This window comes from Apteryx mantelli, chromosome 2, assembly GCF_036417845.1.
Source record: "Apteryx mantelli isolate bAptMan1 chromosome 2, bAptMan1.hap1, whole genome shotgun sequence".
NCBI classification, from domain to species: Eukaryota; Metazoa; Chordata; class Aves; order Apterygiformes; family Apterygidae; genus Apteryx; species Apteryx mantelli.
In genome coordinates, this window is record NC_089979.1 from 155,705,299 (window position 1) to 155,849,477 (window position 144,179).

The window sequence follows — 144,179 nt, forward strand, 5'->3', positions numbered from 1 at the left end:
AGTTAGCACTTTGCTAGTATGGTGGGATTGTTGTTAAACCATGTGTAGTCACTTAGTGGAAAGAATATTTCCTTATGAGAATTAATATTCTCTTCACCATATCCTGACAGTTGTTAAAGGCTTTAATTGTAGCAGTTCAAACAACAGTACCAGCACTGCCTGATCATCTGCCTCCTCCCTATGTGAAATGTTGATATGTCATTACTTTTCGTTTATGGATTTTCCAGGCTGTATAGTCACTTATCAATGAGATGATATTAATTTTTCAATTATAATTTTGTGCAGTCATTTTATTAACTCATGTTACAGCTGGAACTCTCGGCAATAAGTCAGATGGTGTGACTTGGAACTCCTGATAATAAGGAAGATACCTGGTGATTATTTGGTCTACCACAGCAGAAATAATGAAGAGCATCAGTTACATAGCACTTTTTAGATATTAGCTATATAATAACAGGACTCCTTCCTTTCCGTGTTTAGATTGCAATTTTAACTTTGGGGAAGTGGCGGGGTGAGGGGAAGATGAAGAGACTGCAATATTTTCAGAAGTGACTACTTATACAATCAGGACAAATGCAGTTAAAGGATTCTTTGGAAAGAAGTTATTCTATTAATGGTAAAATAGTCAACTTTCTCTATTTCTGATCTTCAAAATAAAATGTGGCTTGATGTAATCTAAATGGGTGTCAAGCAATGACAAGTCTTGGGGTCATTCAAGAAAGAATTCACACAATGAAAGATAGTTCCAGATATTTTGTGGAGTGGATTCATTTGTTAGCAGTACTAATTTGAATATCTTGCCAATCAGACCAGATTTTTGCATCTTATATCTTGCTAGAACTTAATTCAAGAATAATAATTATAGAGTTCTCTACCAGTTTGATGAGGAGAGAATTGATTCTTACTGTTAAAATTTCTGCAAAACTAGCTCAAAACCTTGGCTTCTTTCAATTTTGAGCTTCAGTTTTATCATCTGTATATTACCATGTATTGCACTGCATAAGAGAAGTGGTGTGAGATATAGTTAATGTTGGTAAGCAATGTTGTGATCCTTATATAACGACAGAAGTAATCATTATTATATGTAATAGCAGTCTAGAATGATTGATGATTTTACCAACTCTCCAGCCAGTTTTACTTCCAGTGTTCGGTGTTTCTAAATTAGAAAGTAAGAGAAAAACCTAATCTTCCTGCTGCTTTAGAAAGAATTTTAAATGTGGAAATAAATGTTCTCATAGTGAAATGCTACCTGAGTGACAGTTTGTTTTTTTCCTTCCAAAACTAAGTGAAAGGCACGGTCTGTTGCCTAACATCAGGTTACAAAATGTGTATTAACACCTATCTACATGCAAATCATATTATCTTTAACCTAGTTTTCTCACTGGGACAAGGACAAATTATATAAAGTATATCATTGTGTAACAAATACATTATGTTCTCTAAAAGCTGCCAGTATCCAATACAGGCTTTACAGCTATGAAGAAATATAATGCAATACTTTCTCTGGAAGTATAATAGTTAGTACTGAGCATCCTTGAACTTTCTGTTTTTCAAATATGTATGGCAAATAAAAACACTGGCATAAAATAGCTATTCCATCATAATAGAGGTGTGCAGATGCACTCTCAAATTATAAATAAATAAATAAATAAATAAATAAATCTGGTTTTATCAGGAGATTTATGTGTTTGGCCAAAAAAGGTTTTCCTTACATCTCTTGTTAAGGAAAATATCTCTTCCCCTATTAAAAAAAAAAAAAAAGGAAAAAAAGAGTGAGGGGGAGGGGGGGAGAGAGAGAGAGAGAGAGAGAGAGAGAGAAATGTCTAGCCTTCCAGCAGAGAGAAAAGTTTGCAAGCATGAAATTCTGAGCCTTGAAAACTCTCGTAACGTATGTAATTTGAAAACATATGAAAATAAAAAGAACTTGAAGTCTACTAGTTTTATAAAATGTCATTATTTAAATCACACTTTAGGAACACATCCTTACATGAAGTGAGATTTAGGAGTCTGACTCATGGCATGGGATTTATATGCTGATGATAAGGCTTTGTAGATAGAACAAAATAAAAGCTCTTGACCTTTTCTAGCTGGATAAAAAAGAACAAACATTAAGTAATATGTGTAGAAAAGGGCACAGGTGTTTGAAAGCTGGAACATCAGTCTACAACTGTTTGAGTATGGACTGTTATCAAGACTTTCTGCTAGTTCCTGAAAATGCCTCTCTGTGCAGTGAATGGGGAGAATTAGGCAGGTTAGAATCCCAGAACAATCAAGGACCTGAGCAAGCTGCTCCCTGGATGCAGGCAACAGAAATGCTGAAAAGAGGTCCTATGGCCTCTAGGGAGCTTAAGTAATTTATTCAAGGGTGCAAAAAAGTGCTGCCATTGGAAGCCTGTTTTAGGGGGTCACAATCTTTCTTTCAAGGAAATTAGCAGCACTTTTACTCTTTAGTTTTGAAAAATATCACCAGAATTTAATTATTTGAAAATCTTTTACATCAAAATCCCTTTGGGTTCCTCTAACAATGCAAAGCATGAAGAAAGATTCACAGATGATGAAATGCACATGCAGCCATAATTCAGAATTATTTTTGTTGCATAAAACAGTTTAGAGAGGTGCTAATATAACTATTTATTGACAATTTGGTGAAATATTAAGAAACGTGGCAGATGTCCTGCAGAAAAGAAGCATCTTAATTCCAAGACAAACTGCAGAATATAAATGAGGTGCAACGGAGGCATGAATTTACTTCTTGTTCTGACTTATTTCTTTTTTTATGTCTCTACCATTCTTCTAAGCCACATTATTTTCCTCAGACCTTATAATGCTTTTAATCATATATGTTGGAGTATGTGTATGTTCTTTCCTAAAGCAGTGTTCACATAACATTGAGTATGAGAATGTTCCCAATAATTTCCAAGAGCACAGGGATCAGCAGCAGAGAAAAAACAGTGACTTCTCCTTTATTAATACATCTTTGTTTTTCCTCTGCTGTTGATCCCTGTGCTCTTGGAAATTACTGAATGCTTTGTGCCACATTTCTTCCACATGAGCTCTTTCAACATTGAGCATGAGAAAATTCCCTGTACCTCTACTATACCTTTCCTATGAATTTCTTCATTTGGAAGGTAGCTTTTCTGAAAGAACTGGCAACATTTTACTTCTGCACTGATGGAGGCTTTTCTGTGCTGCACAGTCCTCCCCCAGGACCTCCCTCACTGAACATGGGGTGCCTGAAGAGGCAGATCTAAAAGTTCTGAAATGAAAAGTTAATAAGAAATTTAGTCAGATTTTCTCTGACCACAGAAATCTTGTGCAGCCCATGGGAGATAAAGCTCTGTCTTAACTCAAATAGGTAGGAATGGAGAGTGTTTCCTGTGAAAGTACCAGATAGTAATGGGATAGTAACTATGTCCAGAACACCCTCACGCACTCCCCATCTACTGCCAAGCGTCAGCCCTGGGCTCCTGGGCTTCTGGTCCCTTCTTTCCTTTGTGTCTACATTAAACAGGTTTCTTGTCCATGTTTTCATAATGAATTAAATTAATTTTTTTTTCCTGTCTGTCATCCACTTACTGGTATTCTTCCATTCATCTTGGGACAAGTGAGCCATAAACTCCCATCTCATTAACAATAAACCTAATAATTAGTTAATACAGAACACTGACAGGCATCATTACACAACAAATGAGTTCATATTTTAATCCAGTAGCACGTCATTTATCTCAGTCATTTACAAATCCACATTGCACAACTCAACTTACACATTCTTTTTTCAGTGGATTGTTTCTTTCAGCATCAACTTTTTGGTTATTTCACATAAAAAAGGTACCTGGTCCTATATATCCTTATTGTAAGCCTTACATAGCCTTATCAACATCCATAACGGGACTGAGGATATAGCCTTTCCCTAGGATAAAGGTCTCCATTCTTGCCAAGCTACCTTTGGGCTGAGAAATTTAGTCTTTTGTTCAAACATCTGTAATAGCAGCACCGACAGTACTAGGGCAGACTGAGGATAAACATCCTATTGACTCTGAATTACTTGTGAACGGGAATAGGTCAACATGATGAGGCTTCTGAAATTATTTTTTTCTTTTTGTTGTATAGCTCCCATTTTTCACCATCTTGGAATAGTTGTCCCAAATGTGTTTCTGTCCCAAATAATGCACAAAAAGCTGTTCCAGATCTCTTATTGAAATAAATGAGACAAGTAGGAACTCAAGGAATTCAGGGTCAAGCCCAAGGCAAAGATTAAAGTAGAAGCTTTGTTTTTCATTTACATTTTAGCTCCACCTTAACTGAATAGGATGGAGCAACCAAAGCAACCAGCTACTTTACAGAATTAATAGTCAGAAAGAATCTGGCTCACTCTTTGCTGTGAGGGCGAATTTTTCCACACTAGATTCAGCAGAGAGTTTATTTGTGGATAGCAGCCAAGCCAAAGCTTACTTTTAAAGACCGAAGGAAAAAAAAAAATCTCCTTTTAAAGTGGGGCATTAACCCTTTAGCTTTATCTTATGAGAACTGAAACATGTAATGAAGCATATATTGCAGGGTACTGGGGTTTGTAGGTAGATTCTGAAATTTATTGGTCTGCACTAGCAGGGACTGACACCATGCACCACTGCATAAAAATGCAAAGACTTGAGAGCTTTGGGTGAAATTCTTGCTTCATGCTCCCACTGAGAGCTAAAGATTTCAGCCTGTGCTGTAAAAGTCTGGAGCTCAACAGAACAAAGTAATTGATTCTTTCCCTACACACGTCCTACACACTCACCTTCTGTACATACTGGCTTCAAGCACTCTTTCCTAATGTTCATTTAATAATATTCTCTTGTAAAGACACACACACTCACATGCCTGCACACTGCAACTGGGGAAAGAGTGTGATACCGCAATCTTCTTCAGCTATGTGCTTTGCCCTCCTTACTGTTCTACCAAAGTTGCCAGCCCCACCAAAGCCAAGGTCAGACCTGCTCTTAGTTTAGGTTAGATTATCAGGGCTGCCTGGGACCTATCCTTGCAGTCAGGAGTAACTGGAGTAAGGCAGTGCTATAGCTACTTTACCATCACCCAGACATTGTGTCTGGGCTTAAGTCAGGCCACAAGAAAAGAAACCAGTAGGCCTGTGGTTCTTGTTTCTGAGCAGATTTGAGATATTGAAAGATTGGGTATATTTCTGCAAAGGCATCTTGGTTTGGAGAAATTTCCAGTAATTCCCATTAACAAAGAGCGCTCCAAGAAAAAACAGGCCAGTAAAACCCAGGGTATTTGAAATGAAATTGACTGTGACCAGCCATATGATTTACACTATTAACTGCCTCTTCCATCGTTCCAAGAACATGCAATCTAAATTTGTCAGCACTGGGCAAAAATAGTGCATAGCTACAGCCAAGTCATTGGTCACAGAAATACTGGCAAAGTTAGAATAGCACATCTTATTCTAGGATCTCGAGTCGTGTAAATATATCTGTGGGTAACAAAGTATATCATTTTAGCTGAGGATTCTATACATTTTGTAGAGATAGACTTTAACTAAGTTCTGTGTAACCCAGTTCTTCTTTCCTATTGTGTAGGATGCCAGAAACATCTTGTTAATTCCAGAGAGGGGATCCAAGATTGCTCAGTGTTTGTTCCTAATATTGGTGGACCCAGGGATGCTAAAAGCAAGGTAGTAGTGAGAAAAGCTGTCTTAAAGCTTGTACTCACAAGGCCACCATCAGCACTTGCTGAGCACTAATACAGTCCATGGATGAAAACCTCTTTAATCTTACAGTTCTAATGAGAAACAGTATGAAAGGATAAATCATACAGGAGATATTCAGATAGGGTCAAATCTTCAGTTCCAGCAAAGACTCAGAATATCCCCACATGGCCTTAGACATAACAAATCCACATAGTGCAAAGTGATTTAGTTAGGTTCTTTTATGACCCTCCAAAATTGGTAAGATAATATCTGAGCTAAACCCAGTAGTATAGGTATGAATAATTCATCATTTCACAGCATAGAGCATCCTTTATTCTTTCTTTTTGTCATCAGTAGCAGGCACTGCTGCATTCACTTGTTCTTTTCTTTGATTTGCCAATTAGGCACTGAATAGCCATATGCATTCATATTCCTGGGGTACTGTTTGTACTGTGGTAGCAATTGCACTTATGTTGTGATGGAAGTTTTGGACAGGTATAAGATTTCACTTCCTGGGCAATCTTCATGTATACATTGAATTGATAAGAAAGTTAATAGTCTATATAAACTTAATATTTTCTCTCTCACAATATCCTTTACGTATAGGTTTGAGGATACATTTAGCTTAATTCAAGAATAGACCGCCTATTCTCACACACTGCATGACTTTAAATTCCCTCTACACCTCTGCTGAGACTAATAGGATGTGTTTGACTAAAATGTGTATTCTTGAAAGGAATCCAACCAAAGTTCAAGATCTCACAGCTTCCCCAAATAGGTTGTTTCATTAATTAAGCAATCTGTCTGTTGGAAAGATGTGCTTCATTTCCACTTTTCAGGTTTCTCATCTTCTCACTTTGCTAAGCATGATGGTAGAAAGGTAAAAAGAGAAGTAATGACTCTTAAAGACATCATGGACATTACCAGACAGGGTACAAAAGGGAATTGTTTCTGGAGAAAAATTTGAGAGGAATAGTGACTAAGAGTCAGACCATAAAATTAAGGGTACTTTCTGTCTCTTATCCACCAGATTGTCATGGAGCCTTGAGAATACCTTTTAATCATTTTTTCATTTGCTTTTCACATTTGAAGATAACGACATCCTTATAAAATGATAGGAAGTGCTTAGGAGGTCTTCATAGAAATGATGCAACAAAGGCTAGCACATATTTCCATATCTCGGACTGTAAGCATAATGGAAGATTATTGCGCCTGTCTTTTTCTCTGGGTATGGGGGATTTTTTAATGTGGCCTTTCCCAAGGTAGTAAATAGCTCTTTAATATAATGATTTTTTCCCCCACAAAGAAGTTATAACGTGATCAGTTTGCCATCTGATTTCACTTTGATAAGCTAAACAACTTTGTTAAACTAGCCTAGGTAGGGAATTGAGATGGAAGTGAGAAAAGTGATCAAGTCATGCAAAATAGCTTTGACACAGCTGGAAAACTTCTAAAATCCCTGGCCAAGGCTTTAGTATATTCTTGCCTTTCATACAGAGATTAATGCACAGTTCTGGCTTAAATGGGATCAGATTTGCACAATTGTCCAGGTTATCAATATGATTACTCTTTAGTGTAATATTTTCTTGATCTAATATCATTTGATTGAACTGTGAACTGAGACCTTCTTTGTCTAACAAAGCAAGGTCCTGGAAGTGGTGATGAAGCATGTGGTTGTGCCTGCAAAAACCTGAATCATACAGCAAATGAATGTATTTATCACTGAAAGTAATGATTGGTTGCCTTTTGTAGGGAATATTTGACTGCTGCCTTCTTTGGTTTTTACTTTGCAAAGACATGAAGAATGTGCCCTAAAGATCTAAGCAGGAGTTAAATTAATAATATTTTTAAATGGGCTCTGATTTTTATTGCTTAAACAAAAAAACCAAGTTGCTTGTTCTTTGAACTTCCATCAATTGTCAGTGTTTTACTAAGAGTTTTCCAGGACAGTCAAAAAGGAAACTTGACCAGAACAATGGGTAGCGTAAGCATTTATCTCCACTACCGTGCATACTGATAAGGAAAAGCCAAGTAACTGTTCTCTCTCATCTTTTTAATTTTCTGTTTATTACCTCCTCAAGTAATTTGCTCCATTTAACACAGAAAATTAGATATTTTGATCTGTAAATTTCCCCTTGTTCTCATCTTATTATCCCATCTGCTTATTCTTTGTCCTGTACATAAGAAGTAAATGCAGTTTTAATTGGTAAGAATTTTCTTTTAGATTTTTTTTCCTTATGTCCAAATTTTTTCCAACCCAGCTGGCAATAGAAATTTTCTTACACAGAAGGTAGTACAGTTGCTTCCGACAGACAGCACTTCTTAAATTCAGAAGATCTTTCATGAGTGAACAGAAACAGTATTTGGACACTTGCTTATCTTAACTGAACCAGAATACAGTTGTCTTCATTTTTAATGAGTTTTGACATTTAGTAATAGCCCTAGGTGCCTTAAATTTTAGATTCACAATATCAGATATCGTTAATGGACTTGACCTTCAGAAGTGGATATGCAGCACAGTCGGAAAGGCAGACCTCTTTAATGCCACCCAAGCACTGGTTGTGCTGAAATTCCACTGCAAAAGCGTGGGGAAACTTCTCTGCAAGCCCTGGGGGGCCTTGGCCTCTCAGGCATGCTCAGACCATGCTTAACTTGCTTGGACAGCCTCAACATTTAGAGTGCACCTGGGTGCCCACTGTTTTTTGCATATAATAGCCAAGGGGAAATCTAATATGCCCATCTTCAGAGTATATCTGCCTAAAGCATGTAGACTGTGATGGGAAAGACAAATTTCAGTCCTCTTGAAATAGACTAAGTTCATCACTTCAACACTGGGAAATTCAAAGTGTCAGCCCATTTTTTGGAAATCTGTGTCTAAGAAACCAAACATGCAGCTCTATCTCCACATCTTCCTTTCCACGGAGTGTGTTGCTGCTGCCAGTTTTGACACTAGGATATTATTGTTGCTATATAAACTATTACTAAAAGCAGATAGTTTCATAGGACTCTTGTGTCTGAGACCATACACCACCGAAGCAGATGTGGTGCAGCAAAGAACTTCTCTTTCCTCTTGACTGCTCCTTTTTCACTTGCTCTAATACATTGTAAGCAAGTCCAGTGCATAGAAGATATGAGAGATGATGTCTGGACATGCTACGTTCATATTAACAACCTCTTCAATCCATCTATGGTATTTACATGCATATTGCATTTCATGGCCTCAGTAAAGATTTTTGAGTGTCAATTGTTTTCAAAAAGGAATGAGGATTGCCTAAATGAACCTGTAATTACTGCCTAGGAGATTAGGACCTAAATCAGAATCACTCTGAAAATATAAAACTACACAACACGGTAGCATCAGATTGTTATTTTTCACACAAAGAATTGGAACCAAGTTATTTACAATGCCTCATAATTTGTTTGTTGTGTATATCTGAAATAATTATGATTATGTAAAACCTGAGTGGAGCTGAGAATCTTTTTATGTACACATTGGAGACATTTTATGCTTTCAGCACTAAAATTATTAGAGGCACTTTAAATGGTGTCTTTTCATGCTTTATGGCTATTGTCTACAGCAAAAGGGGATATGTAAGCACCAAAGGCAGAAACCTCTTGTCATTCAAAATGGTTTGGAATGAGCAGACACCCTCAAACTAGAGGCTGTCTTTCTCCTTTGCATGCTTACTAAAAAAGGTTCAATAGTGATTCATTAAGATTATGAAGGAATGCCATCATTACTGCAGACTAAGCGTTTGTAGTAAGGTCACCTGAGAGACATGTTTTAAAACAACATTGGCTGCACTAGAAAGGACACTTCTACACAGAAAAGAAACCCAAATAAGGCTTTGATTAGAAAGCTATAAGCTTCTCACAGGCAAATCCAACTAACTTGATGAAAACTGTGTGCCATTTAAAACTAATTTATATTTATAAGGTCCTTGAGGGGATACATATTTGGTATACAGCAAATTTTTGACACTATCCAAATATGTGGGGAGCCCTTTCTGATTTTGAGAGCCACCTTAAAACACCCAAATGGTGTTTTAGGAATGCATATTCACTTCATGTGTGAAAATAAAGAATGAAGGACCTGAGGATACGCATGCAAAAATGGTGATGCCCCAAGTCCGCCTCTGCTTTTGAAAATGTTTGTATAAATGATTGTTAAATTTGCTTGGGGCCCTAGTCTTGCTCACGTTGACTAGCATTTCACTCCATGGTAAAATTTTCTTTTGCCAGTGGCATATCTACAATAATAAACTATGGGGTCAGAGTACAGTTTCAAGCCTTTGTTAGTCTCCTCTCTCAAACAAGGTTTGTGCTAACACCTTCCCATACATATTTGAGTGTGGTTCGGGGGCAGTACAGATGAAAGTGCCCTCTCAGAGAGCAGACAGTTTGGCTGTACAGATGTGAGCCATGCCATCTTGAACTCTGAGTGAGGAAATGGCCCTTCACCTGTTTTACTTAAGTGCACACTCAAGCACTGAGGGTAGCTCTACATGGTCTTTGCATGAAGACCTGAGCTTGCAGTGCCCAGACCGCAAACTGAGCGGCCACAGGTCCCCTGGACGTTAGATATCTTCTGTTAGTGTGGTGTCCTGTTGAGAGGCTATAAAGTGACAATGACAATCCTCTAAGTGTTTACCTTAGGCTTTTAAAATACAGTTTTCTGTTTCCATACCTCAAATGAGTGATGTAGCAATGGTGCAAAAAACAAGCTAAGCAAAGAGAACCAGAAGGAACCAGCCCCACCTTATTCTTTGGCTGAAGAATGGGCAGCAGTTGAACCAAAGTAAGCAGATTTTGCTTGTTCCATCTTGCTGTAATACAGATCGTACCATGCAAATTATCTTCAAGCCCACACACAGATACACTAGTAAGAATATGGGAATTATCATCTAGGACAAGCTAATCCACAGTTATTGGATTAGCTTAAAGCTTTCACAACTTTTAAAGAGTTTCTCAGCCATGAAGTGACACTGGAGTATAAACTGATATCACATGATCTACGCTGCAGTGTCTGTGCAGAACGTCAGGCAAGCCCAGAATGCTTATAGCCTTGTATTTCATATATATTTAGTCAATTCCTGATACAGTAACCTTGTTACTTTTAGTCAGTTTTACTATTCTGCTTCCAAATTTGCTTTTGAAAAGCTTTGCATTTTAAAGGATATATATGTATGAAAAAGGTAGAAAGTTAGGTTTTTATTAGCTGTTTGAATATTTTATCTTATTAGTTAACACTGTAGTCTTTACATTCTATATAACTTCATAATTTAAAAACATTGTTATTCTTGGCAGCTTTACTACTTCCTTGTAGGCTCACTGTAACATTTTTAGCTTCCACTGTAGATTCACTCCCACTCAGACAATTCTCTGTGGACTTGTTGGGGCATACTTGGCTATCATTAACTCTTACTGTGAATTTTACACCATTTTATCCCCCATCATCCATACATTCCAGCTTAGGGCACCCAGAACATGGATTTGGGTGCACAGAGGGAGGCAGGTGCAGCTAGGCAGGGAGTGGTAAGGTGGATGGTAAGTGGGTGGAAGGTCTTGCCCCATCATTCCCTGCATCGTACAAAGCCTACATGGCATGTAGGAAATTATGTGATTGTGGGTGTGTGTAATTTTCTACAGGTTTATGCCAACACTAAACTAGTACTTAGGTGCCCAAAGTGCAGTTTCGGTGGAATTTAGGTGCCTAGATTTAGGAGACTGATCCAGAAAACCCCACCTAACTGTTTAGGTGCCTGAGATGCCAGAGGTGCTATTTTGGATCTCACCCTAAATTACTACCTTCCAGAATGAAGCGAAGGCATGGAGGAAGTGTGCCTCAACATGTCTGCTATGCAGCACCTCTGAGGGATACCTTGCAGATAGTGCCTCATACCCAAGTCACAAACTAGGACAGAGAAATTAGAAATGGATGAATTGTCTTTCTCTTTAACTATTGTGGCATTCTTCACTGGTATCCATTTTCCAGTGGGAGGTTTGAGGGACATTTTTCTCTTGTATTTGGCTCTTCTAAATTCCATTCCAATGGACCTTGTTTTACCACAGGCACAAACATAAAGCGTTCTTCTCCATCCTTGGATTTTATACCCTTCACATAACCAGAAGTGATTATTATATCCTCCCTCTCTTTTGTGATTACTTAGCTAGACTATCTATGCTTAACTTTTAATCTTCTCTCATAAGTCAGCCCCTTCAGGGCTTGAATCCTTTTTTGTCTTTTCTATAGATTTGCTCTAATTTCCACAGATCTTTCCATAGCTGGGGCATGAGGAGCTAAACGACTTCTTTGTGGTGTTGGCTTAGCAGGAACATTTTACAAATCATTTATATGATGATATATATGATGATCATAGTAAAATAAATACACTTTTGTGAGGGAAAAAAGTACCCATAGCTATATGCAGAAATCAAAATACACAGAGTCTGAATGAAACATAGCTCAGGACCCACTATGCATTTAAAAGGGACCTTGGAAAGATAATGGTGTAGGAGAGGAAGGTTTCTCTGTGGCAGTGGAAACTTAAAATTAGATGGCTTCAGTTGGAGCAGAAAGTAGAAGAAAATGATATTAAAGATAAAATTGGAGGGGGGAGGAGGAGGACACCATAAAGGGCACTGAGTGTTTGCAGGAAGTTTGTTCTGTCATAGCACAAGAAAGAAAAATAGTGAATGGGTCTGAAATGAGAATAGAGAACTGGAAAAGGAAAACATCACCAGCAAGAGATTATGGGTACACTACAGAGCAGCATGACTGGAAGGAAAAAGATTAATAGGAAACAGTGGTTAGCAGTGCTGAAGCAGCTGTTCACTGCTGTCTGCTGCAATAATAAGGAGTAACTAGCAGGTTAATCCTGGATCTCATGATGAATAAGGAGGGAGAAGTGCTCAAACTTTATAAGTAGGAAACCATAGCAACTTGGGTTGAGTTGTTTTGAGGAACAGTGAGATTACAGGGCAAATTCAGAGGGAATGAAGAAGAGAGATGATCTATCTAGTGCAGTAGACATCGCATTCAAGTCTGGAGAGTATATGTGAAAAGTGGTAAGAATTCAGGGACAAGTACCTCTTTATGTGTTAAACTGAGGTGATCTTTCTGCTATTATTTCACACTGCAAGCTAATATATCTATATCTATACCTATATCTATACATCTCACATATATATCCTCATACACACATTCAGACCATACATATATGTGTGTGCATATATATATATGTATGCTATACACATGCACACACATATGTGTTTATATACATATTTAAATATTATACATATAAGCATAATGTTCTTAGGAACTATGTTACCTAGGAGAATTTTTTAGAATTCGGAAGCATTTCTATATATGTTCTACCTCCCAAATATGTATCCTCATTTCTGATTTTTTAAATCCAATTACCATTTTCTGTGGCGTGCCCACAGCTATTTAATCACCCCACCTCTATCCCCCCTGGGAGCAAAGTTTGGTCTGCCCCTTCACTCTTCACATTCGCATTTCTCCAGCTCCATGCTGACGCCCATCCTCAGCTGAGGTGATGATGAGGCTGAAGACTGCTGTTTAGAAAGGGTACCGATAGGACAGATTTTAGCAGATCAGGAATGCTGTGTAAACCTCCCTGCTGATATGATATGATCTGGCAGCTAACCAGAGAGCTCCTCCCACTTTGATATATTGCTGTTTGTCATTCCTTTTGTGTCTGTTAGGCAATTTTTATTTCTGTGGAAGTTAATATTGAATCACTATGAATTTTAATTATCCGCAATGGATTACTATTAAAAAGGTATCATGAACTCAACTGAAACATTTCATAAGTTTCCAAATTGTTTCAAAGATTCTGTTACATTCTAATATATTTTAAGAGAAATGCTTTTACTTTTCATTTCAAAATGTCATGTTGTATAGAAAGTTATCTATAATTGTGGAAAAAAGTAAAACTAAAAAGAAAATTTAGTGAAATACTTTGTTTTAGCTTAATAAAACATTTTTAATTCCAAAATTTTCTTTTCTTTTAGAAGAAATGACTGTTATTTTTATTAAACTTTTTTCTCTTTTCTCTATGCTTTTTTGTACTTTTTCTTTTTTCTTTGTTCTTTCTTTAAAAGAAAAGTTTGAACAGTTAGCTGAAAAAGCAGTTATTCACACAGCTTTAATAATTACAGGTAGAGGATGAATTTTCTTCTGCTATTACTAATACTTACAGGGGAAGAAAAAGTTGAAGTTATGGTTCTGAGGCCCAACTGTCTCTCCAGTGACTGCTGTACTTCAGCAGTAGCAATAGCGCTCTTAGCATTCCTGCAAGCCTTTTAGATACGATTTCTTTTCTCAAAGCAGTGGCATCTTCACTTTCAAAATCCCCCCCCCCCCAAATGTGGTATGGCACACTATGTCTTTGAACAGAGAAATTCTGTTGAATTCTCAAATGCATATTACTCTTTGACATGTCTGTTTGTGAACAGATTTTCTGATATGCTGGCAGCATTTACAATGAACTGTTCAGGCTTGTCAATCTAAGTGCATGTAGCTTAACTGTGGTGACTATAATGGAGCTTGATGTGTAGCCAGGCCAGTTATTCACACTATCGAGTCACTTAGGACAAGGTTTATCTTACCTAAATTTGGTCTTCTGAGAACTAAGGCTCTCATCTAAACTAGTTGTCTAAATCCCTTTTATAATCAGTAAAAAGGGATATGCATGTTGAGAGGTACTCATTCCACCTGCCATGGAGATGTCAGGAGGGCCTGAAACAGCTACTACAGGTGCACACCAAGATCTATGCAAGATCCCAGCACAGAGTGATTCACTCTGTATATCTAAGATGTTAAAGATATTAAAGATATGAGGGGTGATGCACACTCTGAAGGTACCACTTTCTCTCTACAATGAGAAGACTAGGAATTTGGAAGCTTGGCTTATATAGCTATGGTTTGGATGACTAAAAATAGTCAAGATAAAGACCATTCTTAGCCTGGCTCATTAAATAACACAGAAGCATCTTATTTCATAATATTTATAGAGTGAGAATATAATTTGATAGAAAGCAGTCCTGGTCATTTTCATGTCTTTTTTAAAATTTGTTCTCCTCATAAGGGCTAACATGTAAAATAAAATCATGCTGGAAGTCACTTTCTCTGGGCTGCAGCATACATTTTCCTTGCTGCTGCAATATTACTGAAAAGATCATGGGGATGTGTACCTCAAATATTTCAGGCTAGCAAGCCAACAAGTTTCTTTGATAGTGTCATTGTTTTCATTACAATCCCTTTTCCATTTTCCAGGGATGTCTAACTAAGCTACAGAAATAAACTCTTGGTGAAAGCACACAGAAATATTCTAAGGAATTATTTCATTTTTTATTGCTTTTTGAAATGGTTTGTTTCTATTTAGGCTAGAAGGTTTTTTTTTCTGTAGAATGTAGCTGTTGAGTAATAGCAATTAAAAAAAAATCAACAGTTTCAATTAATATAAATAGAGACAAGGTTCTCAAGAGTGCCAGGGTCTAAACCAACTACTCTCAATCCAGTCTATGACCTGTATCATAAGCAAGCATATTTAGGCCAACAAAAAGGGCTTTTGACAAAAGTACCCATGATTATTACTTTGTAGGGGATGAAAATCATCACACTGACATGAAGCCAGATTTGGGAACTCTACAACGGTGACAGGTGAGCATAGGCAGAGCAGTGGGTGAATCAAATTCTGGACTTGGTGTAACACGGTGGCACCGTGTTTCTTCATATTTGTCGCGGTCCGCGGGAGTGACGGGAAAGAATCATACGCATTCACAGAATGCAGATTCAATTCCAACTTTATTCGGCAATTTGCCCATCTTATATATGTTTGTGCAGTCGTACACTTTGCTAGGCCAATCACCATGCAGATTATGTCACAGGTAGCCAATCATGGCACCGATCACGCACGCAGCGATCATGCCTTGTACCTTGCTACTTATTTAGCAAAGCTATCTTACCCTTAACCTCGGTTCCCACTGGCTTCTGCTAGTTTATCTGTGCTTTCTCAGGATGTATCATTTCCAGCTGCACCAGTGTCCTTGGTGGACTACTTCAAAGCACGTAGCAGTGGCTATAGCCTGAGGCCTAAGGCTTCAGCAAATTTAGCTACTAATGCTAAGCAAGTTGTGCTAAGCAATTAATCCTAAACAGTGTTAGTTCCACGCTCTATATCTCATATAGATTATTGTTCTGAAGCACCGCAAGGGCCCCAACACATATTTGTATAAGTTTCCCTGTGGTGTTGCGTGGGGTCACGTTGTCACTAGATACAGAAGAATTTGTTCTGAGGCCATGGTTCCAGGGTGGACTTCTGTGCAGACCACACACAGATGGCACAGATTGTCTTTCTGCAACATGCAGCATGAGACTTCCAGGCAATTCTTTCACATATATGCTACGAGTGACACAAACTGCCTTATGGATACTCATTATCATGGATAATGTTGCATAGTGGTATCAGTGACATGGGAAATTTTTTTCCCAGGTACTGTTCCCTGTTTATGAATAAAATGGAATTACCCACAGTTTGAATGAATGAGGAATTCACACCATGGCCTTAAATTGGACATAACCAAATTTCTACTAAACAGATATTTTTGTCAACATGTTAAGATAAAAAAAATGCAAAAGCTGTAAAAAACCATGCCACTTCATCTGAGATGGAGATTCACTTTGGGGGGAATGAAAAGCATATTTGCGTCTGGTAGTGAAAATTAAACCTTAAACTAGTTTAGCTGATGAATAGTTTTCCACAATAAGATCTGTTTTCCAAAAGTAAAGTACCTTCCACACTGTACTGTTTAATATCTAGTGGAATGCTCACATTTTTTCTATTCTTACACTTTATTATTAGTAGAAACCATGTTTGTATTTTCACTGCAGCAACTGGAATGTCTTGTTCTTCAGTAAGAACTCCTTAGAACTGTTTGCTTGGCAACCTCTTGGGCTTTTTAGCTAATGCACTAGTAAGATAAGAATAATCAACTTAAATATTTACATTGGACATTTCCAGTGGTGAGTTCCAATTTACGATGTTCCAAGGGGCTGGAAAAGACACTACACCATGTACTGAAGTGCGTAACTTGAAAGCCTTTTAGCTGTTAACGTGCCCATTCCCAGTGTGATACTGAAAACCCTTAAGACCTTAATGACATACCCCCTAAAGGCAGGCAGTCTTGTTCTCTCTAGGTGCTGCTAATACAATACCATGGTGAGAACAGTAAACTGCTGGCAGCTCAGCTACTCTGTACAGCACAGCCCTCTCTCTTATTACCTTCCTTTCCTCCTGTGAAAGCTACTGCACATGTATACTAGATCTTCCCTACAAGCAATTTAAATGAGTTCAGCAGCAACAGACATTACATCAAGCACTTCCAGAATTTTAAACCGTTTAGACCTAGGATAAAGACACCAAATGTGACTTGTTTGTAGGAGTTCCTTATTAAAGTACAGCTCACATAATAGAGACTTTATGGCAGTTCTCAAATACACCCTGTGTGAAGAAATCAGCTTGTACAGAAACACAAAGAGAGCAAATACTGAACAACAGTGAGTGTTCAGCACTCAGGACCCTTTGTAAGATAAGAACAGCATTTTCAGAACACTATATAAGGTTTGTAACGTTCAGGTTTTCCAACATTTATGCTGCTGCATACAGGACATTTTCTCAAGGTGAAAACTTTCAAAAATTGAATACTCAGATAAATAGTAACTGGACATACACTGGTGCATTAACTCCTGTTTGCTGTTAAATTTCTTTGAACAGGTTTACCTGGGCATTACCTACTCTCCATGCATTACAAACATGCACTCTACCATACGTTACCTACTCTCATTCAGAAGGCGTTTGTACACAACACCACATGCAATGATTTGGGATCTTTTCTGAGGGTGCTGCTTCAAAGTAGCCTGGTTCATCCTGGCTGCGAGAGGGGGCTGAGAATGCTCAGCCAGTCTTGGGTCCTTTCGCTGCTTTTTCTTGTTGTTAGTATAGCATAATTTGGCTCAGAATAAAGTGAATGTGGAGTGGTAATTCAGCAGGAATAGGTATCTCATTAATTATCCCAGAAGTGGTGTTTTCTTCCATTAAAGTCACACCCTCCTGGGCTATCACAAGTTTGTTGATGCATTGAAACGGGCAATTGAAAAGTTACTGTCTGACAGCCAAATGTTTTCTTTTATTATTTTTTGACCCTCTGTCAAATTAAATTTTTGCTCCCAATCAGTATCATTGCTTTCATTGCCCTCCAACATGCAATATCCGGCCCCATTAATCGAGTCAATTTGCCTGGATTCCTTTGAAAGCTGTTTGATGTCAACCATTCCTCCCAAATTCCAACAAACAATACAAGATGACAACCCCAAGTAAAAATTTTTGCTTTTACTTCAGTACAAGTTTCTTCCCAGGACTCATTCAGAGGAACATCTATTGTCCTAGCTGTTTCTCTCTGCTCCCATAAAAATGATTCCTAAAGCTGCTTCATTTTACTAGTTTACTTTCTTGTCCTCCTCAGATGAAGAAAAGTTCAGTAAAGGTAATGAAATCTCCCAAATATCACCATTTCCACATAAGATCTTTTGAGTTAACATATTGGCTAGTTGGATTGTACAATTTCTAGCAATCAGGTGCTCAAATCTGATAATGCTGAGGGCCACAAAAGAAGCCAGAAAGAGTGACTCTATCTAAGCAACAATAATAAATAACAATAATAAATATTTATTTAAATAAGTCATTTGGTCAGTGGTACAAGCTGGGAGACTCTTGCTATAAAGTGACTGAGAAACTCAAAACTGGATGTGATGTGATTATTTTTGTTTAAAAGAGAAGCAAAAATGTCATGAAAAGTAATGACCAAAGCTTATTTTTAGTGGCACCTCTCCATAAGGCTTCAGAAGAAAATCCTTGGGTCTGAAATAGCTTCCATCTGCTGGACATCATACATTCCTGGCCCTCTAACCATAAAGAAAGACTGTTTACTAGGCTTCTGACAAATAAGGTCAAACTTGGGCAGAGATGAGGAGAAAATTACATTTTACTTTCCTTTTATCATTTGAAATGCAAATTTATTGTGTTTGTTGCAGAACGTGTACAGATGATAATGAGATCAAGAAGTGACCCAAAGTGGCTATTAATATCTAATACTTATGTAGAAATACAATGCATGAAAACTGACTACTTTCAGAAAATCCAACCAACCAATGGAAAAAAAATATTGTTTTCAGGGCCAAAATTTAATCTGCAATACTATCTATGAATGCAGTGTTGTTTTTGCGCTGTGGGAGATTCCTTCTCCATATCAGAAGCTGTGATGGAGAACAGATGCTGAGACATGATATAGCCATCCCTAAATCCTTAAACTAAGATCTGTGACCAGCTATACTCTCTCTATGCAGGAGGCTCAGTATGTGCTCATATATAGTTTCCTTACTCACATGCCAAGTGTTTGTCCCTTTTGTATCCCCTTGTGACTGAGTGGTGGAACGGAAACTTCAGCTACTCAATTGCATACAGTACCCCCAAAAAACTTTCTTCATAGCTCATTCCTTTCCCTAAATAGTGAAATCATGATAATTCAGCTACTTTCTGGAGCCATGGACAGTTAGTTACACAAGAAATATAGTTGCGTAAAGTTTGTTCCTGTTAGAACCAACAAAATCTACAAACTAGGTCTATTCCCAAAGCTCAAATTCCAGTATTAAAATAAGTGAGTTGGAACAGGATCCAGTATATTAATATTAACGTCAGAACGCCAAGCATTCTATGTTGTATCCATATTCCCAGAGGTGCAATCTGTACTCTCAGCATAACCAGTAACTTAATATTAAGTAAGTCCCTCCATCCCATTTGTTTTAACTAGCATGAAAAGGGGGAAAATGGTTGATGTATTTACGCATGAAGTTGTTCTTCATAAGACACACCTGGTTAACTTTGACACTGCTGTCTCGGATAGTGATCTAAATGTGAAGGACTATAATATAACAGGGGATCCCGGCCCAAACACAATTAGCTGTACACCTCATGACATACTTGCTTGCCCCGGACTGGCACTGGTATTTTCACATATGAGTGAGTCTCTGAAAGCCAAATTTTGTGGCTGTTTTGCAAACAAATATTGTTTTTAATATGAAGCTATGATCAAAGTCACTAGCAGGATATGGTTTCTGCTACAAGCCTAAGTGAAAATAGATTTTTTTTTTCAGGAAAAAGCTAATGCTGCTGAATTAATGCTGATGTGTTAATGTTGATAAGTTACTCCTGATGAATTAAAGCATTAATCCATTGTGAGAAAATGAGAAAGTAAATAGGAAACTCTTAAAACTCACTGAAACTCCATCTGAGAAAGCTATGAAAATCAGTTTAAGCACATTTCCATTCAAAACAAAGGCAAATGTGAGGGTTTTTTTCAGGAATCCAGCACTCTTGGGCAACTGGGGATAGGTACAGTTTCAGAAGATGGGAGAGATACAGCTTAGGTGGGAGAGGTGGGGTAAATAAGGCAATAAACAAGACAGTATTGAACTCTCTCACTGATCTCAAATTTTTTCTAGTTGCTTGTATCAAAAATTTCCAGGTACTAAGTTGCTCAAAGTGATAGTAGCCATATTAATTATATCAAGAGGATAAAGGGGATGTTTGATTGTATAAGAAATGTGTGCAAGTAAAGGATTCTTGGGTTGCACAGATGAATTTAAAGTGGTAGTGGTAGTTCCTTGCCTTTTCCTGCCAGATTATTCCCTTCTAGGCCACCTATATGTTCTACTCCCGTATCCACCTCTTGAGATAGACCTCTGTGGGATCTCTGAATTCATCCCAATAGCAACTTATTTTAGTCCTTTTCAGGTTAGTCTTTTGAGAGCAAATAATAGGTATCTAATAAGTATCCACCAAGTATAGAGGCTCACCCCTTGAACACTGCCACAGAAGTCATTTGACTTGATTATCTAGCTTTGTTCAGAGAAACAAATTCAGAGGATAAAAAGCTGTTCTTCAGATCATCTAAACAACAATTTCAACTCCCTCAATCTTCAGCATGGCCTCATTTTACCCTAACTGATTTCTAACAAAGACTGCATTCAAATTGTCTTGAAATATCCATGACAGTAGTTTTGAAATGCTAAAAGCAGTCAGTGCTAATATCAGCATTACATCCTGAGCTTGTATCTATCATCTGCTCACTTACCAACTGGTAACATGGCACTTTTGAAAGGAAAATGACTGCATTTAAACACATCTCTTTAAAATAAGAAAACTATGACATAAATATGTTTGAGGAGATTTTTGTCAACTAGCTGAGTTTTATGTGCATCCAGAATCATTCTTGTGTAGGAAAATTAGAAGGAAAAGAAAGAAAAAAAAACACATGCAGAGAAGGAAGGATGCATAGAATGAAATGAAATATATGTAGTTGGCCTAAATGACCAGCATGGGAAAGACATAGTAACTATCTACAAAATCTTTCATAAACATTCAAAATGGAGAGGAAATATTTAACATAGTAACAGAGATTGTAACAAGGATGAATAGGATAAAATTAAGAAAAGGACATGGTGGGCAAAATACCAATAGGAACTTCCTGCCCATCAGATCTGTGTAAGTGCTTGATTTTGCTGTTTTTAAAATGAATAACACATTCAGGTCAGGAGAGTACAACATATTTAATCTTAGCTGCTACATTTACTGTCTAGTATGTTGTGGCAATTCCGAAATAAAGGTACAGAAGAGAGAAAGCAAAAAACCCATAACTGTGCACATGTGAAATTTTAAGTCAAATATGAGAGTACACATTAGATATACCAGGAGGCTTAATCTCTATAGTTTAATTTGCCTCTGGATCACTAATGTCTTGCAAAGATTGTCGTGTTTGCAGGCAGCCCAATTTGGCATACTACTCAGATATGCATTTTCAGTCTTTTCTTACATAGGTGGCAGAAACTTTACACAGGATTTAGGGTACACACTTGTATGAAAGCAGTTTAAAGATTAAGGCTGTACATTAATATAATAATAACCAGAAATATAATAAAACAAGGCTCAGACATTGACTCCTGGCCTCTACGATGGAGTAAGTGTAATCAAGAAGCATTCTTCAAACATCAGTAAATACAAACATAAGTATGACATGAAAAGCTGCTACTGTGTGTGAAGGCATATATTGCATGCAATTTTACTGGCTTGCAAACCTATACCTCGCTTGTGAGGAGCCCTCAAGATGGAGCAAAGCCTAAGCAGCTTTGGTTGTTTTAAAAATCAACAGGTGGGGATAAGTTTGGAGATAGTTAAAATGGGAATTAGAGTTTTACCTTTGCAAAGAAGCTAATTTGGATGTTGATATTAGTTTCTTTGCCACCATCCATGACAAGTTCCAAGTTAGCTCCTTTGCATAGCTAAAATCCAGTTTCTGTCTTAAGCATTCCTAAAGTGTTCCTACCTTCTGTGTTTAAGTGTTTCTGATTATTTTAGTCTGATACTTTGTGAAGAAGCACACAATATGAAAAATTATGTTTAAAATACAAATGTAAGATATGTATTTGGCTGCACATGGTAGTATATACAACACAGAGGAAAGTACTCCTCATATATTGGAAGAATAAATTAAATAATGACTCTCTAATGCAGCTAGGCACATAACAACTGGATTTGCTTTTAGATTACTCTGAAAGCTATAAATTATATTTCTAATGTAGGAAGGTTTCTGTTTATCACTTTTACTTAGCATCTTATTTAATGTTTAATCATTTTTTTCATTTCTTACTTTTTTGTTCGTTATATGTGGCATTTCACAAACACACAGCATGACAAGTTCTCTTCTTGGAAGATTTTGCAATAAAAATCAAACCCTTCTTATGAAAAGGAGTCTTATCATAAAAGAAAGGAGAAAACACAATTAGAGTTAGATCAGCTTTAGAGAAAGGGACAAAACAGGCTGAGATATTCTGGGGTAAAAGCACTGAAGAGCCATCAGGAAAGAATCTGGGACCTCATATAAAAAGAATGTGGCTCAGTGTCTCAATGACAGAAAACCTTTTAGGGAAAAAAAGTCATGCAAGAGATAGATTCTTATATCTCATATGCAGTAACCTTGGAAAAGGGAGTTTGGAAGACTGGCTGATAGAAACAGATCACTTAGTGCAAATAATAAATTCAGTTGAGGAGAAACACTGATTGTTAGAATATGATTGACATTGGCTCTGGAGACAGATGTCCTCCTGCCCTCCCAGCTGGAGAGGCCAGCTGGGTGGAGCTCCTTTAGAAAACTAGCTGCTGGCATTGTACGGCTAAAAGAAGAGTGGACATGCAGAGGTAAATTTTCAAAGCAGTGTGTTTATTAACTACCCATTGACAAATACAGGCAATTGTTTGTGCACCTCCTGCACATCCCTTTGAAAATCTACCCAGTTTGTCTGAGATTATATCTCACCATTTATGCCAGAAAAGGTGGCTTCCAAGATAGAGGTGGGCCTTTCTTGACAATGGATAAAATGGGTGATCTCAGGAACCCTTCGCCTTTTTAAAAAGCCGTGTGAGGTCTCCCATAATACAATTCACATTCAGTTTAGTTTTTTTTTTTTCACTTAGCAAGATCAAAGAATTTTTTCTTATGTCATCACACATGATGTGTAATGAAAGCTTTGAGAAGCTAGAAGTGACAGTTTCCAGCATAGCCTCTACCTAATTCTGTAGCTTTTCAGTATTCTCATTTATATGGGGGTGAAACAGGGGGAATGATTAAGAATACTTCACCTGGCAATCCTTGAACACTCACTATTGTGACATGAGAACAAGCATATCCTCATTATTATTATGCTTTACTCGTATACTTGTAATGAACAGATCAGCACTCCAAGTGTTTCTCCATTATATTCACGTCTGCTTTACAAAGTGCTTGAGCAAGTATGAGCTGGTTATAAATCAAGTAAGTGAGAAGTATTTTGGATCCCATGCAAAAATCTCTGTGAAATAAAAGTCATACAATAAAACAGGGTCAACTCCGATTTTCAGATCATTCCATGAGTATGTGTTTGGACACTTGCTGTCTGAAACTAAGTCTTGGCTGTCTGGATGGAACTTTGTGACATCAGATCATGGTTAAATCTCATGTGAAACATCACACTTTCTTTATTTAAGGGGTTGATATTATTTAATGTGTTTTTCTTTGTGTTTCTTTTTTGTTTTTGTTTTTGTTTTTGTTCCTGGCAGTGTCTCTATGGTGTAGAACGTATTATACATATGTAGCAGAACAACAAGCATCAAGGAATGAAGGTGGTCACCATTTAAAATTGTGTACTACTTTCATTTTGAGTGGAAGCAAGTCTTTCGCCTCTGTATATGCTCTTTTTAGTCTCAGTATCACAGGAAGAAAAATAATGAGGCATAGATTTTCACAGCACTCATTGGCATAAATGTGATTGAATCAGTTATAGATTTTCTCTTTGGTTTTAATTTTATGGATGAAGTTGGTAGTGGCACAAATAAATTCTCATGTATGCAAAATTAAATTGTTCTGGGTAGTTCTTGGAATGAAATGGTCTTTGCATTTGTATTACATGGAATAGAACCAATATGAGGAAATGTGTAAGTAAGTGAGATGTAACTAACAAAAAAACCTGCACATATTGTGTAAATAAAGTAATGCAAACTCCAACTTGGATGGAGACTGTCTGAGATCAATATTATGCTGTATGTCAAGTAGGCATTTATAGTTCTATTAAAAATGCATACATATAAGGCAAAAATTAGTTTTCTTTGAAAAATCAGAATTTCTATCCTGTGGCAAATTGTAAGGTTCAAAAATCTCATCTTGTCTCATACCGAGATGAAGAATCAAGTATCAGAACTTTTGACTGAAAAAAAGTAATGATTTGGGAATGTCCAGACACTCAGCTTTGATTTTTTAATAAAATTCAAATATCTTGATTTTCTGCAGTCAAAAGCCTTTGTTTTGCCTTAATTTGATATTAATCTCTGTCTTTCTCAGCTGTTGTAGTATTACAAAAATACAGTTTAATTTCTGCATGGCTCTATTTTTTCAGAGTCAAGTTTTCACAATAGATAAGTTTGTTGAAATTCTGTAAGTCCAACAGATGGGAAATTTGAGAACATTATGGGATAACAAGAGGAATCAGGAAACTTATACAAAAGAGATAGTGGCATACCTGAGTTACAGCTATTAGGAAAGCTAGGGTTGCTTAACTTCCCTTACTTTTAGAACACCTCAGGAAAACAAAGAGGGGAAAAATCCTAAATTTTTATATTGAAAAGTTCAGTCTGGAAGAAACAATGATTTTGGTGAAAAACATTTGGAAAGGGAATCCTCCTCCTCTGGTTCAAAAGTTTAGGTTGCTTGCAGTAATATGTTGGTGTTCAGAGAATGCCAGTTACACCTTCATAGCAAACCAGATCACAACCTGCATTTTACAAAAGATACATGTCATGGATTTTCTGGTTCTAGGTTTTAAAAACATAGCATAGGAATCATAAAAGTCACAAGAAAAAATTGTCTTTTCAAGCGAAGTTCTCATTTCAAGTCTTTCAATGCCACAAGATATTAGATTGGACATAGTTAGCAATATGAAAGCTGGTTTTGAGGTAGATTGAATTCTGCTCAGTCAGGGTTCTTAGAGAAAAATCCCATAGTTATAGTGAAGGAAGGAAGAGATTGTTTTCTTGCAGGTTCATATGTGAAACGACACAAGCTTTTTGATGCTCAAGGACTTGGAATCCTAGACGATGCTCATGGGAGCGTGGTCACAGAGCTGCTAAAGGAGGTTGGACGTACATGATAATTTGTTTACTATATACTGTTGCCTTCTTCTGTGACGTGAATACAAGAAAGAGGAAGAAAGAACACTTGGTTTCTAATGTTATAGCATTTAAAACTGATGTGATTAGTCTAGGGAATGAACATAACCAGAGCCTCTTAATTATCTCTTTTGTACCTCTCATCCCATAAAGCTGCTTCCAAAAACCTTTCTTTGCAAGTTTAAGTTTCTTTTACAGAAGTTAAATTGAGAATCACTGGACAGCTCCCAAGTCCCCCTTTTTTTTTCAGTTCCTCTGTAAAAACAGGCTAGCTGCATAATTTGACATAGTCTGAATGTCAGTGCAAACACCCCACAAATACTGTGTGACTGTTTAAGCTAAGAAACATAGAGTGTACTTTGAAAACTTTATTAGTGATCTTTCACTCTCAAGTATTTTTATAAACTGTTTCCCAGTGAAAATGAGATAGTCCCTTAAATTGAAAAATGATTAATTACACAAACTATGTGACAGAAATGTTTATCTTTATAAAAGAAAAACATTTACAGAGTGATTTCAGTAGTTTATAGCAGGGAAAGATAATTAATAGTTTGTTGCTATTCTGCGATTTTTCAGTGAGATAATCCATAGCTGGTGGCATGGGGAATAGCTTCTATTTCTCAGTTCACAAAACACAAGAAACCTCCACTGAGTGGTTTATCTTAATAGCAGGCATCTGTCTGTTTCTCATTATTCACATGGTAAAGAGGAAAGATCTTTGTGCTGCTTGGGATAGTCTCAGTGTGGTAGCATATAGTCTTAAAGTAACAGCAGATACAGAAGGGAGCTGTAACTCCATATGTATCTGCAGTTAATGCACACAGAGTTAGTGGAAAATCCTCCAGAATCATGCATAATGTTGTTGTAAAGAAGCTCTTGGTAGAAAACAGCACTGTGCTCCAAAAGCCTCCAAGAGCTGGACTGTCCTGGGAGGGAATGGGCTCCCAGCAAGTGGTGTGTCCTAATACCTGCACTGACATAGTATCCCCTGTGCATCTGTGGGTGAAAAGCTGGACCTCCACATCCCTGTGAAAAAGAGCAAATGCCTGGGCATAGTGCTGGTCCAATAATAGTAAAATTCAAATTGCTAGTCTTGCAATCCATGACAGCCTCCAGTTTGAATGCCTTAACTGAAGGGGACTCCATGAGTATTCTTCCTCACCAAAGCAGGCAGGAAAAAAAAATCTTTTATTGAAAAATAACAATGATTTTGTCAATATGTGTTTCAGCACTTACCTTTGCTAGCCACTAGAAGCAGGGCAGTATATACAGGTTGCCTCCCTCCAGTTGCCATTGTCCAGTGTGACGTGTCTCCTGATCTCCTGATGGGAGAGGAGCCTTATTGCTACCTCACCTACTGCATTCACCCTCACAGTATCTCTTGTCCTGACTGGCTGCATCTAGCCTCGCTGTGACCTTAGGTTAGACAAATGGAATTGGCTGAGACCCCTTTGAAAAATGTCTTACAAATTCCAGGGGGGAAACACAATGAAAGCATACAGGGCTAAGCGCATTACAAAACTGCAAGGGTATGTCTGGTAGTTTAAAGTAATGAACAAAAATGCTTGGATGTTAAAGAGAGAGAGAACAGAACAATACTCAAAGTATTAGTGGTCTGCTCTCAACCAGATGACTGTGTGCAGTGCTGGTAACATCTTTCATACAGAAATGGATAGCAAAATAGAGTTCAGAAATGAACATCAAAAATAATGAGAGGTTCAAAAGCTTTCTGTATGAGGAACTATTGAAAATATTGGAACTTATGAGAAAGGTGAGAAATCAAAGGAGACCAGATAAAGATGACTAACATAATGAACGATACTGAGAAAATAAACCATGAGCTCTCATTTAGTCTTATACAATAAAAGAACAAGGGGCATTCAGTGAAAGATATCAGATTTAACACCTATTAAAGAAAATACCTTTTTATTATTACCTTGTGAAAATCACTGCAACAAAATGTTACTGAGGCCAAGGGCTTAGCAGGATTCCAAAACGAGTCAGCCGTCATACAGAACATCTGCACTAATGTTAGCTAGCAAGGCTCATTTTAGAGGGAAGATAAGGCTTCTGTGTTTTATGGCTTAAAAAAAGCCACGGGAAGAAACTTTTCACTTTTGCAACGGCAATTACTTAATTCAAAGATCTCCTATGAGTTCTCCCCAGGGACTCAGTGTTGCTCATTAAGGTCTGACATGGGGTGGTTTTATCACATTTCTATGGAACAATTTTGACGTGGAGTTAGCTGTTCACTGAATGATCAGACCAGTGGGTCTTAAGAAGTTATCACCTCTCAGATGGAAGTTACTGACCTTCAGGTCACATTCAGTAACCGAACTTTGTGTGCTCCTAGTCTGGCACAAAACAGACGTAAAGAGAACCTATTTTCACATTACATTTTGGCAAACCTAGGAACATAGCTAGTGTTCCTTGCAAGTTACTTCACTCAGATGGTTGGGACTTTCCCACCCTGATGGCAGAAGTACAAAACTGTTTGCCTCTTCATTTCTCTCCTCCAAACCCATCTTTTTTTCTTTCTCCAGTGGTTTATCTCTGTCTAGCTCAGTTTAAAAATACTGAATTCTAACTCTGAGTAATTCTGAGTTAAAAGATCAAGTATTGACTTGTTCACAGATATAGCTATGCATATATGTGTGTGTGCATGCATGTATGAGTGTATATACATAATCATGCACACAGAAGAGGATATATCTTCAGAAGTTTGCCTTCCCTCTAGTTTCATGTGGATCATTAACACCAGGAATTTATACTGTATTTCAATATCATCAATATGAAAAGCCATCTTACGGTCCATCTGACTTTATTAAGAAATTCTTCAGAACACAGAGCTGCAGCTGTCAAGTGTGGTTTTATACAGTTAGGGTGTGCAACCTGACTTCAGTAACTTTTTTAAAAAGGAGACTGTCTCAGAGGAAACAACACTTTCTCTTGCAGAATCAGCAGTATCAAGAAACAGGTGTTGTCATACAACAATTGTGTAGCCTGCTTGTTTGTGGTTTATTTTGAATGCCTCTCGTTTACTTTTTTATTTCTCTAAGGCAAGTTACTACATGCTGGCTGAGAGGGGAAAAAATGTGCTTTTGTGGAACAATAATATAATAATAAATTCCCTTAAATTTTTTTTTTTAACTTACAAATAATTACCTATAGAGTTTGTGCAACCAATAATATTCAGAAAAAAATGCCACACTTCCGGTCATAAATACATGGAAGGGGACTCTTAGTTTTCAGTTCATTTTGGGTTCAAGCCCTTATTTCCTAGGTGGATGAAATTCAAGGAGACCTTTTTAAAAAAGGTTGCTATTGAAACAGACCAATAAGCACCAAGAAACAAAACAGTTTAACATTTAATATTTCTTACCATAGCAAAAACACATGCCCAGAGCCTCTGTGTCTCCTTTCTGACAATGCAAGCAGGACTTCAAGGATGCTTAACATCCCCGGGAATATACAGCGAGAAAAAATGTCCTCTTTTCTCTCTGCTCTGAGAAACTATAACCTGAGCCTGAGACGATGCAGGTCTGGTAAACTGGGGAGCAAAACGTGAGCCAACAGGGCAGCCTGCAGATTTAGGCAAATATGATCTCAGACTTTCTGGAGGACCCAGGAGAGGTGATGGGAGAAGACAAGTCGATCACGGAGGAGGGTCACTATGGGGTGCGCCGTGGCAGAAGGCGCCTTTCCCCGCAGATGGGGCCAGGATAATTCAGGAGGGAAGACGTGAGCGCAGGTATGACCCCCAGCCTTCTCCCCCCACGCGGACGAGCAGCCCGCGGCCAAAGCAGCGGCCGCCGGCGGGGAGCAGCCGGGCAGCAGGGAGCCGCAGGAGCGCGGTACCCCCGCCTCCTCCCGCCGGCAAACACCTCCCCTGCCCCGCGTTTCGCCCCGCTGCTGCTGCGGCAGCTTGAGAGCTGCTGGGCAGGGAGCCAGGGGCCGCCCCGGGCCGGCTCCCCCGCCAGACCTCCCCCGCCGCCGCTGCCTATCGGCCCGCGCCGCGCAACGCAACGCGCCGCCGCTCGCTGCCGCCTCCGCGCCCCGCGCTCGCGCCCCGCCTTCCCTGCCCGCGGGGCTTGCTGCATCGGCTACGCTCATGCTTGGTGCTTCCCGGAGTTTTCTGTTTCCTGACCTAAAAAAAAATAAATAAATAAATAAATAAATAAAAATAAATTGCTAATGGGCATGCACTTTTTCCCCTCCAAATCATGGTTTTCTATTTTCTCTGCACACACATTCCTCCCAAAGTGAAAAAAAAAATAGGCCAAGGTCTACCTCACCTCTCACTTGTATTTCATAAATTTCAAGTGTGCAGTATAAAGAATAACTGAATGTCCGTGTAGCTTCCTAACTTGAATTTACACATGTAGAGGCAGGTATGCTATATCAGATATCTGACAAACAGCAGAGTAGAGTGTTTTACTCACTTTCTGCACAAGCACCCTAAAGACTAAACTTTAATGACCAGAAGCTACTTCAAAAGCTTTCCAAAAGCCAAATGCCTCTCTGAGCATGACATTGCAGCTAAAAGGATGCATTTTCATAAGACTCTGAACATCACCTCACTATTAAATTTGTTTTAGTAATTTGTACACATAGATGACTGTTCTTGGGATGTCCATAGACAGAAACCAAAGACAACTGTAATTACTGTGTCACCCCTAGGAGAACAGAGTACATTGTAAAGTCATGCTGGATACTTCAGAAACAAAACAAAAGGTAAACCACGCAATATATTGGAATTAATGAAGTTCCTGATCTTTCTTCCCCTGAAATTCATGAGATAATAGCTAGAAAATACAGTATAAAGAAGATTAGAGCCTAGGAAAAGGAAAGAAAAAGAAAGAAAAAGTAGCTATCGGCACAATCCTGAGTGCTTTCTCAGGACATGGGTCAACAAGAACAAAGGACATCCTCAGGAAATGTATGTGTACCTGGGTTCAGGATTTCTCAGGTGTAGGAATATGGAGACTACCCTCTCAGAGTGGAGTTTGGACTCTTCTAGTGGCCAGTACAGTGGTGATGAAAGAAGATGATCACAAATCTACAAGTGTTCTGGCTCTTTCACACGCAGGAAAATATTTTTTCTCCCTTTTTTTTAACTACAAGTACCAGTATTTTTTACTGGTTTGTGACCCAGAACACAAAGGTTTACAGCCTTTTCCCTCTGCTCACTTCTTTTAATAATTCTGCATATTTCTCAGACAAAGGCCATGTCACTGGAATGCATGACAACACACTGCGAGCTAAGTTTATCATGACAGAAGATGCATCAGTTTGAAATATTAACCCAACACTGCCTTGGAGGCAGTGAATAATTAGTTTAACCTGGCAATGAACAATATAAACTTAACCACAGAGATGGTTAGTGTTATCATCTTATGTTTTTATAATGCAGTAAGGACACCAGGTTATCATGATTATAGCAGCAGGAGAGTTTGTAGAATGAGCTCATGTATAAATAGTTGTTCCAAAAACACTGTGAACATTTATGAGGCTCATTATTTATCATTAATAATTTAACTGCAGGTCCCCATGTGGACAGTGAAATCCTGCTGATTTACTACTTATCAGGAATAAATTACCATTTACAACTTGGGGTTTTCATGATTTCCCTTTTGTTATAATAAATAAACCTAACTAATAAGACTGTTTCCTTCTCCCTATTTAACTGACTGCTGGCAAGTGACCTAATATGAGACAAAATATAGGATAAGTGAAAAGCTGTGTATTTTTATGAAGTCTCAGATTGTTTGCACTAGATCTGAGAACTCAGCAAGAGATCAGTATTTGCTTACATTTACAGGGTATTTGTACAAGGCCAGATTTTTGAAACTGCTCAGCAGCCACAATTGGAACCAGATTTTTTTTGGGGGGGAGCAGTTTCAAATTTGCCAACTAATTGAAGTTATTTTGGTGTCTAAATGAGGCCCAATAGCTAAATCCCCATTTCGGCACCACTCTGATCCTCAAAATCCCAGCTCAGCTGCAGTCTAACCCTTTAGGTGCCTCAGTTCTGCCAGCAAAGTCCCTAATGACGCCTGTATTTCCACTAGGGAGTGCTTACGAAAGTAAATCCTAATGTCCTGAGACAGCTTTCAGCCCTTCCACGTGCTTCAGCCTTAGCAGGATTGGAAAATCAGGTATTCCTCAGCACATCCTTTGTCTGGTTTTCTGACAAAGCATAACCCGATGAGTATTTTCAGACTCCCTCTACAGTACTATGCCTCAGCCACCTGGCACCTAGAAATAAGCAGACGATCTGCACATTTGCACATGTGTGCATGCATATGTGTGCATATAAATTCTGTTTAGCCCAAAGCCCAGAGGCTGGTGTCTTCTGCAGACCAAGCACACAGGTCTGCTTTGCCAAATTTGGGCAAGACGCTTCAGTACTCAGCTCAGGGCCGAACCCAGCCAAGATGTGAATGGTGGGGCCACCCTGCCCTGTAAGCACACCTGTGTAGCAGTAAAATGCTGCTATGGCTGTTAACGTATCTATACACCTGGCTGCAAACCTCTGCTAACCCAAGAGGGTGTCTGAACAACCAAAGACCACCTGAATCACAACACCTCTACGCTTCAGACAGGCTCCTCTAATGTGACTGCAATCACTGGTCATGGTATCTTCAGTTTATGAAGTGGGCACATTTTCTATATAAGGCTCAATTTTGCTTCTATGGAACACAAGGGTATGTTTTATCTGACCCAAACATTGTGTTTAAAATTGTGCTTTCTTCTACAGTTATTTCATTTATATAAATATATATAAAATAAAAATGTACATTCATAACATATACCTAGGGTCGGACCCTGTTATGGAGGCCGGCAAGCCTGATTTTCCGTAACATACACATTATATATTAGTATGTATTTATACCCCCCCCCATATATATTTAGTGATGATTGAAATGAGATGGTATATGATTCAATGCCATTCTGATCTCTCAGGTATTTATATTGGGGTTTTTTGGTGCATGGGCAGTTTGTATTCCAAATTTTCAAGCAGAACTTCACAATTCCTGCGTCAAATACTTACTATCCTGATGTAAAGCTCAAAAAAATCAGGTCATGTACTAATCTCAGGTAATCTCTTGTATCTAGAAATTTAGAAGTTGAGGAGTTAAATTGGTGTTGCGTTTTGATGTAGTTATTCAGATATATTTTAAAAAGGTGCTTTTTTAGCTTAATAGATGTTGTTACTATTAAATCAAATAGTCTTCTTCAGCTGACTCAGTGGCATATTACAACACTAACGAATCAGATAACAACACTGCAAAAATAAGTGTCTACTTGTTTAGGATATTTAGTACTTGTAAAATATGTTGCTCAGAACAAATTTTTTCCATTCATGGATGGTGTTTTTAAATCTAATTTAATTATATACCTACAGGAGGAAGTGGCAGGATTTAGGTAATTGCACCCAAAATATCATGCTTAGGACTAATTATATGTATAAAATTGGATGCTGGTTTGGGTCTTCACCAAAAATGTGCCCATGATGTGTTATTAGGTTCATCTCTAAAAATATAGTAAACATTGGCAGTACTAGTTTAAAGAGAAAATGAGTAGGCACACTGTACTGGAAGATAAGTTTTTTACAAGGAGCCTTTAATATAATAAACATTTCTGATAATTATGCTGTTGCATTGAATCTATTTTCCTGCTGTTGATAGGAAAGTTTTGGGACCCCCTTTCTTCTGCTAAATTCAAAATGCAGACACAGCTTAGGGTAAGCATAACTTGTAATATATGGGATTTTAGCCACTTGTAAATGCAGTTTTTTTAGCCCTTTTCTTACTCACTTGCATGCTGATGTGGGTACCTCTTTCTTATTACCTGTGAAGACACACACACAGGCCATCCCTATAGAGTTCCTCCTCCCACCACAGTCAAACTGATGTGAAAGGTCTTGCAAGTGGGTTATATAAATCTTGATATTCCATTCTTGCTTTTCAGGAATGCTGGGTATAAATCTCTTGGCACTTATCTTTCTATAGTGCCCACTAACATTTTCTACTACTTCTGTCTGTCCTTTGACATTTCTTGGAGAGCTTAAACTGAAAGTGCTAATTATTAATTAGGGCTAGATTCTGGCTTCTACAGCCAGAGGCATGCTGGAGGGAATGCAAAGGGACTCAGATTTGTCATATACTTGTCCCTTGTCACAGAGATCCATGCACATCCAGTCCTTGGCTTATATTAGGAAACACTCATGGTTCTCTTTAATCAGACCTGTTCATGTCACTTATGAGTTCAGATTACAAAAAAACCCAAACAAACAGGCTGTTAAAGTTTGAAATGATTATTTTCAAACAGATAAGTACATTTGCTCAGCTTGGACAATGGATTGCATTCATCACTGGCTTTTCTCCCATCACAGAGGGGATTTATCTCTAGGAAACAAATGTTTCCTCATCTTGAAGCCCAGTAAGGCTCAGTGTTGTCACGTCGGTATAATAGACAGGTTAACTGAGGCATAACGGTGAAGTGACTTGCCTAAGGTCATGCAATAGATCAGTAGCAGAGCTATGAATCAAACACAAGGTGATTTAGATCCCTGCAAAATGCCTTGCTCCATAAGATTTTCTTTCTCCCTCTTGTCAAGTATAAATAGTTTAGGCTTTCTGTGGCAGGCGGAAAGTTCTCAACTTTTTTTTTTTTTAATATATTCCCTAGATAAAGCATATTCACTGACCTGACTCAGACATGAAAACTTTCATGCCAAACAGAGATTGTTTTGTCCTTATTCAAAGCACTCCGTGAATTTCCTGCAACTTCACCATGGATTCACTTACACATTTTCCCAAACCTTCTTATTTGTTAGGCAGCCAGTTCTGCTCATTTCCCTTGTCTTCAAGTCTCTTTCTCCAGCTGCATCCTTTCCTACTGCTCTGCTATATCAATTACTCCTTCCAGTTGGCAACTTTTCCTATAAATGTCTCTTATCTTCTTTTCCAGCCACACCCTTCATGCATGTTATGGAAGATCAGAGATTCTGGTTATGCACAGCTAATGAATTGTGAGAAAATGGTACAAAAAACTATATAAGCCTTCTGGATTTTTCCATCTCCCTCTTTTTATTTTTCTCAAGATCCACCTCTAAAGTGATGTCTGCCCAAGAGTTGGTCGAGACAATGAAGACGAGAGGCTGAATGGTGTATTTTTTGGTAATAGCTCAAATGGCAAATGTTTATACAGTTGTTTATATTTGACCATATTCTCTTTTCTCCCTGACTTATGAACAAGCTGGGGACCTGGTGTCTGCATAGCACCTACTGAGAATTTTACTTAAGATAAATATGAAAAAATAATTGATATAATTTAGTGACATATGAGGGGAAAGTGGTTTTATTCAAAAGCTGATGCCATCAAGAGGAACAATATGTGAATATTTCATCTTCTTTCTTCTAGTAGAAAATGGACCCTCAGGTGGTACAGGGAAGAAACACCCAGAAGTCTAATCTAAAACCTAGTCATTACTAGGAGCTAATGGTATCATGATGGTATCCATTTTTTCACTAATAAAGAAAGGTATATAAACAAAGACTCAAAGAAGTCAAAAAAATGTAAAGTGGGTACCAGAGATGCCCATTCTTCATTCAGCCCCTCGTCCCTGGGTGAGGCCAGGCTGACGGGCTGGGGCATCAGAGATCGCCAGACGCCACCACAGCATTTTGACAAAGACCTCCGGGTTACCTGAATGGCAAACATGTGTCTGGGCTGGAGGGATCGGTAGATAGAGGGCAGGAGCTAGAAGAATTGTTCAGTTACATTGATCTTCTGTTTGAGGAAGCACAGCCAAATTTCAAATTTGATTTGGAATCTGGTGATCATTTTGTTTGTTATGCAGTTTCTGACTGCCTAAGCTTCTGCCTAGTGAAAAACTTTGGTTTTGTTTTATTTTTTGTCAGCACAAACTAACATTGTATTTTGATCCCTGTTGTATTATTAGGCATGTATTTATCACTTCAGAACTAATCTATTGTAATGGATAAATCTTAGAGGACTTGGAAAATTAAAGCACTGTAGAATTTTGCTACCTGGAAACTCAGGCTGATAGGAAGAAAACAAACTGTTTGCATATTTAGTAGCATTGACTTGAAGCTATAAAGCCCTTAGTATTTTGAACCCTACTTCAGAGACTACATCTTTCCTACTGTGCTAAATTCACAGTTATGGACAGCAGAACTCCTTCAACTATCATTCCTTGGTTTTAATATAACAGGATAATTTCATAGACATTTTTTTGGACATCACTGACTGTAGAAATTTGTCAAAACAGGTGAATCACAGAATGTATTTCCTCATACACTGGTGAAAAAAGGACATCTATGTAAAACAGCTGATTATTTTGTTTCTCTATGTGCAATTTGTGTATATTTGCAGAGAAGGCTGGCAAAGAACAGGAAGTATTTTTTCAGGTACTCAGTATATCACACAAATAACAAATTGAGCAAATTATTCACATGGGTAAGATTTTGTACGCTTGGTACATGCTCAACAATGTTTAAAGTTTTGTATTCCCAAGCATCCAAAGAATGAAGTGTCTATTGCTCCTCTTGGTGAAGTTTGCCTTCATTCTTTCTTACAGCCTGAGCCCTACACAATTATTGACAATTAAGCACTAATGAAACCATAATCTTTTATTCTGTGTATTTGGTTTGTACTCAAAAGCTGCTAAGGATGGAAGGTGTATAGACATATCTATGCCTGCTGAATAGAGTTCCCCAAAAATGCCCCATCCAGCAGACAAAGGGAACAAATTGCACCACTCTACAGATGCTCCAAGAGCCTCAGTTAAAACACACATTAGATGCCATCACTGGGAATGTACTCTAAGTATGGGTGCAGCCACCAGCAAACTGTACAAGCCCCACATAAAATACTCTGTGCTGTGCAAAATGGGCCCCATTATTTGGCATCTGAAAGAAGTTTTATTGTCTCCAAGGTGTACCAAAAGAGCCAATGATTCAGAGCTCAACTAATCCTTATTCTAATGTTGATGGGGGTTCCAGGTGCCATTGTTTCTGAGCTCTTATTTTTAATACTTATTCACATTGCTTAATCATTGAATAAATCCCTTTTGGGAGAAGGGAGGTGAAAAATTTGTTAAATCATTTTTGCTGTACTTCATCTGTCTCAGAATCACTGCTAAAACTTGTAATCTATGGAGAGGGGTTCTCTGATCTGATATGCTCAATTCCACCTGCATTTGAAGAAATATTAATTAATTGCCTAGATTATCATTAACTCCTGTATAGGGTGTACAAGGTACATGTCGGTTGTTTTGAGGGGCTATATTGAGTCAAAAATATATTTTGGGAAGACTAGTTCTTTGAAAATTAAGGCTGAATTAGAAAAAGAATCTACTCAAAACTATGAAAAAAGGCCAGAACATCAAATTCTTCATAATCTCTCACCAGATCACTAAACATTTTAAGCTGGTTAGATCCCCCAAATGAAGGAAAATATCTTTTTTGTTAAGAAAACATATTAAATTAAAATTTGACTTAAACTGAGAATAAGTATTCTGTTTTGATATTGCAGTTTAACCACCAAAAGGAAAATAATCATTTATTCTTGTGGCTTTAAGACCTCTTATTTTTGCAGACTGCTCTCTGGTGTTCTGTTTCTGTAGAATAGCCCTTTGCCTAATGTGGGATATCTTGCAGAATAATAAACAAATAAAAAATTAATGCTCAGAATTCATGCTTTAGTTCCATTCCTAACTATAAGGTTCTCCAGATGTGAAATGTAGACAAGCCACTATTTGTACCAGAACTTCAATTTCTCATGCAGAGGGACTGACAAGTCTCTATGCCTGAAATCCCAGATGGTTTCTCTGGAGCTATGACTTGCACTAAGCTTAAACAAGAGGAAAGCAGAAAAAGTTTAAATTGCAGGGAGTTTTTTATTCCCTATGGAATAACAGTAATAGAAGTAGCAACAATGATAAATTAGATTCTCCTAGTGCCATGTTGGGCATTGACTGAGCATCCTCTAGAGATGCCAGTTACAGTATGGTATTTATGTCATGTTACAGTGCAGAAAGAAGTTGATACATTTTCTTTAGAATAAAAGAGGTTGTTTTCAACACACCTATATATGCAATTGATACCTCTTGCTCAGACAGCTTCCCAGATTTGCCTGCTGTGGGGCTTACCTGGCAGACTTGCTTGCTATTGCCTATGCCTGGAACCCTCTTCCTGATCTCTTCTTACTGTGCCTCTCTTCCTTGACATCTCCATTCACTACTTTTATATTCAAGCTCACTTCCAAGCTAGAGCTCATTCGCCTAGGTCCATATGTGGGTAGACCTCAACTCTCTATCCATCTTCCCTACTCAGTTCCAGCTTTGTTTTTTCTTCATTCTTGATACAACATTTATTCATGAGTTTGGTTGTAACTAGCTCTTGTAAAAGGTATAAAAGGTAAATTGAGAAATATCCACAATTATACTGCTCTAAAAAAAGGTAGCTGATGTTGCTGCAGCCCTGGTGATTTAGTAGGTTTGCTTTCTGTATTAGCTTAGGATCTCTGTACTTTGCCAGGAGTGAGACAGTGAGAAGAATTGTGTCCTTCATATGTCTGTGAGCTGGGTGAAAGCTGCTCCTTACAGCTCCCCATTTTCTTTGGCTGCCATTTTAGAAATTTCACCTTTTGGTTTCTATCTTGGTTAACTAAGGGAGGAAAACTGTTGCAGAGGGATTAGTGAAGAATTTGTGTGTGATAGGAAGAGGAGGACAAAAAATGGGTTTCCTTATCTTACAAAGAGGAGGTCAGATGTAGTGAAGGAATAAGCCGCAACTTCCAAGAGGAAGGTGGAGAAGGGTGTAGTCCTTTTCTATGCCTTGAAGCTCCAGAGCAGTTTTATCTTGCCAAAGCATGGTACTCTGAGTTGTGCCTACACAGCATGACCGAGCCCTGACATTCAAAGTTGCTCTAAGCAGGGAATCTGTCCTTCTTTGATTTGTTAAATGTTATGCCCTCTATATTCTCCTATAAATAATTGACCAAGTTTTAAAAGGGAAATAATTTTTGAACCAGGGAAAAAAAAAAGAAATAAAACTACTGGCAAGAAACAAGGAGGAGATTAGACTAGAAGTCTGCACAGCTAGGATTTATGAAATGCAGTTAATAATACTGCATCTTGTACGAACATGTTGTTGACTGACTGGCCTCCCTGGGTCTGAGTAATATTCTGTTTATATCAGACACTACTGTTCTTGGGGGACTGGGGGAGTGCCTTTCTGCAGTCACTGTGAAAAGTAAAGCATGCCAGATAATTACAGTAACGATGGAAAGAGCTGGGGATGCAATGTAAAATTTCATATTAAATCAGAGTCAAAGTGCCTCTTGGCCTGGCCCGCTAATGCTTTCTGCAACCGTAAAATTTGGCTGCAACAGTGCAATACAATACTGGTGAGAAAACGTGAAGATTATTACCATGCTTCCTTAAAAGACAAATTCTAAAGCTGGACAACCAATGTATATAAAGCAATGGCAATTTATTTCCCTAACCAGCAGAGAAACACAGAAATATACCAAAAAACTAAAACCCCTATGATTATGAAAAGGAGAGAGTCTTGTTTATATAAATGGTGGAGAAAACCTAAAATGTTTCACCTGGCAAATCTCCCTAAAGGGGAGGGCCCAGAGACCATTTTTCCTTGTCTGTCTCTTGGCAGGAGGTTTGCTGGCTCTCATTTTGCACCAAGGAGATTATCCTTCTTCATTTTAGTGGAGGCCACAAGGCAGCCCTGCCGATAAAAATGATGCCAACCTCATCTTCTTGATGTACCCCACAAGGTGCACAGAAATTAGTAATCAGAGTAATGAGTTCAAGGTCCCCAGGGTCCTTCTAACCTTTGTAATCCCCATTCCCTGGCCTCTCCTATGGCTCAGACAGCCAGGGCCTGTTTCCTCCCCTCCCTCATCCACTCTCCTTGTAACACAAAAAAATTGCTTGGAAAAGTGCTGTTATGTTTTCTCCTGAAGCCAATGACCTTACAAAATGGACTTCAGGAGGAAAAAAAAAAAAAAAAAAAAAAAAAAAGGCTTGTCTACTGCTCATCTTATTTACCTTTTTTTAAGCCTATGCATGTGCACATACAGGCATACATAATTCTGATCCAGTATCATACACTGTTTCTGGATGGCAGAATGATCCTGAATGACACACAGGTTTTCAGGAGGAGCTCAGTAGTTTTGAGCAGAAGCAATCTACAGCTGTACTTCCTCCATCACTTCTTTTCTTCTTTGCCTTCAATGACTCTGCTACTGTCTCAGTAGTTGATGTAAGTAATCAAAATAAAGTTTTTTTTTTTTTCTGATAAGCAAAGTCAAGGAAATCAAAGTTTGTGCTTTATTGAACCACTTAAAGCTGCAGAAGTCTCAGAGATCTTGTTGCTAGTGTGATTGTTGCTTAGACTGTCCCTCTTAGTATATATTTTGCCTGAAGCAAACCTGCTAACACTTTGAAGGAAAACATTTGCCTATTATTTTAAAGATACAGCCTCTTTGAGTCCAGGAGTGCTTGTCAACCTCCCAGTAGCACACTATGACATACCTCTTTATCTAGTGGCTATTAATACAGAAACCTCTCTAGCTTCAACAGTAAATGTGTTTGCACTGCATATTTTTGAAATATATGGAGATGATATTTGCTACTGGTTGTGGAAGGTCATGTGAACCCAGTATGAAATACTGCATCAGTTAAATACACTGTGCCAAAAATAATGTAGCTTTGTACAGCTCGGTATTCTCAGTATAATATATACTGAAAGGTGCAACTGCTACAACTCCTCTCTGTTTTACTCTGCGACTCTCATTTGCATAAGTAATATCTGCTGATGTGAACAGTCTTTCCAGAGACATCAGGAATTTGACCTAAAAGTTTCTGTAATGAGTTGATAATGACAGGCTTAGCAGAATATCATAAACGCAAATAATTGTATCATCAGCATTTTGTGTTTATATTTCTTGGTTATTGATAAAGACCGATAAACAAAGAAATATGCTTTGAGTTACTCACATACACTATATGCAGAGACCAATATTTAGTCCTTTTTATGTATTTACTGTGTTCCTTAGTTGCCTACAGACACACAACAGGCACATTGTAAATTTTCTCATATTACTCAAAAGGTACTTTGAGGAAAGACATATAAGGGGCCCAAGATGATGTTATAGTTCAAGGAGGTTTTTCTGGCTGAGTCAGTGGCCATGTCTATTCTACTCTGTTATGTTGTCCAATGAGAACAGTCTGTAAATTGGCATGGATGATGCAAAGAATCTATGTCCACACCAAGTGTGTTTCAAGGGATTTTATTTCAAGCTAATTTTAGTCTGAGCTGGTGGACTGTATGCCCTTTAGTGGTTATGTGGGCTTCTGGGGTGCACCTTCACATTTAGTTTAATCCCCAAAGAATCCAGATTGTTCGCTGGAATCCCATTTACAAGATTGCTCACTGATATGAACCAAAGCATTAGAAATGTGGATGGTTGGGAGATTTGCTTTAAAAATACACCACTCATCTGAACTAAAATAGTAATTAGACACACCAGCTGAGAGGTGTGCTGGAGGGCAATGACGACTGTCTTCACACTACACATTTATCCTGTGCCTGACCATACTGTGTTCAGATTAGGACACAGGTAGGGCTTTGGTGGATGTGGTGGGCACTAGAAGGCACTGCTTTTATTTGCTGTCTTTCTACTGAGACCAGTAGCTAATGAGTGGAGGAACTGCACAATTATTGTTCCAATACAGAAGGATGAAATCTAACAGACTGGCTTCAACCACAGGTTGAAAGAGAACTTACCCAAGCGAGTGGAGACCCATTTCGCCTGACAGGCAGAATTAGCAGAATAGCCTCTTAACGGTGAGCTGGTTGCAATTTCTGTGTGGTTCACTGTCATGCTACATGTGGGAGGGAGCTCAGACTCCCTGGGGGAACAGGCTGCCTTCTGACGTCCTACTCCCAGAGTTTCCAAGTGTGGTCAGAAAGAGTCAGAGCAGGCACTAGACCAAGAGCAAAGAGATTTGGTCAATCACCCATAAGCAGAGACTTACACATACAACTAACTTACAGAACAAATGGGCCTGAATGAGAAGGTTTCCTTGAGCCTTCTCTCCCCCTTAGGAACCTTTGTCAGCATCTGTAGGGGAGAAGAAACTGGTCAAAACTGGTAAGGCTTCAGTATTCAATGGATAAAACATTCAAAATGTAGGACCTATTTCCACCCATGACCTTCTTTTTGACCTTCAGCAAATAATTTCCATTGACTTCTGCCATTTTATTTATTACATTTATTAAAAATTATAATATCACCAAGCTTTGCTACTCCCAAGCAGGGAACTTTTATAACATACACCATAAGATGAAAGATGTCAGATCTTTCTGATCAGAAATGCCTCCTGCAGAATGTCCCTCTACAGCCGATAAATACTACCCAAATAATAATACTGTAATGGACACAAACAATTATAACTCCAGAACTGGTAAATAATTCAACATGATATTAAGCATCTGAAGATATGTCTTATCAAAAACTTCCTGCATACTGTCATTATGGACATTTTTAATGTAGCAGATGTGGTTAATTGTTACAGGAAGCTGCAGAATTTTGTATGAAGTTTTTGCAGCTTGCTAAATGAAATTAATGTTTTTCTGATTAACTGGTTGCAGTTCATCAGTTGGATAAAACTTCAGGCACTGTGAAAGAAATCTGAATTTGAGAGGATTTGTGATGGGAGGCCTACAGCTGCTACTCATTTCTCTGATAATGGAAAATCAGCAATTTAGGAATAACCTAGGTGCTGAAACAGAAGAGAGAAAAAATGAACATACACATATTTTTACCTACACTTTCCTATTATATTAAAGCTTTGTAATTCTTGTAAAAAATACCATTAATTGTAATAAAAAAATCTGGGGATAATAGAAATGCTTAAGAACTGGCTATAAGTGAGATGTCAGCCTAAGTCCATGATATCGTGTAGCTATTCAAATTATAGATGACCTGGAACCTCTTAAAATAAAACTGTAATATTTAAACTTCCTCCAAAACTGCCTATTGAAAACCAAACTGGTAGAAAGGTTACATTTATTTTTGATTCCAATTTTTTCATGAGTCTAGGCATGCTATTTTCAAAAGCATTGCAGAAAATTTTACAAAAGTTTGATCTTATGCCTAAACATTAAAGCTGTTTGATATACGGATTTTTTTTTTCTGTTTTGTATTCAGGTTTGAGACTGTATTTTGAGTATTACTTTCAAGTCTGTTTTAAAAGTTACATTTAAAAGTGTTCCTATAGAACTACATGTAGCAGAACACTGTTGCTTTCACAGAGCATTGTGCTGCAATACCTCAACACATGTAGAATGAAGTGCACCCTTCCCATCATAAATCTTGGTTATCAGAACTTTTTATTTTGACATCTCCCTAAAAGACTGAAGCAATAGGATCTATTTCCTTATTTAGGCAGTGAGCTGTGTTGTGTAGAGACTACTCCTTCGTGCGTGTTTGTACAAGGCCTCAGCTTGTGGCACAACATAAGGCTGCCCTCTAGATGTCTTTCCACTGCCTCTGTCGCGGTTTATGTGGAGGCTTTGCTTCTCTGTTGGGAAAAAGATATTAAATGCTGTAGAAAAGTCAAAAACTTGCAAATCAATGGTTAACTTTTAAATCAATCCAAACCCAGACAGGAAGCCAATGGACAGATCAGAAAATGAGGCTGCTGTGCTGTGATCATGAAGAAGGGATGAGTCACCTGGCCTTCCCAGGTTTATTGAGTCTAGTATATAAGACATATAATTAAACCAGCAAAGAACAAGCAGGGTGAACTGGCCTTTTTGCAATGCAAGTAGAACTTCAGTCCTTATCCGGTTGATTGTTATAATGGAGGACAGCATATTTCTCCAAGTCCATATGCAAAATGTAACAATTTGACATAATAGATCAACACAGAAAAATAACATTCACTTTTTAACTTCACAAGGAAAACAGATGGAACCTGTTGTGAGCCAGGAAAAGTTCCAGTACAATCAAGGACACCGCACCAGCACAACGCTGATGTAAGAGTTCAGTTACTTAAATTGCAGTGAAAAAGACAATTGTCTTTAGCACAGGCATGGCCCAAACTATCTAGATAATGCTTTGTTGGCATCCTCAATTAACTGTATTTTGTGTTGTTGCCTTTTCATTTTGGTTTTCAGCCTGTTTAGTGTGATCTGAATCGCTGACAAACATTGGGAAGAGCTCAAGAGGACACAAAAAGTGTTGGATGGCTATTCTAGAACAAAGTCATATATGATCCGAACCAAGTCATATATGATCTAAACCAGGGACCAGTTTTATCTCTTCTGTTGACTTTTTTCAGAACAAGCAAAAAAAATCACCTTGATTCCTTGTGCCTCAGGTTCCCATCTCTGTCACCTGCACTGGAGGTCCTATCGTCTGTCTGCCTCACAAGGCCATTGAAAGCATTAAACACAGTAAGGACTGTGAGTTGCTGAATGTATAGCAAAGAGTCTCAAGATATAGACTGTATATCATCTCAGCAAGGTAGCTTGTGCTATAATGAAGTGAATGTGAAACCAGATTCATAGCTGCAGCAAGTGAACATACCTCCCCTGACTGCAAAAGACGTATATCTATTTTCATCCTTGGAGGATGTGATTGGAGCTATTTTTGTTTTCAAGGGTTTATGTGGAACCACTATAACAGGAAGGGAGCCCACAACAATGAATATCGCATGCAAAGTAATTAGGTTCTAGAGAAAGTTTGAGAGCATCCCATCACCATAAACAGTGTTGCCTCATGGTTTGAGTTTCCACCCCTTGGCCAGCAATGAGTGTTTTACTCATGTCCCCATCTCCTGAGTGAGTACCCTAATTACTGAGCGACTGGGTGGGGCATCTAGGGAGGAGGGCACCATTTTTTATGTGACTGATTGGGAAAATGCACTTGAGAACACGTCCCCAGTCAGCCCTGTGGGTACTGGTGTGTGGGCTGACAAGATCTGGCAGGACTCAGTATTCAGCAGCATTAGATTTAGCAGTGGGCATGCTCAGAAATAGACTTTTAGGCAAAAAGAAAAGTGATGGTAATATGGGAGCCTCTGGATCTCAGCCCAAATATTAAACAGTTAAGTCTGATAGTGGGAGTTTTGATAAACTACTTTTGATAAAGTTTGTAAATTTAATCTTAGGTCAACCAATAGTCAGTGCTGGATATTCACTAATGTAATATAATATGAAAATATTATAGTTAAAGGTATATATAAAACATATACAATATCAATAATAAATATTATCCATAATATTATATATAAGGATGTAGGTATATATACACATGTATAGATATAGGCTATATGAACGACTATTTCTATTTAGAAGCCAAAAAAGGCAGACATCCAAAGGTGGTAGCTGAGCACATCTGCTCAAATAGTTTGACAAATTTAGATAAGTATGATGAAAACAATTTATGAATGCATCAGCTCATGGCTGCACTTTAAACAGCTAATGCATGGGGCAATTAAACTCTAACATAATCTTTTCTTTCTACAAAGTAATCTTTTTTTTTTCAAATTGATCGTATTTAGCCACTGAAGAGGCATTAGTATGAACAGATGGAAAGGTTGGATTAGCAGACTACCAAAAATATCTGAAAATGAGAACTAATTTATCTCCAAGTGAGGAAATAAGGCTTAATAATGGTCAAGCTAGTTTTATAGTCAGACACATTGGATTATATAACAAAGAAATGAGAAAAGGACAGATTTCAGCAAGATTCCTGTAACACAACTGGTTTTAATTAACTGATGGATAACTTCGAAGTGACCAATTTAGCCAGTTTTTTAGAATTTCATTACCAACAGAAAGGCTATCATGTCAAACTTTCTATGGGCAGTTTGGGTGAAATTTTTTACGACTGTGCAAGCATGCACAAATCATTATCCTTGCAAAGAACCAGACTAGGACTAACTGTAGCCCAGCCATTAAAGGGAGTAGTATGCCAGCACAAGGTCTCTGGGTGAGTGGGGAAAGTCTTCTGAAGCCGCAGTAGATTACTTTCCCTCTGGAGCAAAGAAGGAAAAGCAGAGCTGTTACTGCTTATGCCTCCTGATCAGGATGCACCGTGGTGGCTATACATTATCCCAGATGCTACAGGGAGCTTAAAAGTTCATTCCACATGGATATTTTCTTTTTCTTGGAATGTCCAAACTAACTAATGTTTTCAAAAATCCTCTTTCAGTTTTTAAATCCTTTTACCTTTAATTTAAGCTATATCAGGAAAGGAAGATAATTATGATAGAGAATTTTCTATTCTGTAGTGTTTTTCATGGAAGGAATATGTTTTTATAACAATGCTCTTTGACACAACACTCTTCCAAAGTGTGTGTAAAAAGAGGAAAAAAAAAGGGCTTAGTCTTGTGAACCGTTGAATAATCTTTCCTCTATGAAATAAATGAAGCTATCCATTTGAATAAGGACTACTTCTAGTGTCTACTCTTGCATATGTATATTCTATATCTTCTGTTCACAGTCAGATTGCAGAGTAATGGCTACTTCTAGAATAGAAGGCTTTTTAGGACTGAAATTTATCTCAGCAAACAAAAGATTGGTTAGGACCCCTGAGTTTTCCAAACAAAGAGATCATTTCGCTTGCATCCATTTTCCAGCTTCAAGTATGTATTTTTTTCTTAATGTTAACGGATTCTAGGAATCCATGTTTCTTGCCTGAAAGCAAGTCTTTGCTCTGTTTCTAGGGTTACTAGAGGAATATTAAAAAAAAAAAAAAAAAAAACAGCAGACGAGACTCAAAAAGTTTCCAGGTCTGTTTTGCAATACAGAACCCAAGGGTTTTTGAAAGGGTCTAAATTTGGCAAAATTAGCTTTCCCATCCCTCCCTAACTTTATTTTTCTGTCCCCTAACTATTTTTACTTCAAGTTTCCTTCTGTCTCTGTGGATATAGAGTAAAGATCTGTGGATAGGAGTCTGGGAATACGATAAGAAAGTAAAACTTCCCGTAAAAATGCAGTGTTATTGTACTGAAAGAAAGACCAGGGATATAATGCTAGAAATGGATATATATCAGCATACATATATGGGGAGTATGTGCTCCATATTTTTTTGTGGATTTTACAAGGCAATGCAGCTTCTTAAAGTACTGTTGCGTTCAAGCTAGTATGTAGTAATTGTTGTTTTCTTTAAAAAGGTTTTATTTGTAGAGAACATCATTATTGTCACTGGCATTTAAAAAATTCACCAAGTCTCATGAGATGATAAAAAAATCCCAGTGGATGGCCACTTGTATAATATTTTTTTGTCCAGCAGCACTATACTTTGACCTGAATATAAAATTCACAGAAATATCTGCAAGGCCTTAGGTTCTTTCACGTAGTTCCAAATTCAAATTAAGATGAAGATCATCTTTGCATCCTACCTTTTTATTTTATTGAAAGGATACATTCCGCATTCGTAATGAAATAAATGGTTTTCAGAATAAAGTTGAAAAGGCATTTTGTCTCATCCTAGCAGTTTGTTGACATTTTGTTTTCCATATTACTTCTATCAAAGTTTGGAAACATTAATTGGTAGAAATACATGTATTTGTTGTGTGAATTTGATTTACTGCCTGAAAAGTGTTTAGACTTCATAAGAAATCTTACTAGCAACTTTTAGCATCATACAAAATTTATAAGTAGTTTCAATAGATGATATAGATTTATCTAAAAAATTCTGCTGACATTTTAACTGCTTTAAAAATCTCAGTTTTTTTCATTGAAAGTTATGCAGGAAATCCATCTCTACTAGATATCTCCATAGGACCCTTGCTTGACTGGAGTCAAGTCTCCAGCTGCTGTGAGATTTAATAACGCCCTGGTTATGATATCATCAAATAGCAAAACCTTCTGGACAGCTGGAACAATTTTTACACTAATGCTGTAATTAGATACATAGAATTGTCTTAGTACAGAAAGTTACTTGAGGCTCAGACAAAATACAACATACCATTTACTAGCCAAAGGTCAAGGAACTTGCTTCCAAATCTTCCAGTCTGATCTTTAGAAGAGCTGTCTGGGAACGCTGGGTCCTGGATGGTTTGACTTAAGAGCTCATGTGAAATGACAAAACTATATTTTTGGACTGAAATTATTTTTCTTATCATGCCACCATGTATATATTATGGTCCAGTGGTTCAATATTTTTCTCCTAGATGGAAACCATTACCTTAGTTTTGGCACATTTCACTACAGAGCCGTTAAGATACTGTTTTCTTCTTCTGAAAACAAATATCAATATTTCAGATGTAAATGCATGCAGAAACATCAGCTTGTGGCCAGAATGATTAAAAGCACATCTCTGTGGCTGGAATGGATGTACCCATTTGATCTCCAAACTCTCTGATGATGTGCTTGCTCCACAACCTCCATATCCAGCGAGCACAAGATAAGGCCCTGGCTAATATGTCATGCTTCTGAAAGGCTGCCATTTGGGCAATTTGGCTCATTAGTTATTGAATTATTAATGGTTCTTCATATACCTTTGATAAAAGTGTATTGATTAAAGGCACCATTTGAAATGTGAATTCTTTCAAAGCCAAAATGTTGTAACATAGCACTGTTATTGACAAAATTGAATTTGGCAGGTAGATAAAAGCTGGAATCAGATATCCCTGAATGTTTTGAAAAACAATAGCTGAAAAACTTGGCAAAACTGTACATTTTTTAGGAATGTGTTTTTTAAAACAGTAGTATCTAAATCTATTCTTCTAAATTAAGAAGAACAGGTCTGCCCATGATGCCTGAGTTTTTAACTACTACACTAATCAGAAAGGAAGCTATTCAAGCTCTTTATGCACTGCAGTATTATTTTTACTTTGTAAATAGCTACTTGAATGAATTTGAAATTAGTTAAAGTGATTTGGCTAGAATTCAGTAATGCATGGGAAATACTTAAGATACAGTCAAGAAAGCTGCAATCAAAATTAATTCAAGTAAAACAAATATCCATCCCCCCAAGTGACAGAAAATATAGTAGAATAGTGAAGAAAAATATGAGTGCAAAAGATCAACAGGAGGCCCTTGAACAAGATAGCTAATTTCTTTGTACAATGGGCTGTACTCATACTATAGAATAAGGACTAAATCTTTTGTTTCTCTTTGTATAGAGAAAAAACAACCCTCCAGAATTAAGAATCAATTTTCTGGAGAATAGAGAACAGGGACATGGAAGTGAAAGTGGCAGAGTTTGTGGAAGACGGATAAAGAAACAGCACCAAGAGTGCTGATTAATTAAGAGTTTAGAAGGCATGTAGCTGTGTTTCTGAAGAAGAACAGCACTGAGGAACAAAGTGCAGTGACCATATTCAGTATACAAAGCACAGAAGACTTTTGACAGGTAGATATCCTTTCCTGTACATTGCACATATAACCCAGCAAATTTGCAACATTATTCCTAGTACAATGTGCAACATTTGGGCATTGAGGTGGTTCATCAATTCTTCATCAGTTCTTCATCAGCCTCCTAAATCCACTCTATCTCCCTCATTGTATGACAGACTCCTAAGCAAGCCATGCCTTATACACGTGCCTCTCAAGGCTGGAGAACATGCTTCTGAGAGACTGTGACCGGGAAGAGATGGTGCCCCCAGACATTAAAGGGAGAGTTTGTATACAGATCCAAAGCTAGACATCCTTGGTGGAAACTCAGTGCCATAAAACCTGGGAATCATGGTTTGATCTGACAGCTGCAAAATATCCCGGTGGCTTTTTCCCCTCCCAAACTACCAGCTGTCCAACTAAAAATGGAAGTGATTTATGTTCCCCAAATACTAACTGATTGACAGACAATGCGGAAAGGAGTTGTAGGGCCCCACTGTGACTATGGAGTCTCTAAAGCGATGAGAAAGTGGTGGAGATCACAGGGATGCTCACTAGACTATCTGTGCTGGGGCCAGGGAGATTTCTTTCACCCAAAGAGGTAAAGCTAGATTTCTAGCTGCTTGTGCTGCCCATGAATGGAAGAGAATGGGACTGTGATTTTTATTGAAATTAAGGAAGAAATTCACTATCCCAAAGGGTGTATATTTTGCTGATATGTAACCCAGAGATACATGGTATAGTAGATTATATATGTTCACCATATAGCAAACAATCAGATAGCTGTGTCTAATACAGTATCCGTATATAGTTTCAAGAGTGTAAAAATATAAACTTGCTAGAGTCTCTGATTTCCCTAGGTAATAAAGTTATTCAGAGAATATTGGTTGACAGCTACACCCACTTGCAGTCATCAATTCTGTAAGGGCTGGTACAGAAGTTTAAAATGCCAGTATTCATCTCTTTCTCTCCCCTAAGTCTTCATTATAATGTATCTCACTATTTTTTAGTAACTTTCAGTCTACTTTTTGGCAGATGTGACAGGCAGCTGTAATATTGATACCATCAGTACTGTTCATCCTATTTTTTCTCACAATGATTCTTAGCACATATTAATTAACAGAAATAGGAAAGGTGCAATCACTTTATTTAATGTAGTTGATTAAAAAGAACTTGCAAGCTACTATCAGATAAAATTTGGCTTGTACAATTGCAGTTCTTAGAATTTTAATGAAAATCTCTTCTTTTTTAACATAAGTGTGCTTCTCAAAGTTTTCTTTCATTAAGCAAAATATTTTAGGGCAAATAGTAGGCAAGCATGTACAAATCATACAGCTTAGCAAAATACAAAGACACCTTGTAAGTGTAGGGCTTATGCTTTTCAACACTCAGTGTTAAGAAGGGGGAGGAGCAAGGATGGGGGAGAGGCTTGAGTGCTTATAAGAACTTTGTCACCTTTTTCTTACATTTGCTTACCTATTAGTAATCATTAGTAAAACATTTAAATGTGATATATAAGATATTCTTATGAAAAATTACTAAACATATGTACAAATATACCACGTTAATTAAATCACAAGCATCACTGTAATAATTGAGCTAAATACAGCTGGAGAATTCAGTAGGTACCTAAGATTGAAATTCTTAGCATAGTATTTAATTACTTCCTTGTGCCATCCAGCAGGAAAAAAAAAAAGAAAAAAAAAGGCCTTACCAAGTGATCTAAAAGTCAGGAGATTCAGCTTGCATCAGATCAGAGACAGTAGTACGTAGGTCAGGAAAAACAGTTGAAATGTAGAGATAGCTTATTAAAATAAATGTTTCAGCTAATCTTAGATGGTAGGTCTAGAAATGACAGACAAATTTCCAAAGGAGGTCAGAGACCATTGGAGGGCTTTGCAGTTTACCTGCAAACAAACTGAAGTTAAGGAAGGCTACATTTCTGACATATCCACTGAGAAAGAAAAGCATCTTGAACTCTATGCCTATCACAAGAGCTGCTTGAGATTTCCACTCATTTCTCTGTTGGGAAAAATATTTTGAAAAAATTCTAGCTCCTATTAAAAAGGACTACTGTTTTGAAATGTAAGCTATTTTTTATCATTAAGAATGGCTGGAATTATAATGACACATTTCAAGATTAGCAAAAATATCTTCATTTATTAAGATAGAGGAGAAGACATGAACAGCAACAAATATTTCTTTAAATTTTGACTTATGATCCCAATTCAGAATGGCAAATATCTCAAATTTAAGAATTTTTTTTGAATTGTTAGATTCTGCATGGCCAACATCTTCCAAGATTCCCACTCATTTATACTGCAATGTAGTAATTGTGGATCATAAGCTGTTATTTTCCCAGTTTTGGACACTTTCCAATTCTATGAGAGTTAGTCCATAAATTTCTCATTGTCAATGAGAAGCATTGAGGAGCAATGAGACGCAATGAGGAGCAATGACTTGACTTAAGACTTGATCTCATGAATTACTTAGGTATCTAACTGTGATTCTACATAATATTATGAACTGGAGAAAAATCTCTTCTTAATCAAGGAAACATGCTCTGTAGGATGGTCTATATTCTGCTCGTTACCTCCATTCTACTATGACTTCTGCTCTTATGCCAAGCTTCAGTCCACTAGTGTTCAGTCAAACACTAGTGACAGTGGGAATAGCTCATAGATCTGAAAGATGAACCTCATAGAACAGCCATGAATTTTTGCATGTCACTGTCATAAGCAAGTAAAACCAATGAAAATCAATTTATCAATTTCTAGCTCTCTCTTATGTAATTCTCTGCAGATACCTGTGAGCTAAAAATTCCATGATATAAATTGTACTTTTGTCTTCTGGAGGAGAAAAGGACAGAGACAATTATGCATAATTTTGTCTTTGCTAGTGTATCAAACAATCAATAGCTCAATAGTTTCAAAACATGCAGCCGATCTGAAACCATCATTAAGGATATATGTGTAGTACTTTATTATAATACATTTTTCATATTAAAACACAAGGGAAAACCAACATCTGCTTTCTGGCATAACACAAATGTTCAGTTCATGCCAATGTCTTGTAACCAGCCTGTAATGAGTGTCAGAATAGTGGTTCAGGAATGATTTCAGAAACAACTAATAGAAGGCAGAAAATGGATTTGAGTTCCTATTAAAATGTATTCTGTCAAAAACAAAATCATAAGAGCAACTAGGAAAGAAATTTGTATAGTTTGTATAGTAGAAGTAGAAATGAATCAATCATCTGAATTCTTTTCTCATGCTTAGCCCAAAACTAATCTCTTCTTTTGAACTTCAGACGAAGACCTACACCAGAGATCTAAGAAGTGAGAAAACAATATTTTTTGGTGGGAGAATTCTGAAAAGTGAAAGGCAAACTAAAGGAAAATGGAGCTGGTGAAGTGGAAATTATAAATTCACAAGTGGGAGGAGAGGGAAATAAGATTACATGACAGCAGCTTTATTTCTTTCTCTAGATTTCCAGATCTGAAATTACTGCTGAAATAGATCATTAACATATACCAAAATTTATTCTGTGTGCTTAGTACTACTTAAATAAAATGGAAGTATTCAAAATTACCAGTATTACCACTTTTTTTTGGAACTGTTCGGTGTAACTACATGTGTGGGAATGGAGGTAAATGGGATGAACAAGCTTATATGCATATAGATGGACTTAGTATATTGCCACATTGTGTGCATCAGTTTAACTGTACTGAATTTAACAGAGCTGAGCTGATTTATGACAGCTGAGAACATGGTCCATATATACATTATACAATTATGATGTCTGTAATAACATACTGTAGTTTGCTTTGGGCATATTTTCACTTAATAAACAAAGCTATGAAAGTAAATACAAAAGTGCATCACCATTGCAGGCTTGGAACTACTGAAGGACTGTTTTATTCCTTGCATCATAAATATCTCCTATATACTAAGCTAATCCCTTTGGACTGATGCAGTATGGAGAAATAAAAGGACCTTTTTGCATTTAGTCTAAAAAACCTTAAATGCCATGAAGAAATACAGCATTAATGTTGAATTTTCTGTTTTCAGAGTCAACAACTGAATTCTATAATTTAAGTCATACATTTGTTTCTTAGTATTTATCCTGCAACTTTATTGCCTTTGGAAGTAATTTGGAAGTGTTTGGTGCATAATAGTCAATAAATCATATAAGGAAAGAAGAAAAGCATCTTTGTTCTTTAATGAACATGGTGGAGGCTGTTAAATGATGGCATTTTTTAAAGCAAACAAAAACCCCCCAGAAAAATAATTATGGTTTCAGGATCTGATAGTGTCAAACTATAATGAAGTTAAAGAAGGGAAAAATTATCCAAATGTAACTGCTATAAACGTTGTTGATTTCAGAAACAGACCAGAGCCATATTCACAACAGACTTCTTTCCATCTAACTCTTATCTGTATGTTATATTATGTCACTGATGAAATACAGCAGCCCATGCAACAGTCATCAGGAAAGCAACATTTTAATTGCAAGTAAATGCAAGTATTTTAAATCTAATCTCAAAAGAGCAAATATTTACCAAGAGTTTATGATCACAGATAGACTAGTAGAATAAACAAAGTGTACAGTATCTGCTTGTCTCCATATGTATTTGACTTTTTTATTTGAAAAGAATTAGACTACTGAACACAAGCACAGCACTGGCTCAATGCAAACCTTCATTGCTCTCCAATTGAGCAACGTTGAGGACCACACACAAAAAATGTATCCTCGTAAGAGAGAAACATTTGTGAAGGAGCTTTCAGGATTTGAAAACCTTATGGTCTTTGTTACATTTTAGCAAACCACATACATATTTTGAACTTTATTTCATTGTATGTGATCTGTGGTTTGTTGTGTCTATATAGATGGTTATATGAATTTCATACTACTAAAAGAATTATATGGTTCTTTTGGTCATTCAAATCAGAAACAAAAATCACATGAAAATTATCTGCTTTTCCAGCTTGTAGAAAATGATATGACAAAATGACTAGTATTTACAAGATTCATTTCATTACTGACTATCATGTGTCATACCCCAGATGTTATACAGTACCTAAATTCATGAAAGATGGACTATAAAAACAAGCACAGAGAAGATTAAGTTGTATATTTTTAAAAAAGCTCAGATTAACTATCTTTAACAATTATAAAAGTAACACAAATTAGAATGACAGGAATTTGTCTTCCTGCATTTAAAATATTTGGAATAGAAGAAGCTCTTGAAACAACTGAAACTACATTTAGTCCTAATAATTATCAAATAGGATAATCAAAAACTTTGGAAAAGAAAACTAGCTTTACAGACCCTATAGATTTACAGGGTATTATTGACAATTTGCTATTAGGGAAATCAGTCTGAGAATTTAAAGATGCAATGGTAACTGCTCTGATGTAGTTCGATGCTTTATATACATACTATAGATGAATTCATATCCAAGGACAGAAAATGACAATCAAAAACTTAGTTATCCCTTTGGAAAACAGACTAAGTCGCTCCAAGCTGCTAGAATTTAGGTTGTAACTGCACTGAAATCTTTCTAATCCAAGAGACAGGTGAAGGACAGATGATCCAGGTTCCTATTATTGTGTTGTTAGGGAAATAGCCTAACATGCTAAATTAAGTGAAAAACAGAATCTGTTTGCCATTTGGTATCAGCAAAATACTCTGTGCTAAGGCTTGGAAAAATGAATGTGCATAGCCTCATTGACTGCAGCAAGATACTCAGAATAACATTATTTATATGTATTTTTTCTTTGATCCTTGTACATAAAGGCCAATCCCTAGGAGGGAGTGAGTTTGAGAATGAAAATGGTATAATTTACATTTTCTTTGCTCCATCAGCATGTGTATCATTACTAACTTTGTTTCTCATTGGACTGAGATTTTGCTTAATGGTAAGAAAGGTAAAATTCAAGCACAGTGAGTAAAGAACAACAATTTTGACACCTTTAAACGTTCAGTCACTCTAAATGCAAAAGAGCTGGATGCTAACTTTTATGATGAGAGAGCAGTAGTTTTAAACAAAACCAGCATCCCAGGGTGACTTTCCCTCTCTTTTGGATAGATTTGCACTATTCTGCACTACGTAGAATTCTGCTCCTCTTGCTCAAAAAAACAAACAAAAAAACCATAACAAAAAATCTTTTAACTCCAACCTTTACTGGCAATGCTACATCCAGTTCTTGAAACAGAGAGGTAAGACAGAGCAGTGGACCAAACTACTTGTTTCTCATAATAATGGCAGTGATTCCTCTGGTGTGATATAGCTCTAGAAACTTTCAAATATAGGCTAAGCAGAGACTGCACAATTAAACTCTTAATCATTTCGTGGTCCAGCGAATGGTGGCATGCAGAGACCTTATTAGAATATATGGTATATGTTTCTGTGGTATAAATGTATACCACAGAAACAATACCAAATGTCCAATCTGCAAGGCCATTTCCATCTCTAAAATGAATTATCTTTGAGATCAATGACTTTCAAGTGTGGGCAGTCATACTTCACAGGCCTAACTGTATCTCTCACATTATCTCCAATATCTGACATGTCTTTCTAAAACAGCCAAAAAGATAAGCCAATTTCTTCAAATGCTGGCTCACCAGTTTACCTTGGCAACATCCAGGGGGAAAAAAAAAACTGATGAAAAAGGAGGTAATAACCAGACTAAGTTTGTGGAGGAACAGAAAGAGGAAAGACAAGTATCCTACTGGTAATTCTGCTGCTGTGGATGACCTGTCTTCTTGGTACCATTGTGCAAGGCTCCAGCTTGTGCTCTTATCCCAGCAAGTGGTTTAGGATGAAAAAGTCAAAAATGAGCATGCCAAGATCTCAGGAGCTATGCTTTTGTTGTGGGACAATATTTTCATGCTGACGTTCTCACAGGCAGTCAACAAATTGTCTTATTACACAATACGTAGTTATCACAATGAATAAGATTTGTTTTGTTACACAATAAGGTGACTATCCTGACTCAATGCCCCTGAGAGAGAAAGATAATTTTTCATGTTGGCTCCTTCCACAATGAATAAGTGAGCAGTGAGGTGAGGGACACTGAGATTTGTCCCTCTACCTGAATTACTGCAAGCTACAAATATAACCTGAAAGTCCTATCTGTTCCTCATTTACCTATTCCCAGGTAAGATTTCTGGTGAGGGACCTCTGTTTCTAATTGCTGCTGCCTCCAGGAACGTGCTGTGAGTTGTCTGAGCAACCAGCCTGGCCTGTTGGTCAGCTGGCAAGAACAAACAAATGCTAACTACATGTTGGTAAGCTCGAGAGTTTTCAGCACGCTTCATTACTGCTACGTCTTATTTCTTTCTTCTGTGTGGTTAGTCATTTCAGACACTTCAGGTCAAGGCAGTGAATCAGAGTAGCTGGCTCCGAGCAGGAGTGTCCTGCAGACCAGCTGCTGCTGGGTGATTAACCAAAGGGACTGCCAGGATGGAGGCACCAGCCAGTCTACTGGTTTTGCAGACTAAGGGTGGCAGTGGTTGTAGCACTGAATCAGTCATCCTTCTCTGTCAAGTGGTGTCACTTAAACCACACAAACTCCCAGATGATGAAAACCAGACTGCAGTATTGGAAGGCACACTGCATTTGTTACTACTCTTTATCTCCACCTGCTGGAGTTTATTCCAAGCATTTGCTACTCCAACCCCTTATTCAAAGGGTTGAAGTACAAAAGTTATAGAAAGCTTTCTGTAGTACAAAGAATACTGATGGTGGTTGTAACAATACTATAACTCGATGTGGATAGAAATTTGTAGATATGTGCAAAAATAATTTCAAAATGCTAATGTGTTGCAGTTAAACTTTTTCTGAATCAATACGTCAGCTTTCCCTTTGGAAGGAGTTTAATTTCTCTGTTTATTCTTTTATGTTACAAAGTAACAGAAAAGTATTAAAGATTGTAAGATGAAAAATATAATTCAAAACAGAACATATCAATCCACTCGAAAAACAGAATTCTTTTGGAATGCCAGCTTGAGAAGGATCCCAGGTTTTCTTGGCTTTCTTCCATTCTAGAACAGATTATGACTGAAAACCTAATTTATCCCATGATAATGCTGATTTCTGAATATTTACAATACATAAAAAATCAGTACACATAATTAAGAATTCTTTTCACCTGGATATGTTAATAAGCACTGAGGTTTCCATTTGTTTGTATTCAAATAGATCCTAGAACCTGCGTAACTGGACAGCTAAAAGTACAGGAGTATCAGTAACATCATTTATTCTTCTTCTCCTCCAAAATATAGGCGAAAGAGTTGAGTTCATTAATGGGGTTTCTTACATTTTTGTATAGAACTTTGTGTGAAGAAAAAGTAAACTGAAAGAATAAATTTTTCACATATCCTGACAGAGAGATACCTGTGGTTTATTTATCTCTTGTAGAAGTGAGTTCCATTGCACAGGCTCAGTGCTTTTGAATTTTCCATCTCCTCATCTGCTCATACATTTTTTAGGACACAGTTTTATTATTACAGTAGAAGGTAGCTGTTATGAGACATCATGGTCATAAAAGGAGAAGTGATTTATTTTTGACAGATGGGATGAAGAACAGCCCCTAATCTAAGATTCATGATTAGTTCACTGATGTGGGATTAATAGGAATAGGTTCAACCCTGCCTGCTGGCATAAGTTTCCCACTTCATGGACCAATGCACTAAGCACTAGGCTGTTACGCAGAGTAATTTGGGCAGTATCATGTTATCCCTGTATTGGGTTTTGAGCTGAACTTGATGCTAATGGTTAACATGAGAAGTACTCTGACTACACGTAGAAGGGCTCTCATGATTTACATGCTTCCTTGTCCATTCTGCCATCAGGTAGAGTATTTAAGGCAGATTGAATGACAGTTAGGGACCTGGATATCTTCAGAGTCCAAAATGTGATGTCTGATCAAACACATGGAAACACTGCAAAGCAGTAGACTGAATTATCTCTTTTGCTCATGTAAATACTATGGGGCCATAGGTTCTATAGGGAGTGACATGAATGTGATTCCAGAGTCTTGCAGAGCAATTTCAACATTCATGTTGAAGTAAAAGAGGTCTGCCTCGGATCAATACTTATTTATGTCTGTATCTTTCCTAAGGACCTGCAGAAAGCGTAGAGTATGGAATTTGATTAAGAGATCAGGAGTAACAGAGACCTCATGAATATAGATGTTTAAGCAGGAGAGAAGGCAAATTTTGTGAACTTCATCATCTTGTCAGACAACAAGAAAAAACTTTCATAGTTGGAGAGACTAGAGATTAACAGGAAGTGGAAGATACTCTTTTCTGCAGAGTCACAATACGGATTCACCCAGAGACAAAGGTTCAGGAGAACTTATCAGAATTTATTTTCTCTGGATCTGAATCTATGGTGAATTAAACTCTTTGGAGAACATGTTCAACTAACACAGAATAAGTGATATAAATCAATCAAATTTCTGTGATCAGGAAATGCATTATACTGTGGCATTCATATATGAGTTATGTATTTTTCATAGCACATCATTCATACACTAAAGAACTTTTCATTTTGTTATGATGAATCATTTAAAAAGGAGAATCTGGAATGTGTTCCTACAGAAATTGTATTAGCTGAAATGTATTCACATCTGTACAATGACTTGGGATCTTCAGATAGAAATGTTTAAACAAGTGCAACATTTTTCATTGAAACCGCTTCAACCTAGATAAAATGCAGTACCAATTATAGAAAAGAAAACACAGATGAAGAGAATAATTTTAATCTATGAGTATTTATAATTTTAATAAACCATGCAGCTATATGCTTCTTATTGCGTTACAGTTGTAACTGCTTTAGGAGTTCTAAGAATATTATTAGTATAAACACACAGCCTCTGTAGTTTAGACTTACCTTTGTGGCAAAGTGATTCTGCAAAGCAAGACCTTCTCTGTGTTAATTTTGTCAATAACAAGATGAGATTAATCAAACCTAGTATTAGCCAATTAAAAACTAGGGGATGGGTTCAGGTTCCTAAACTTAGGCCTCTACGATTATCTAAGTCCTTCAGTGTTTCATGCCCGGCCTCCATCTGAGACTCTAGATGCGTGAGAGTGTCCCTGAGGCCCTGTGTCATGCCCATAAGCTCCGTGCAGGACTTTCAGATGACATAGAGAGTCTCAGAGGGCATTAGGTGCTCATGTCAGACAGCTGAATCCTGTGCTAGGTGTATTGTTGGCTGTCAACTAAGGAAGCATTCAGTTTAAGACAGCTACATTTAGGTGATTACTTGTAATCTAAGCTCCTGATACAGACAACAGAAGCTATTCATTAAGTTCAGTTGCCTAAAAATAGTCACCTAGTGTCAGTTTGTAATGCCTTAGAGTATCTTACCTGACTTTCACATTCTACTCTAGAACAGCATGAGTCTTCTGTGAGTCCTAACTATCAGCCCTACATAGATATCTCGGATATTCCAGGGCGTCTCAAATTGCACTAGATATCTGTGTACCAGCAACCAGACCAAGCCCTTAGTCAATTCAGATGTCGGAGTCTAGAGAACTATCCAGCTGATCAGATGTTGGTTCCCACTTTAGGTACTGAATAGCTCTCTAGGCTCCTCTCTGTTGACACATTCATCTGTCTTCAGCTGTGAGCTGAGTCTCACCTGAAATTTCTTTTAGAGGTAAGGGGAGATGAGAGTTGATACACATGGCAGTTATCTGGAGGAAACTTAGATGCCTTAATTACAGATCTCTAAAATTAGTTGAGACACCCACCCTAAAGAATTACACTTGGGTTAAAATACCCAAAATGTTGTATTCTTTTTGTATTCTTTTTGTTATTTTCTTTTTGTCAAGAAAGCAAGTATGCAAAAAAGAGGAAGGAAGCAAGCAAGGAAGGAAGGAAAAAAAACAAAAAGAAAGAAAAAGAATGAAAATGAAAGAAAGGAAGAGAGAGAGAAAGGATGGAAGGAAATAAAAAGAGAGAAAAAGAGAAGTGTTTGAAGTCATCATAAATACAGGGAAGCATCTAGTGTTTAGCAACAGAAATAAATATTATCAGATCACTCAGTGTGTGTGAAAGCATTGACCCTGTGTTAGTGTCCTGGAGCTATTTACTTACTCTGTCTCTACACTAAGCTCTTTGCTGAACAAATGTCTCCTACTTCCACAAGTGACTAAAGACCACTGAACTAGTTGATATCTACCGCATTTATGTATTTATCTATAATATGCCTATCAGAAGCATTTCAGTGGCAGGAGTAGGTTTGCACTTGTTAGGCATACTGTAGTGCAGTGCTCATGAACGTTTAGAGTCTGTTAGTATTTTTGTATTTCATTATAACTGATATGTGTTGGTATTGAGAAGAAAAGCACATTTGATTATGCAATTGTGTAGATCTACAACTAATAAGAACATCTGGGGTGTCTTGAACATGGTAGATAGTGACTAGAACTAAAGAAGATTGCAATATCAGGGTGGAAATAAGAGCAACTTGGCTGAAAAGTAATCCAGATAGATAGGACAGATGCAGTAACAACTGGTAAAAGAGAAATCTCTAGAAGGAAAGATATGGTGGTGCATCCTGCCTGTAGCAGGGGGAGGATGGAATCACTGCTGTTTGTAAGTTCAAAAGCTGAGATGTGATCAAATGTCTTCTTGGTGTTATCAGCACAGGTAGAACTGCACATCCATATTATGTGGACAAAACCACAGCTTCCCACTGTGAAATCACGTACCATGGGAGGTGATTGTATGTAGGAAGTGATGAGAAATCCTGTCCAGAAAGCTTAATGGCAGAGAGAAGGGCTAAGAGTGTGTGCGTGTGGTTGTTTTTTGTTGTTGGTGTTCTTTTTTATATATATATTGGATCATTTTACAAACACAGGAAAGAGCCCTGCTGTACAATCAGTTTCAGCACCACAGCTCAGGGAGGGGGAACTGCAGCACATTATCAGCTTGAGTCAGGGAAAGGTAGGAACTTTTGTTGATGGAGAAGTGACACATCATGTTAAAAGATATTTCAAACAGCTCCCCTGACTACTCTGTCTTTCAGAGAAGTGTGGAAAACACAGACTGTGAAAGATTATTTTGGGGTTTATGGGCTAGTTCTCCTCCCTTCAAACAACAGAAGAGATCTTTAAAGGAACTGTCATCAATATTTGATTTTGTATTTTGCACTGGATACACGAACACAGATTACACTCATTTGATATTACGACAACCTACTGCAAGAATATTAATATTGCTTTTTACTAGGCACCGAGGCTTTATACTTGGCTGTGTAAAACGTATAAGAAACATATCTTCTATTTCTATACCAAGAGTTTAAAACTGGAAAGCAAGGAAAAGACCTGATCATTAACTTATATTTATGAAAGCTAAGAATACAGTAATACAGAATATTTTACAATTGTATTCTCATAACAGGAGGGTCAGAAATCAAGTTATAAGCAGTAACTTTACATTTGGAATTAGAGATATATCATTGCTCTGCAAATAATCAGAAAGGCTTTGCTATCTCTTATTCTTCCTTTTCGTCTGCTCAGACAGTGCACAAGATGTTCCCACTGCACATCCAGCAAAATGATTTTGTCATGGAAATAACTATTAGTGAGATCAATACAGAATCTTGTCATCAAAAACTAACATATCTAAATAAACCACATACATTTCATATGACATGAAAAATTATTGGATAGCGACATGAAATTCTTCACTTCAGTAGCAAGAGGAAGACTAGGGAAAATGTGGGCCCTTTGCTGAATGGGGTGGGTGCCCTGGTGACAAAGGATGCAGAGAAGGCAGAGTTACTGAATGCCTTCTTTGCTTCAGTCTTTACTGCTCAGGCCAGCCCTCAGGAACCCCAGATCCTGGAGGCAAGAGAGAAAGTCTGGAGAGAGGAAGACTTTCCCTTGGTGGAGGAGGAGTGGGTTAGAGATCATTTAAGCAGACTTGACACCCACAAATCCATGGGCCCCGATGGGATGCACCCACGAGTGCTGAGGGAGCTGGCGGATGTCATTGCTAAGCCACTCTCCATCATCTTTGAAAGGTCATGGAGGACAGGAGAGGTGCCTGAAGACTGGAAGAAAGCCAGTGTCACCCCAGTCTTCAAAAAGGGCAAGAAGGAGGACCCAGGGAACTACAGGCCAGTCAGCCTCACCTCCATCCCTGGAAAGGTGATGGAGCAGCTCATCCTGGAGGCCATCTCCAAGCATGTGGAGGAAAAGAAGGTGATCAGGAGTAGTCAGCATGGCTTCACCAAGGGGAAATCATGCCTAACCAGTCTGATAGCCTTCTATGATGGAAAGACTGGCTGGGTAGATGAGGGGAGAGCAGTGGATGTTGTCTACCTAGACTTCAGCAAGGCTTTCGACACTGTCTCCCATAATATCCTCATAGACAAGCTCAGGAAGTGTGGGTTAGATGAGTGGACAGTGAGGTGGATTGAGAACTGGCTGAATGGCAGAGCTCAGAGGGTTGTGATCAGTGGCACAGAGTCTAGTTGGAGGCCTGTAGCTAGCGGTGTCCCCCAGGGGTCAGTCCTGGGTCCAGTCTTGTTCAACTTCTTCATCAATGACCTGGATGAAGGCACAGAGTGCACCCTCAGCAAGTTTGCTGACGATACAAAACTGGGAGGAGTGGCCGATACGCCAGAGGGCTGTGCTGCCATTCAGAGAGACCTGGACAGGCTGGAGAGGTGGGCGGAGAGGAACCTCATGAAATTCAACAAAGGGAAGTGCAGGGTCCTGCACCTGGGGAGGAATAACGCCAGTCACCAGTACAGGTTGGGGGTTGACCTGCTGGAAAGCAGCTCTGCCGAGAAGGACCTGGGAGTGCTGGTGGACACCAAGTTAAGCATGAGGCAGCAATGTGCCCTTGTGGCCAAGAAGGCCAATGGGATCCTGGGGTGCATCAGGAAGAGTGTTGCCAGCAGGTCGAGGGAGGTGATTCTCCCCCTCTACTCAGCCCTGGTGAGGCCACATCTGGAGTACTGCGTCCAGTTCTGGGCTCCCCAGTACAAGAGGGATGTGGCACTACTGGAGCAAGTCCAGCGAAGGGCTACAAAGATGATTAGGGGACTGGAGCATCTCTCTTATGAGGAAAGGCTGAGAGAGCTGGGCCTGTTTAGCCTGGAGAAGAGAAGGCTGAGAGGAGATCTTATCAACGTGTACAAGTATCTGCAGGGAGGGTGTCGAGAGGATGGGACCAGACTCTTTTCAGTGGTGCCGAGCGACAGGACGCGAGGCAACGGGCACAAACTGAAACACAGACGCTTCCATCTGAACATGAGGAAAAACTTTTTCACTGTGAGGGTGACAGAGCACTGGAACAGGTTGCCCACAGAGGTTGTGGAGTCTCCTTCTCTGGAGATATTCAAAATGCGCCTGGATGCAATCCTGTGCAATGTGCTCTAGGTGACGCTGCTTGAGAAGGGGGGTTGGACTAGACGATCTCCAGAGGTCCCTTCCAACCTCAGCGATTCTGTGATTCTGTGATTCTGTGACTATTTCAGTGGGTCAAAAATTTTATATGCCACAAAACAGCAGATATGAAAACTACAACTAATCACCACCTATGAAGAGAAATTCAGGGCTTTGAAAGAATATAAACCAGTCATGCCACTGAAACTAGTACTTTGGTAGGCTACTCCAGAAGCACACAACAATTTACCAGCTGAAAGGTCACCCAAAATGCAAGAGATGCACGTGACAGGCTTTTCAACAGTCAAACAGGTGTAATCACTAATAATTCTAGCTTTGAACCATAATGCTCAGTGACAAATCTAGATAGAGACCAACAATGGTATGATGAGACTGCTCAAAACAAAGCAGACTGAAAAGAGGAGAAAGAAAATCATCAGCTACAAGTGACAGCTAAGTGAACCTTTCTCTAGAACAAAACTACTATCAACCTCTCTCTGGCAGGATATAGACACATATTGCTTTATAGAAAACTTGAAGAGGAAAGTAGTGTCTTACTCTCACTCCCTTTTAATGAACTCACTTCTTGTTGCTTTTATTTCCCTGTTAATTCTGAAGAACAAGATTACCCATTTATTCCAGGACCAGATAGAGACTCAGATAGTCTCCATCTGTTTTTTTCAGATACATAGTTTGGGGATAGATGTAATTTGGGTCAGCCTGTATCTTGAATTATTTTATAGATTACCAGGCTAATTACAATGTGATGGTGATGGAGAGAAAGACATACAGACCTAACCTATTCTTCAACCATGTCTACACACAGATTTAAGAGAGGAGGGCTCTGATGTCCACCATGTGTACAGGGAGTATTGGCACTTTCTATTCTTCTGTTATTCAGACCATGTAACCTTACAAAGAAATAGAACTGAATTATGGCATCTGCTGCCTTCCAGGAGGCTGCCCAAACCATCAAGCAGAGGTTTGGGAGGAAAGACATTTTGAATGTTCTTTGCTGTTGAATCCATACTTTTTAGTAGTTAAGAGCAGGAATTCAAGGGTCTGTAGGAGAGCAGGCAAAAGGATGACTCTTGCCATCTGGCTAGGGAAAGTCAAAGTGTGCTCTTGGCATTATTTCAGACGATGGTGTTTTTTTTTTTTTTTTTTTTTTCCTATAATAACTCTCTAATGGAAAATGAATATATAAATAGCCGAGGGACTGAGATTTAGAAGACTATAGCTCTCCACTCTGAGCTAGTTCCTGCTAGACTTTCTGCTTGGTTCTTGCCCCATTATTCTTGAACTTCAGGTTGTCTCCTTTTAACTTCTCCTTGACACTTCCTTATAGCCTCGAAGTGAAGTCTGAAAAGGGCTGTTTAGTACAGAATGCAAAATAAAAAATGCAATATATGAAAATTTATGCAGTTTTATTTTGCTCCAAAAACATATGGTTAACTATTAGAATTTCTGCTAAGTTCGTGTCTGGTTTATTTACTCTACATGTGGTGCCATCTTCCTTTCTAGATACCTTATGTGCTACCTTAAGCTAGCTTGCAATGCTGTCTCTCCATAGCACAGGTTACTTTTGTCATGAACAAATGAGATGAAAAATGGATAAAAATAATATTGTATTGAAAGTGTGCTGAAGATCTGCATCGTGAGAGCTCCTAGGAGGATACGGAAAAAAATCTACACACTTTCGTAGTCTTGTGTAATGAAGTCTGCAGCTTTTGGCTCAGGTTTTATTTTTCAAACAAGTATGCAATAGTAATTTCCGTTCTGAATGCTCTCCCAAAGTACTGTAATTATTGGCAGCATTTCAGTATGCATTGAAAACTGAAGTTGAATTAATATTTCATTATTTTTTTTTGATATTTAAAACCAGAACCTGGAAGAATATTTGATTGTGGTAGCTGTAGAAAATATTACACGTGTCTGAGTTTTTGGGGTCATATGATACATACTCAGACAACATAGTGACCTGTAGTTTTGGAATGTAGAAATGGACTGTGTAATTATTTTACAAGTGGTAAATGGTGGGAAAGTATACTAAAATGGTCCAAAAAAAGATAATCAACCATACAGACAGACAGATAGGGGAGGACAGTTATTCACTCAGATCTGATTCCTGCATTTAACTGTTCTGTATTTAAAAGAATTCAGACTATATTATTTCAACCAAGCCACTGTGTAAATGAATTGCTGTACCATGCCATAACCTGCTTTGAGTGAGTTTAACTTCTAACTATGAAATGGAGAGCATTCTTTTTTCAGGTTCTATTTCATTTCTGATTTTTATGTGTGTCCACTTGTACACTGAATAAAAATACTTCACAATTTATTATATCTTGTTACTAATAGTTAATATTTCCCTATTTTGTTAGCTCAGAATTTTGATACTGATCAAACCAAGACATTTTGCGCAAACTGGAAATATATTTACTAATTTAAATTAAGGCAAATAATGAAGAAGAGTAAGAGAACTTGATGAGATTGAAGAAGTTAACCAAAGTTAAGAAAAAGAAGTTAACAAAAAGATTTGTATAATTGTATTGCTGTACTACACTGATGTTAATGTACACACTGCTAAATTTTAATCCAGCAACAATTTCTCATTTAGGTGCACAGACTAAGCTGATTTTCACATTTTAACTGAGTATTTAAGCTGCAGCCTTCTCACATTGTGATATGTAATGGATATGATGTTGTGAAGAAAAGACAAAAGAAATGTTGTAGTGTGACTCTGGAAACCAGACAAATGGCTATCTAATCACTGAAACTTCTTTATAAATTAGGAATGAAGTATTAAATTAATAAAATAAAAATGTAACTAATGTGTTTCTTCAGTATGGAAAGTTTTTATTTCAAGGTTTTCAGCAAATTGCTTAGCCTTTCCTCCATGCTCCCTCCTCCTAGTAAATCCACACTTTTTAGTTGCCACCTGATGTAGTTACCAAACTACTTTTGTGCTCACATGCAACCCCCCACACACACTTAAGTTAGCTTTTGACTTGTTCCTTCTGTGTGCAGCTACCATACTGTAAATGCTATAATGCGTTTAAAATACTTATGTTACTCTTGTATAGGCACTCTCTAGATCTTTTTATCCATATGCATTGGGTGCAGGGAAGTACTTTTCAGTTTTCTTTCCTGCCATTGACAAGGGAAGAGAATAATGTTGTGAAATACTACACGTTATGTGGTGTGGCTTATTCTAGTCCACAAAGACAATAGAAGAATGACCTGTGTGTATAGGGCACCAGCATAGAAGTGTTTCTCCTTACTCCTGTTGTCTTTCTGCTGAGTTCCAGTTTTGGATTTCTGCATTTCATTTTGCTTTTGATGTAAGCAAATTCATACAGTTGCACTTGATTTTTAATATTCTCTCCTCCCCCCAGTTTGAATTCTAAATATTTGTATATCATTATACAAATGTGTCAAATGTCAGGCAAACTGGCATTGTATTACACATTGGGCTATGTTCCATATATATACACCTTTCACTATATAAATTAATTTCTCCTCTTCTATGTAGAAAACTATGATAATTCTCTCTTCTATGAATGAAATCTGAATTTTGCAATGAAAAATCAAAAACTAGGCAGTATTTCACAAACTTATTTGTTCAGGAGGTTTTTTAAGCCACTGCAATAAAAGGAACATGTTCAGACATTTTTATGAATCTGAGGGATTCTTTGATAAACAACATTTCATGCACTGAGCTTATTAGTAATGATGATAACTATATTTTGTCTGCCCACCAAATTGAACAGAAAGTTTTGCAGTGTTTATCTGCAGTAAATGCTGTGTCCAGGCTGCACAAGTTGCTGAGTGATTCTCTGAAGTGATAATAGTGAATTCTAACACTTCACAGAGTTATTTTGCTTTTTTCTCCCTCTTCCCTGGTGTAATATATTAAACTTTGTCCAGCATACTTCAGACACTAGGTTATGTAGATTGGGATCCTTAAATGCTTTCACAGGGCTAGAGGGAGACAGAAAAGTCAGTTTTGCTGATAAGAAACCACGCTTAAGATGCCAGAGAAGATTAGAAAGTGATGAAGGATGCTGGAATGGAAAATTAATTTAGTGGCATTATGGTAGTTTTGAAGAAAGGGCTAGGGGGAAGGCACATTAATTTTGAAAATGAAGCTTTCTTTTCATGAGTTGCATAAGTTTATGTGGAGTTTTATGCCTACTCCCACTTTTGGCTTAATATATAAAATACACAGAAGGAATCAGAGTAAATTTATACTTTCTAGGGTCAGAAGAACTTTCTTCTGCTGCCATTCTTCATTAACTTCTAATAAAATATTAATATTATTAGATGCATCACTACTGCCAGTTTGACAATTTTACCAGGAAAGAAATTTTGTTTGTTTGCTGTAATTACAGCCAGATTGCATTTATAAATTTGTTTTTCTGACATCTATAGCATCTCTTTGTGGTAGCTTACTTTGCCTGTCCTTAAAAATCACCCTTAAAACTTGCAAATGGGAATGAAGTGCCAAAAATACTTTTCTTGCTTTAAATGCTATGATTTGGATCCATGGCCCTCTTTGCAGGGTTGTTGTTGAAGTGGTCACCACAATACTTTTAGTTGTAGAGGGCTTTTGCTGTTTTTTTGGGAAGTGTTTTACAAAATACAAATTTGATGAAGTTTTTGCAGAAAATGAAAAATGTTAATTGCCTTGCAAAAGAATATTTGTTGCTATGCATTTGTCTGTTCAGAAAAAAATAGTTATGCTCTCTTTGAAAAACACATTACTGTGCTTATATTTGTTCGTTTTGTATGCATGGCCAGAACATCTGCACGTGAAGGTCTGGAAGCCACCTATGTGTTTTACATAAAGCACAGATACAGTCCCAGGCTCCGGGCTCATAAGTTTCCTGATAATGGATTCATAGAGGAGTACTAAAGGCCCTGTTATGTGCTCTGACTCTGGGTCCTAGTGATACAATCAGCAAATGTGAAGAAAAAATCAAACCCAGTTGTTATTACTACCTATTGATACCATTTGCTAATAGTAAATCAGCTATCACCACTGCTATTTAATCTAATAAATGTAGCTACCTGGAGCTAAACCAAGGGTCCTGTAAGATCTGTACTTGTATGTCACTTTGCTCCTTTGAAAGAGAATGCAGTAAAACTTTTTTTTATATTAACCAGCTCTTCCTGCTATTGAAATACAGCACTTCCCAGCACAAGTAACTTACTATTGTCATCTGCCAGAAAACAAAACAAAACAAAACAAAATAACAATAACAGCAATTGGAAAGGTATCTAAAAATATACATTTATCAGTGCATATATAATCAGCCTGCACAGAAAGACAGTAGTGATGGTGCTGGCAAATCTCTGCCCCAGATACTTAATGGGCTGAGATGCATTGTCTTGCATGTCTGAAGTTTTGGAGGCTGAGAATCATTATGGAAGTGTCAAAGTCTGTCGGTAGAGATAATGCACAATGCTCTAAACTGATTTTGACCATTCAGTTTTATTGTAATGCAAATAGTAAGTTATCATGTATTTATTAACTCAAATTGATCAGTTGATTATAAGAATACATGAACATAAGAAACCAGATTGTGTTTCAGGTAAAAGCTCTGTCTAACTCTGTGTCTTGGATACTGATTGCCTTGACAAAAAAGTAAGGACAAAATAGGCATATATAATGTCATTCTCCAACTATTTTCAGGTCAAATAATTTCCTGACTCTGAATTAGTTTGTCTACTTATAAACCCCAAGGAATTTCTCTTCTAGTCCAGTCTCTCTTTAAATACACACAAACTTTCTGCATCCTCAATGTCCTTCAATAAGGAGTTACGAAAGTGTACCGTGTGAGAAGAATGACTCCCTTTCATTTGGGTAGAATATGGGTCCTATTGGGTTCATCTGATGGCCTGCAGCTCTTCTGCTGGAAGAGAAAGAGATTATCTATCTGAGCCTAGACCCCTCAGTGCTGTTCATGATTTTGTAAACCTCCATCATATGACCCTTTTTCTACACCTATATAATCACTCCTTTTACAGAAGCTGCCTCGTACCTTTGATCATCCTTATTGTCCTTCTCTGAACCTTTTCTAGTTCTAAAAAACTATTTTTAAGAAACATAGTGTTCAAGATGTGGGCAAGTGCATGATGTTTTGTTTTGTTTTCTATTTCTTTTCTAATAATTAATAATATTTAATTTGCTTTGAAGAGCACTGCATTAATATTTTTATGGGATGATGTATCATAAAGCCAAGGTTTCACTCCTAAATGGTAATGATCTGCTTAGAACCAACAATTCTATGTGTGCAGCTGCAATTGTTTTTCTTCATGTGCAACACTTCGTGTTTATTGGCATTGAATTCCATCTGTCACTTTAGTGCCCAGTCACTGAGTATTGATCTGCAATCGTTCACAGTGTGCCCTCATCCTTACTACCCTGAATAACCTTTTATCATCAGCAAATTTTATCATTTTACTACTCACCTCCTTTTCCCAATCTTTTATAAATATGGTTAATAGCATAGGATCCAGCACAGATGTCTGTGGGACTCCATTGTGAGAATAGACCATTTATTTCCAACCATAGTTTCATACCTTTTAACAAGTCCATTGAGGTGGGATTTTCTCATCGCTGTCCTGTTATATTTTCATTATTATCCATCATTTTATGAAAGTGTGCCTACAATGTAGATTGTGGTACATTGAAGAGATATCTGACTAGTTGTAGTTTCTTTCATGAGGAATATTAGTTCACACTGAGTTTAGGCTCAACAATAGTAAAGATAGACCTATTCTTTATTAAGATTTTTATCTTATCACATGGACCAATAACTCTTCAGACCTGAAACATTTTTCTTTGAATCTGGCTTGTGTCTGGGAATCTTAGGCATAACCACAATGAAAGTAATAATAAATCCTGATACTGATCTTTGCTTTCCCCTAATACTAAGTTGTATCTAATTTAGGATTCTTTAATTTCTGTTTCAGCTCCCTGTTGTCCATTCCTACCGCTTTCCATTCTCTCAACAGCCCAGAATTTTCATGTAGATCTGTCAGAACAAAATCAACTCCCACCTGTGTATTCCCCCTCAGCTGACAAATGAGGCTAAATTTGCTTAGCTGGAGCGGTAACAGCAAGGCAAAGACATCTCTTTTTACAACCACTTGACCTTACTTGCATGCAGTTGCAAAACTAGAAGAATACAGAAAGCCCAGATACTTCTTGATAGGCTGTTCATAGTTTCTGTACCATAACGTACTAGGGAAATTAGCCATTTGCTCTGCATAATTAATATACTGGATGGAAATTTCCAGATTATTCTTTGTTCCACACTTTAATTATATACTTCCTTGCTGCGAGTCTCACTTCCCCTGCCATGCTGGTTCTTTCCACCCCTCCTTCTTAGCCTGGTCTTTCATTTACACAAAATCTTTGCCCTATTTCCTTTCCCTTTGGCATTTCTGTCATTTGTAACTCTTTAACCTTTGCTGTTTTAAGCTAAGAAACCACACACTCAGCTTCACTTTGCTCCCTTCACTTCTATTCTATCACCTTTATTCTGTTTGTGCTTATAGATGCCAACCCCTTTGCAGCACACGCTGTGCTTTTGCACTTTTGTACAGGTTCTTCATGTTAAGGAACAGAGGTGCTGAAGGACTCTCTCACTACCAATACTGCCATATAAAAGGTTATTATGTATGACTAAGTTGGCTGTCACACTGGTTGTCTGGGGAGTTAGAAAGGGAGAAAGCCAATTTAAAGTTTTATTAATGAGAAAAATAATTTTAAGATTCCAGAATGGATTAAAAGTAAAGACTGGAAAATTAATTTACTTGGATTAGAGGTAGTTGCTGGAAAAACGAGATATTTCTGGGAGGAAACCTTTGCCTACTTTGACTAATGAGGTTTGAACTTCATTAAAACTTCATTACAGTTAGTTTTTAAGCAGTGATTAGAAATTCCTGGCTAAAGAAAAACATGCAAGGCCAGAAAATATCAAGCAATATTTGAAAAGGTGCTAAGTTTCTCTCATGTCCACTGAAATCAGAGGGAGCTGGCTAGGGTGCAAAACAAGAAAGAACTGACAACTGGATTCTGCTCAAATAGGAGCTATTTGAAATTAGTGACGGTGTAGAGATGTTGCCCTCTGGCAGCACTCCTTTCGCAAATAAAGATGGTGTATTTGGTCCATTTATAAATAAGTCCTATGAATATATACCATGTTGTGCTCTCTCTCCAAAATATGTGGTTTAAGGGGTCCTTATACCTTCTTGCAGCCTTGTGATGACCAGAAGAAATTCTACTACAGACCTCTGAAATGGACCACTGAATTTTGTGAGATCAGGCACTCTATACTTTTTTTATGAGGCCACTCTGTAGTTGTCACAGGACACTTTACTCATAACTTCATAGTGTGCAGAATCAGACAAATGTGAAAGTACTTATAATTAGTGGTCCATGTGGAAAAGAAAAAGTTTGTTCCCATCAATGAGCAATGATCAGACAAAGTGAACTGGATCTCTCACAGGGAAGATATATACAGAAAAAGTCTCTAAGGAATAATTTTGGTAAGTTTCAGACAATTTATAAGATTGAATAGCAGGGTTTTGTTAAAAAAAAATCATGTCAGAAGATTTCTTTTGGATTAAATCATTTAATATTTAGGATTTCACATGTGTATATATATATACATGTTTATATTGATATCTTTTGTCTACCCTTGTATATCTGGAGTAGGCCCAGCAAGGAAGAGGAGTTTTCTTCTCACTTCCCTACTCAACTTCCCTACTCAATTTATTTATCCAACATATTTTTCTTTTTTTTTTTTTTTCCTATACCATATTTGCTTCTGTGGAGACATTCTCCCTTGAAAGAGCAATGCATACAACATGCTGAGTTTCCTCAGTCCATTCCCATTTTTTTCCCCTCAACATGTCAGTGGTCATAGTGACACTTAGCAACATACACAAGTCCTTTTATTAATTTTCCAGGATTAGTTTACCCTAAAAATAGAAGTTTGTCCAAACTGAACACTGAATCCTACTCACTAACAATTTTGACTTTGCCAAAAATTGTCATGAGGAGATGTTGAAGATACTCTAGATTCAACATATAACATAAAACCTATACTTTGCCAAAAGTCATTTTAAAAATAATACACTATGTACCCTAATGTGTGTCATGCTTTGCTGCTGCAGATCCCTAGCAAAATGAGATAGACAGCACAAAACAATTTCCAGAAACAGGCTGACATCTTGATAATGGTGTGTAAGGGTCCGGCGGGGGCGACGCCTGGACTCCCGGCAGGAACAGATACACAAACACAAGGCACACTAAGGTCAATGCTGAGCGTTTATTACCTCTGCGTCTGAGCGGGGGTTCCCCAGCGATTTCCCGATCGAGGCAATAAAGGAGCGGGAGAGTCCCTGGCACCGCTGAGCGTCGGTCCATGGCGAGGAACACCGGGGGGGCACTATACGTGGGTTTTGTGTACTACACACATGCGCAGTGGGCACATTGAGCTCATCCCTAATCTCGAGTCAAAGCCCAGGTGCACACCACACTGGCATAGGCCCAGCTACATGGCTATGGGTCAACATGTCCTGTTGATGCTCCTTTTCCCACGGAATGGTCTGGCTAGCTTCCATCGCCTATCTCCTCGACATTCTTCCGCACTTTCCCATACATGGTGGTATCCAAAGGGGAAAGTGAATACCAATGCTATTGCTCATTTCAAATTCCTGAAGGGGAAAAGAAAAAAGCAGCAAAAAGAGACTAAGGAGTGGTGACTACTAGAAGAAAGCCACATTGTGATGAAGCATCTAAAAGACTGTCACAAACAATGGAATTTTAAAAAAGTTAATTCAAAGAGGTACTTGACAAATTTTTCTTTGAAAATGAAAGACTGTTAATGGAAGTAGGATTTAAAGCATACCTCTGCTCACATATATAGTCTTTTTTTGGGCATCTGTTAACAATAAAATGTTGCAATTACAACTACTCCCATTATTAGAACAGAGATTTGTACTAACTGTTTTTCAGTTAGAACAAGAATTTCTCAGTGACAAAAGAAACAACTGAATGAAACCTTTAATGGGACAGTGTTTCCTTTCAGAACACCATGGGATATAAAGTCTCCCTTTGTAGCTTTCAATTAATTGCACATAAAAGACTGCAGGAGATGGTATTTGTTTAAAATTGTTGTTGGCACTGCAATAAGTGATGCCACTCCTAGTTAAATTGGAACATGTTGTAACTCTGCACGGGATAGTAATGATGCCAGGAACAGGTCCTGAATCATTCTGGGGTGAGAAATGCCAGAAATAAGAAGTCAAACATGAACAGCAAATACATGAAAGAAATCTAATTCACATCAAATAGAGCTCCAAGAATACATTTTTGAAATATCTTCAATTTTAGTTATCTTTAATCAAAAAGTCTATTTGTTTGACCTTAAGTTTAAGCAAATCTGAATTCTCTGGGCTATATTCAACTTTGGTGAAATCTCCTAGATTTCATGAGAAATCAAGATACAGACTGATTTGTCTCCTTTAGCCATCTGTGAATAAATGCTCAAAATTATTGTCTAAATCTACATCTGTACAACCAAAACTGCAACATTGTTATTTCAAAGAAAAATTATACATTCTTCAGCCTCCAATGTAAGTTCAGAACGTTCTTCAATATCTAGCATTAAACCATAGGGCAAAATTGAGAAATGATGTAGCTAATTACAGTTGAATCTTATCCCATAATTAGAGCACATAATTTACTTTCAAACCTGAATGTTTTCTTCCAGAAATAAGGGAATAAAAACAGGAAAGTACATAAAATTTCCTCTTCAATCAAGGCCATAATGTTGTATCTCTTTTCCACAAAATGTGTTCTTTCACTCAATTAATCCAAAATACGTTCTCCTAAAAACTTTAACAGGACAGAAGATGCCCTCGTAGACAAGTAGATGACTTAAGCATAGTACAGAGAAAATATAAATACAGATTTTTTTTCATTAAATTTCTTGAACATATCGGTGAAATATTCTTTTTCACACAGGAGCTCAGAAACCAGCCTCCAAATTTTTGTTTCCTGAGGTCCTTCTCAAATTTAGAACAGCATTTCTCTGTCATCAAAAACTTTCATGATTTCCTAAAACCTAGAGGAGTGTTGATTGACATTAATACAGAAGGATACAAATAAAAAGTTGAATAAGAAAAGATATGTAGATGTAAGAAAAATAATTTCCCATTCTGCTATAGATGGAGAATGGGTAGGACATATCGTATGCAAGTATCTCCTATTCTTGGGGCTCATTTAGTTGGTAACCTGAGTAACACGATAAACTTCAATCCTTTGCACCTCCAGCTCGGGTCTCTCCTTTGCAGTCTCTGCCTTCCAAGACCTTATTTCCCTCTGCCTCTGGGGGAGGCTTCGTTCCTCATCTCCCGTGTGAATCTGATTCCACACGCTAGTAATGACTCCCGATCTACATGCTGGATATTATCAAGTGACTGCTATAACACAGTAAAAAGCATGAGTGCTGACAATCTAAGAACTCTCTTCTTGCTAATTGCAGCAGGGAAAACTCATCCTTGCTCTGCGGCGGTACTGCACCTGTTACACTAACATAAATGAGATGCAGTAAGAAGGCTAATATTAAACACAGATTCACCTCTGTCCCCCACCCTTCAAAATCACCATGGCACCATCTTAACTAGAGAGGCTGCATCTTCCTGCAAATTTGCTATTTGTGTAATAAGAAAAACTAGATTCCCAGTTTGAAGTTTTACAGCACTTCTGAGATCATGTAAAAAAAAAAAAAAACCTACAGAAGAAAGATATAAAGTCAGGTGCAAGGAAATTTTAACCATTTAGCAAATAAGCTTGCAAACTAAACTCTTGCAAACTAAGCTTGCAAACTAAGCTCTTCAGAAATTTAGTTCTCCTGGGCTCAAATCTATTTGATTTCTTCAAAGTGATATTTTCAATAAACTCAAAAATTTCAATTAACATAATCCAAGGTGCCATTCCATAGTATATTTTGATAATCCACTTCAAGGATTAGGGGGAAAAAAAAGAAAAAGAACTGCTGAACTCAGATCAGCCTTAAAAAAAGAATAAAAGAAAAAAAACCCAAATCACTATCTTCTCTGCAGTTTATAGACAATTTATTTCACTCTACAGCTGTGTCATAATAACACCACCTTAATAAAAAATAATAAAAAAATGCTCCCTTAACCATTATGACAACTGCTTGCACATTCTTACTTATGATGTATGCTACTCTTGAAAATGTTAATCCTGAAGGTTAATAATTAAGGCTGAACTTTTTGGCTATGTGTACATTGAAGCGATTTTAAAATCTTTTCGGGAACCCCCTCTACCACCAGTGACCAATACTGTGTACTGTGGCAGCATAAAGTAAGGGCACAACCTACCTCATTAACTATTGCACTTTAATAAATAACACATACTTTTCAATAATACTCCATTTAGAATCATGGATTTTCTACCTCCTGACTTTTCCACTCCCATTACATGACAGTGACCTGAGTTCAGGCCCATGGGTACTTGTCTATTCCTTTATGCAGCTGCCATCACTCCCAATTGCAGTAATTGGGTGCTGCAAGCCTTATGCGCTCATCTTTTTAGCTGCACTCATCAGTGTATGGAGAATATGGCCTTCTGGGCTGAGATGGATCCCATACCCTCATATAAGGTTTATTTGTTCTTTCTCCACAATTTGCTTCCATTATTGATCATTAAACTTCTAAAATAAAGTCATGATACTATTTCTAAAGACGCTTTATGGAATATGATTGTCCATTCCTTAAAACTGATAAGAATTTGGAAACCTAATCCTACAGGCAGCTTTGAAATTTTCAGGCTGAACTGACAAATAATCTTAAAATTCCACCAGTCCCTTCCATGGGAAGAACTGATATTGCTCCATTCTGCAGGTCAGTATTTTACCTCCATCCTTCTCATAAAAGTCTGCAAAAACAGATGCGTCAGAAAGTACGTTTTAAATCTGTGCTCTCTGGCCTCTGGCAAGCTGTGCTGGGAAGGGAATTCTACAGCCATTCAACTCTGAGCTAAGAATGTCTCGCCACAGACCTGCTCCCATTTCTAGCCAGACCTGGGCAGAGTGAAAAAACACCAACTTTGTAAGTTAAAGAAAAAGAAAAACTCCACTGTGGTGACACGCTCTACGAACTCAGGGGCATCCTTACTGTCCCACGAAGGCTGCAAGAAGTGCCTTTGCCTCCCTCAGTTCTCATCAGAAAGTCAGTGATATCTAAATGAATTCACTCAGTTTTGTGATTTTAATATGTGGAAATACACAGTGTATATTTTTCCAAGCATTTAGTATGGAAAAATGTTTTGCCAAATGATTCTGGATTTTGACAAAAATTTTCATTGATTTAAAAAACAAAACAAACCTTTTTGTTATGAGTAAGATTATGAGTAAGCACAAAATTTCCATATGTACAAAGACATATTTACTCACAGTCTAACAGTTTGTAATATAAAGGCTGATAAATGATTCTCCCCTAGAGGAAAAGCTGCTATGGAAACTCAAACCCCATCTGTCTCTTTTGAAAATACAATGTCCGTGGTATAGTTTCTGTGGCAAAATGCAGTTACTATTTAATTTATCCTAATTTGAGAGTTCTCTTGAAACAGTTTCTGTGTCCCTCATGAGCTCATGTACATTTCCTTAATAAATAAATATATGTCATCAGGAAACAACTTTTATCCTGAGACAAAACATCATGTTTTTAGGAGTGCTTAGAGACAGAGAAACAAAAGGACAGAGTTGAATCATCACACATTAACAGCAGACACCAAAAAATTAGTGCAAACACAAGGTTGGTTAAAATGCAGTCTTTGGAGGCTTGCAGAATATATTATGGTCTGCAGCATAATGGCTTCTGTTTTTGGAATTTCACAGTTCAGCACAATACATTTCAGTGAGGCAGGAAAATGCTAGTAATGGATATATATATACTGAATTAATTTCTCAAGGGACAAGTCTGTTCAGCCTGGACTACTCAGGCATCATTCCTTCTAGACTTTGGCTAATTAATGTACAGTAATTAAAAAAAAAAAAAAAAGTGGAATGGATCATATAAGTGTCAATAGTGTACATTAAAAGCATCTATTATTTCTCTTTTGTGTCCTTGATGTCCTAAAAAAACCATCCAGCAACCACTTATACTTAATTGCTAAGCAGAAGACAATTAAAAAGGGGAGGTGGGGAGCATCTTCTCCTTTGTTGGCATTTTATCTGTATGTCATTCCCCCATGCTCACTCTATCAGAAGCATATACAGAACCAGGAAATACTCTTCTTAATCTATTAATTGCAACATTGTTTCTTCAGGAGTTGGATCATCATCTAATCCATTTGGGTTTTAGAAGAATTGTTATTTTTAAGTAGTACCCTTTATGTCTGATTATAGGAAGCTGTTCAAAGCATGGCTTGCACTGAACATCCTTATTCCCATTGAGCATCCTATTTCTCACTGGAAAACACATTACAAAGATAAGACATCTAGGAACATTAAAATTCATGGGGGCTCTAAATCCTTCTATAAACTCAGATCCCAAGGAAAAAACAAAGCAACAACAACAAAACTTTGCTTGAGATCTAAAATCTGGAGTTGTTTTTTCCAAGGTTAAAGAGTCTCCTTTTGTCCTTTATTCTTACTGTGGAGACCTGTAATGTTTTTTGTTTAATTAAGTGACAGAATAAATTGACCAAGGCTATCAGGAAGTGTTTTGATCCAGATTATTGGAATGGAAACTATACTCAGCTTTCCCAGTAACTTAGAAGCCAGCATCTTTCTCCATTAGATCTGACAACCACAATTTGCTCTGGACCTCTTGATGCAGCTTGTCACTACCAACAGGCCAGTATGTACATGGCCAGGGGTTACAGCATACTGATTCATTAGGCTACAACCATGAATCTGCCACTTCAGAGAAAAGGCCCATCCATCTCCCTACATTTAGCTGTCATTCCTACCATGAATGTAATGCTATTACTGAGACAACCAAGTCCATTGCTCGTGCCAGATGTTGTTAGGAATTCAATCCATCCTATCTGTGAACACTAGTCCCTTCAAACAACAAGATGTTGAGTGAATTACATATTGAGTGGTGAGGTTTTTTGGCATTTAATTATCCAGCTGAAAGGAACATGCTTAATTGTTACTGCAGTTACTGGTTAGCGACTAAACAGAAGAATTTTATGAAGCGACGGTAGAACATTGACAGCTGAATAAACATTTCACAGCACTGTAATGGCGAAGACAAAAAATCTTTATGTCTTTACTGAGCATAAATGCCTCTCTTGTTGGGTAAAATGAACAGGTTTTATTTTTGTTTTTAAGTAAGAAAACACGTCATTATTTCAATAAGGCAAATTCATACTGCTCACCCTCTTACTAACCAGTTTGGGCCCTTCAAGCAGGAATGCTGCCAGGGTGTGCGAGGGTAGCAGCATAGTGCCAGTTATTCATGCATTCTCAGATATTCATGACAAGGTAGCCAGGGAAACAACCATTGGGACTGCTGCTTTCAGAAAGGGGTACGTAAGCCGCTTGAAGACAGGCTGGTTCTACATAAGTTCAGAGACACAGGACAGTAGGACATCACATCTCCTTACGTCTGCAGGGCAACAGTAGCCAGGCCCATCTCTCTGCGTACTGAAACAAAGCAGGACTGGATCTACTCTGAAACTGAAATGGAGTTAAATTCCAGCCTTTCACAAGACTGATTAAAACTGTTCACATTACAGAAATAGCCTTGTGCTCCTGTACTCAGCTGAAGCCAAAGAAAGAAATATTATCAATATATATGGTATTTTCAGGTTAGCTATGTATTCTCCATGAATGTGTTATAATACACCCAGCTACATTTCAGTAATAAAGTCTTGAGGAAATTGATTCAGTCCTTGGAAATTCATTAATTTATCTATGTGACATTTCATTCTTTTTTAAACACAAACAAATAAAATAATCAGCTGAAAAGGCAACAGTTTATTCCTCTAGATTTTAACTGGAAAGTAAGGCATGTGGAGTAAAATATAAACAAAATAAAGTCATTTTTTTTCTGAGAGTAAACACGGACATTGCCTTTAGTGTTTGGATCTGGCTCACTGATATAGCCTGGAATCTAGGAACTAACCATGTCATTCATTCACTAACAAGTAAACTATGTTTGGTCCATTTACCAACCTAACTTTGTTTCTGGCTAGAACAAAATTCTTTGTTATCTTTACATATCTTTGTTGAGGCCAGTTTGTCTAAAATTGTTGAACTGACCACATTTAAAGGAGAAAAACAAGTACTTGGGCTGACTATTATTGGAGTTTTTTTCTGAAAGTATTTGAATTAAGATTATTAGCTAGTGATAATTTAGCATAGTTTATCAGAGCTGAGGTTGAAGAGAGCTGAGCAGTTTGTGCAAGAATTTTCTCTGTTATATACATAACTCTTTACTAGGACAATGTCTGATAACTTCATCTAGTATGGGAGAATGTTTTTTCTGCCCCTGCTCTTATTTGGTGAGACTAACGGCCTTCAGCGCTTCAGGATCCCAATTAGCAGCAATATGTGTCTCCACTAGATTGGCAGTCTTGCACATTAGGACCTAGACTTAAATCATTTCACAGATTCCAATGGATGTCACTCACAGCAGTGCAGGGAATGCTACTCTTTCTTCTATATTAACCCTTTTAAAATCTTTAAATAAACAAGAGCAATGTAGTCAACTGCATCTGGCAATCTTCTCCTAGTTTCTTCCATCTTAAAGACACTGCAATGGTTGCATGAGGTTGGCCATATTTAGGGACACTGGTTGCTAGAGATCAGTTTCCTGTAGCTTTGTAAATACGGAAACACTTGACAACTGCCACACAGTCCCCTGCTAAGTATGAAGAGCTAATCTGTTGACAGCCTGATACCTGATAAAAGAGTGGGAACAGGTATTAATATAGTTAACTATTTAGGGTTAATAATCCATTTATACAGTGCCTTCCATAAGACCTGATCCTGAAAGCTGTAAAGCCGTCTTAACCTTCCTTTGCTTTGATGGACTTTAGATCCATCAGATGCTAAGTATAGGACAACACACTGTGTACTCTACACAATAGAGTCGGCAGTGGTAATCCATATTTATTTCATTTTAAAAACCCATAACAAGCACTATAATACTTTAGAAAAAATTATATACCTTATATAACAACAGCAACTTAATTGAAGCTACCCTGCACTGAAATTTTCGGACTGAAAGAATTATCGGGTCGGTCTGCATGATCTAAATGCAGTTCTTTTCCTAAGAAAAAGGCACTACAATGCAAAGTAACCCCCTCACAGAACTCTATTCTGTTTATATTCTGTTCAGTTTATATATTTTGAGGTCTTAATTATGGAGTAGGTATTGTATATTTAAGAATCACTAAAGAATAAGTGATTTCTAGTTATGAAAGGTATTGCTGAAGAACTAGCAATTAGCAAGCTGAAGAAAATTAGCTATTAGAATTAGTTTTTGGAATACCAGAGTCATCTCACAGTTTTCATTAAATATAGAATATACCACTTTCTCCTCTGCTCTTATTAGGCAGGGTGGATATTACAGACAAAGTATATTATTGAGCATTTCTTCACTTCTATGTTTTTAGTAACTTTATTTCAAGCATTTAACTTTTGGCTAGGTTCTATTTTCTATCTTGTTCTACACCACACATACTGTTAGCAATGCACAAATAATTAGAAATAAATAATTCTCCCAATAAACAGAAATCTAGTCCAACCATTTTAATTTCATATAGAAAAAACTGGTAAAAATGTCCCACAGACAAGCAAATGCAAATTCCTAAGCAAACTGAATAGAAAGTTATTTATGAAAATCAGGTAATAAGCCATAGATAGAATCAATGCATTAGACAATAAATTAAGATTTATGAAAATGATATCACAGAAGGGAGAAGGGGTGTCTTGAAGGTGTAAATAGATTTAGGAGTGCATGTCTTACTGTTTTTCATAGGGATTTGTGGTTCTAAATTTTCTGTGTAGTTTAGTTATTCTCCTGTCCAATAAAGTAGTTTCAAATTATTCGCTCCATTCCAATTAAATGCATGTACTAAACAATAATGTAAATTAACTAATGCTAGTGTCATTTTTAACTGGTCTGAAATTGAGATTTAAATTTAAAAATAAGATAACTAATGAGTCTTATCAGTGACACAATCAGTTTTTTCTTATTGAGGGATTTTCTATCAACTTTGCAAAAAATGTCAGATGAATCTCATAAACATTGGATGGTACTGGGAGTAAATACCAAAGGAAGTTTTTCTTTTTTTTTTTTTTAATACAACTACATGCATTTACTCACTCAGTGTGACCTTAATTCCTAATTTTATTTGTTGTAAGACTAGCCCTCTGTGATTTTCAGTGGCCTGTGATTGTTTTGCAAGTTTGGCTACCTTTCTCCTTTCAAAGGGCTGAATCGCCACTAGGATGCTCACCATGCTTAACATGTTGGTTTAGGATGTAGCTTTACAGAAACTGTAGCAGAAGCAACATTTTTGCTACTCATCCAACTTATTGACCTTGTCAGCTCTCCAATAATTATAATAGGACTCCAGACTGCTAACTCAAATGTAGATATCTACAACGCAGACTCTGCATTAGGTCAGTGGAATTTCATCCTTTTCATCCAGCCTTTGATGCTTTGGCTGCACAGATGTGGAAGCAATTTGTAGGGTGTTTCCCTGCTTCATTTTCTGGCTACCAAGAAAAACCATTTGACCTGCAACAGTTCTTGAAGATGAGGCTCTTGAGAAATTTATCCTATCATATGTCCTGTTCAGTTGATACAAATGAGTGATTTCTAAAAGGAATGTGAACTGCTTTGGCCTGCTTGTTAAAACCAATATTCATATGAATATGAAATATTCATATTAATTCATTATGTCTGAAAAGTAACCAGAAACTTTAGCCATGGTGGCATATATCAATTAACATTATCCCTGTAGAAATACATGATGTCCTCATCTAGCAAAATTCCAAGTCATAGCTTTAGCTTTGATCATTCAACAGGTTTAGTGAAGTAATTGAAGGTAAAAGTGTGCTTACATTTTTGCAGAATCAAGTCCATGCTCTGATACAAAGCTCTCTGAGGTCAATAGGTGAATTTAAATTGCCTTTGAAGGGGTATCATTGTGTTTTAAGCATAGGTAACATTGATATTATGTGTGTTGAATAGTTTATCTATTCTTCTCCACATATTTGTGACTGATACTTAGAATGTAGTTTGCCAAAAGAATCTGTCCCTGCTGACAGCTACTGGGGTAAATAGGAGAAGGAAGACAATTTCTATGAAAGACACATCTATCATAAATCATTTCCCCTGGCCATCTATCAAGTCTTTATTCAACTAATAGAACATGTATATTTAATCAAGCATTTAAATTGGGACCTCAAATCACATCATGAGTATCTGTTCAGTTAATCTGTTTTAGCTGTTTAATTTGTGAATATTGGATTTATTTTGTTTTCATTATAAAGTGCAGAGACTAAGGTTCTGGCTGTTACTTATAAATAGGTCAGTGAATGAAGACATAAATAAGAAAAATGGGTGATTAACCTCAGACAGATAGTTACGAGTTAAGGTGGGAAAACTGGATTTGTATAGTCCATTAATAACACCATGTGGTGTTAACCATGATGTCAGTTTTATATTAAGCCACTTGTCACTTCATTAAGGCTGCAGTGAGAATCTAGCTATGGTTTTCCATAGCTTGACAGCAGTGTGGCAATTAAAACATGCTTGTGGTGGAAAAGGTCTGTATTCGCTTTTTGCTATAGAGTTCATATTGGCAAGAAATTGTTGAAGAAAGAGTGAGAGGGTGGGTGGGTAGCAAGTGAGACTGAGGGCACAAAGGAAAGAAACCTTTCAGAGAATTTCCAAGTAGTGAGAAAATATATTCAAATATATTCAAGGTAGCAGTGGCTAAATGGCTACAGCCCAGATGACAGGACTGCAAGTGGTTCCCTTGGAAACATTCTTCTATTCATAGAAGTAGAAGAGTGTAACTGGCTTTTAGGTCATGCAGACCGTCTTTCCACTAATGCAGAAATATAACTGAAACACATGAAATAGTCAATATCAGCTAAAAATTAGAAAAAATAGTCCAACTTTAAATCCCTAAGTCTTAAATCATAGGAAGCAGGCTTATTCTGTCCCCCTATTTGGTGCTGTATTTCACGTAAAGTTAAAACTTAAAGGCAGTTTTGAGTTAGGGCCTCTCACCCCTCGTTTGGATATGTGGGGGTCCAAATTAATATAGGCTGAGAGGCTGGCTGCCCCTCTGATCTATGAATTGGACCAGATTGTTCTTTGGCTAGTTACCAGCTAGTTAGTTTAAATAGACATGACTGAGAAATCTAAAATATATCTCAGATGACATATTTCTGTATTTGGCTTTTTTTTTTTTTAAAAAAAAAGGTGTTATAACACTTCCTAGAGAAAATAGAAAGTAGAGAAATCAGAAAAAATATTTGCAGTAGCTGGGGCAAGGTATGCTTTGAGAGAAGATCTTTCAGGACTCTGCAAGTGTACCTCAGTTTTGAGGAAAATATTTTTTGGTGAATAGGATATTCACTGAAAGTGAATTCTATCATCTATTCAATTCAAAATTATTAATAACCAAAAATTTTCATAAATAAAAAATACTATATTTTGGAATAGCCAATATGGTTAATTTTGTTTTACTGTTTCTGAAATAAAACATTTACAGTTGTCAGGATGGATTTGTAGGGTCACTCAGAAAACTGAAGAAGAAGAAATTTCTGTGCTTATGAATCAGAGGATACCTTCTCTGAGTCCAGTAGAGGGGAAAAAAGAAAACCAAGGATTTGGACCTCTCATTTCCGAGAAGCATAAGCTAACTATTTCTAAGCAAGAGGAGGTACCTGAGGAGTAGGTTAAATGAGCCACTGTGGAATTCTTTGTGGATGTGGCTGGGCAGCTGCTGCAGCTACCTGAGCCAGGGCAGGTACCTTCCACATCACACTGTTGGCTGCAGTCTTTTTCTGCAGTTCCAACAGTGTCACTGTATTTTTTTATTTTGTGTATTTATGCCTCATTATAGCAATGTAGAATGAAGAATAATTTTCCTCTCTAATAAGTGACTTGAATCTATACAACACTTATTTATATCCGTCTTCCTATTAAGTTATTTTATGTTTTAATTATCTTCAAATCAGACTTCACTTCTGATAGAGAACTCTTCTGCTACCTATATTTTATGTATTCATAAGCAGGTGGTTCACTGAGAACAGGAAACACCTGTGCTGCCTTCAGAGTGCGATGACTGATTTTTTTGTGCCTGAGTGCACTGACTTGACTGATTATTTATCTCAGCTCAGGAAAGCTCTCTATTGATACAAAATACCTATATCCAGAGCATACTGTAAAGCACAAGGGAAAATTACATTTTCAGCATCTCCTACACCAGTTTCTTCTCCCCATCACCCCTTGATAACCACTTTGTTTCAGAACTGGAATTTTTTTCAAGAACAATGAATAGTGTGTAGCAAACAAAACATAACTCTAGTAAAATCAGTGATAGAATTGCCAGTATCTTCCATGGAGCCAGAATATTCATTATTTTGAAATGTTTATGCAGGCAAGAATCTACCAAAAGCTAAAGCACACTTTGGATAAAACAATATGGTTGAAACCAAATACCTTCTACTATTCTTCAGGAGAAAGCGACACTTTGATTTGTGTTTCAAAAAGGTCAAGACAATTCTGATGCAGCTTAGAAATCATGAATAAACATAAATATCATACCTGGAAGGGAGGAGGGTCACCTGTGGCTGTCCCAGGTTTGAGTGGAGAGCAGAAGCAGAGAGAGGATTTGTGCTATTGCACCTGTTGCCCCAGTCCAGTGATGTGAAGTATATGGTGGCCACGCTGACTTAAAATTTTCTGGCCCAAGATATTTCTCTTCTCTTCAGCTACTCACTCTCAGTCTTCATTGCAATTTGCAGCCTACTCAGCTGCATTAATGAAACTGTTTGTGGCACCACTCTGAGAACTAAATGATCTGATCTGAGATTGTTTTTTGAGGGACAGAGTACAGGGGCATGAAAAGTAACCAAGCAGAGGTACACTTAAGTCTAAGTCTACTGTAAAATGGAACTAAGTCCTGATACAAAAAGCAGTCTTCTGTAAATATATGACAAATTAAAAAAGAAGAATCTCTGGCTAATGAAGTTGCAGCATGGCAGAGCTGAATAATGCTCTTGGTCTAGAATGGTCTTTCCAGTACTGGCAACAATAAAGGTCAAATGTGGTGCCATTTAAGGTTAACATGGCTTCACACTGGAAAAAGAGAAGATTTTAATACTGCACCAGTAAAAAAGGAACAGATTTTCTTTTTCTTAGACTGTGACTTACTATAAGCATTTGTAGATTCTTGCTGGGTGAAATCTTAAATTCCATCTAAATGAAACATTCATCTACTTGACAGTTTGTGGTGAATAGCAGCTTCTGTTTTCTGTCAGTATGAATTATGCATGTTTGGAAAAAAGCTTCCAAATTTCAATTAGTGAATCTTAATTTTCTTTCCTAGACCAGATGGACTTTGTTAACAAAAGGATTGTATCTATATCTAATGGAACCTCAAATTGTTTTAATCAATTTCAATTGAGATAAATATTTGAAGCATTAAACCTGTCTCCACTATTTTTTTAACAAAGTTGATTCTGGATATCAACAGCACACTGCTCAGTTTATTACTTTTTTATCCAATTAGAAAGCAGAATCCCCATGCACTAATTGGCAAGTACATAAAAGAATCTACATGTTGCTTAAGCAGCAGAGAGGCAAGGAAGTTTAATTAAGTTGTAACAGGCAATTTGTAACTAATTACATTTGGTGTTAGATGGTGCTGGTTTACTGGCATGGGCTGTGGGGGGAGGGAAATTCTTGTACAGCTTATTGCAAATCCCAAAATAGATTAAAAAAAAAAAAAGTCCTATATTAATGCCATAAGAGTTTTAGTACTGAATATTTCACAGCCTTTTTCAAATTGATTAACTACTTTGAAATGCTAAAGTATTGTACATATTGGCAACTCTAGGGTTTGCACAAAATCCCATTGTATTCAACAGGAGTCCTACATTTTATCTCAGAATAGGCATTTTTAATTGTATCGTTTGGTAAAGTCTTTCTTTAGTTTTAGTATGTTCATTTACCTAAATGCCTTCAGTAGTTCTCTCTCCTGCTTATGAAATAACATTTACTGATCCAAATTTTAATCTTGTCTTATTTTTGTGAATTCATACAGTTTACCAACAGGACCTTGGCAAGTATTTGCAGGCATTCAATACCCAGAATTGAAAAGAATTATTTCTTTTGATTGGATGTATACTTTTTCAGATTACTTGACAGTGCTTCTTATATTTGCCCAGTGATTAACTCCCAAAGTTGATTTTTTGCATGAATTTTTAAATTTAGACTTTAAAATTATTCATTCATGAAGAAGTGCAGATTTTTTTTTGTTATAAACACTTATGAAAATGAATGTTTCCATGACAATATTTGTGTGAATAGGTAAAAATCCAGACAAAAAATTAATACATTAATTCAGTAAGTCTGCACAAATAGCATTTAGGCTTTTGCTTGAAAAGGAGGACTACTAATTCTCATGTTCCCTAGAGGCCTGAGTGAAATGAATTAGTGAATTTGGTACAGTTCTATGAGTTCCCATTACACAGTCAAATCTATGAAGGACGTGAATGACAGATCTGGGAAATTAAACATTGTATAATAATAATTACAGACATATCTTTCAACAGTAGACACTCAAGAAATACTTTCGGAATTATTGCCAGTTACTTAAACTGTAACTGTGTTATCTAGTGTCTATATACTACATGCATGAGATTAAAAAGATTCAATCACAGCTGGTTCTCTTCAGCCCCACTGAAAGAATACGCAGTAGAATTGATATTGCCAAACCTCAGGACTTTTTAGGATCTCTATACAGTTACCAGAGAAAGTTACATTTAGAGGTGACACAAAGAATTGAAGTGAGAATCCTAATTGCTGCCTAATACAGGTATTCTGAATAGTCCCTTGAAAACATCCACCTTTCTTCACAGAGTATAGGGAGCCTAATCGCTGAGGTCAGGCTCCTAGAGCTTCCACCTATTCCTAATAACTACACACTGTGGCAAATACTATAGTGAATAGGTGACAGACAGAAAGCTTTCTCTGAATGCACAGATGTTAGTTCATTATTTCTCATCAGGAGAATGGTAAAACCAGAACAAAATACTTTTCTGTAAAATATCTATGACTTCTATATGCTATATATCTTATATATATGCATACAGAGTATGTAACACTACATACAGCCCTCAATAATTACACTTTTTCTCTGAGTTTTTTATGGCTGTATGGATCAGCTTGACTGCTTAATGGATTTGTTGCCCAGACTAGTATGATATTTTTGTCTGTGGTGAAAAAAAAACCCAAAAACTAATCCTTTTTGAAGACTAATAACATCTGTTACGGTTTGGGATTATATGGAAAAACATTAATGGATGCCCAACATGAATTCCAGTTAAGTATCAGTTTATGTAAACAGAAATGTGACAAAAATAAAAGTAACACCAGCAGCAACACATCTGTTTAAAGCGCTAATGCAAACTACAAGTACTTTAGGGCAGTAATGCAGGCTATTTTTCAACATTTCCTGTTTGACACACAACCATATAAGCCATGTCAGAAGCTTGATTCAGCTGAGGTGATATATACCAGCTCTTTCTTTTGGGAGAACAAAGCCAGGAGGCACAACCCTTCAAGGTCTGTGGGGCTGTGAAAGGCTGCGGCGTGGACTGTTAATTGTGATATATTGCTTCTCTGCTCTGGAAACATGTTCTGAATGTCTCACGCTATTAACAGGTCTTGTATTTGATCAGCATACATTACTTCAGAAATAAAAAGTGATCCAAAGTCACTGTGCAGATGAAGAAGACTTCTTATAATGCACTGGAATATTAGAAGATAAGCCACTCATTAAGTCGGTTGTTGTGATGGAAACAAATGCAAGTGGCACAGTCATAATAGATACAACTTAGTCAGAAACAGGTGTAGTTGTGTTAGTGGCCAGACACTCATTCGTTAGCTTGGTAGGTTTGCTGGCTTAGGCTTCGCCTTGTGACAATATGCATATACTGCTCCCACGCTCCTCAAAGTCATATATTGGAATATGGAGACTCGTGGAACTCGAGTCTTTTCTGAATCCATTTCTTTGCTGGTTTATACCTTGCTTCATCTATCTGAGCAAAAGAACTGGTGTGTCCTGAGAATATGTTTGTGTTTGTGAGGCTCAGTTAATATTTTAAGTGCAAAATGTTGATAATATCCTAGGAGCGAATGGTTTGTGCAGAAATGCTTCTAATCATATACTTCTCCTCTGCAAATTGCAACTTTTTCTGCATTCAGTTCTCTTCAAAGGAAAATATGAAGGCCTTAGGATTTGGGCCTCCAAGCTTAGCTTTGGACTCCCTGTGCAAATCAAGTGTACTGTACCAAGTAAACCTTCTCCACCCTAGGAGTGCCTTGTAAGAACTTGAAATGCATGATGTACCTGAACTACAGTTTGCTCTTAAGGGATCTTTGGAAATTCAGACTATCACACAAGAGACTGTAGTCAGGCCAAGGGCAGCAGTTTAAGTACAGCAACAAAGAACTATTCAAGAAAAATAATGGCAATGACAGTTGTGGAATCTTCAGCTTTCATAAAATCTGCACACTTCACCACCAGGAAGCCAAAAATTTACCATCAGATTAAATTTGTTTGTAACACAAGCACACACTTTTCCTTTCTTAACTGCTGTTTGTTATTGTGCACTCATCACAGCTGCTATATTTTCATTGCTACATCACACTCTCTCAACCTGTAGTATAGCACACCATGTCTATAACATTATGCACACTAAAGGATTTCTAAAATTTTGGGCCCAGTCTTGAAGAAAAATACATAGTCTTCTTGGGACAGGTAAAGAACCTTCATCTCACCAGTTCTTGCGGGACTGATCTATTCTTTATTGAAAGTTAATGACGAAGTTCCCACTGATGCACATGGTAAGAAAATTAAAGCTTGTGTTTTTGATTGCAAGAGTGCACATAACAGTATTGGATACCTCACTGATTTAAGAACATGATCCTGTTGTTCTGAAATTCAAGACTGAGATCACTCTTTTCTTAGTCACTGGCCTGCTATGTGACAGGAGGCAGTTCACTTCCCAAAGATTGTCTTTCTCCTCTCCTTTGCCTCATTCATTTAACTGTTATGGACACAGCCTCTTTTAGTAGAAATAGTTTGTATAAGTCTCTCTTTTAATACAAGTCTGGCCTTGATTAGAGTTTCTAGATACTACCATAGTGCAAAAAAAAAAAATAGAGGAAAAGTTAGGACTGAAGTGATTACATTTTATAAATCCATTTTTGTGAATAAATGTTGCCAGGGTCAACATGAGGTAGCAGTGCCAAATCTATCAAAGTCCTGACATTAATTACAAGCAGATTTTTTTCTTAATTTCTTGAAAAAGAGAACCATGGCTTATTACACATTTTGTATCAAATATGCAGTATATCTATTTTCTTTATGAAATCATCAGATAAGCACAAGATGTGAGCAAGGTTGAATAAATACATTCAATATATTTAAGTCAGTCAAGATTGAATAAAATAATAAGACTAGAGATGGAATGGCTGAATAACTCCTGGCCTCTTGGAAATATAAAAGTCAGTCTAGTACAGAATTTAAAATTAGCCAGTACCTTGGGGTATTGGTAATGCTAAATACTGTGAATCCTGTTAAATGTTGGCAGTAATCTGAATTTTTACACGGGATAAATTGCAAAGAGCATTACCCGTTTATTTTATCCAAGCTTTAGCTAAACAGGAATTCATATTTAGTCAAGTTCATCTCCTTGTATAACAACTGGAGATGACAGAAAAAAATGGTGTGCAAGAGTTTAGTATGCTTTTGTGCCCTTCTGTGAGACTGTTTATGTGTTCATACTGGCTCCCAGGAAGGAAATGGCTGCCAAAGGACAAGCAAGGTTTACCAGCTAGGATAAAAATATTTATTTAAAAATATTAAAGAACACTTTTTTTTTGTAATTAAGAGTCATTACAAAACTCACATTAAAATAGAGCTTGATCTTGCTTTCTTTACAATCAGTGACAATTTTGCAGGATCTGTCGCATGTTGGGTCTCATACATTGCACAACTGACTGTCAGGCTCACACCCTTACCCAGCTAAGATTGGATCTGACACATTATTAATTTACGATGCAGCAGTTGGCCAAGTCTGGCACATGGGATCAGGATCAGAGTGCGATCTCCATTTAATTCACGGGCAGGAGATAAAGGGTGAGGATGGAGAAAATACGATTTTGTGGGTTTCCTGTGCCCAAAAGAGTCCTCCCAAGGCATAACCTTACACTACCTCACCTTCCTCCACTTCCCTGACATGAGACCTGACACTGCTTCACAGGTGAAAAAGGGTAACTTTCTCCTGCCTGAGTAGATTCTCATATTGTAAGTTCTGAGACAAGATCTGCATGGAATCTAAAAATGATATTTTAACAATAATTGTCTTTTAAAGTAAACCATTTTCTCACAAAGACTGTTAGACAAAGACAAATTAGAGAAGTCTTAAGAGCTTTGAGAAAAACAGGACACTGAGAAGCTCCTTTGACAGCAAGAGAAAGCTTTGTGTATTTTGTTAACCTTTCAATATATTGGTTACAAGATTTGCTGTAGCCATTCTGCCCAATTACAAAACAAAACAGAACCACAGTAGAACTCTCTGCCAAGTGTTGTGAAATATAGAAATGAAGGATCCAAATCCAGAAAGATCCCTTAGGCAATAAGACTTCCAGGATAGGCAGGTAGGCAGACATCTGGAAATTTGAAGTAACACTTCCTTAAATTTTATGAGTTTATGATCCTATTAAAAAAAATGCAGAGTAATGGAATATTTTCAGAGTAATCAAGCCACTTATGTCTTAAAGAGAATACAACACAAATTAAATGAAAACAAAAACAGTTAAAACAAATTAAAATATTTTTCAGCCTAACCGGAGAAGTTGCTAAGTAGCTTCTCACGTAAGAATAAATGAATGACAATTAACTATATTTAGTTGTGTTGTAGAACTGGATTCATAGATGATAATAATAATAACATTATCATATCTTGCATATATCTCCCCTTTATTTTAACTGAATGCACTATCCTATTCTTAGTTTGAAAAAATAAACCAATTCAGAAGTTATTTTAACCCTAATCAATTGAAAGTTTCATCTGTTCTTCATTAAACCATAAATTATTGAAGAATTGTTCAAATCTGTGAGTGCAAGTGGACAAAATACTGTAAATCTTTACTCCAGGAAAATAAGTACTACTTGTAGAGAGACTCAGTTCAAACTCAGCACTAAGTTGAATCCATTGGATTAGACACTTTAAGGGGCCAAATTACGTACTTTAAGGAAAATCTGAACCATTACTAATACCAGCAATAGCAACATGAGAGCGCAGCGAACAGAGGCAGCGAACAGACGCAGCAGTTTGCGCAGCAGTTCGCGCAGAAGGGTGCGCGAAGGGACGCGCGAAGGGCCCTTCGTTTCTGTTCCCTGTGGTGTAGGTTTCCTCAAGTATGGTCGTGACACGCCGCACAGCGCGTTCCCCAGCGGCTGCTGGAGTTGCTGTGTCAGAGGCTGCGACCCAGACCGACCCTCTGACATTAGATGCAGCTCTACAGGTCTCAGGCTGCAGGGAGTGCTTGGGGCCTCTCCGGGAGGCCTGGGCTGGCAGCCAGCTCTCCTGCAGGAGGTGTGCTGCTGTTGGCGAGTTGTGTTGTCAGGTAAGGGAGTTACGGGAGGAGGTCAGTAGGCTGCGCAGCATCCGAGAAGCAGAGCAAGAGATAGACAGGGTATTCTCGGAGACTGTGCAGCTCCAGGAGTCCCAACCCCCTGCAGCAGTGGAGTTGCCAGAGGGCTCTGTGCCGTGTGAAACGGTACATCATAACATCGTAGAAGAAGGCTGGAAACTGGTCACTGCTCGTGGGAGGAGAAAGGCTCCTACTCCTCCCGAAGACCTGAAGCTGAAGAACAGGTTTAGTGCCCTCCAGGATGAGGAGGAGATGGGCATGGCTGCCAGGGAAGTACCTGGGACAACAGACCCTGTGCCCTGCCGGAACACCCGGAAAAAGCAGCGGGTGATTGTTGTGGGGGACTCCCTGCTGCAGGGGACGGAGGCATCTATCTGTCGACCTGACCTCTTGTCTAGAGAGGTCTGTGGCCTGCCGGGGGCTCGTGTGAGAGATGTCATGCAAAGACTGCCAAGGCTTGTCCACGCTTCGGACTATTACCCACTGCTGCTCTTCCATGTGGGCGCCAATGACACCAAGGGCAAACTGGAGACCATCAAGCAGGATTTCAGAGCTCTGGGGATGGTGGTCAAGGGTCTGGGAGCCCAGGTCATCTTCTCCTCAATCCTGCCAGTGAGGGGGATGGATGAGAGGAGGAGGAGACGGACTTTCCAGGTTAACGACTGGCTGCGCCGCTGGTGTTGGCAACAGGGTTTTGGTTTCTACGACCATGGGACCCTGTTTGAAGATCGACAACTGATGGCGAGAGATGGGATCCACCTCACGAGGCGGGGCACGCGGGTCTTTGCCAACAGGTTGGCCAACCTGGTAAGGAGGGCTTTAAACTAGGTAAGATGGGGGAAGGGGAGAGTTATAGTGCCAGGGTAGTTGGCAAAAGACTGCTCAAGTCAGGATGCCTCCAGCAGGTGAATGCAGCCAGGGAAGTGTGCATGGGATGTGGCTATGGAGGATCCTCTGGTATCCCTCCTGGGAAACCTGCATGCTTGATCACCTCCCTGAAATGCCTGTACACCAATGCACACAGCTTGGGGAACAAACAGGAAGAACTAGAGATCTGTGTGCGGTCGCAGGGCCATGATCTCATTGCCATTACAGAGACATGGTGGGATAGCTCGCATGACTGGAGTGCTGTCATGGATGGCTACGTGCTTTTTAGGAAAGACAGGCCAGGCAAGCGAGGTGGCGGAGTTGCTCTTTATGTGAGAGAGCAACTGGAATGTATTGAGCTGTGCCTAGGGGTGGATGAAGAGCGAGTCGAGAGCTTATGGGTAAGGATCAAAGGGCAGGCTAGCATGGGTGACACTGTTGTGGGTGTTTACTACAGGCCACCTGATCAGGATGAGGAAGTCGATGAGGCCTTCTACAGACAGCTGGAAGTAGCCTCACAATCCCAGGCCCTGGTTCTCATGGGGGACTTCAACCACCCCGATATCTGCTGGAAAGACAACACAGCTAGGCACAAACAGTCCTGGAGGTTCCTGCAGAGCATTGGTGACAACTTCTTGACACAGGTGGTGGAGGAGCCAAGGAGGAGAGGTGTGCTGCTGGACCTCGTACTAACAAACAAAGAAGGACTGGTGGAAGATGTGAAGGTCGGGGGCTGCCTTGGCTGCAGTGACCATGAGATGGTGGAGTTCAGTATCCTGCGAGGAGGCAGCAGGGCACCAAGTAGGATCGCAACCCTGGACTTCAGGAGAGCAAACTTTGGCCTCTTCAGGGACCTACTTGGAGGAATCCCATGGGTGAGGGCCCTAGAAGGAAGGGGCGTTCAAGAGAGCTGGTTAATATTCAAACATCACTTCCTCCAGGCTCAAGAGCGGTGCATCCCTATGAGTAGGAAGTCAAGCAAAGGAGGCAGGAGACCTGCATGGATGAGCAAGGAGCTCCTGGCAAAACTCAACCAGAAGAAGGAAGTATACAGAAAGTGGAAAGGGGGAGAGGCCACTTGGGAGGAATATAGGAACGTTGTCAGAGTATGCAGGGATGCGACGAGGAAGGCTAAGGCCCGTTTGGAATTAAATCTGGCGAGAGATGTCAAGGACAGCAAGAAGGGCTTCTTCAAATCCATCAGTAGCAAGAGGAAGACTAGGGAAAATGTGGGCCCTTTGCTGAATGGGGTGGGTGCCCTGGTGACAAAGGATACAGAGAAGGCAGAGTCACTGAATGCCTTCTTCTTTGCTTCAGTCTTTACTGCTCAGGCCAGCCCTCAGGAACCCCAGAGCCTGGAGGCAAGAGAGAAAGTCTGGAGAAAGGAAGACTTTCCCTTGGTGGAGGAGGAGTGGGTTAGAGATCATTTAAGCAAACTTGACACCCACAAATCCATGGGCCCCGATGGGATGCACCCACGAGTGCTGAGGGAGCTGGCGGATGTCATTGCTAAGCCACTCTCCATCATCTTTGAAAGGTCATGGAGGACAGGAGAGGTGCCTGAGGACTGGAAGAAAGCCAGTGTCACCCCAGTCTTCAAAAAGGGCAAGAAGGAGGACCCAGGGAACTACAGGCCAGTCAGCCTCACCTCCATCCCTGGAAAGGTGATGGAGCAGCTCATCCTGGAGGCCATCTCCAAGCATGTGGAGGAAAAGAAGGTGATCAGGAGTAGTCAGCATGGCTTCACCAAGGGGCAATCATGCCTAACCAGTCTGATAGCCTTCTATGATGGAATGACTGTCTGGGTAGATGAGGGGAGAGCAGTGGATGTTGTCTACCTAGACTTCAGCAAGGCTTTCGACACTGTCTCCCATAGCATCCTCATAGACAAGCTCAGGAAGTGTGGGTTAGATGAGTGGACAGTGAGGTGGATTGAGAACTGGCTGAATGGCAGAGCTCAGAGAGTTGTGATCAGTGGCACAGAGTCTAGTTGGCGGCCTGTAGCTAGCGGTGTCCCCCAGGGGTCAGTCCTGGGTCCAGTCTTGTTCAACTTCTTCATCAATGACCTGGATGAAGGGACAGAGTGCACCCTCAGCAAGTTTGCTGACGATACAAAACTGGGAGGAGTGGCTGATACGCCAGAGGGCTGTGCTGCCATTCAGAGAGACCTGGACAGGTTGGAGAGGTGGGCAGAGAGGAACCTCATGAAGTTCAACAAAGGCAAGTGCAGGGTCTTGCACCTGGGGAAGAATAACCCCAGTCACCAGGACAGGTTGGGGGTTGACCTGCTGGAAAGCAGCTCTGCGGAGAAGGACCTGGGAGTGCTGGTGGACACCAAGTTAAGCATGAGGCAGCAATGTGCCCTTGTGGCCAAGAAGGCCAATGGGATCCTGGGGTGCATCGGGAAGAGTGTTGCCAGCAGGTCGAGGGAGGTGATTCTCCCCCTCTACTCAGCCCTGCTGAGGCCACATCTGGAGTACTGCGTCCAGTTCTGGGCTCCCCAGTACAGGAGGGATGTGGCACTACTGGAGCAAGTCCAGCGAAGGGCTACAAAGATGATTAGGGGACTGGAGCATCTCTCTTATGAGGAAAGGCTGAGAGAGCTGGGCCTGTTTAGCCTGGAGAAGAGAAGGCTGAGAGGAGACCTTATCAACGTGTACAAGTATCTGCAGGGAGGGTGTCGAGAGGATGGGACCAGACTCTTTTCAGTGGTGCCGAGCGACAGGACGCGAGGCAATGGGCACAAACTGAAACACAGACGCTTCCGTCTGAACATGAGGAAAAACTTTTTCACTGTGAGGGTGACAGAGCACTGGAACAGGTTGCCCCGAGAGGTTGTGGAGTCTCCTTCTCTGGAGATATTCAAAACGCGCCTGGATGCAATCCTGTGCAATGTGCTCTAGGTGACCCTGCTTGAGCAGGGGGGTTGGACTAGATGATCTCCAGAGGTCCCTTCCAACCTCAGCGATTCTGTGAACATTACGCTAACTACTCTCACTGCGCCTGGCATTGGGGAATTTTTGAAAAGCCTTAGTGTTCACTCAGGACTAGTGAATGTCTAGAGTAAAAAAGCACCCAAGCAAAGTAAAAGCAATTGCATTTTAAGCCACGCCAGTTAAAGTATTTTTGACTAGGATCATGTTAAGTAGGACTTTGTACTCCATGAAGATAAGTAAAGGTTGTGTTTCAGTGAGCTGGCTGTGGTCAGTCCTCAAGTGGACAGGTTTCATATCCTCTGAGGGAGTAATCAGAATTAATCAGCATAAACAAATTTACTTCAGAAAAGTGAGTGCAATATATTATAATAAATGTAATTTTTATTAGTCCATAAATGTTCTTCAAGACTGTAGATAAAATCCCCCTAAGATGAACCAAAAAGCAATGTTTTTTAATAGGGCTGAGTGTGACCCAGGATTTGTCAATAGCTAGTCAAATTTTTGTGGTTTTGTGCATACAAAAGTGCAAAACCATCATTTATTTATCTTGTTCTCAGTAAGTGTAACATCTGCAAGATAATTAAATTTGTCCCCCTTATAATTAAATTTATCAGTCTAAAAAATGCACTCCTGAGCTGTTGCTAAAATAGAGCCTAGGAAAGATGTTGTTCACTTCCATTGCATGGCCTTTTTCTAAATGCAGATAATCATATTCAGCTAGGCTAAATGGAAACACAAAAATCCTTGATCTTTCTGTGAATGAGTTACCTGGAATAATTTGTTCTTTATATCTTACTTGGCAATTGTCAACAAAGACAGCAATAGCGTTAATTGCTTTATCATGCTTGCTTACTCCTGCTGGAAGGTTTTTCGTTCCATTAGAGAATCCACAAGTCTTGGCACAGATTTCTGGGTTTATTTATAGGAGATTATGAAAACTGGGAAACTGCTTGTCAGAAAAAGTATATGCTCAGTTACCATATTTTATCTTGTTTAACAGGCTTGCTGTTGCTTCAGATTCACTGTGAGCTATGCTAAAGATGGTAAAAGAAACATTTTAATTACAGCTTGAACTCAAGCCATTTTTTCATTGAGGTACGCTGCAAAAAATTCACTGCTTAAATGTAAATTTCAGGAATTACCTTAAAAGATCTTTCTCTCCAGGCATATAATACAGTGATAGATAATTGTGGTGGAACGTGACTACCCCCCCCCCCACACACACACATTTCAGGCCCAAAGCGTGGCAGAGCGCAACTACCCCCCCATCTCAGGCCCAAAGTGTGGTGAAGCACAACTATCCCCCCCCACACACAAACACCTTATCTCAGGCCCCAGCTGACCGCAAATAACTGACTGCGCCCAGGGCTGACCGGGAGGAACTAGGTGATACTGGTTGCAACTGGTGAGGCCAGAAATGGGCATGAGATCAGCAAAAAGGTATGTCTTTCCCAATGCGGCATGAAATCAGCAAAAAGGTATATTTTCCCCAACACAGCATGAGATCAGCAAAAAAGGTGTATGTCCACACCAGATATTGTATGACCATGAGTCAAACTCTGTGCCCATAAATAGCGCTGCAGCCCAGAGCCCTTTGAGCTCTTCTGCACAGCAGCGGGCTGCACGGCGGTGAATCTCCCTTGAGCTGGGACGCCTCTCAAGGTTATTCTCCTGGAGTTAAGAGAACCTCTGACAAGAAACCGTTGGAGTGGTAAGAAACCGAGACTCGGGCACTAACAAATGTGCAGTAAGATTTGCTTGCTATGACTACACTGTATGGCCATCTTCAATAAATCTGGTAACTAATAACCAATAACCTTCTCCTCCCCCCCTTTCAACCCCGCGACAACAATACACATTATTTACTATGTAACTCCAATCTGGGATTGAAGAAACACCTTGGTAAATCAGCTAATGCCACAGGAAATCTTTTTCCTGTAATGTTCTTTGACTTAATAGAAATACTGTTTGGGGTTGTTTGCTTATAAATAACTCTGTTATTTGGACCTCTTCCTACTCTCACTGAAGTCTCTGCTGACTTCTCAGTCATTTCAGTCATGCGGCATTGGGTCCTTAGGAACACTATCATGTTAATGGTATAGAGATTACACTTCTACTGTATATAATAATGCCATTGAGGCAGAAAGGTCTGCTCTCTTCTGAAATTTTAGATTAATCAGAAATATTAGACTAGAGCTTAAAAGCAAACATTTTTATTATTTTTAATCAAATGAACTGCAGCATATGATGATAAAGTTGTAGAATGAGCGTTGGCAATCTTCTACCTGAATGTTGTCCAGCATTTCATTTTATTTCTGAAATTTTTTGAAGAGCCACAAGCACACTTGTCCTGGTAGACAAGGACTCTGAAAATTGGATGGCTGATAACCCATAGACTAAAGTTACTATCCTTTTCTCTATCCTCCATGAGGAGGATAAATGCATTCATAAATGCAACCAAAGCATTTGGCTTTGGTTAAGTCCTTCTTGGTCCCTCTTGTAAATAGCAAACCTAGAAACGAAGAATCCCTGAGCCTGGTTCCTTTTACACAGTGTTTCCTTCTACAGATAAACTAAAAATAATTTTATGGCTTTTGATTTGCTTTTTAATAAAAACAAACATTTTGCAACTAAATCTTTTGCATAAAAAAGATTTTACATTCCCCATATACATTAAAAATCAGAAATTTCTGAATGCTAAATACTTTCTTTCCTTGCAGTGTTTATGATATTGTAAAATTCCAAATAATAACTCTTGGAATTATCAATAAAAGGAAAGCATTTTCAGTAATTACAAATGAATATAAATAATAAAAAAATACTTTACAAATTTCCAGAAATACTTTGGAAGTGAATTTTTATATTTCTGCTACTACTTTAGGCTAGTGGAGAACTCCAAGTATGGGTTTGAGAAAATGTATTAATACAGACCAGTAGCAAATAAAATAGGTTGAATTCAAGACATTTGAATGAATTCTTCAAAAAGATCTTAATAATTTGCCTTGACTCTACTTATGACACACATTTCCTCAAATTAACATAAGATCACCAGGACAGAGCAACGTAACAGTTGGAAAACTGTTGGAAGTCTGAATTAGTCCTTTCTCATTGCTTAAGGATTTTAATTTAATTTTTTATTCTCCATATGATGTCTGGAATTGTACAGCTAGCCTTCCTAGCTGGTGTTCAGACATTCTATAATGGAATAGATCTTTTCTCATATTAGCATGACTACAATGAACTTGAATTATACATGAAAACCCAATGAACATCTGGTCTAAGTGAAACATAGTAGTGTATTTTATAGCACAGACAGTGCTTTCTGCTGCTAATTCCTATTAGGTTACATTTTCTGGCATGAAGATTATATTTAGTTTTAGATTACCTCATAACCTTAATATGTGTTCTCAGTTTTTCTTGCTCTCTACACTACAAAAAAACAAAACCAAACCCCAAAAACTCCTACTCTAGGAATCATTTTCATCACCAAACTGATGGTGGTTCCTTTAACCTTCTTTGCGTATCCAATCTTAGAGGGCATATGGCTTAGTTACAAAAAATAACATTGTTACCTTTTCATGATGCTCTTGCCAGCAGTGATTATTCAAAATTCAGATTTTTTTTCTAAGTAACATTATGTGTTCTCACGTATACATATAGTGAAAGGTGTAAGTAGTTCCTTCAGTACTAAAAGACATATCAGTATGTTCAGGATAATGAGGCTGATTCAGTAGGACTAGACCTTCAAGCTACATTTTCCATTCAATGAATACACATTCTCCTTAAAACTGCAATGACACATGCATGAATGAACAGCAATGAAGTGGTTAATTCACTGGGAAAAGAAAGAACAGCTGTGGGCAGCTTCTGAAAAACTATGTTTGACCTGTCCATCATGGAGACATTTGTTCTCTACTGCTGCAGGTGGCAGAGTTACTAAGAAAATCGACTTGCCTCAACGCAATCTTTGGAATGACTTGCTTTCCTGAAAATCTTCTGAACAGTACACCTCTATGTTAAGTCACAGTCATTGCCGCAATACATAAAGTTTGCAGTCAGGCCTGGAAGCTGAAAGATCATTCCAGAAAAGAGCATTTGTGAAGGAGATGTAGTGTTCAGCATCTTTTAGCACATGCAAATACAAACTACAGTGTAACATTAGATCCAAGATTAGGACATAAGTGAAAGATGCATTTCGTCATATAGAAAATAGTACCAACAAATACACTGTTTCTACTAGTTTTAAACCATTTTCCTTACTTTCTAAAAGGTAAATCCACTACCAGACTTTTTCCTGATGCTCACTTTTCTGTAAGTTTAAATATAACTTGCAGATATAGTTTTCTTTTATCTTGTATTTCAATGAATTTCAAGTCATGGTTACCGTATTTTAACAATTAGTCTCCAGGTCCTCAAAAAGAATTCCTACTAAAATCAGTGGCACTATACCAGAAAAGAAAGTAGTCAGTTAAACACTGTGGGAGCTAAAGAAAAAGCTGCCCACAGCTGCTGAAAATGTATGTTTGAGAGACCTGCAGATTTCAGCCGAGCAAAAAACAAAATATAATTTTAATTCACCGTGAGACAGGAAGAAGAGAAGCAATATGTTCTTTTTTTTCTAGAAATGACTCCAAAAAGGCAGCAGAGAGGGCTGACCTTTTATATTCCTCTACTTATTGCTGACTATTTCAGTCCGCTCTTTTCAGTCAGTAAACCTAAAAAGGCCCACTCGCACATAGAAGCAGGGAAAGACAGAGTATACAATGGGAACATCAGAAAATGAAGCTGGTAACATCAAGATGTGTAGGCTGCTGGATCTCTGATATTTTCGGCTAACTGATTGTTATCTTTCAGACACCTTTAGGGACTCCCAGCAGGGGCCATGCACAACTCTCTGTGAATTGCCAGGTAGATCCTGACCAGAGGAAGCTACTAGGTTACCTGATAATCACAGAACTGTGAAGTTTGCTACAGTAATTATATTTGCTTGCTTCTGAGACCGGAGTATTATGAGAACAAGAGTTTGGTTGAAAACATTAAATGGAAACAAAATTATTAGTTTATCTGAATATTTTTTCCTTGTACAGTTTTAGCTGCAACACACACAAAAACATATTTTAAATTGAAAATAATTTAGTGATCCTTTTCTCCCATAAAGCTGGAGAATATTGAGTTTATATTATCATCAGCTGACAGAAATAGGTATTAAATATATATTGTGGTAATGTAACTTTAAGAGGTGTAATTTTTCAAGGTACAATGGACTTGATGTTATGCCTGTCTTCTAAAAATGAAGTTCTACATATTTGTTTAGAGAAATGATGTTGCACATTTTTTCTTTTTCAAATACTTTTGTTTTGCTGCTACTTCCAGGGTTTCACTCTAGGTACTGAATTATTCTTGTGGACTTTTTGGGGTTGTGACTCTGTAAGGAGAATAGCTCAAAATAAGATAAAGCACGACTGACTAAGTGGTTTTTTGCAGACATACATTCAAATATGAAATGTGCTTAATGCTTGGAAATGATTGTCATTTCATTGTAGTGATAGTCATAAAGCTGATAGCGATGGGGTTAAAGTAGAAAAAACACAGATATAGTTAATAGGACATGTGCTGCTTTTACACAGGTGATAATGAAAATTCTTTAGACCTCTGCAGGTGTAATTTAGTCAATTACAGCACAAATTGAACAATTTTCTAATTGTTAAAGCAAATAACTAATATTACGTCTATCACTTGAGCCATCAGTTGAAGAAAGAAACATATAATTATCAGCTCATCAACCTAAGGGCAATTCAGGAAGCCTAAAATAAACAGGTTGTAATCCTCAGTATCCTGGCCAAGTTATAAATAACGTCTTTTGTATGAGTAATGGGCAATCATTTGTAAATGACAGTCCTGGACAATAAGGATTACCTTTCCTTATTCAAATATAGACACAAACAAATTGCTTGGAGTCCAAGTAAGTGCAGAGATTAAAATAAAGTGAGAAGAGCTTTTGTTTTCAACCAGAGGTGTTAATCACGGGTAAACAAAGATCATATGAAAATCTGATCTGGTATTTATCAGGCGTAAAGAAACAAAAAGGAGCACTTTTAGATTTTTTTTTCCTCTCTCAAGATATTTGTTAAATCTTTTTGCTTTGTTTAACGTTTTCTTCAGATGGGGAAGGGAAGAGGCTTTACGTTATATATATGGAGTTATTTGGTCTCTAGGACTATTGGAATAACCACACAGCAGTCTTCTATGTCTATTTGTTATGCTCTTCTAGCAACTAGATTTGCCATATTAATCAATTGGCAACTCCAGACATTCTCCTGCATTCAGTAAATCCTCCTGCAATCCCGTACATGAAACACGGTATATAACATGATCTGCCATATTATCTAAAGGTCAGGTGTCTTCTCACCTTATATTAAAAGCCTAGAGAACAGAGTTCTCTATCTGTTTTAGTAATCCAGTCCCCTTTCATGCCCAACAGGAAGAAATAAGTCCCTGTGAGTTGCAATGAATCACATTCAGGTCAAAGAATTCAAGCTGTAATGAAAGACGGTATGTACAGAAGCATGTTTGCACAGCAGTGCAAGCCACCCTGAGTGGAGAATCCCAGTTAGATCTTCATGTTATTTTCTTTGTTGATTTTGTATGATATTTTAAGAAGTTAATAAGAGATGTATTTTCAAAGCTACCAGGTACTTTGTATGTCATACTGCGACTACTAGGAGATAGTGGATGCTCTTCAGAAACCTGGTAATTAGAGCCCAGATCCTTTCTCAGTTGTATTGGTGCAGTCTCACATACTTCAGTAACAGTAATAATCAAACACAGAATTACTAAAAGAAAAGGAAGAAGAGAGGCTAAAAGAGTGAAACGTGCCTACATCAATTGCAGCCAAGATGGTGCATGCTACTATATCTTGTAATACAGCTCTTCAGCCTACTTTAAGTCAAGTCAGAACTAAAATGAAGCCTTTCTGGAAGCTTAACAAAAGAGTGAAATTCAGTGTGAGGTTTAGAGACATCGAAATTCAGGTATCTGTATGCAAACAAGGTATATAAGCTCTCATTATAATCAGGCAACACAGCTACTCGGCTGTAAGGGCTATTTAGATCACCCTAAGGCAGAGACCTCCCATGTCCAGCTGAATAGCTCTCCACATGCCACTAACTGTATTTATTAGTCTCAATCATTTGCTTAAACAGTTCAAACTCCCTAGAGTATTGCAGTCACTGTCAAAGGCCTGGCAGGTATGATTCAGGACTTGAGGAAGATCTTCCTCACTTTTTGGGACTGGCAGAGAGAGGCTAGGAGGATGCCTAGTGGCATCTCAGCTTGCATTTGATCTGTATTTTGGTAACTGATTTAATCTCTAGATCTTTATTGACAACAGTGGGAACGTAGATTTATGTAAACACCCGTATGCAGACATCAAAATGTAGGTGTCTTAGTCTGTGAATTGAAACCAACTCTGAAAGTCAGAGGACTTAAATTCTCCCATGCATTGCACAAAAACAATGCTGACGATTTACAGAAAAGTACAATAGATACTGCCTGAATCTTGGGCACAACTGGATCATGAAGGCAAAACAACCAAACCACTTATGTAAATGGAAATTTTGCATACGTTGGGAGATGATGGTGAGTTTTTAAATCACCTAGTTCTATAGGGATATTGAAATAGCACACTAATGAAATGAATTAAAGCACAGGTTAACAGAATAGCACATAGCTTCATTTACACGTCAGTTCTCTTAAAGGTATTTTAACCACCTACACACAACACATAACTAATTGCAATTCTCAATCTACTGTTCATTTGAAATGAAGTCTGCAGTTCATGCTTTACTACACACTAGAAAACAAGGAAGCATTAATCTTGCTTTATTTTTACCTGTGAGATCTCATGCCAACATTTTCAAGTGTAAAAACTCATGGCATATAAATTAAGCTCAGTAGCAACAGAAAGCAGATGCTTGATGGAAATTTGACATTTCCCATACCTGCTGGTCCCCTGGCACTTTATATTATTTCCTTGCCTTGATGAAGTGCATAAAGTAAGTGTATTTTAACTAAAGATTTTTAGATGAATGTATACTTAAAATATTGACTGTTGGGGATGTCCATTTCAAATGGTTATAAATTGAAAAAAATTACATTGTCTGGTTTAGCACTACTCCACTACCAGCTGTTCTTAAGCTGGGCTGGCAAAGGTAGCTTAAAAAGAGCAAGAGTAGGTGATGCTTGTTATTATGAGGATTTTCTGCATTCTTTGGAGAAAGTAAGTTGTACACTTTTTTATTTGTGAGTAGAAGACAGTGATTTTTAAAATAATATTTTAAATTCTTTCTTTGAACATTCTATGCACTCATCAAGTGAGGTTTAAATACTTTTATTAAGCTGGCCTGTAATGTAAAATGAAGAAAGAGCAGTCAGTCTTTATTGTTACTCTGTCAATGTTCCTTATGGGAGGAATTAATTTGGCCATATTCATTTTCTTTTACCTATCCTACTCATTCCTCATCCATGACAGAAAATAATCTGTCCTGTGTCCTATTGGTATTATTTGAATTAATGTCCATGATATGCAAAAATAATGTTGAAGTTGTAGCTTGGTTTCTCACACAAATTTTGAGAAAAAATGCTGAAATGGAGATATTTTATTTCACATACGACAGCGAAATAGAGGCCTCAGAGTAAAAGAAATTCTGGATTTCTACCTTCTCGTTGTGCATCTATAATCTTTGATTTACTGTCAAAATAGATTACCAATGGGCACAATAAAGCTGTAGAGATAAATATTTTTTTCCCCCAGTAACTGCAGTTAAAATAGTGGAAACACAAAACCAACAATAATAGAAACAAGCCTTGGGCAACAAGTAAGTTAATAATTTATTTTATTTAGGCTCCATTTCTCTGGTGTCTGACTACCATGGGAAATGCAGCCAAAGACTCCTCTCATCTTGCAGTTTGAACAGTTAAGAGTTAACGATTTGCGTAGTGTCCCTTCCAGCACTTTTCCCAACACATGTTTTTTATGCTGTCTATTCGATCCAGTTCTCCAGATTTTGCTTGCCCATACACACAAATAACCAGAAGTTTGTGAGTCTTTGGAATCTTCACCTTAAGTTCATATTTAAAATGGTTCTTCCCAGAGACTGGCTTTTTAGGGAGCACTTTGTCTGTCATTTCCTTTTCATTCACTCGGCTTATTCTTCAAATTTCTTTCCTTCTTGTTTCCCTCAATTTCTCCAGCCTAGGTCCAAAACATCATCAGGTCTTCACTTGACACTTCACTTCACTTGACCACTTGACAGTGGTACTGGGATGATGAATACTTTCCAGTTTATGAGTCTGTGTGCATTCAGATTTTTCACAAAACTACAAAGACTGACAGAACAATACCAATGAAGATCTGTAGTGTTGACTGTGTATGTTTAGAAGAAACTTATTTTTTATATCAAATCTTGAGCCAATTCTGCTAGTTGAGTAACTTATTCTGGCAGAACTTGTGTGCTTATCTAACTACATTTATATTCTTTTGACAATTTTTCTACACCAGATCACCATCTGCTTTCCTTTCCCCCCCGTCCCATGTTTATTATTGGAACTATAAGTAGCAACAAAGACTTGTCCTTCATGTGTTTGGAAATATTTTTCAGGATTGTTTTCTCCATCACCTTCCCAGAGGTCAAGGTGCAGCTGACCAGCTTGTAGTTCTCCGGATCCTCCTTCTTGCCCTTCTTGAAGATAGGAGTGGCATTTGCTTTCTTTAAGTCTTCAGCAACCTTCCCCAATCACTGTGACCTTTCAAAGGTAATCAAGAGTGGCCTTGCAATGGCATTGGCCAGCTCCCTCAGCACTCACAGTTGCATCCCATCAGGTCCGTTTACTTCTGCATGTCCAGTTTGTTTTCACTCACTTCCTTGACCAGGCCTCCAGGACTTCCCCTGCTTCTTTGCTCTGTTTTACACAGTCAGTTCAGGTCCAGCAGGTCACATTGTCTTGGGCTCTGCATCTTTCCTGTCATTAGTAAAAATTGCATTTGATCTTAGAAATTCTTCATTGAGGTAACTTGTACTCTGTGCCTTATGAGCTCCAAAGACATTGCTTATTAACTAGAACTAATTGTTTTGCATCAGAACTAGCTGTGTTTAAGCAGATATCACAAAGAGCTAAGAAACTGAGGTCTTCATCAGCACTGTTTAGTAAAATCCAGTTATTTAATGTCAACATATGCTTTACTCTGTCGTCATCTTCACATACTTACTAAGTAAGTCATTATTACTATTATTAACTGTGGCAGGACAGAAAGAGAGTTAGAATTTCTCAGTTCCCAGATGCTAGAGCACAAGCCACATTAATCATCATCACTATACCAAGAACTCAAACACAGGCACCAGCACAACAACCATAGCATTCAGAAAAGTAGCAACCAAGAGACCACCAATTATGTAACCACAATATCCCAAGAAGCTTGCAAGCAAGACAAAATCAATTATTCAAATATTCAGACTGCGTAACTAATATAGAGCTCTGGTTTGCATTTGGGTCTAAATGAACACATTTCCTGGAATTTCTGGGAAAGGGGTATCGGTTCCAGGCCATTTTTAAAACTTAATACGGAAAGACAGTTTTTCCTGCCTACTGAGCCAAATCATACATTTGATTTCACAGAAGACCTCCTACCTGGTTTTCAAAAGGATTCCTTGAAAGTTTCCTGGTAGCTGGTAGTCATCATCCTTCAGATTAAAAAGTACTTACCCATCTCTTTTACTGCTCGTGAGAAATGTGCATCTTCGTTCTTCAATACTCCATCATGTTTGTGTAATAATTACCTCAGATTTGACAAATTCTCCTTACTTCCACTACAGTCTGTAACACTGGAGGCTTAATCCTGCCACTGCTAAAATGAATCAAAGTTTTACTGAGTGAATCACCAGGATTATTCTTGATTTGAACAAATCTTGACAGTTACTCTGTTGCATGCCTAATCTGATTCACTGGCTCTACTTCAGTTGCACATGCCCAATTAAAAACAAAGAAAGAAACAAAACAGGAAAGCTGACCATTTAATGTGTGGGGTATTCCTTCAGAGTTGTGGTAGACCTTACACTCAGTGGTATTCTAAAAATAAATCTGAATTAGACAAAACCAAAAGTGACAGAGAATAGAGGACATGCCCTCACCCCTGCCAAATAACGGATTATACTTTCGTGTGTATATGCCCTTGACAAAACCTGATCACACTAGCAACTGGAACATGCTCTTGGCATGAACTATTTGATTTTGACAGCCTCAGGACTCACAGGATGTGCTTGTAAATTGTGAGGCCTCAGGATCTGGCGATAAATTCAGTCATTAGAAAATGCTGGCATCCATTGAAACCTTTTCAACTTGCCTAGTCTTGTTGATAAATGAAGGTTGTATATAGGTACATAAGATCAATAATTTTTCATTTCTCTGGTCTAATTAAAATCTTTCTTGCTGAATATTTTGTAGGAAACTAGGTAGTATGATACTTTCTGACCTTATAGAGAAAATAATTATACAATATTATTATGGCAAGTAAATCAAATGTTTAGTGTGCAGGAATATGGATCTTTACTCACATTGGCTAACGTATTACCCTGTGAAGCAATTCTGTTGATTAATGGGAATGTAAATGGGAAAACACACTGTTTTAATCAAATTAGAAAACAAGGGACATGAAAAATTAAAATGCATGAAAAAGATCTGGTTATATTTTATAGACATTGATCTTTCTGGGTACCTAAGCAGAACATTGCAAGCTAATGTGTCAAGAAAGAATAAGATTGATTAACAGCAGTAACAGGCATGTAAACTCAATATGCCAAGAGCTCTTACAGTTGTGTACAAGAAATCTCATCTCTCAGTGGTAGATCACATTCACTTGTATGAATATACAGACGGCTGCATTAGGTCAGATTAAAGGTCCACTTCACCCAGTATTCCTGTCTCCCGTACTGGTCAGTAGAAGAGACAGTTCAAGCAGGAATAAATTTGATTAAGAGGTGCCCACGTATGTGTGAGACCAACAGTGGTGCTTGGCACACAGGGACTGAGTATTCCCTGAGCTGGAAGAAAACTCTATCTGTGGATATTAGTGACACAGTATTGATAGGCAAGAAGTATCTCTGGGGAAAGCTGGAGAGAAATTTGGAAGGTTGGCAGGGGAATTCTGATGACTGTGGGAATGCTTTCAGGTCCCTGGTCCTACCACACCTCCAGGAAGAGGGCGGCTGTCCGGCACCCATCTTCACCTTCAAGGAATCTTGGGTGTCACTGGTGGAGTGCTCCTTATTCATTGTGCCCTATTCGAGGAGTAGGGAACCCCTTTGATTCCCTGGTTTTGCATTTTTTATTCTTTAGTTGTGCTTTTCTACATGCATTGTCCCCCATAATCATTTGGTTTTATCAAGTCATTTTTTTCTTTGGTCCTCCCTCTGTTTTAGAGGTGGAGGAAAGAGGGCATCTAGTGTTTCTAGGGATGAAATGGCATCTCGTTTTTGCTAGAAATGGAAGATTTGACATTTTCATATTGTCAATGAACTACATGAAAGAATGCATCCTCTTCCTGCCTATACCTTGCTCTAGTGCCACTGCACAGATCACAGTCTACTCTGTTCATAGATTTTTTTTTAATACGATGATATTCAAACTGTAATTGTGATGGTAATCGAATAACAGCCTAAGTGGTTTGGCAACAACGTAAGCTTACAAAAATATGAAAAGAAGTTTGCATTTTCACTCCAGCAGTCATTTAAATCATCAGAATAACAAAACATTTTCCATGAGAGTTTGGTTCTTCTTGACTACATAAAAAAAATATTATTCATCTCTTCATGTATAGAAATGGGTTTGTTAATTTCCTTACATGAAGCTATTTCCTCCTCTGTCAAACATGACAGTCCGAAGTAATAAAACAGAGTTACCTAAATACCAGAGTCAGTACTATGGTGGTTCTGCTTGCAAAGTTCTCTGAAAATAAGCATTATCGTGAATTTTAGTTCATTTTAAAGTTATTAATAACAAAATAAAAACCTAAGCCATGAAGTGGAATCCACACAACAAAATAACATGTGGGCAGTCCTTCAACTCCTAAGAATAATAAATATGGGCTACCCTTCAGAGGTGTGTTTCTATTTGGAGTAGCTGCCAAAAGCATGGGTGCATTTCACTCTTCAGGGGAGGTGGAAGTGTTCAGGTCTGCTGTTATAGTCTACCTGGAAGAAGAATGGAGCCTGAGCATTGCATGCACTTGTCCAGCCTGCCTGCACAACAACTCCAGGTAAACTCAGTCTGGAGTGGCAAAGAAATAGGGATGACTATGGGGTGCCTTGCAAACTTGGAGAGACATCAGTCTGCACTTTAAGACAGTTCTGACTGAAGACCAGAAAAGTAGTTTGAACTCATTGATCCATTTATTCACCCTGACATTTATAACGTTTTGTATCTATATCACTTCACAACTAGCTCAATGAATTACGAAAAAGGAGCACAATACTGAGAGAAGAAAGATGAGATAAAGAGAGTTAAATTTGCCTTCAGGTCAGTGACTCTTCTCAACAGCCCAGCCTGATGTTGCTCTTCTCAGAGATCCTCAGATTTGCTTAAACTTGAATCAACACTGTTCTTGCCTAGCCTTCCCTATGAGCACAAAAATGATAGCCATAAATTAGCTGAGTTCCAGGAGAGGGATTAAGCCATAATGACAGGTCTCAATCATTTTTGGACTGTGTCAATCATTTATAGCTTACAGCAGAGGTACTGCTGATCTTCTTATGCAGCTCTTCTCATGTATTTTCTTCCTACCACTCCTTGTCAGTACTCAAACCCTGAAAAATGTTCTAGGGAGTTGGGAGTGACTGCTTTCAGGGACACCCAAAACTTTTAGCAAGTAGTTCTACTGCATTGGGAAGGGCTAAAAAAGCCATGTATTCCAGGCTTTTCAGGGAGCCTGTGTAGACCCAGATCCTGATTCTGATAACAGCTGTCACTGAAAAATCATTTTTTCTTGTTTGAAATTTTGAGTCAAATGTCCAGGTTACTTCTTATTTGATGCACATATCTTCCTCATCTATAACACCGGTGGTAATACCCACTTCAATAAACGCTATAAATGGAAACTGCTTCCTGAAGAGAAGCTGCACCAGGGGACTTTATGCCCTAAATTTTGAACAAAAAGAAGTGTAACAAATGGTTTTCCCCTGAAAATGTTGTCTCTTACAGACATTTCTCAGCACATGATTACAAATATAATTAATTTTTCAAGGGATCACAGCACAAATCAAAGAACTGATTAAATCACATTGTTTATTACAAGAAAATCCAATTGAGAGAAAATCAGATGCTGAAGAAAAAAAGGTAATTTTGGGTCTCACTGTTTGTTTTCAGTCACTTTCCCTTAGTAGTTTAAAAACAAATTTGCGTTTGCTAATTCAGCCCTCTTACCTAACAAACTATTATTTTAATTGTCAAGAAGAGCAAACAGATCTTCTTAAAGTAAACTTTCTGAAAGTCACAAAAAAGCACTGAGGACCCAGAGGCAAGAAGTCTGCAGAACCTTTAAAAGAAGCTAGAGAAAAAGCTCTGGAATCAGATAATCAAAAGCTTTGGTGTGACTAACAGCTGTTCAGGGGTGGACATGTACTCCACAAAGCAACCAAACCTAAGGCTGTAAAAAAGAAAAGAAAAAGAAATTAGTGTATATTGTTCTCTTAATATTGATATTAATTATACAATTGTAGAGTAATGAACATCATATAAAACTGTTGGAAACAGTTTTTTAGGCTGTGAAAAGCATACTATTTTTTGTACCTTAAGGTGGACAAGCGGTTGAAAGGATGTTGTATTTTGAAAGTGAATCTCACTGTGTTAGAAAAATCCTGCAGCTGCAACTATTATGCCAGTGAGATGCATTGTTACTGTCTTTCCAATGCTTCCTTCAAACAGTGTTGTTCTTTCAAACCCATTTAGATTTTTCTGTCTATGAACTAAATAAAATGACAAAAGTAAATTGCTTGAAGACTATCAAATGATTTCTTCTTCTACAAAATCTAATAACTCATTCTTCACATTCTTCTAATAACTGTGCCATGATTTCTCACAGTCTTGGACAAACGGCCCCATATGTCCCTTTGTGTTCAGAATGCCATTTTGCTGAGCTGTATTCAGAAGGTGATCGTGCTTATGAGATGTGGATTTAGAGAGAGTGGTCTGGGAACCAGCTCACTTGGGAAGTCATGGAGGAAAAAGGAAACAAGAATGAATTTCTGGTTGGCACCTCTTCATGATGCTTGATGGAACAATTGTTGCATCAGTCCTTCTACTGGAAATATTCAGGCCAATCTTCTGATACCAATTGGAGTTTTTCCAGTTCACTCACTGGATTTTGAATGAGCTCCCATAGTCAATTTTGCAAGTAAGAATAGCAAGGTTGCACTGTCTGACTTAGTTTTTCTCAAAGTCAGTTTGAAACATTCAAACATATCTATGACTGTAATAACAGAAAATATTTTCTACAAAAAATGGTATATTGGCATATGAGAAGCTACCAGTTGTTTGGATAAGAAATGAGTATGTATACGCAATGCTAGAAGCAGCTATAATTTTTGCCTCAAAGGTAAGCTGTTGTGACACTAAGAAGCAATCAAAGTGAGTAACAGGAAATCTTTCTGTTTGTTTTGCTAATAGAATATAATACTACCTGAAGAATGTACTTCAGTTTTCATAAATAAAATGAATCAGAACTGGTCAATAATTTTTTGCTAAATATTTTTGCACTGCTGCTTCAATTTTGCAGCAGCAAAAATACTGCTTTGTTAAAACTAGAACTTTTTGTGGAAATGAGTCATCTGACTGAGTTATCAACTGTGAAGAAATGTGAAGAGACATTTAAAGTTGTTGAAATGTTCATTGGGATATTTTGCTAATGAAACAGTCTATTACATTTCCAAATGAGATGCTTATAATACAGTATTACATTTATGAGTGGCTAAAATAAGACATTAAAATCCACAGAGAAAAATATTCCAAATAGCTTGAACTGAAATTTTCTTAGGAATGTATTCAGCCAGTTTAATATAACTGTTACCCAAATCATTGACTGAATCAACTGAAAGGAGGGAAGGATAGCAGGCAAAATTAAGACCATAGTAAACAATTAACAAACAGAGTCCCACAGGCCTGATGACAGCTCAAACAGGCTCAAATCTGAGAAGCAACATGGGATTTCACTGTTTCTGTCTTCTGTGGTAGCACCTGACAGCTACTCAGGAATAGCGGGCTCAGTTCTGTCTTCAGTGGGGTGGCTGATAATTTCTGTAATCCTCAGCATGAGGGCCAGGGAGAGAAGTGGAACAATTGCTGCAATCCTACTTTCCTGGGCAAATATTTGTGCATATCAGAAGGGGAATATGATGCTTAAAGTTGCTGCTTCTGGATGTTTCTCCTGCTCCTTGTCCTGCCCTTTTTTCCATGCATCTTGCTATTGAAACAAATGTATTGTCAAGGGACAACACTGGCTACCTTGTCACCTGCACAGAACAGAACACCTTTCACAGCTGTATTTGTTTTCCTTATAATCACCTTTCTCCACTTGGGGGGAAACTAGGAACAGGCTAGAGATGTTTTCCCCATGACATGTTTTCACAATGAAAATGCTGATTTGTTAAACCTGAAGATTTTTGTACAGAAGAATATTTATTTCAGTTAAAATCTTCACAGGGAAGTTTTCAAAAGAAGAGCAAACACATGATTAATTAGAACTTAATGTTCTATAGAATTGACTGAGATGAAGGAAATGTGGGTACATATCTTTGCTTAATGCATAACAACTTTATTCAGGAATTAGAGCCCCTTAAAGCTTTCAAGAGAAGTCTTATTTCAGGAGGGTTTTTTTTTTTCATTTTGATGAAGAAGTAAAGCAACAATTAAAAATCTCATATTTTGTGAGGTGGGATTTATGCTGATCCTCTACTACTGGGTTATTTTCTAAAACAGAAGTTTGTCATCTTCAAGGCAAGAAACAAAGCATTGTTAAGAAATACTTAGAAGTTATTTAATATATTTTGCTTCAATTTTACTACTTTTCCAGGTGAATAATTTTCTTCATATGCCTCCCTAGTGCAGAGCAGATGTTAAGTTTAACTGCTGTGATATTGTTAGAAAAAAAGAAAGACTGCTTGACTTTAGTACAATATTAAATTATTTTTACAAGGTAAATTCTAGGAGAGTGACATTTGGTGTCAACACTGTATAAACAATAGCTGCCCTGCAATTGCAAATCTATTTCCTTCATTACTGCTGATGTCCTGCAACCCACAGAACACCAGAACTGACAGAAAAACAACTCATTTCCTCCAAACTTTCCTGCTGAATAATTACTTCCTGTGTTTATCTGATATATGCTTCCTGTGGGCTATTTCCATATGTTTTTCCTGTGCAAGAGATTTTTAAGGACTCTAAGAAAGGCTAAACTTTGCAGAGTGCCTCCTCAAAATAACAAGAAGCTGAACAGACTAACAGGAGACAGAATCAGCTTTAAATACCTTTACAAATATTTTCTTTAAAGATTTTTTAAAAATAGTTTTTAATAATAGCCCAGTCATAAAGCTTACATTGCATTGAGTTTTCACAGGTGTACCAACTTTGCCTTTTTATTACTACTGTTATAAATAAAGCATTTTTCAGTCTTCTTCCTTGTGTACATAAATCTCTATTTCAGCCCACTGATTCTGAAAGAGCAAAAGAAACTATGGTGATACTTAGACACAAGAGGGGGACATTATTTACACAAATGTAAGGAAATATTGTCCTGTTCAACTGCATGGGACAGTATGCAAACCTCATTACCCGTCAGAAGTAGAGGCTTCTCTTCTGAAAATCTACTTCCTAGCATGCCCTAGACACCATCACAAAACCAGTATGGAACAGAACTTAGAGACACAGATCTTCTTCCATATTTCCCTCTCCTCTGATGTATTCTGAATTCTTTGGAGAGCTCACAATAAAGCTTTGATGTTTCTGCACACGCTTGTACTACTAGTCATTTTGGCTATTGTGTATCACAAGATGCCTATCTGTACTCTTCCTTCAGCATTTACACTAAAAGAAGTGACAAGAAGTGCATATTTAAAATAATAAGTTTTGTTAATTATTCACATTACAATGCTTCCCCCATTCAGCCTCCAGAGTTGTAGCTTCTTCTATAGTGGGTGTCTAGTAAAAGGTTTTCAAGAAAACTGAAGGAATTCTGGATCCCATTAAGTATTCTGTGCTTTATGGTCTTGCTATTGATGTTGCTATCTGCTGGGTATGAATAGACTTTTTGTTAACCTTTGGCAGATTTTTTTTTTTTTTAATATATATCAGCCTCCAAAGGTTCTTCTACTAGGAGCTATGGATTCCTTTACGTCTGAGGAATATGTGGAAACTCACTAGTGAAATCAATCTTTTTATGCTATAACATTTCCTTAGGGTTATCCCAGAGAGCCTCTGATGAAGACTGAAAACTCCAGGTTGGGTGAGTTTTGATGAATGGGTGGAGTTCAACTTCTTATCAGTTAGTATACTCAAGAGAGTTTCCAAGACACCAGATTTTGTTGTCTTCTCAGGTAGGAAAGTTCTGATGTTCGTTTATGGAAATAAATGACAAACCAAATGCTTAATGCAACTATTTATGTTAGAATGAGAATTGTTTTTCAAGTAAAAGCAGAATGCATGATTCATATATTACTGGGAAAAAAATGATAATTCTGAGGTACCTTTGCTAAGAGAAATTAAAGTCTTCCTTCTAAATAGAATGAATCACTTTCTGTTGTCAGAAGGACAACCATTATTTGGAGCTGAAGCACAGATCAGTCTAAATATACTTGACTGTGTAATTACTAGACTTAATGTATTATTTGAAAATAGTCCTTTACTATTATTAAGTAGGCCCTTGTAAATCTTACCAGAATACCTGTGTTAAGTATTTTGTGATGTGTGCTTTGTGCACAAGAATGCCAGTGCTTTCATCAATGTGTCCTGTCCTGTAACAGTTTCGTGATGTTCTGTAATTGTGCAGAACGAATTCGACAAGTGAAGCTTGTGTCTGTGGCAGAGATTTTCGTTGTGAAAGGACTTGTATTGGAGAATATATGGAGAAAGCTGAATCAATTATGAAAGATGGATCTGTTTTCAAGAGACTGGCTTCATTTGGAGAATGATGAAGAAGGCTGGGAGTTTCTGCACTGTGGGGAGAGGGGCACTTAGCTGATGCTGAATAAGAAGGCCAATTACTCAGTTTTCACCAGTGTGTGGAGCTTCAGCAGAAGCAGTGGTTTGATTAAATGACTCCACCCTCTATTCAGAATAAACTGGAGTCCTAAATGCAAAAACTTATTAAATTACATTTTTCTTTAGAAGGAGAAAAACACTCCTTCAAATTAGGTTTTAATTTAAACAGCAAAATCCTAGTGTAACTGATTTAAATTAAAACTCAGTTATTGTGCAGTTCTTATCTTTATGTTTGTATTAAGAGGGTACAGTGAGACACTATTGACTCAAAAGAAAATTGAAACTCTTGCCTAGTTTTAGCATTGCAAAAAGAAACAAATGAATTTTAATATTTTAAGCATCTAGACTTGAACAATGACTGAATCTTATTAATATCTAGGGTTTTTTTAGCTATTCCTCTTGTCAACATTTCTTCCTTTGGTTTTATTTTAATAAACCTTTATCTTTAAACACAAATCCCCAGGACAAATGTAAGAATGTCTGGGTTTGATAAAAAATCTAAAAGTACACATATCTGTCATTAGGGCTGAAGCCCAAATAAACAATACCAATTATGCGGTGGAACATAAGATTAATTTCTGAGTTTCAAGGTTCTACTTTGCTAAAGTACTTTGTTTGAAAAAAGAAGAAAAAAACAGAATTAAAAAAATTAGGTCAACTGAGTCTGGGATTTCAAACATTAACTTCCATCATTCCCGGTTATTTCATGGGGTTATTACATTGTTACGCAGCAGAGTTTATGTTGTTTTGACTGTGTTTTTCTATCTTAACATATTTGGAAGTCTTTCAAATTCAACTTTAGTATTGATTTATGTAAGTTTATAGTGTTTATTTCAGTTCTGCTGCATCCTGTATTTTGGCACTCTTATTCGGGGAATACATAGCCTTCTTATCAATATCCACACAAAATAAGTTAACAGAGGTTCTGCAAGTTTCATCCTTGATTATGTCCTTAGGTCCATCTCTCTTGTATTAGTAGGTTTTCTACCTTCCTCTAGTTTATTAACTCTCTTCAAAAGGAGAGGATTTTTTTCTCCAGTTACGCAATAAAATGAAATGTCATATAAGTATCAATAAGTTTATACTTTGCCTTTGCCAGCTATCTTGACCTAGTATAATTTCTATCTTGCCTTGGCTAAAATGACACCCAGCCTAATTAGTTTAAATCAGATAAGGTATTTTCATTCTAATCTGCTCAGTCCAGTAGGTATGAGTGAAGGTATTGGGACAGAAACAATGCAGCATAAAGTAACATTGAATGATAAGGATTCTGCCAAGGAAAGTAATCAAGGGCCCCTGTAAGGGGTGAACTGATTATATGTGTAAGTCATGTCATTTCATTTAATAAAGGTCAAATATTTAATATATGTGTTAGAAGTCTGAATCAAAAGCTATATTTCCTGGGTGATCTTCCACGAGTGTAGATGTTATTCTTGGGGTACATCCAGAATTTCTCTGTTTCACAGTATTTTTGCATAGTAATTGCAGTAAATGGTTGCTACTCTCTAATTAAAATAATTATCCCTTTAGCTATGCTGATAGTTCACAACTTTGATTTTCCAGTCTCCGTGTGCTATGCCATATGGAGATAGACACTTCTATTCATTAGGTTACTGCTCTCTCCACACAATAATGACCTGATCTTCTAATTTGATTGTGCCAATAGCAAAGCTGTCATTGGCTTCAAAAAATTCTGGACCTATAGTTAACACTTTTGTTCTAGGACTCACTAAAAGGGAAACTGTTGTTATGAAAATAAAGACAAAACAGGAGTTGAACATTAAGCAGACCACTGAGGAAGTAGTATTTTGGTTATGTTTCCATGTCATACTAATACTGCTAAGCAAAATGCAACAACAACAAAATCATCTATATCATGACAGATTTTAGAACATTCGGTATGTTTCCAAGTAATTAGTCAGACTGATACCAAACAAGTTTTCCATGTTTCTAAATATAAAGGACCATTTCACTGTCACAACGATCTCAGCTTCTTTCATGATCTGGTGCACATCCTTCATGACAGAAATGAACTTGACCAGGGAGAGAGGTTAGCTAGTACCAGTCCAAAAAAATCGCTAAGAAAGGTCACAGCTGGGATGCTTGGCAACATGTTGATTCACCAGATCATTTTGCCAGCTAACAGCAATAAAACTGTAGAAACATCAAGTGAGCATCATTAAATCCTCTTACATACTTGTGCACCAGTCTCCTACTCATGTTTAATATCTTTTCAGTCTGAACTTGCTGGGCAATTATAAAACTTACATGCTAATTTTTATCTAATGACTTTTCTATGTCAATACACAGTAGTCTGGGCTGTAAGACTGGAGCTCAAACACATTTCACAGCTTTTCCCCTTCTTCTCCACCTGTCCACCTCTTGCCATAAAGCACCTTGGTAAACAGCTAAAGGTGGACAGATTTAGACCTCCAGGTTGGAAGTAGATATCCCATGTTCTGGACAAGTTCATCAGCCTAGGGCTTAAAAACATCATTTCCTTCCTCTCTGGAAGATGTTTGATAGAGGAAAACAATCTGCTTTACCTTGGGTAAACCAGAACCTTCTGGGTGAGTTCGTGTGAATGGTTTCTATAGTTACCTATGTGTGTGGATGCAGAAATAGTCACCAGAAAACAGCAGGTGAAGAGAGAAGAAGTATGTGCTGAGAGATAGTATGCGAAAATCCCCCAAGAATTTATAAGCTCACCGGTCTTATGAAATCTGCAAGAACTGGTACACTCAGATGCCAAGAGTTGCTGAATCTGTCCAAGGCCACCAGGGTAAAATCACCTTCAACAGCAGGTTGTATAACTCAGACTGCATCCAAGAAGATGGTGGCTGATATATGCAAAGACTTCAGGCTTATATATATGTGCCTGAAGAAAAAAGAGGACCCTGAGGGACTTTCTGACCGCCTACCAGAAGCCATTGGTGCATCAGTACAATCCTCTGCCGCTGAGCCAACAGCTGGGGTTGGCCTCCCTGCTGTTGCTTCAGCCAGGTAAATATGAATGATTGTGTGTATGTGTGTATGCGAGACTGAACTAAGTGGGTGCATAATTGAATGTATTGTGTGAATATTTATCTGCTATTAATAATAACAGCTTGATTCTATTAATAATAACAATTTAAAAAAAAGTGATCAGTGTCTCCCTTGATTGATCACTTGTCAGGAGAAAGGTAATATACAAAATGGCTACAATAAGGTATCAGAAATCAATTTCTTATCAGACTATGTTTAATATTCCTACTATTACCAAGCCATTGAACAGAGTTACACAGTGTGACAAAGATGGCATATGTAAGAACTGACTGTCTACCATGGCTTTTATCAAGTTGTCTTCATTATCAGCGGCAATAAGATCCAGAGAAAGGACCTCGGGAAACAGGCTGTATGTTGAAAGTCTCGTTTCTTTTGTCATCACAGAAGTTGGAAGATGAAAAGTATAGTTTATTTTTGATTGCTATTACACTTTGGTTAAGAACCAAAGGTCGAGACACTGTCTTTGGCAAGATACCCAATGTGCAATGTTTTCTACTTATCTAAAATGTCATTTGTTATGTGAGTATATTTCAACTCCCTTTGTTTGAAGGTCTGCTTTTATTGTTTGACACAGTACTGTACGCAGCAGATATAGCATTATGTGGATTGCTAAATAGCTTTGAGCCAATGTTTTAAACTGTGGCAGCACAATGACCGTGAGTTGAGCACCAAAGAATGTGGCAGGTAACCACAAGCTATAATTCTGGCAATTACAGCAATGATATTTTGAGAGACTGGGTGACTGCAGTGCTATTTTTCTATTCGCTCTTAAGGTCTCCCTTCAAAGTTAGCTGTTCAGTTTTGCTTAGCTGGGCTGGTATGAATGTTAAACTCATACTGGAAAAGTTATTCAAACTCATCAAATTATTTAACTTGTATGTGTTCTCTGTTTTTTACTCACATGGTAGTGTGTCAGTGCACAAAAAAAGAGATGCAAAGATTATGCATAGGATCTAGAATTTAACCGTGCTTTTTGCTTGAATATTTGTATATTTCTTCCAAAGATTTCCATGGGCTTTTTCATGACTGTTGGGGGAGAAAGCAGATATTTTGAATTCTGCAAAATAAAAGCAAAAAAGCTGGCATTTTTCTCATAACTGCACATAGCGTTTACTACTTAGGTAGGAAAGGACAAACAAAACAGAAATGTTATTACCTTAATGACCAGTAAATCTGCAAATATATTTATGTAAATAAAATAAATTGACACTTACTGCCAAAAAATTAAGTTGGTAAAATGTAGTTTAGCATATTCATAGCAGGTTGTCCTTAAAGACAAAATTGTCTCATCTAATTTTGGCTTAAACCAGTCAAACTGAACTAAAATGATTATACAGGACAACTACACAAAAACCTCATTTTAAGCAGTAGTAATATCCATATCTTTGAATGCTTACATATTACAGATGGTTATTTGTATCAGTCATTTTGCTCATGAGCATACCTACAGCCACATTTGTACCAAATGTAAAGCTTCCTCCTCTCCCACTTCAGTTCTGTGAAAAGCCTCATGAAAAAGTGCTTGCTACTTTGCACCATGCCCAATGACCAATTTGCTTTTATCTCATTCAGTCTTGTTTAAGAATTGTAGCCACTAAATTTGGGCATATCTCTTAAACTAAACCCCCCAATTAACTTTCATAGATAAGCTGTTATGCAGATTTTTAAAGTATGACTTTTATCTATTAGTTGAATATCTAACTCTCGAGTTTCATCTTTGCCAGAGTGTGCTATTAAAATACAAGATTTTTTGCTGGTGCTTGTCTATCACTGCTAAAGTGAATGACCTTACATTTGCCATATTTAGTTTGATTGATATTTATCGTTTGATGGTCCTGCAAAGAGATGATTTGTCATACTCCTAACAGTAACTCATGATGGTGTGCTGCTGTGGCATTTCAGACATTGAAACCTGAAAGTTTGAGTCTTTTCAATAAAAAAGGGCAGAGAGGACTATTGCCTTACCAAATATTGCTACATACAGACTCAAACAAAAATTTCTGATCTAGATGCTCTGATTTAGGTCTTACCATGGCTGCCTTTCAGCTTGAAGTTATCAATACATACAAAAAGTGAAGTACCTTCTACCTACTGCTCCGAAATGAGGGCAAACATAGGGCAGAAAAATGTTTCAGAGTCCCTGTACTATTGTCATCCATGTATCTGATCTCACGCCATTAGTTTTTCCGTAAAGACATCTGGTTTATTTTCTACATATAATATAGATATATTAGATACTCAGTACCTTGTCTCTGGTAAAAATGATGTGATTCAGTGGCCTATAGTTATGAGGAAGAGGAGTGCCTCAGCATAGATGGCAGAAATTAAAAAGTAGGATTCACAGTTGCCGTGAAAGGCACAGATACATTTGATTCACTAAGGTGAATGGGAAGATCAAATGATAAGTATTATTTTTTTTCAGTGGTAACAGATTCTTTTGTGTGATGGTTAAATACAGCTACCAATAGGTTTGCTTTTCATACATTTTTCATTCCTTTTGTTGTGAAAGTCTGGGAAATTCCAAGGGGACCAAACCAGTATTTCACCTGGAGAGTGGGATGGAGGATTGGAAAACTGTTTATTTTCTTTCCTATATTCACAGCTTCTTTGTTTTCGTCCCCTGGACACTCTGCCATTCCTGAAAAATCATGTTCAATTTATCAGAAAGCAGCAATCAGTCTATAGAACTGCTGAAGCAGCCTTTGGTTTCTAAACAGGAACATCATTTGTCATTGGCTTTTAAGAGCAATGTATTTAGAAAATGCCTGAAGTGCTATTTAACACTAACTTTCACTTTTAATGCCTATAAGATTTATCAGTAAGAATAAACTAACTGAAACCGTTTGTCTCCAATGTCTGAAGGGAGTATCCAGTGCCATTAATTCTTTTCAGTGCTTTGATTTTTGGAGGGTACCATTAGGATCTCTCATTGTAACAAAACTGCTTATCATGCCTTATCTGTAACTCTGCAGGAGAACTGCATGCCTAACCGCCCTTTCCGCCTGGATAGAGGGGAATCGCTTCTTGGTTTGGGTACATATAATGATGTTAGGGCTAGTTTCTTAAATAAATGAATTGTTGACTTCTTTATGTGCTGAAATATTCATACGCCTAATAATAGTAAAGTTGAAGTGAAGTAACTGTATTTTTACAAGGGATAGTGTATATTGAATGAGCATGTATATTTCAGGAGTATATTTATGTAAAGCAATCACAAGATCATCTTGATATAAATCAGTATAATATTGAAGTTGATAGAGATATGAATTTACATCCACCCACCTTTTAAACCTGGCCAAAATCATCTTACACAGGTGATTTTATATATCACAAATCTGGGCAATTTCTCACCAGTTTCTGCAGTGCTTGATTTTCTGACTGTAAAGGCTGCCTTGGAATGAAATATGCCAGAGTTAATCCATTGCCATCTGTCTTTATTTTGTTCACCCTCTGGTCATATCCCCCATACACAGCAGATTATTTTTTAAATAAACAAACTCCAATTGACAAGGGAGGCCATAATGGCCCTGCAAGAGACAATGTGGTCTGCTGTGTCAATAGTCCACATTTTATAGCTCCTGAATTACACATTGAAAGAGTTTGTTGTGTCAGGGATCTGAAGACTGGACAGCAGAAGAGTGTCTGCTTGCCTTTACCGGAAATTCTTTTATTTTCTTAAGAAAAAGGGGCAAATGTTAATAATCTGACTTTTATAATAAACTGAATTCCAAATTCTTTAAGATATATATACAACCTTACTTTTCTGTGCAAGTCCTGCTTTTACACATGCATTCTGATTCTGACTTATTTCACATCTTGTATAATAACACTACATAGCACTGCAAAATGAATGCAAAACATACTGCACTGTAGTGGTACTCTTTCACATCTACTTAATCCCCCTGGAAATAACTGTAACGGATGCATAATAAAGCTAGACTCTACAGTAGTTATTTCACAAATCAACAAAAAATAAATGATGATATTGGTTCATCTTGAATCGATCTGAAATTTGATCTTTGTAATTATTTATAAAAGACTAACAGGGGTGCAACTTAAGATAATCCTTGCTAAACTGTATTTGTCCTCATATGTTCCAACCTTTCTCTCTCTCATCCTTTCCATTCCTTCTTACTGTGACTCTTATAATCAGTCTCCAAACTTCTCCAGTCTAAAAAATCGTTATTCCTGAAGTGGAACCTACTGGAGTGAATCAGAAATAATAAAATGAAAAATGGCGTCACAAAAGCCCAGCGGGTATGGAAATTCTCCTGCTTCCCAAGCCTTATCTATTGTTCTTTGGTTTCAGCTGTTCTCTCTGAAGGGTGCAAGCTGGGGAAGCTGCTCCCACGTGGATTTCAGAGCTGACTGAGAGCGGGCGGTGTGTTCTGGGTGGTATATTCTCTGTGAGGATGGCTTCCACCTCCAGTCCTGGGGGGAGGCAAAATGTCAACCTTTACCCCAAAATATGAATATTGAAAATTTTTCAGTAAAACTCAAAGTTTCCAATAGGCAAATGAGAGTGATATTTCTCTTCCTGCATATGATCAATATTTATCCACCTGTCTGGACATCATGATAAGGGCTTCAGGATTCCTGACTGGACTGCATCCCCTCTGGGGCAATGGCACTGCTTCCTGGTGCAGTTCACCACTGGATTCTCATGGCTGCTTTGCATCCTTGAACTTGTGGAGAGAGCAGCTCATAGAAAATGCTTGGAAAAAACATGAAGCAGCCTAAGAGGATCGTAGTGGAGCAACCTGAAAAGAAATTTAATTGCAAATGTTTTACATTTTGTTTAGTCTAAGAAGAAATTAAACATTTTGACATTTCCAAACAGAAAATCATATGAAGAATTATTTCTTTTGCTGTTTTTTCCCCCCAGACAAAAATGCAATACTTTAATGTCTCCAGATTTTTAGGAAAAGAGGAAAATGTATTACAGAAAATAAATAATTTTTGAAAAGGAGTGAGTCAGCTAAAATTTAATTTTTCATACTATAGTATTTAAGTGGGCTTTTTTTTAAGTCTAATTATTTGTATTCAGTTTATCTTGTGAACTCCCTTATAATAGAGTAAAAAGATGTTTGAGGTACAGGTGGGAAGGAAGAGGGAAATAATGTGGGCTTACACTTACCTATTAAGCAGTGAACGGTGTAGTGGATATTTCTTTGTCAGTTGTAGCCACCTGATGTTATCGACCTTTCTACTCAAAGACCCTCCAGTCAGAATGGGATTGCATCTGTCACACTATTAGCTTCTTGATACTGCTGGATCTTATGCTACTGAAATGAATGTTGTTTATTTAATAAAGTTCTCAAGTTTGGTATTGCTTACCAATATAGCAGTCCCTTACAGTCCATTGTAGCAAACATTTGTGCATACAAATTAAAAATTCTTACTTTATTTCATCCTTGGGCAGTTGGCTCATTCTCTGTGTGCCTGAGTCCTCGGAGAATAAGAGATGTGGAAACAGAACTTATTAACATCTGGACAAATGTGACAACACTGATTTGTAAGATACAGTAAATAAATCAGCTCCCTCAATCTATACTAATCAACATTTTTTTTTTCTTTTTTTTAATCAGAGCTGATGGTTGTTGATGTTTGTTGGTAGGAGATGTCCTGGTGCTGTGTCTGAAAATGTGTCTTGTGTTGTAACACTATAATCTAGTCCAACCCTCCTCCCAAACCATCCAGATACCATTCCTGACATACCATAACTGACAAGGGTAGTTATTTGTTAATTTTTTAGTTCAGACTGTATTCTATTTATACAACATATTGACAAAGACGTGATATAGCATTTTGAATGTCTCTATCAAAACAAAATTGTTCAGCCTTTCTTTTTGCTCTAGTTTGTCACTGGAGAAAGAAGTAGCAGAAACAAAACTTTAAACTTTTAAAGACCAGAAATAATTTTCTATATGAAGTACTGTAGATATTATTCATTTTGATTTCACATCTTTTTTGATTTACTCCCTAGATAGTCTTGACCTGAATTCTGAACATTGACTTAAGTAGCTGATATTGTAGACAGATGTTAGCTCAGATCTGCTTGGATTAGTTTTCCTGCAGAAATTTACAGATATGGACACACTATACAGACATCTAAGTTTTCAGAAACTAATGTATTACAGATACCCTTTAAGCTTTTCAGGACGGGTGTTTGAAAACATTTCTGCATTGTGTCATATCAGTTTGCCACTTGAGAACAGAAAAGAGGCAAATGAAGAGTTACTGTCACAATCAGCTACCAGAACACATGATTTTATTCTAATATTAGAGGGTTACATTCACAAATACTGTTTTTTTTTTTTTTAACTAGGAGGAAATAAGGGAAAGGTGTTATAAGTTCTGAACATCTGGTTTCTGTTTCTAACTTTCCTATATTTCTAAAAGTCATTATGTACCAGTTTATAGGGCCAAGGCAGAACAAATGATATGACTGAGTAGCCAAAATGAATCATTATATTCCCCTTCTAGCTCCCATTGTTTTTGGAACTACTGTAGGTTCCAATTACAATTTTCCTTTGAATACTTCTGGCTCTTCTTGTTCTCCGTTCAGGAAACATATGAATAGGGATATTGTTGTTCGTATTGTAGTAGGGAGGCAGCAATTCATCCTGGACAAGGCTGCAGTTACTTTGCAAATCCTTTCCCCTACCCCACCCACTTCCAAAAAAAAATCACCTTTCAAGGAAACAAGGGTTTGACTAGAAGAAAAAGGTGGGGAGATGGCATTTTTCAGCTTCCTATTTGATTCTATAATTGTGACTCCTAATTAATGTATTTTTGTTTTTTGCATCAGAGCTGATATGATTTCAGTCAAGCTGCTGCTAAGAAAAAAAGTTTGAATACATTTCAGATCTTACACTAGAATGCTGAGAAATTTATGTATTATTTTTTAATGCTTGGTTGTTTTTGTTCCTATGTCACTTGCCTTTTAAACAAACTCATCTCATTTATTTTTCTGGCATACACTTCTGTTGAAATTGGGAGGGCGTGAAAAAGTAATGAAACACACAGTCTGTTCTTGAGGGGTCTGTTCCATCATAAGCGCATATACTATGATTTGATGCATGCAGTGTTTTTTACCTCCCATCTGACTGCTTGAAGATGAAGAACAAAGAACATAAATGCCGAATCCAAAATGTAGATTCTTAAAATTGACCTTATACATGGAAGTCAGATTTAAGTGGTCATCTCCATAACTGCCTCTGCTCAAGCCTGTGCTCCGTCAGGTTCACAGACATTGCTGTGCTCATCTTGTCTATTGGCCTTGAGCCAGCAGGTATTCTCAAAAAAGCTTTGGCAGGCAGGACCTTATATATATTAAACATAGAAGAAGAAAGGGCTTGTCTTTACTTAATATAGCTTTTACCCACTAGCCCCATGATTGGAGCACTCATCTAAAGCACTACAAATTCAAGTTCAGCTTCTGCCTTTTCCTGAAGGAGACCTGAACACAGTTTCTAACCTTCAGAGTGCATCAGGCATCCTGGGGATACTCTTTTATCTTGCCTTGTAAGCTATGGTGAAAATTAGGGACCATAACAAATTTACTAAGTAAGAAAGCAGGGATTAGGACGCATTGGTGGAAACAGATTGGCCTGGATTTAGGTATTTTGCACTACTGTTCAGAGGTGCATTACATAGATTCCATGTCTCCTCCCTCACTTAAACAAACCCTCTAATTTCCAATATGCAAAGTGATTCACCTTGGCTTACTTCCTGCCCGAAGTAGAACATTTTTAATAGCAAGGGTTGAAAGAGTTCCTTTATCACTCTCAGTATATTTTTCTATGCCCATGATTAGGACATCCTCCTCATAGGCTTGGGCAAAGGGTGTTATCAAGTTACTTCTAGTGGGCACATATACTACTAGCCTACTTGCTAATTTAGGTAGCTCATCAAGCTGGATTTTATGTCTCCCACTCTTTGGCATCAATTTTCCGTATTCACTGTAGGGTAACGCAGGTGTGAATTCTCCTTATCAACAAATGGTTAAGAGTTAAAGAACAAGGAAAATACCCTAGTAGCATGCAAATCCATTTTCAGATTTTGTCCTAAAACCACCTATGCTAAAAACCTGTTTGTATATGTTCAGTGTTTGACATCTGAGTATGCCTTGAACACCTTGGAATTGTTCACATAAGTAAAATTAAGAAAGTGAGAAAGTACTTACAAGAATCTGACCCTCTGGTTTCAGATATTTAAAAGCAATGGTTAAGATGACTGCTGAATGAGCAAATTCAATATATTAGTTCTCTTGGAGACTTTATACTTTTACATTTCTTTTAGTTGTTTAATTTAGCCTTGGGTAATCTAGGCTAAAATTCCATATTTTTAACTTTACACAGCATAACAGCCAAAATCAGGATGGTCCAAATTGCTAACAAAAAGGCAATATCCTCTGACACCCAGGGAGAGAAGAAGCTGTATGGCATGTGATGTCTTCTGCACAATGATGACCTTGAGCAGTGTTCTTCCATCAGCATACCCCCAAGTTCATCTGTGGTTTCCTGTAGATTACTAGACTTCTTTGTTTGTTTGATTTGTAGTCTACATGGTTTGTGGTTGCTTTATTTATCCAATGCTTAAACTATTTATTTAGATTCTTTCTCTTTTATTTATACAATTCTCCCACAGACTAAAAATCTATTGAGTCATATAGAAGTAGTCATCATATACAACTAAAACAGCATTTTATAATCTTTAAAGTGAGATTTTCAATGAAAGCTTCAGCTGAACTGAGGGTTTGTACCAACTTCTAACATCCTCTGCAATAGGCTACACACTGTGACAGGTCTGAATGTGAATCTTGAGCCCAACTAATGTCATTTGAGCTAAAGAATGGCTCCTGAAAACTACAGGAGGTATAGCCAGGCACATCTGTAAAGTGGAGGTGTAAATGCAATGACTGTCTTAAATATGTGGGCTTGGCAATAGCTTTTTATCAGTCATGCTACACTTCCTCCCTTTTTTCTACATCTGAAAGTCACTGTGTTTACAGTAAAAGGAGTAAATAAATGGACATCCTTTCCTGTGTGCCAAAATGTCTCACAATGTTTTTCTATCCATTACAGAAATACAGACCCAGATTTTTGGCTATGATCAAGAAGCTTCTCTCAAAGATAGTACTTCTTGAGGTGATACTTCTTATAAGTATAAGCAAGGGGACATTTTAGTTCCTCACATCACATTCAGTTCTGGGTTTGTCTAGTTCCCCCTCTTTAATCTGTGTGTGCCTTAATGGCCCTGAGTTTTAGTGCTATATTCCAACATCCTTCTATTCCATTGGGTCCTCATTCTATCCGTTTAGTGGTGCCCGTGAGACAATTCAGACGCTGGCAGGATAGGTCCTGGATTAGAGGAATTTATTTTCAGGCATGCCTGTGAAGTGTCAGTCATGCTGTTAGCACTAGATAATCTGAAACTGGCAAATGTGAGGAAATCAAATTTAAAGCTGGCACTTCATCTTTAATTCACTGTTCTGTGTGCTGTAATGATATAATTTTACAGCAGTGTGAATTAACGTTGGAGTAGGATCAGACTTTAATCTGACTTATCTGTTTTTTGTCAGTTTAATCTAGTTTAACAGCATGCTTAATTTGGAAGACTTTCCTACTCACCTTAGGGAATTGCCTTGTAGTTCACTGCAGGATTTGATACTGAAATTTAAAAGAGAAGTCATCAGGATCTCCTTTCTTGTACTTGATTGTATTGATATTAGCACACCTCTTGGAGTACAAAATGTGTCTGCGATAGCCATGAGTTGATTGAACCTTGGACCTTCCGCACCATAACTGAATGTTTCAACTAGACTAACGAAAAACTTTTTGAACTAATAGCTTGTTAGTGTTGATGTCAACAACAGATGGTGAAGCAATCATTAGCACTAGGATAATATATCAAGAATCTGCATTCTGCAAATATGATTTTGCTCATGTTGTTTTCACAAGTGTAGTTTATTCATGAAGTAAGTGTTCAGTATATTTTCCTAACTTGACGTTTTGCTGGACAGGTTTCAATCTGAACTTAGTAGTGGATTTGTTTATACCCACTACATATTTTTTCCAGATCTTGTCATCAGTACAATAGTTCAAATCCTTACCACATGACCTCATTATATTTTAGTCCACTTCATTTTTAGATGAATGAGGGGAACTTTATACACTACCCATGCTGTGTTTCTGTCAGATTAGGCGGTCACAGCCACAGTAGCACAAGTAGAGTGATAAACAATATCCTCAAAAAATTGAATGTTGCACCACCTATCTTGATCACAGATCTTGTCAGTTAACATATTTTCTCACTTATGGGACCCATGCTTTCCTTAAACATGGATAGCAGAGGTTAGCCAAAGAGAGCATGAAGTAGTTGAAGAATGTGAAAGAAAAACTGTGTCCATCATGTTACTGTTCTTAGCTTTTTGCTAATCGCAGTGCAAGACGAAAGACCTGCACTGCTGGAGACTGTAGCTGAGGACATTCATGAATTTGCTTTGGAAGTAGCCTTTGACAAAGCATCTTTGCATCTCAGAGCAAGGTAACTTAAACTAGTAATTCCTCCTCTAGGATTTTTTCCCACAAGTAGAGAGACAATAATGGGTGAACCTTTGAGTGGGGCCAGACTCACAGGCTAAAATTAGTGTAATTATTCCATGAATACCTAAAAGTTGCAAGCATGCTTTCATACACTGGGGGTCAGTTTTCAAGTAAAAACAATGGAACACAGCAAAAATTTCTACATATGTTGGCTTGGATTTATTCACCAAAACACCTACAGCTTGCTATTTTCAAAACCTAAAACCCAGCAGGAGGTTGTACTAATTACCTCTGAACACAACAAAGTGTTATTCAAACATAAAAATTGGGATTTTTACATACTTAGCTTCAGGGACCAGGTTTGAGGATGTTGGTGTACCTCTTCCACTTAAATTTATTCAAAGGCATTTTGTGCCCTCTGGTGACCATTTAGAGCTCCATTTTGCAAGGTTAGCTGCAGTATTTTTGATATCAGCACTCTATCTAACTATTGAAAAGATTTTCTGCTCAGGTTGGGCTTGTAGCTTGTTTAAAAAATTCAGGGTTAGCTGTTTATTGATCTTTTATATACTAGATCATCATATGTATGTGATAGCAGAATTAATTTTCAGGTTGGATTTCCTAGTTCTGTTTTATTCCTGCAACCAAAGCATCTAGAAGTGATCAAATGAAGTAGAAATTGGGAAAGAATCATTATGTGAGCTCCTTGATATAACTGAACTCCCTCTCAATGCAAGAGGAATTTTATCAATGTGCAAAAATCATGTCATAACAGCGGCATACCTTATATTATGAAAAGGAAGACAATTTCCATTCTAAAGATCATAAAATACATCCTGTTCAATAATCTTTTCACACATAAAAACTCAGCATAGCCTATGTGTCTTTAACATGTGAAGATCCTGTCCTACTGTGTCTTATGTTTAGAGGCATCACTAGAACCAAATGTAACCACATTTGGAAATGAATCATTGCACATTTCTAACAGTATGCAGAAACCATTGAAAAGAGCCAGCAAATCAAATCTTTTCTGGCATATAAATAGGTTTATGCATAAAAAGAGTGATCAAATTAGTAAGTTAATATAATAGTTTGAAAAACTTGAGGTATTCTAAGGAAGGCACAATATAGTTAGCTAGAATTTATCTGGATATTTAGATTTGTCATCACTATTTTTGTGAAAGTTCTCATTTAGTAATAAGATCTTCCTTTTTTCTTTCCTACCAAAATAATCAAAAGGAGTATGGCATGTTGTCATACCACACTAAGGCACTGGTCCAATACTGTAAAGGGAAACCATCATAAACTGTTCTTTTCCCTCTGAGATTTTCTTTTACCATTCAAATACTACCCTGAAGTAGGATAAAGGACAATTGCTCCTTACCCATAATACCACATCTTTTCTGTATCATTGCAGTCTAGAATTTTTTTCCTGGCAATAGCCATGAGCAACAGTTCGATATGTCTCTTTGGGAGCAATTCAGAGCCCCATGAGGTCAGCTGAATGGCTCTTGTTGATTTTGGTAGGTTTGGATCAGGCCCTGCAGGAAAGCAGTCTGGCCTACTAAGGCTAAGGGAAAAAAAATCAGGCAATATCTATTCCCAAATCTGCCGACACACTATTCTTGGCAAGTCTTTCAATTTTCAAAAAGGATCAGCCTCCTCAGTGGGGATAATAGTAGTTACTTCAGTTATTAAAATATTTGAAGAGTTAATTAATGCTTGCAAAAAGTTTGTAAGGGAGTAAAAGGTGTTAGAGAGTACATAGAATTTTAGTATTGTTAGCAGGTCTATTTTTAATAAAACCCCCTTGATCATAATTCATTATCCCTCAGAGAATTCATCCAAGGCTTTTTAGTCAACACTTTCTCCCGCAATCCATATTAATTAGCAGTATTGGTCTGTTGGTTCTCCAGTATTTACCATTTTTCCCTCTGGTTTCAGAACAGTGTAATTAAAGCATTCCTAAGAGAAATGATTAATGAATTGACCTGAAATGCCTTATTATAGATCCTAGACAATGCTTACTTTTAAAATACACTACAAAGTTTTGTAGACTTTAGCTGGAAGTCCAGTGGTGCCTGGTTCTGTCTCCCCAAAACACTGAAGACAAAGAAGCACAAAGTATAAAATCTACCTCTGTGTGTAAATCAAACTCAGGAAGTGCAACATTACAAAAGATGGCTCATGTTAGAGTGGTTTTTGCTTATGTGAAAAATTAGTTTCTAATTCTACAATAAGAAGAACATAAATATGTTTCTGCTCTCATCTGAAACTCCAGTGATTTCGTTAAATTTCTCATTATGGAATTTGCATTTCATTCTTTTTTTTATTCACATCACTATTTGTGATCTTACCCTTGATACCCTTTGTTAGCTGTATATAAGTAACACCAGCAGGAAACTTTTATGAGCAGCGTTCATTTTCTTGTCATCGTCAAGATTCTTTCTCTTATTTTTGAGAACTAGAACTCTGGATATTTTGGGGGAAAGGAAAACATAAAGACCCTGCCAGAAATCATCCTCTAGTCTAACATACAATTTGTAACACAGGCAGTTTGGTTATACAGACATTTTCCTTCTCACACTTCTCCAATTAAAATGAATGAAAACCATTCTTTTCACTATTTTTCATATGCCGGATTTTTGTTATGGGATAAAGAGAGAAGCAAACAGATGTCTGTGGAACTGTAATGGTGGAAAAGAGAAGGGACCATTCATGGATGGATCTGGAAGGGTGAAAAGGGTGGTAATATAATAACTTGAAGTAAATTTTTCTTTTATGCCTTGGGGAAAGAAATGAGAGCAAAGTAAACCCAATGGGGGAGCAAACAAAGTTTCCTTGTTTGTTTTATGTACTTAAACATTAAAGTTTGAATTAGTTATTAATACTAATGTAACTTTAAATGTTTTGCTTTTGGACTAGGCTCAGGAGAGGATTGTTTTACATTTTACCATGTAACTAATAAATTCATTTACTGTGAGATAAAATTCAGGTGTAGCTAAATAATGCATTGCTTTGGTGTTAATAACCAGATTCAATGGAAAAATGGAGTTTTATGAAAAACTGGCAGATACTTGAAGATGACTGCACAATACAATAATCCCAAAATACCACATACATTTATGGTAGTCCACTGAAGTAGTATCATTTTTCTATAAATAGAAAAATTCTATCACACTGCCTGAGAATTGGAGGGTGTCCAAGAGTGTGTCATTCTTCTCAAGTGTTATAAAAAAAAAAGAACAAGTTTGAAGCTTCCATTCACTCAGGCTAAACATTAAAAAGTCAGGATAATGTTTTGAACTGCCTTAATTCACTAAATTTACAAAGACCGACCACAGATTTCAGGAAGATGAATGAGAATGAGGTTCCTTGTGCAGTATCCAGTGTCGCCTTCAGAGCTGAAAACAATGCCTGCTTTTCCCTCCGTGAATCCACCCATCCACTTGTTGAACATATGCATAGCTCTGCCCTGTAAGGTTGGTATTGAATGTTCTCTGCTAAACCCAGCAGAATTTAAGCCTTACTTGAATCACCAGAGTAACTCAATACAGTAAACTGCCTTTAGCTTAGAGGCTGTCAATAGAATTTTAATGGGGTGGAATTTTTTATTCTTTGATTTCAATTAAAAAACCCACGTGCTTATAGTTAGGTATGAATTAAAATCCCCAAACTGAAAAAAATGGTTGCAAGAGTCATAGTTCTATGCAAAGGCCTGAAGACAGCATTAAATAATCAAGACTGACCAGCTACCTGAACTATTTCATATCTCTGCATTGAATCTAATATTTAACTAAATCATATATTCCAGCAAGACAAAGAGCAGAGAATGTTTGTGCAGTTACTAAGATGCATAAAAAGCAGATAATAACAGTTTGCTATATTGAGACCTACAAGCTTTATTGTGCTGGGTCTTATTTTCTAGGAAGGATTTTAGGACCCAGAAATATAAGAAAATTACCCTTCAAATTAAGAAAAAGTTCTACCTGGAAATAGGGCATATCAAATAGTTCAGGAATGTTTAAGATATCAGAGCTCAGGAAAAGATTTCTCTTTTTATCCAAGTTAACTCACTACCTTAGTGTTAGCCCCAGGTTTAGTCCCCAGAGCCCCCCAAATTGGTGACTTTTGTTTTAAGACCTAGCAAAAGAAAGCCTCAAAGCTGTATGTCAGATTAGATGTATTGACAATTTTGGCCTTCCCCAATCTTTTTCACACTATGGAGCTTTTCAGTACTAATATCCATGGTTTTATGCCCAGCAGTGATGAAATAACTAAGCATGCTACTCATTAAGTTATTCTCAGAGTTGGTGTTTCTCACATCTCTGCATTAAAAATTATATTTCTGCAATGTGGTAATTCATTTTCCTCAAGCTGAACTGTGATAAACTCTGCAAGTCTGTTGATCTGCTGAACAAAAACAGAGCCATTGATTTCAAGTTCATGAGAGACAATACAAAAGGACCTTAATAATTTAGTATGAAAATAGTTAAATGATGTTGTCACTACTTTTTTTTTTCTGTTTTCTCCATTGAGAATCTTAAAAAAAAAATATTGCAATTCAGCTGGGGGAACTCTGAAATTCAGGATGCAGAAAGAATTATTTCAATTGCATGTCGCAATACTCACTATATGGCATTGTTAAATATTTCTCATTTTATTAATTGGAATGACCCCAAGAAATAGAACCAGTGACTCCTGAATTTTCCAGAGAATGAATCTTTTCATTTGAACTAATGGTAAGTTACCCCCAGAAAATTGAGTTTGCGTTCATAATGAAGTTATGAAATCTACTGCTGAATTCATTAAACTGGAACAACTTTTATTTCATTATAGTAACAAACACAGCAAATTAATTTTCTCAACTAGGCATCAGTATGTGTTTTTTAATAGAGAATACTATTATGTATGAACAATTAAAATCATTTACGTTTGGAGAACATTGATTATGAATGATGTTATTTTCCCATTAATATAGCAAAACCAATCAAAACTGAATGTTAAAGAGTTGAAATTGTGCATTTAAACTAATAAGTAAATTATGTGCAGATGTAGACAGGAGTCTGGAACTTTGGTACAAAATGTTGACTGTGACTGGCACATACGATTAGCAAATTTGCACTGTCCCTTAAGGTCTAATTAAGCACTATACACTGTAAGACAGAAAGCTCCATACACATAATTACCCATTGTGTGCTTGCTTATCTATTTTAAATATTACTTTTGTTGTATTTAATTATGTGTGAAAAATGATGAATGTCACTTTATCTGTGTAATCTTATCAAGTGATCACTCTGCCTGTCAAGAAATGCCAACATTTTAATTCTTTACAATGGAACGCAACTTGAGGATGTAATGTATGTAATGTTTTGCATGAAACTCCAGTCTTTTATAGGTTGTTATGATTTTTTTGTGATTTTTTTTTCCTGCCAAGATTCTTTTTGGTAAGTAAAGAGCTGTATGTAATTGGATCTTTTGTCTTCACTGAAATGGGAAATGAAAACCAAGCAATCCTATAATGAAGTATGGAGACCGAGCAATAAGGAAAGGGTAGATCTCCCTGCAAATAGGGTCCTTGCTCCCTATCACTACCAGACTCCTAAAGTTGTTCTACTTCAGACTCAGTATGACCAGGGTTAAAAAAATTGCTTTCATCTGCAGGCAGCAAAAAACCTCAGCAAAAATATGAATTAATCCAGTAAGATTTCAAATACTCTCCTTGAGGACTTACCTTGCCTGAAGGTATCCAGGATAGGCTTGCAACAAGGCATAATGGAAAAATAAGTATAATTAAACAATAATAATTCTGCTTAACAGCAATTTGTTACACAACCAACAATGAAAATAATCTTCCCAAGCTTGACGGCTAACTGCACAGGAAGGTTGGTGCTCTATCACCTGATCCTGCTACGGCAATTTAAGTCTCACCACATTATCACAGAAAAATAGAACTGGAAAAGAGACCTTTAGAGGTCATCCTGTCCACTGCTTTGCCTGAAGGCAGGATCAATGATTCCTGACAGATGTTCATCTAACCTACTCTCCCTGAATTGGGTACTAGCAGTTGTTTTTATCTCTGTCAGTTATTTAGCTCTTGTAATTCCCTGGAAGTTGATAAGATGACTACTCATGTGTCTTGTCCAAGACCCCTTACATCAGTGTGTGATTGCTCATGTATTTCCTTAGTGTGAACCGGACATTTGCCTCTTTCCAGTGACAAGGATATTTAAGCCTAAGAATTATAATGACTTCTCATTTTACTAATCAATAAGAAACTTCTTATAAATACTAAGGACTTTGAGAACTCTCTGCCTATATGAGAAAAAGATAGCCAAATAGGTAGAAAGTTGTGTTCTGAGGTTGTCATGCTCAAATAATACCTGAGTATCTAAAGCAAAGTAAGTCTATGAGAATCCGTATGTCTTTTTTCGTGAAAAAGCAATGCTTATACTCACTTTGGAAGCTAATTAAATACTGGTAATTTAGTCTGCCAAGAAGAGTAGCATATTTTATATATATTCTTTTGCATTATACAACAGGGAAGGGGCATATTTGTCTGCTAACCTTTAGAAATTCCACTTTTGAAGAACAAAGTCTTTTAGGAAGACATGACTCCTGTTTGCACGGTAGCTCTGCAGGCAGCCAGCAGCTTCTGGGTATAAGCTCAACAACAGGCAACTGCCTTATACCCAGAAACTGCAGGCATATGTGAGACTGATAATTAGGTCTTCCTTTTGCCCCCAGTCTCTTCCTTCTCATTTGTTCTTCATCTGTCCACAGAGAGGCATATGTTATTCTGTCAGACCACTGTCATATTCTTCCGTCAAACCACTCTGCTATGAAGAGGCATGCACTCTGCACAGAGCCATCTGGACCTTCCTGGTGCCAAGTGATGGCCAGTAATGGCAAAATACGTTTATTATCCTAACTTCTGCTTATAAGCTTCTTTAGATGTACCAAGAAGTGTCAACTGTTGAGTCTGAGCTTTCATAGCAAGCAGCCAAGAATGGGAAACTTCCTGATGCACAGCAGAGTCTGCAAGTGTGAATCTGCCTGGAGGAGGGAAGGGAGTCACTATGAATTATAGAATAAGAGGATGGTATTCACTTCCCTGTCTCTTCTGTCAAGATCTGCCTGTTCATAATATAGGTTAAATTCAGCTTCTGTGTGACCCACCTCTTCCAACCCAGACAGTGATCAACCCAGTCAGTTTTGATGCTTCTACCTAAAAGAGAGAAAAGGGTGTTCTTTCTCACAGAGAAATGATGAGGCCTTTTTTTGAATCAGAAATTGGAGAAGGGTTAGTCTGTAATCATTTCAGGCAGAAACTTTCTTGGCAACACTGTAATTTGGGTATCAAAGATGCAATTTTTGCATATATACTAGACTATTAGTGGGGCTATAGTTTGACTAGCTGTGAGATCATGGTAATCACAGAATTCTATAAATTACTTTTCTTTTCATTAACTTCAGCTTTTCCATGGATTAGTTTGAACCAGCTGTAATTTATACAGGCTTTGGTCTCCTTCCTGCATTGCAAGATAACTGGTAAACAGCACCATCTGCATGGAACAAGAGCTGAGACTTCTCTTTCCGTTAAAGATTGTTGCATTTTTTTTTGTTTTGTTCAGTGTTTCTTTTCCTTGCAGACAGCAAAGCAGCAGCAGCTGAAATTAATCTTTATGATGAATAAACAATTGATTCAATCCTTGTGAACACCCAGCAGGATTAGAGGGACAGGAAAAGATTTACACTAAGTAGGTGACCACTCTGCACATTACACAGTTAAAAGAAAAAGAATTTGCTTGTGTATGATGCTGTCAGTACTTGCTGGCCTGGTGGTCACGTCTGCACCGCTTATGGTATCATGTCAGAAGGTCAGCTGGTGAGAATTAGTATCCTTCCACTGATGTCAAGCAGGATTCAAATCCCTGTTTGGAATATCTCATTTAGTAGGAAAATACACAAATGGCTGTAACTAAAACATACACAGCTAAAACATATATATCACTAAATTCTACTTTTTAGCTTTTTGAATACGAAAACAAAGCCCCCAAAATGTATCTCCCCCTCCCTCTCCCTCTCCCTCTCTCTTTCCTTATAATAATAGTACATTGTAATTCTTACTGAAACTGTATAGTGATGACAGTGAAGCTCTCACATCAGTGATTGTCTTGTAAACCAATGAGAAGTTATTTTATCTCTGGCCCAGACTACACTGTGATAAATTCCATAACAAAATGGGTCAGACAGATCAGCTTAGAAGGTGATGTAAGAGAGCAGTACAGGGTAAAACAGAAATAAATCACTCACAAAATATTTAGACGGCATAAAAACAGTGATAAACCATCTTGTCACTCAGCTGCTCTGATTAAAATGAAATGAAAATAAAATGAAGTAGTCTTTTTGCTATTTATACATCAAATTTTATTAAATTTAAGCTCTGAATTACTCCACTATCTTTTCAGTCTATGTGAATACTAAAAAATGTTCTGTAAAATGTGTTTGAATTTTTAAGTAACTTTCCTATTGGCTTGCATTTCAAATGAATTTGTGTGACTGCACTTGACAAGCAAAATTGTTGACTATTAAAAATCAGAACGATGCTAAGAACTACATTTACGCATGCTAACAAAAATGTCTGAAGTACTTGCATTTTGCACCCAATAGAAAATGTTTACAGTACAAGATACACTAGCTACTACTTCCTATATTTCCAGTCCTTGTGCTTGACAGAATAAGCCACTAATGAAAAAGGACATCTGATCATTTCAAATAATTATCTAAAGTACACCAAGTTACAGCTGATAAATTGCTAAGTAGGCATCAAAGTTTTTTAAAAATAATTTGCAAGAAAAATTTCAGCCAGTCCCTAAGTGTAGAAAAAGAGAACTTAATAGGAAAGGGAATGTCTTTTCTAGTTTTTTTATGCAAGAACTTCATGAAAGAAATTTAAAAATACATTTTTTTTCCACAGGAAAAACACCTGTTTATGGTAAACTAAAACAAACAGCTCCTTAGGTTCTTAAGAAGATTGCTAACAAAGCGAAACAATTTAATTATTTTATTAAAACAAGATTAAAAAAAATCAATTTAGAACTTCTTGAAATTTGTAATAATTTTACCAGCCTACAGAATATTTCAGAACATCGAGACAGAAAATCTGTAAAAGGCTGTTTCTTCTTTATAAAACTTTTTTTTCACACTATCAGTGACTTCAGAAATTCAGTCACTTCTGGTAATTCACCAGGGTCAGTCTTTTCCCCATTACCCAAGACTGATACTGGCAGTTCTGGACTCTAGCTTCCCCAGCCATCCTGGCTCACTCCAAATCCTTTAATCATAGATTCTACAGGATTCATTACTGAAGTTGTCTCTATACTGGTGCAAAACAACAAACCTGAAACATAACACCATATGTTAGTGACCACAAAGTGAGAATGAGCTGCCTAACGGTCCATGTATAACGCCTCTGAGCTCTGTTTCTCCTGCTACACATTCTATATGTTACGTATCCCAAGTTATTCTTGGGTATATTGGTTCTTGGTTATTGTTGGTTACTAGCTTTCTATCATATGCTTATCCAAAATTCTCTAATAAGTTGTAATTATACCCTCATAATCATACCATCATACCATCATGCCATCTTGTCCTAGGTATTATTCTTGTCTCATTTTCAAACATTCAGGTAGAAGCAACTAACTACACAAGTGGGATAACTATAATTGCATTCCTTTCCTATTGACAATTATGCACCATATTTGCCAGACAGGTACTGCTTTGCATTCAGCTGACAGTTAAAACCAAAGTCCTACCCTTCTGTCTATAGCTGCTATACTAATGGGTCACTTCAAGCTATCTTTGACCTGTAAGAGCAAATGTTGTTCTGGCTTGTTACAAGGATCTTGCAGCTCCTGGATCTATTAAAGTCCTGGACCCACCTCTCTGCAGTGGTATTCTCTTATGGAGGTATCTTCTTGCTTTGATCAGATCATGATGAGCCTTCTCTTCTCCGATTCCTGTCTTTTCCAGCTTTCCCCTGATCCCTTTTACCTAATCTTTTAAACAATATTGAACCTCTCTCTTCTTCAGTCTGTGTATTCCCATTATTTTCCTATTATTTCTGAGCTGCTTTGATTCTTATCTCTCACAGATTTTACAGACTTACTCTTAGTAGATTCCATAGTCAAGTTCATTGTCCATGCAAATCTCTTTAAGATGTTTTTCCTAGTCCTCACTTTTACTCCAATCTGAAATCTTAGTCATGCCTTTAGTTTATGACTGTGATTGTTAGCTTGACTTGGGTCTTTATTTCACGTAGATGGGGTTTCTAATTTCTGGTTCCGTGATAAGTTTCATGGGCTCCATTAGCTTTCTTTAAAGAAGTCTTACCCTGATGAGTTATTCCCAGATAGTTCCTAGATGTCTTCTTTAAAACATTTTCAGATTATTTAAATTGCATTCCTTGAATCCTGTCTTTGCTATTTATATTCTCAGTTGTGCATAGGCCTGGCAACTATATATACACTAATTGCAAAATTGTGCATCCAGTCTTGCAGAACTGAACAGATAAGTGCAATGTTATGTGCCAGCTGTTAACCACTCTTTTTGTATCAGCTTCCTGTCTGAGAAAAAACAAAACATCTCAGAACAAAATCAAAAATAAACAGAAAATAGGAGGAGGTCAAGTAAAAGAGATTATAAACTTTCCACCCTGCTGGCACTCTCTGTTGTGGCATGTGCCTTATTCACACCATAGAGTAGAAGGGTAGTCATGTGGTTGCTCAACTCTACCAGTCCTGCTGAGTGCACATCCACATCCAGATTTATTTGTGAGACTAATTGCTTACTGTTCTTAAGCAACTGTAAGATGCTTTGAGACAAATATAGATTTTATTGGCAGTTCTGGAGAAAGTCTGTGATTTAGATGAAGACAAAGACACAGGCTAGGAGTTTGGGCATGTAAAGACAATGACAGAGCTGTCTCTAATTGAAATAGAATGGGGATTCCTAAATCCTAACATCCTTAACATCCCTTCCCTGTAGTGAGCTGGCAGCTGTGACACAAGGATGTCTCTCTGCACTCCTGCTGATTGGCCAGGCAGACAGTAACAACCCGAGCTCTGAGAGCTGTAATAAGATCCTAAAGTTGCTTGTACGCCATGGAGATATCAGTGTGATTCTTTGAGAGAGAATTTCTTATTTTTCTTCCGAAAAATCTAGGAAGCTGCATATCAAACATTTCGAAAAATATTTTTAAGGTTACAAAGCTTGGATACAACATACAGGCAATGTTAGAAGTAGATTGTTCAGAGAGAGTTAATTAGTTACCCTTTTTCAAAGCATGAGTATACAATCTTTAATTATGTGGTCACATACTCTTCTATTTTCTTCAAGAGAAGTGTGCCTTATCTGTACACTGGCAGATAAACAAGTGATTGTCTATATGCTTTCTGTCACTGATTCTTTCCTTACTGGAAAGAGTTGAATACCAATCATCAAAGGGCAAAGGGTGAATTCCAGAGTCAGAAATAGCTTCAGGAGAAAGGGTAAATAACATAAGGAAAAAACTTTCTTCGATGCTTTGTCTAGATTTAAAAATATTGTGTATAGTATCGAAAGAAGAAGAGAAGCCAGACAAGTCTACACAGAATTTGTGAGGTCTGAATCATCTCTTTTCACATAGAAGATATCTATGTTAGATTTAGAAATGGAAGAAGATGTAATCACAATAGGAAGCAGATGTGATACTGTTACTCCAAGCACAGAACAGCCCACCCCTACTCAAACCCTGGATTTTTTTTATTTTCAAAAATTCTGAACTACAGCATCCTTATTAAGTCTTTGATGTCTGTTATGAAATTGTTGTGCCATTGGAGAATAGTGTGTGCCATTGTGGGTTTATAGACAAGATCAACCAAGGGCACAGTTTAGAAAGGGTGCGGGAATGAAAGGTGATGAGGAAGGTTGTCCAATAACTGCTACATCCTGCAACCTGCATTGTGACATACAAGATGATAATAATGCTGGGTTTACAGCCCACTTTGTAGATCTGGTTTAGAGTCACAACTACTGCCTAAAAGTCTGAAAGGAGTCCTGTGTGGGATCAGTTCTATAATTCCTTTGTTGAATGCATCATCAGTATCCCATAGACCCTTTTATGACCAATAAGACACGGCTCATTGGCTAAGCACTAGCAAGTGTTAGAAAGTTTTAGTGGAAAATTGACTATAAAAATGTATTTATTTATTTAATGAGACACAAACAGGAGATTCAGTGTGCGGCCCCTACAGAATATTTGAGCTCAGTGGGAAAAGTTATTTGAGTCAAAAGATTTAACATGCACAGCACATATTTTTCCTCTTCTCCCCATCTTTTCTACATACAGATTCCTTTTATTTCCCCCCCTCCCCCCGCCCCGCTCCTTTTTGCTGAATTAATGCATGGATAGGAACTGTAATATCAGGATGGGCAAAAGGGAATCAAGGGGAAAACATTTTAGATAGAGTTTTAATTTATAATAATTAAATATATATTTTTATGTATGGGCACGTGTATATACAGGAGACAGTGGTACTGAAATAAAGAAGATGGTTTGAAATTTTATAAATGAAATGTTTTGGCTTTTCTTCTGAAATTTCAAGTGCTGAAACCACTTTTTGAATTTAATTATCACATCTGAAGAGGAAAGCAAGCAAGAAAAGGTGGAGATTGAATTCAACAGAAATGCAATTCCTAGTATAACTTTGGGGAATGTTAGAACCAAATACCAAATTTGTCTCTTCTCTGTACACTGAATTGGTTGTAGCCTGAATTTCCAAGAACTTAGGGAAAATCGATGGCTTTGACATAATGGAGATCGTTATCGCATAGCATGGGACTTATTTGTTATGTAATCTTTCAGATCAGTTTATGATTTTTAGTTTCTCAACTCCCTTTGAAGAAGAAAAACTAACACTTGAATTACTATTTTATGTGCAGATTATGTTGATAAGATCATCAAATGAATAATATAAAACTATTAAATATTGATAAATTATAGTTTTCGGTATATATGTCAAGCATAATGTGCCAGCATAGCTGTCCTCATCCAAAAACTTTAGGCCACATTCGGACACTCAGATCTTTGTTTAGATTCAATAATAAGCTGTTTGTTAAGCAATAATAATGATTTACAATTGAATGGATAGTATGAAAATTCATTGATGCCTCACTGCAGAATTTCTTGTTCAGTGTGATTGTTACACTTTGCATGTCCAGGTAACTTGACTTTACAGATATTACAAAGAAAGTATAGGTTATACTTAAAATGTTCCATCATATTCACACTGTCTGAAGAAGGTAATTTGCAGAGGAAGGTAGGGAGGGAGTGAAAGTGCTCAGTACAAGGGTATGTACATCAGGCTAAATCACTAAAAACATCTACAGTCTAGTCTATGTTTGATTTCAAACTATTGCTATCCTGATAGCTTTCCAGGGATATTTTACATTTTTACGTATTTCATTATGTAGTATTCTTTAGACTAATTAGGACAATAGTGTCTTTTTTCTTGTTTGGCATTTGCTTCTGTCTTTGCTTATTTCAGAGAATTTGGTTTATTAGTTACAGAATTATAAGTTAAACATTATTTCAGGGTCTACAGGTTAATGATGCATTGTTAACTTTATGGTTGTTCTCACAGGAATAACTAGCAATGAGTCAATAATTAGCTAGGTAAGCTTTCACTAATGTGATAGATAAGGCATCTTGTATACGGCAGAGAATATCCTTTCCAGCACCTGATCTATTGTACTCTGTTTCTTTCAGGCTGGAATCATAACATGAATAAACCTGTAATCACATGAAAGCAAGCTCATTTGAGGCCTTTAGAATACTCAGAAGTTAGCAGGGGTTGACTGGCTAATTTAACAATGTTTGCAAATTTATGCCTAATTAAAATGGTTAGACTGATACATAAATTCTGAGAAAATATATTCTCAAACTTGGTAGCTTTTTATGCTCTCAACTCAAAACTAGACAAAACAAATCAGATTGGGTATAAGTTCTCCTTTGTGTTTTCAGATCAGAGCTACAGGAATTTATCCCATGTGATTCAGAAATAAGGAAAATGTGAAACTCATGAGAACTGAAACCAGCTGTTCCTCTACTTCCTTCCACTGAGCATAGAGTGACAGCTGACATTGTTTGCAGAGGCCTCATCCGTCAGATTTAATGACCTCTTATTAGAACTCTGTTTAAGTATTCAACAATAAACCATACATTTAACCAATCATAGTATAGACCTTTTCTCATGAAAAACATTTCACCTGTAAGTAGACAAGGTGCAGGAAGGAATAAAAATAAAGAAAATGTGAATTTGGGAAAAGTATTGTTTTCAAAATACTGTTCTGTAAGCAAAAGCAAAAAATGTTTTTCTGTACTTGCAGTTACACATGTACAAAGCTGTTTTATCTATTATAATTGTACATGTGTGAAATACTTTATATTGTATGTATACATAAAAGTCCAATTCTATTTACAGCATAAAACTGACTAGAGAAATCAGTGGCTGTGAAGGAAAGAGCAAGTGAGCTAGTCAGTGACCGTGTTATGATCAAATTTGATAAAACAAAGAGTAACCTTACCATCAAAGGATTTTTGACATCTTGATATTGCAAAATGTCTTGATTATACTGAATAAGATATGATATGCCATCTGCACCAGTTTCAGCAAGATTACAAGCATCACCAAGAATGTGAGATTTATGTTCATATTATAAACCCCTCCACTGTGCTTTCTTTTCTTCCCCCACTCCAATTCGTCTTCTTTCCCTGCTTTTTTCCCTGGATTTTGTTTTTTTGGGAGAGCAAAAGGATCATCCCTGACACAATTGGTCTTATACCACTAGAACAGTAGAGAATCTCACAGTGTCATAACGTTTTGTAGCTAACAATATGTATAAATTTACATCTTGTTCTTGGAAATGAGTGAAGCGTGTTTTCTGAAATATTCCTTCCAAAAAGTATTCCTCCTATAATTTTGTTTTAGGTAGATGTCCAGCAGGCAAAATTTCAGCAGACAGGTAAAATCTGCATATTTAAAAATTCCTGAGAGCAGTCTTCTATGATTTTTTTGATCAATTTTCTACCAACTGTTTATAA